Below are 121,896 nucleotides of genomic sequence, written 5' to 3'. Positions count from 1 at the left end.
CATCGGATGTGGCAGGGCTTGCAAACTATTACGGACTACAAAGGGAAACCCAGCCGCAAGTTGCCCAGTGACACAAGCCTGCCAGGTGGGCTAAATGCCTTTTATGCTCGCATCAAGGCAAGCAACACTGAAGCATGCATGAGAGCACCAGCTGTTCTGGACGACTGTGTGATCACGCTCTCCGTAGCCAATGGGAGTAAGACCTTAAAACAGGTCAACATTCACAAGGTCACGGAGCCAGACGGATTACATCTGTAATGTAGTCAGCCTGGGAAACGCGGCCAGTATGCCTTTGGAAAAGTAGAGGCACAGAACACGTTCTTCAGGCCACTGCAGTGATTGGTCCGAATTAATGATAAAGCAGTATGTTAGATCCCTGCCAATGGTGAGGTTGCACGGTTAGTCCATTCTGATTGGTCCATGACAGGTTTGACTCAACAGGATTCGTGTGTACAAAGTAGCTACGCACATGTACAATTAAAATTCATAATTGTGTGTTAACTTAATTTGTATAACCAGTTAATCATAAAACATCTTCATAAGGTTAGCAGCAAATATGGAAAATAAGACTCACAGTAAAATGTTTCAGAGTTCCATATAACAAAGACAAACAAAATGACAACGTCCCAGAGTTCTAGAATATCACAAATACGTATTAAATACACCATTTCACTGTATGTATGATGAGTGTTAGCACATTTATGTATGGTGTGTTTGTTTGTTTGTTTACTAATTGCACTTGAGGATGAAGATATGTGTATCACATTGCCGGTCAGATATCTGCAGGTTTTTGGCATATTCGGGATATGTCTGGAACTGTTCACTATACACATAGGACATGGACATGACTACAGAGAACGTTAAGTTAGAAATAACTTATTGTGATACAGCTTATTGGAATAACAGCTCTAAACATACTCTAAACCAGTAGGTATAAATTCAGAGCATTTAGCCCAGTGGAGAAAAAAAAGACCATTGAAATGGCCTCCCTAAAAGATAAGCAACATTTCAGACTTCACTTCATAGCACTTCCAACATAATAACTGTGTGCCTCTACATTCTGTGCAAAATAAGATCAAAGTCCACACACACATATCCACTCAACTCTCTCTATGTACAGTTATGGCGTTAGTACCATCAGTTCCCCTACAGGGACTAAGACATTCCTTAACCATCTGAGGCAAGACGCAGTACCTCTTCTTCCACCTGTTTCATGTAGTCCTGTAAAGGCCTTCTAAAGGTGACAGGATTGGGGTGTGGGGACAGGTGTCAGGGACAGAGAAACAAAATGGGAAGACACTATTGGACAAAAGCACCTCACAACGCTCTGTGGCGACCGTTACTTGGGAAACCGACTAATTTGATGACTCGACCAATCTAGTCAAAGGGGAGAAGAATTGTTGCCGTGGGAGGGGGAAAGTAGTATTTTTCTATTTTGAAGTCTCAGAAGAACTTGTCGTCGATGCGGAAGTGCGGCCGCGTCACATCGTCGGGGTTGATGAACACTGAGATGGACTTGCCGGGGTTCTCCATCACCAACTGCTGCAGCTTCTTAGCCAATCGGTCATCCGGCTGGTGCTCGCCGCCCGCGTCCGACTGTGGCGACGGCAGGTTTAAGCCGCGCCAATGCAGGTCCAGGGTCAGCCGGTTGGCCGCCTTGGCATGCTCGATAGTGGTGCGCAGGTGCTCGGCCGGGTCGGAGCGCACTGTGCTGAGATTGCGGGCGTGGAGCATGGCCGTCTCATCCGAGAGGTGTTCCAGCATGTTGCACTGCGGGATGAAGTAGTTGGGGCACATCTTGTTGACCAGGCAGTTCTGCAGGTCGTCGATGAGGCCTAGCAGGAAGTGGGCTGAGAAGTCTTCCTGGGACAGGTAGGTGGCGGGGAGCCGATCGCAGGCCCACAGCATCATGCTGCGCAGGTGGTAGGGGCTGATGGCCTTGGGCCTTGACAGCAGCTTGATAATGATGGCTTGCACGCCTGGTAGGCCTGCATCAGGCTGGCCGAGATGCACTTCTTGAGCTGCACTTCGCTGCGGGCGAACGACAGGCGCCACTCATTCTCCTTACGGCCCTTGTGGGAGCAGGTAGGCACCAGATAGAAGCCGCTGATCACCTCCTCCTCTGTGATCTTGCCGTCCCAGAAGTGGTTCTCCATCAGCCAGCTCTGGGCCACCGCCGGCCATCCCTTGAAGGAGACCACAGGCAAGATGTCATAGAGCATGCGGCTACTGCCCACGCCCAGGATGACGGAGATGATGGTGCCGTTCCGCTCCACCTTCTCCACGCGGGGCATGCCGCGCTGGGGCTTCTTCTGGATCTCCACCAGGACCACACTGATGGACTCGTAGAACCAGTCAGCCACCAGTGTGGGTGAGAAGAAGTAGTTGGTGGCACCGTTGATGTGGTCTACCATGGTGCAGCAGTCCTTCCACTTGTTGATGGTGCCCTCATCGAAGAGGCGCGGGCTCAGCCACGAGTGGCACAGGGCTGAGTGGCGCATGTCCAAAGTCACCGGCTGGTTGCGGTCGTGCAACTTGAGCGCAGGCACGAGGAGGGTAAAGTCCATGTCATAGTCGGTGACGCGGGCGTAGACGCTCAGCTCGTCTAGGTCCATGTCGACCACACCCTCTGGCACGCCACCTGACAGCAGTAGGTACTCGTTGGCCACAGGGAGCTTCTGGTCCAGTTTCTGCACCATACCTGATGGGAGAAGGATAAAGGGGGATTATTAGTGGCCTGTGTGGTCCAGCGGTTAGAGTTGGCATGGGTTCGAATCTGGCCTACTGCCCTTTGACTCAACCTCCTCCTACATTTCCTTACCTGACCTTTCTGTTCAATAAAAATACATTTAAAAAATAAATATGGGGATGAATAGACAGCATATCTTATGATTATGTTTCAGCAGTGCAAATGCTCTGTAATAAGGTAGCCTATGTCATTCCTGGCTCTGTGAGTATGTGTTATTGTGGCAATACACACTGAAGGCTACACTTGCAGTAGAGGAAATCTCTAACCACAGATCTAAGATCAGATTACCCGACCCCCAATACTAACCTTAACATTCATGTGGGTGGGAAAACGTCTGATCCTGTATCAGTGTTGTTTAAATGCAAGTTAACCGATTACCAGTAGACCAGAGGGGTATACTACAAAGCAGGATGAGTTAGCTAGCTAACCTTGATAAACAACTAGAAATAATTACATTTTATGGTTCATTAAGAAAGCTGAACTTGGAAATGTCGAGTAAATGTTCCATGCTTTGCTCTGCTCTGCTCTACATTGCTCTGCCTTGCATGCTACCTAAGGGAGTGACGCCCCTTACCCGCACAACACCCGGTTAGGGCCCCCACCCAGGGTTACGGGAAAGTTTTGAGTAGACTGGGCTTTCAAACCCTGACGTGCAGCCAGTCTAGGAGATGGACAACTCCAATTACAAAGCTGCTGACCAGGCAGATACAGGAGTCCCATCTCCCAAACAGCTGGAAAGGCAGATGAAGATGGCATTTGATACCTGGCGAAATTGGATAGGAGCGTCTCCAAAATGACTAAAATGTAAAATATATATATATCCCTCTGGATACTAGTGTTGTACCACATCTCTCTACTAGGGGGCAGTGCAAGCCAATTTCCACCTAATCCCCCCAGGCTGCAAGTTCGGACACAAGATGCCTATTTCACATCCCCACCAGGGTGCCTGTCACAGTCAAACCACCACGCTGCCCAGTGGGGGATAACATACAGATCCAGACACTAGGCTATATTGATCTTTACACTAGTATTTCTATGCGTATACATTTCAGGGGTTGGAAGCTAAATTATTTTCCAATCGTTCGGTTCTGAACCGAACCTTTTAAAAAAAAAATCCATTCCGGTGTTCCGACCACAAAATAAAGGCTATATACAGGGGGTACCAGTACTGAGTCAATGCAAATAGTCTGGGTAGCCATTCAATTAGCTGTTTAGCAATATTATGGCTTGAGGGTAGAAGCTATTAAGCCTTTGGGCCCTAGACTTGGTGCTCTGGTGCCGCTTTGCCGTGCTGTAGCAGAGAGAACAGTCTACGCTTAGGGTGGCTTGAGTCTTTGGCAATTTTTAGGGCCTTCCCCTGATGTAGAGGTCCTGGATGGCAGGAAGCTTGGCCCCAGTGATGTACTGGGCCGTACGCACTACCCTCTGTAGTGCCTTGCGGTCGGAGGCCAACAATTTGCCATACCAGACGGTGACGCAACCAAGGCCAACCAATGCTCTTGATGGTGCAGCTATAGAACTTTTTGAGGATCCGAGGACCCATGCCAAATATTTTCAGTTTCTTGAGGAGGAATAGGTGTTGTCATGCCCTCTTAATAACTGTCTTGGTGTGTTTGGACCATGATAGTTTGTTGGTGATGTGGACACCAGGGAACTTGAAGCTCTCAACCTGCTCCACTTCAGCCACGTCGATGAGAATTGGGGGGTCCTCGGCTCTCTTTTTCCTGTAGTCCATAATCATCTCCTACTGTATGTCTTAATGACGTTGAGGGAAAGGTACTAGACATTAGGAATATTTTTGGAACTAAAGATTAAACGGTTCTCAAGATTTGAAAATAACGGGTCTGTACCGGAACACTAGAGACCACTTTCGTTCCCGGTTTTGGTTCCGTTCCTCTAAAAATGAGAGTTTCTGTTCCCTGAACCGGTTCCAACCCGATACATTTACATGACATTATATTAACACAGGCCAAAGAAATCTCCCCTGTCAAAGGCATCCTGCCATTCCATAACATTTCAGATGTAAAGAAAAACTTGGCATTAGCTTGTGCAGTTTGCTCTTGGGTTCTGTGTGCACTGCACTCGACTGAGCTGGCCTAGCATGCTCCATAAGCATTGGCTGAGTTTATCTATGTGGACTGCAGTGCTCTGCCTCATTTGTTTTTCCTCTTCACTGATTCCAGGAAGTGTCTGTTCCCTCTCAGCAGCCATAACCCCAGACATAAGAGACGGGCCCGAGTGGCTCGGCGCTGTGGTCTACTGTCACTGTTTGTTTGAGACACTGAGCGCAAGAAGCTTAAGTGTGTAGGCCTACAGCGCAAGTGTGTGTGTAGTGTGGGCTTGTATTACTATCCTTGTGGGTACCGGAAATCTCCAAAAGTCCCCACAAGGATAGTAAAAGGAGGAAAATTCTCCCCTTGTGTAGACGTTTCCCAGGTCTCTGCGAGGACAAAGGCTATTTTAGGCTCAGGGGTTAGGATTACAGTTAAGGGTTAAGATTACAATTAGGGTTCGAGTTAAGGGTAAGGGAAAATAGGATTTTGAATGTAAATCAATTTTAGATCCCCACAAGGATAGTAAACATATGCTGTGTGTGTGTGTCAGACTGTGTGCGTCTGTCTTCTACTCCTTTTGTATCTTCTGCTCAAATCATCTGAGTGATTTTTCATGGTATGCATTTTTCTAACACCGCTGCTAAACCAGTACACCACCACAACAGTTAGCCTAATATGCCAGTCAAATCAAAGTTATTCAAGTTAGTAAAGTGGTATTCAAACTTTTTCAGCAGGGAAACTATTTTCAACAAATAACCTTCAATTCATTGCATTTTCATGAAACCAATAAATACATTTACTCAATAAACTCAAATATTTTTCAAATAATCTTTCTCAAAAATGTTTGTATATTGTCCCATACAATAATCTGTCAATTTTTTTATTTTATATATAATAAAACGTATAATCATTTTGGCGACCCCACTAGAGGTCATGACCAGACTTTGAATACCATCGAGTTAGTGGGCAAGTTTAAGTGGTAAGGCTAAAGCAACCGACTCTAGACAAAAGCCGAGGCGTGAAGTCATGGGAGGTGCAACTGTGACAGCCGAAAGTTGAACACTAACGTTGTTTTCCAACAACAGGGGTCAGATCAACATGGCAGTGTTGGCATTGATTATAAAGATGTTTCTTTATTTCTAAATGATAAAAATACCAGTCAAAAGTTTGTACACACCTACTCATTCAAGGGTTTTTCTTTATTTGTATTCTTTTCTACATTAATAGTGAAGACATCAAAACTATGAAATAACATATATGGAATCATTTAGTAACCAAAAAAAGTGTGTAATATGAGAGTGTTCAAAGTAGCCACCCTTTTCCTTGATGACAGCTTTGCACATTCTTGGAATTCTCTCAAACAGCTTCATGGGGTTGTCACCTGGAATTTATTTCAATTAACAGGTGTGCCTTGTTAAAAGTTAATTTGTGGAATTTCTTTCCTTCTTAATGCGTTTGAGCCAATCCGTTTTGTTGTGACGAGGTAGGGGTGGTATACAGAAGATAGCCCTATTTGGTAAAAGACCAAATCCATATTACGGCAAGAACAGCTCAAAGAAGCAAAGAGAAATGACAGTGCATAAGTCAATCCGGAAAATGTCAAGTTTCTTCAAGTGCAGTCGCAAAAACCATCAAGCGCTATGATGAAACTGGCTCTCATGAGGACCGCCACAGGAAAGGAAGACCCAGAGTTACCTCTGTTGCAGAGGATAAGTAAGAGTTAACTGCACCTCAGATTGCAGTCCAAATAAATGCTTCACAGAGTTCAAATAACAGACACACCTCAACATCAACTGTTCAGAGGAGACAGCGTGAATTGGGCCTTCATGGGTCAAATTGCTGCAAAGAAAAAAGGACGAGATCTCTCTTTTGGTCCAAATTTGAGATGTTTTGGTTCCAACCACCGTGTCTTTGTGAGGCACCAAGTAGGTGAATGGATTTTTATAAAAAAGTAATATTTAACTTTTATTTAACTAGGCAAATCAGTTAAGAACAAATTCCTTTATTTAACTATTTACAATGACAGCCTACCCAACCAAACACTAACGACACTGGGCCAATTGTGCGCCGCCCTATGGGACTCCCAATTACGGCCGGTTGTGATACTGCCTGGAATCTAATCAGGGTCTGTAGTGACGCCTCTAGCACTGAGTTGCGCCACTGGTGATGCGCCACTACATGCATGGTTCCCACTGTGAAGCAGGAGGTGGTTGAATATGGAGGTGGTTGAATCTGACAATTGATCTTGATGGTTGAACAGTCGTCTCAAATAAAACTGTGAAGGACCTCGGTGTTACTCTGGACCCTTATCTCTCTTTTGATGAACATATCAAGACTGTTTCAAGGACAGCTTTTTTCCATCTACGTAACATTGCAAAAATGTGACATTTTATGTCCAAAAATGATGCAGAAAAATGTATCCATGCTTTTGTCACTTCTAGATTAAGCTATTGCAATGCTCTACTTTCTGGCTACCCGGATAAAGCACGGCTGCTAGAATCCTGACTAGAACCAAAAAATTGAATCATATTACTCCAGTGCTAGCCTCTCTACACTGGCTTCCTGTTAAGGCAAGGACTGATTTCAAGGTTTTACTGCTAACCTACAAAGCATTACATGGGCTTGCTCCTACTTATCTTTCCGATTTGGTCCTGCTGTACATACCTACACGTACGCTACGGTCATAAGACGCAGGCCTCCTAATTGTCCCTAGAATTTCTAAGCAAACAGCTGGAAGCAGGGCTTTCTCCTATAGAGCTCCATTTTTATGGAATGGTCTGCCTACCCATGTGAGAGACGCAGACCCGGTCTCAACCTTTAAGTCTTTACTGAAGACTCATCTCTTCAGTAGGTCCTATGATTGAGTGTAGTCTGGCCCAGGAGTGTGAAGGTGAACGGAAAGGCACTGGAGCAACGAACCGCCCTTGCTGTCTCTGCCTGGCCGGTTCCCCTCTCTCCACTAGGATTCTCTGCCTCTAACCCTATTACAGGGGCTGAGTCACTGGTGCTCTTCCTCCTCTTCCTGTGTACCTGGGAGGGGTGCGTCACTTGAGTGGGTTGAGTCACTGACGTGGTCTTCCTGTCTGGTAATGACCACCTGACTACAGGATATTGCCTACTGTAAAAAGGATTAGATTTAGATTGGTTTCCATAGGCACCAATTAAAGTTTCAATCTGCAACATATTCTTACATTTAAAATAGATCAAGCAATCTACATCACAAATCTTTGCACATTTGCAAAGTAATTGTTTCCTAATTCACCTACAGACATTACATGCATAGAAAGACTGGGACAGAATATATTTAAGCAATAAGGTAAGAGGGGGTGTGGCATATGGCCAATATACCACGGATAAGGGCCGATCTGATGCAAGACGAAACGCCTGGATACAGCCCTTAACCGTGGTATATTGGCCATATACCACAAACCCCAGAGGTGCCTTATTGCTATTAGAAACTAACCAACGTAATTACAGTAGTAAAAATACATGTTTTGTATACGCTATACAACGGCTGTCAGCCAAATCAATATTCAGGGCTTGAACTACGCAGTTAATAAATAAAAACATTTAAACGCACATTGGGAGTTTTTTTATGTTTAATAAGATTGGTGTGATGAGGTAGATTGTCATCAAGGACCTTAGAGCAGTGAAGGCGATCAGGATCGTAGTGGTCCTCTTGAAGACTAATGAGACGTGTCAGATCTAGAGTGAAGAGAATCAGTGCATTTACAAATGTATCAATCTTTTTAAAAGAAAATCAAATCAAAGTTTATTTGTCATGTGCGCCGAATACAACAGGTGTAGTAGACCTTACAGTGAAATGCTTACTTACAGGCTCTAACCAATAGTGCAAAAAAGGTTAGGTGAACAATAGGTAAATAAAGAAATAAAACAGTAAAAAGACAGGCTATATACAGACACCGGTTAGTCAGGCTGATTGAGGTAGTATGTACATGTAGATATGGTTAAAGTGACTATGCATATATGATGAACAGAGTAGCAGTAGCGTAAAAGAGGGGTTGGCAGGTGGTGGGACACAATGCAGATAGCCCGGTTAGCCAATGTGCGGGAGCACTGGTTGGTCGGCCCAATTGAGGTAGTATGTACATGAATGTATAGTTAAAGTGACTATGATAAACAGAGAGTAGCAGCAGCATAAAAAGAGGGGTTGGGGGGGCACACAATGCAAATAGTCCTGGTAACCATTTGGTTACCTGTTCAGGAGTCTTATGGCTTGGGGGTGAAAACTGTTGAGAAGCCTTTTTGTCCTAGACTTGGCACTGCGGTAGTAGAGAGAACAGTCTATGACTGGGGTGGCTGGGGTCTTTGACAATTTTTAGGGCCTTCCTCTGACACCGCCTTTGTAGTGCCTTGCGGTCAGAGGCCGAGCAATTGCCGTACCAGGCAGTGATGCTCTCGATGTTGCAGCTGTAGAACCTTTTGAGGATCTCAGGAACCATGCCAAATCTTTTCAGTTTCCTGAGGGGGAATAGGCTTTGTCGTGCTCTCTTCACGACTGTCTTGGTGTGTTTGGACCATTCTAGTTTGTTGTTGATGTGGACACTGACGAACTTGAAGCTCTCAACATGCTCCACTACAGCCCCGTCGATGAAATGGGGGGGCGTGCTCGGTCCTCCTTTTCCTGTAGTTCACAATCATCTCCTTAGTCTTGGTTACGTTGAGGGATAGGTTATTATTCTGGCACCACACGGCCAGGTCTCCGACCTCCTCCCTATAGGCTGTCTTGTCGTTGATCAGACTGTTGTGTCGTCTTCAAACTTAATGATGGTGTTGGAGTCGTGCCTGGCCATGCGGTCGTGGGTGAACAAAGAGTACAGGAGGGGACTGAGCACGCACCCCTGTGGAGCTCCAGTGTTGTGGATCAGCGTTGCAGAGGGAGGTGTTTAGTCCAATGATCCTTGAGCTTAGTGATGAGCTTTGAGGTTACTATGGGGTTGAACGCTGCGCTGTAGTCAATGAATAGCATTCTCACATAAGTGTTCCTTTTGTCCAGGTGGGAAAGGGCAGTGCAATAGAGATTGCATCATCTGTGGATCTGTTTGGGCGGTATGCAAATTGGAGTGGGTCTAGGGTTTCTGGGATAATGGTGTTGATGTGAGCCATTACCAACCTTTCAAAGCACTTCATGGCTACAGACATGAGTGCTACAGGTCTGTAGTCATTTAGACAGGTTGCCTTTGTTCTTGGGCACAGTGACTATGGTGGTCTGCTTGAAACATGTTGGTATTACAGACTCAATCAGGGACATGTTGAAAATGTCAGTGAAGACACCCGCCAGTTGGTCAGCACATGCCGGAGCACATGTCCTGGTAATCCGTCTGGCCCCGCAGCCTTGTGCATGTTGACCTGTTTAAAGGTCTTACTCACGTCGGCTACGGAGAGTGTGATCACACAGTCGTCCGGAACAGCTGATGCTCTCATGCATGCCTCAGTGTTGCTTGCCTCGAAGCGAGCATAGAAGTGATTTAGCTCGTCTGGTAGGCTCATGTCACTGGGCAGCTCACAGCTGTGCTTCCCTTTGTAGTCCGTAATAGTTTGCAGCCCTGCCACATAAAATGAGCGTCGGTGCCAGTGTAGTATGATTCGTTCTTAGCCCTGTATTGACGCGTTGCCTGTTTGATGGTTCGTCGCAGGGCATAGCAGGATTTCTTGTAAGCGCCAGCTCTACCCTTTAGCTCAGTGCGAATGTTGCCTGTAATCCATGGCTTCTGGTTGGGGTATGTACGTACAGTCGCTGTGGGGATGATGTCCTCGATGCACTTATTGATGAAAGCCAGTGACTGATGTGGTGTACTCCTCAATGCCATCAGAAGAATCCCGGAACATGTTCTAGTCTGTGATAGCAAAACAGTCCTGTAGTTTAACATTGCTTCATCTGATCACTTTTTATAGACCGAGTCACTGGTGCTTGTAAGCAGGAATCAGGAGGATAGAGTTGTGGTCGGATTTACCAAATGGGTGGCGAGGGAGAGCTTTGTACTGTGTGTGGAGTACAGGTGATCTAGAATTTCTTTTCCCTCTGGTTGCACATTTAACATGTTGATGGAAATTTGGTAGAACTGATTTAAGTTTCCTGCATTAAAGTCTCCAGCCTCCAGGAGCGCCGCCTCTGGGTGAGTGGTTTCCTGTTTGCTTATTTCCTTATACAGCTGACTGAGTGCGGTCTTAGTGCCAGCATCTGTCTGTGGTGGTAAATAAACAGCCACGAAAAGTATAGCTGAAAACTCTCTAGGCAAGTAGTGTGGCCTGCAATTTATCACAATATACTCTACTTCAGGCGAGCAAAATCTAGAGACTTCCTTAGATTTCGTGCACCAGCTGTTGTTTACAAATATGCACAGACCGCCCCCCCTCGTCTTACCGGAGTGTGCTGTTCTATCCTGCTGGTGCAGCGTATATCCCGCTAGCTGAATATCAATGTCGTCATTCAGCCACGATTCCATGAAACATAGGATATTACAGTTTTTGATGTCCCGTTGGTAGGATATTCGGGACCATACCTCGTCTAATTTATTGTCCAATGATTGCACGTTGGCGAGTAGTATTGACGGTAACGGCAGCTTTCCAAGTCGTCTTCTCCGGGTCCTAACCAGGCATCCGGCTCTTTGTCCTCTGTACCTGCGCCGCTTCCTCTTGCAAATAACGGGGAGGTCGGTCCTGTGGGGTGTTTGGAGAATGTCTTGTGCATCGTCTTTGTTGTAGAAAAAATCTTTGTCTATTCCGAGGTGAGTGATCGCTGTCCTAATATACAGAAGCTATTTTTTGCCGTAAGATACGGTTACAGAAACATTATGTACAAAATAAGTTACAAATAACGTGAAAAAAAAAAAAACACATAATAGCACAATTTTTGGCGCCCGTAAAACTGCTGCCATTTCCTGAAGAAACTTTGTGGACTCAGCTGGCTAATAGTATTTCAATGGTACTATAATAAGCAATAAGGCACGAGGGGGTGTGGTTTATGGCCAATATACTACGGCTAAGGGATATTCTTACGCACGACGCATCGCAGAGTGCCTGGACACAGCCCTTAGCCGTGATATATTGGCCATATACCACAAACCCCCGAGGTGCCTTATTGCTATTATTAACTGGTCACACCTGTGGTATATGGTCTGATATACCACGGCTGTCAGCCAATCAGCATTCAGGGAAGCCGCTGCTGTCTCAGGTAACCCCTACTATTATTACATCTCAAAGCCCCCAGCAATCAGTCATAGATAGGCAACAAGTAGGGTGGATTGGAGTCAATTTTGACAATTTAATTTGTCATTGCTATGCAGCCTTTGGCTATGACAAATAGGTTGGCAGGTAATGATCCGGCTTTTGACACTCCAGGTGATTTCAAATCCTGAAAAGGCTTGAAATTCATGCACCTAAATGTTTGCAGCCTTTTGCCAAAAATGGACTATATCAAGATCTGGAATTCCGAGGCAGATCCAGATATTCTTATTTTATCAGAAACATGGTTATCTGAGAAAATCGTGGAATCTGAGGTTACCATTAATGGTTTTAAAGTTTTCAGGGCTGATAGAATTGGCAAAGGTGGTGGTGTTGCTATCTATACAAAAAGTACCTTTCTGTGTCTCTTTTAAAGGCTACATCCAGTCCTAAACCATTTTAATTTCTAGCTTAAAGTCTTCTACTAGGTTCTAATTCTAAAGTTAACTGTTCTAGGAATCTAGCGCCCTCCCTGAATGTTTGTTTTACAGAATTTGGCAGTACGTCCAACAGGGAAATAAAAAAACGCAGATCACGTGTAATCACGCTAGCCCACCTCCACATTCAACTTCTTCACCTGCGGGATCTTCTGAGTATTTATGTCTGTAATAAAGCCCTTGTGAGGAAAAACTCATTCTGATTGGCTGGGCCTGGCTCCCAAGTGGGTGGGCCTTTGCCCTCCCAGGCCCACCCATGGCTGAGCACCTGACCAGTCATGTGAAATCCAGAGATTTGGGCCTAATGAATTTATTTAAATTGACTGATTTCCTTATGTGAACTGTAACTCAGTAAAATGTTATATTTTTGTTCAGTATAGTTGAAGAGGTTTGTTGCAGTTATAGCTTAGAGACGTCTTCAAAAAAGAGCAATATGCTCATATACATACTTTGCGCCGTTCTCCACCATGGCAGTCCGGGACACATTTTAGGACTGTCCCTATGGCCCGTAACACATCAACTTCCTGAGTTTTCAGGCTTTTCATGATACTTGCTGTAAGCATAAAAAGAGAAGAAAATAAATCAAGATTGGCATAACGTGGACATGCAGGACACAACAGAAGAGGAACACAGTAAAATATATTTAACAGTCAGAATCTACTAAAAATGTATCCTTGTCAAATGTCTCAAATGCTCACAATTACTTACCAAGTACAATGGAGCACAAACAAGTGACAGCAAAGGCATGTTTGCTTCTCTGTCCCTTCATATTGAAGTGGGACATTAATTCATTGTTCATCAATCCGAAACACTAAGAAAGACGATACCAAAAGTAGACAGTAGTTGTTTTTTAAAACTCATCTCTAAATGGTGAAGTTATGCTTAATTGAATACATGTTGTAATATTCAAACAACTTTTTATAAAACACACTGCTTCATAATCCTGAGGACATTATCCCAGACAGAAGATCCCCCAATTGAGGACAGCTTGGCAGTCTTAAAAAAAAAAAGGTCAATGCAAAAATGTAAGTATGTGTAAAGACAGTAAAGACACAATAAAACATTATATTTTTAAAAAGTTGTGTCTGTCATATCATTCCTGCAACCAATATAGTTAGAAATGGGTGTAATTGGCAAATCTCTTCCTCTTCTCGGCAACTGCCCACGTGTATGAGTTTGAGTGAGCAACTGGGAAAACGAGCAAGAGAGAAAGGGGAGAAAATTTACATGACTCACCAAGGGAGGTCTGTGTGGAATCAGGACACAAGGGTTTCGCAACTGAAAAAAAAAAAGGAGAATTAAAATGGGATTTTAAATCATATTTATTTGCTTCACTTTAACGATTAGGAAGCAATGCTATTTCAAGTGGATCTACTTACACTAAGATCAGCCGAGACCTGATGCAAAGAGAAAACTTTAATGATCATCAGCATAGCTAGTACAAACCAAGCTCTTACCAATGTAGTTAGTAGGAATCAATACACATTAAAGATCAGAATATCAAAGAGGGGAAAAAAATAAAACATCTTGCACACAGAACTTACTGTCAATGGACTTAAGGGGTGGTTCTGCTCTCTTATTTTCCTGGGACGTGGCAGAATAGGTCATTGGTAACTAAGTGGGTGGCCAAGGACTGCTGTAGAGGTCATGCATTAGGTCATTGACATGTTTCAGGAACCATAAAGATTGTGACAAATCATGAGTAACCATTAAGTTCATTAACCTAGCTACTACAGAAGACCTAAGGTCTTCACTAAGTTAGACTTAGCCTAGCAAGTACATTGACCATGTTTCCCCTCAGCAATCTGGTAGTCAGGCCGACAGACGGGAGAGAGAGAGCCTGTTTTGCTGTCTATTTACATTTCTTAGTCAGCAAGCTGGATAACTGCTGTACTCCTTCCCTTTGTTCCCCTCCTCCATCCAAACTAGAAGATTACTGAAAAAAAAAAAAAAAAATCTAGTTGGAAAAGGCAGTTGAGAGGTGTAACATTAGAATGAGTGTTTGTGGGGGGGGGGGGGGGGGGGGGTCAGGATAGGCAAAATGCACCATATTGTCAAATACAAGGATCCCTGATGAATCAACAAAAACTTCACATCCATATTTCAAGTATTAGGTTAGCTAAAAAGTTCTCAAACACAATCAATGTTTCCTATATTTGTATTCATCAACCATCTCTCACACACCAAGGAAGCATGACGATGTTGACAATGTGTTCTAAAGTTATTGTGATCATCATCGCTCTCTGTCCATCTCTCACACAGACAGAACACACACACATTTACTGTCATTAAACAGATATCAAAATGTCAAGACGTTAGTTAGCTAGCTACAACAGGTTAAAAAAAAGTCAAACTTACCACGTCCATGGAGGATTAGCTAGAGAGCTAACGTTAGCCAGCTAAAAATATCCAGCTAACGCTAGCTTGCTAGAAACACTTTCCTTGACATTATTCTCCCCAACAAACCGCCGCTCTACTTACAAAAGTAAAACGTTTTTTGTGTACATTTCGAGAAACAGTCATTGTCTTCCAGCTGTGTTGACACTTGAGCAAGCAGGCTGCCAGCGAGGCGCACAGACATGCATTGCTGAGAGCAAGGCACAGATTCCAATCCAAATTTGAGTTGGACCAGATATGCCTACCTCTTCATTTAGCTACTGAAATTAAAATAACAATGTGTGCAGTAATTTGAATTGCTCAAAAGCTTTAAAGGAAAACATAGATTGTTATTTTCAGGGACAAATTCAGGTGCAATCATTTTTTTTACTAATTATTGATGGAAATAAATGGATTACAAATAGGGGTTTATAAATATTGGTGGATTGTATTAGGATATTGAAATAAAAATATATATAGGCCTACGTGTATTTAGTTAAATTCTGAAAACAAATTTAGTTTCGAAAATCGAAATTGCATTCACTGGAACAGAAGAAAATGCACAGCAAAATAAACAAATGATTACCATTAGAAGCCACACAGCAAGCCACCAGATATTCTTAATAAAAAAACATAATGTAATTGAACTGCAGTTTTACTGCATTTTAACAGTACATTTTTGTAAGGATATCCTGTATTATTGTGCATGTTTATCTTACATGCTGGTAGCCTAGAACAAATGCTTTGGAAGTGAATGTGCACTTTTCAATTCGGTGGACTGCAACTACAAAAAGCATTGCCATAGCCTGTAGTAAAATCAAAAGCATTTAAATCATCAGAGATCCTATAAATTAGGGACCATCTCTGATTGGGCCACAGAGACTGTCACTATTGTCAATATTGCTTGCTAATGACCTAGCCAATTCGATGGAGGTGAAATAAAAAATATATTTTTATTTATTTATTGGTGTTCCATCACCTGCAGGATAAAAATCTAAAATGACCCAACTCCTGAAGACATGAATCGTGCCAGATAAGCTGAAGTGGACTCGACCCGAGTACCATTAGCCTCAGCCTAGAGTAATATGATTATGCTGGACTCGGAAGAGCTCGGCCCGCATGAAGCCCCGAGTCTGAGTCCCGAGTCTCAAACGGAATAGTCCCAGCGTGTTGACGGAGTACATGAGACCCTAACCTGCTTTGGTGCGCTCTCCCAGCTGTTGTTTGCCAACTGTGCTAAACTGAATCATGGAAACCCTGCTGGAAAAATAACATTACCACCATTTGTAGAATTGGAATGGTTCTAGTGTCTTATATCCAATGGGTGCATGGCCCACAAACCCAACTGTCATACTTGAGTAAAAGTATAGATACCTTATTATAAAGTGACTCAAGAAAAAGTTAGTCACCCAGTAAAATACTACTTGAGTAAAAGCCTAAAATTATTTTGTGCTAAATATATTTATTAAGAATCAAATGTAAAAATATAAATAATTTTAAATTTCTTATATTAAGCAAATCAGATGGCACCATTTTCTTGTTTTTAAAATGTACAGTTTTCCAGGGGTACACTCCAACACTAAGACATAATTTACAAACGATGTATGTGTTTAGTGAGTCTGCCAGATAAGAGGCAGTAGAGATGACCACGTGTTCTCTCGATAAGTGTGTGAATTTGACCATTTTCCTGTGCTGCTAAGCATTCAACATGTAACGAGTACTTGTGGGTGTCATGGAAAATGTATGGAGTAAAAAGTACGTTATTTTCTTTTAGGAATGTAGTAAAGTCAAGATTCCGCAAAAAATGACTTAAGTAGTACTTTAAAGTATTTTTACTAAGTACTTTTATAACACTATGCACATGTTTATATAGATTGGTATTAATTGAATAGCATTTAGATAACTGGTCAGTAGTTCAATCAGAATTCAACCAAAATAATACGTATTTTTCATGATGTTATGAAAAATACATCATATGGTTATAAAACCTCCCAAACAGAAAAAGACGTCTTTATCACGCCGTATGCCCTCGAGCATACAGTTTGCAGGCAGTGCAGCCCTATGAATGATTTAAGACTAAATCCATTCTTAGTTATATTGATCAATGTATCTAGGACTGGACAATGATGGGTCAGATAAATAGATATTAAGGATTTAGTCAGCCTCTTGATTTGATCTACACTGATAAATTTGTAAAACAGCAGCACACTTGCTTTCATTATTGCATCCATTCAAATCAAAGTTTATTTGTCACGTGCGCCGAATACAACAGTGAAATGCTTACTTACAGGCTCTAACCAACAGTGCAATTTAAGTAAAAAAACAAAAAAACAATAGATAAGTAAAGAAATAAAAACAACAGTAAAAAAAAAGAGTGAAAAATAACAGTAGCGAGGCTATATACATTAGCAAGGCTATAACAGTAGCGAGGCTATATACAGGCACCGGTTAATCGGACTGATTGAGGTAGTATGTACATGTACGTATGGTTAAAGTGACTATGCATACATGATAAACAGAGAGTAGCAGTAGCGTAAAAGAGGGGTTGAGGGGAAGGGGCACACAATGCAAATAGTCCGGGTGGCCATTAAATTACCATTCACCGCTGAAATTAAGCTAACCAGGTGCGGCCCTCCCATTAGGCAAGATTATGCAGCTGCGGTGAACTTGGGGCGGAATTTTGACAATTCACTGCTGAAATATATCAGCATGCAGCAATTTCCATCAGCCGGTGTCCGATCAATGCACTTCCACCGATGATGACAGCCGTCTGGCTGGACAAGAACAGGTGGTCGCACCAGTCCTTGCCACACCTCCAAACAATGCCAGTGAAGACCCTACTATCTTGGACCCAGACTTAGATTCATCGCTCCCCGTCCCAGATGACAGTGGTGGTGCTGCTAAATCCGACTCCCAGACAAAAAACATAAAAGATCCCGGTGAATAGTTCTTTACGGGATTTGTTAGTGCAGGCTGCGCCACATCAGGATAAGGAGGGGAATTTCCCAAGAGATGAGGGTCAATGAAAGTTCAGTGTTCCACTACAATAGGAGGATGGCGAACGGGGAGAGAGCGGAGACCATGTCTCAAACTCATCCGAAACTCCTGCGCTCTGCTATAAATCAAGAGACTCAATGGACTCGCCACCATATCAATTGAGCATGAGTTGTCTTACAACATCTCTTTAGCTTACTTTTAATCTCCAACAAGCAGGTCTCTCGGTCTCAAAAAGGTCTCTCGGTCTCTCTCAGATAATTTGATTTTAGGACCACGGACAGCTACCGAGAGAAAACATCTCTGACTGTATCCAGCACCACAGCAGAGGAAAGAGGCCACTCTAGGCGGAGACTAAATAAATAAATGCTGAAACTGATGTTGGACAATCAAACTCGATATGTAAACAAACTAAATTCGTTGAGACTGGGTCATTGACATAAAGCTTATTTTACACTGCCCCAGCGAAACGAGGCCCGCCATGCACTTATGAAAGCACTTGTTTCTAAAGCTTAAATGATCTTACTCTTTTTTACAGTTCTACAGGAATATTAAAATATATGTTAAATATGTTATATAAAAGTGTTATTTATATTGTAATTGTAACAATTATGGGATCTTGCCATGTGTGACAACAGGTGGTATATTATTAATAAGAAACGTGGTTCCATACTATAGTGTAGGCAGTTGGCTGCATAGTGATAGCAATATTGTAACTCTCCTATGCAGGGGTTAAAGTAAAATTCACTTCTGCCTGGTAAGGCACCAACATTTTCTATGGGCACAATCATAGAATTACATATGGGGCCTATTTCTCCCTATTCCAAAAAATACCTGCTTAATAGACACAGTTATGCCATCCATAGATGTCAGTATAGCCAAATACTCCAACACTATCTCATGCACTGATTAAATGTATCCGTGTCTGGGAAGGGCTTGGTGTTTGGTTAAACCCAGGGCTTGAATTGAGTGTTAAAGAAAAGGGCAAAAATAATATATATTGTTTGCTTTATATTTTGAAATAAATACATGAAAACGTATCCAACTGATATCAAGCATTTTTATCAATGCTTAACTCGGTGTCTTATGGTAGAAACAAGCTCTAAAATGCCCACTATGCATATGGGGATATATTGATTCCTCTCTATGACATTCTGACGCTGAGCTGCAGCCTATAATATTCGAGGAGATAAAAAAAGAACTTCACTATTCTGTCCCTATTAATTGAGCTTTTCTCTTTCTGAAAAGAGAAGGTGTTTGTTTAAACCCAGGGAGCTTTAAGGGAAGCACTTATATTGTTGGGTTATACAACGGAAGGGTAGCCAGCAGTTGAAGCTTACATTTTTCTGCATCACCTGTCTGGGTGGAAAGGTAACTTTTGAAAGTGCCATGCCATGCTTAGATTCATAAGGATGTTCTAAGAACGCCTATTCCTCTGTCCATTATTCCCTGAAACTTATATGGGGGGGGCAGATCGTCTAGGGCCGGCTCTGAAGCTAGCGGACTGTAGTTGTTATTGAGCATTGTCATAAATAGTTTGCATAATAAAACAATGTTGAGCCTCGTTGTAGGTTCAAATTACAGCTAAACAGACGTGATCCCCCCCACCGACGATCTCTTACCGAGCATGGAGAAAATGAAATCTTTGGCGGTGTGGATCTCGAGCGCTCGCTGGTCGTCATATTCTCGCTGATCGTGTTTACTAAATTCCTGAATCAATCGGTTCAAATCCTCGATTCTGGCCCCGGACCTGAAATCGAGCTCGAGGTAGCTTGGGATGATCTTGTTGTTATTGGTCGTGGAGCTGGGAGTCGCAGTGGGGCTGTTTCCCAAGCTATTTACGGACCCAGCCAGGCTGGTTAGAGCAGGGGCCGCCATGTTTTTAAAAAAAAAACAGCACTGTGAACGCAAGCGTCCCAAGGCCCCACAATGGCTGCCTCGGCTTCAGTTCAGAACATCAGCCGCTGCTTGCACCAAACAAATCGGAGGTCCTTCAAAATTGTATGCGGGGTGTGCAAAGTGCTCTCATCAGCGTTACTGTTGGGGATGGTATGTCGAATAGTAGACAAAGTATTTGTCATAGCTAGTGTGAGAGTGATAAAATCAGAAGTCAAGTCGCTGCTGAAGCTCTTCTAGGGCGACGAAGTAATTGCTCGAGCGCATTTTATGTAGCAGATACGTTGTCCGGCCTAATCATAGAAGAAAGAGCTGTTTGGAAGATATGTTTTCACTATTTAAACACATCAAATAAAAAGTTATCACTGTAACAATTATTTTCAAAATATTAGATATTATTAGAAAAAATGTTTAAAATGGTCAGAATATTTTTGGGAAAAATGACAACATGAAATTATATTCTTGTGAAACACACTATGCTGCCATGTCCCTGTTTTCCACTAGTTGCCCCTGTCAGTTCTGTGGTGGTCATAGTTAGAAGGGATCCAGCCTTTCGTCAATGTAACTTTAAGTAGCAGGTTTGGATAATTCGCGTAGCACGTTAGGAGAATGAGGGGTAGGGGGTTAGCTAAAATGCAAAAATATTCTACTTTTGACGTAAATTTGACAAAAGCTGGATACCTTCTAACCATATGACCCAGTTATGTTTGGCTGTTTTAGACTGTTGACCCGGTAGCGAATGTAGGAGGGGTCATTCGGGTTACCCGCTCACCAACATGGCGTGGAGGGGTTGCGTTTTAAGATGGGCTAGGGCTGACATCATTAGTACAGCAACCAGAGGAAACAGGTATGGTGTACGGAATGTATTTTGCCCATGGCTGAGATCTTGGCAACTGATGTATGTATTGTCAGTCTAGAAATGATAGCTAAAACTCAGCTAGCGGCTGCCAGAGCTAGCTACTGTAGGTTATCGTGATGATGAACAGCTGATCACTTTGAGACACGTTGCTAGTGGTGCCTCAGTCCGCTAGTCTTTGCAACCACATTTGTAGTAATATCGGTGGCTGCTTGTTACCTCAGTATTCCCATTGAATTATTGTTTGATTAGTTGGACTTCTTCTGTGCCATGTAGCTAGCTATCTTTTGGGAGCTCCCAAAAGTCCTTTGTTGTTTACAAATTCTGCCGTGTAAATATGAAATAATGAATTTACAGTTAGCACAGTTTCTCTTAATCCTGGTCCTGTGCAATGCTTGTAAAAGTACCCAATTGTCAAACTTGAGTAAAAGTAAAGATACCTTTTTTAATAGAAAGTTTTTCAAGTAAAAGTCAATTACCCAGTAAAATACTACTTGAGTAAAAGTATTTGGTTATTTCGAAGATTATTCAGACGCCTTGACTTTTTTCCCCACGTTCTATTACAGCCTTATTTTAAAATTGATTATTTATTTGTTTTATTTAATACATCTACACACAGTACCCCATAATGACAAAGCAGGTTTTTAGAAATCTTTGAAAATGTATTAAAAATATAAAACAGAAATAGCTTTATTGACATTATTATTGCCAGCAGCATACCACCCTGCATACCACTGCTGGCTTGCTTCTGAAGCTAAGCAGCGCTGGTCCTGGTCAGTTCCTGGATGGGAGACCAGATACTGCTGGAAGTGGTTTTGGAGGGCCAGTAGGAGGCACTCTTTCCTCTGGTCTAAAAAAAATATCCCAATACCCCAGCGCAGTGATTGGGGACACTGCCCTGTGTAGGTTGCTGTCTTTCGGATGGGACGTTAAACGGGTGTCCTGACTCTCTGAGGTGTTCACCCCAGTGTCCTGGCTAAATTCCCAATCTGGCCCTCAAACCATCACGGTCACCTAATAATCCCCAGTTTACAATTGGCTCATTAATCCCTCTCCTCTCCCGTGTAACTATTATCCTGGTCATTGCTGCAAATGAGAACGTGCTCTCAGTCAACTTACCTGGTAAAATAATGGATAAATAAATACATAAGTATTCAGAACTTTTGCTATGAGACTCGAAATTGAGCCCCGGTGCATCCTGTTTCCATTGATCATCTTTGAGCTCTTTCTACAACTTGATTGGAGTCCACTTATGGTAAATTCAATTGACTGGACGTGATTTGGAGAGGTACAGACCTGTCTATATAAGGTCCCACAATTGACACTGCATGTCAGTGCAAAAACCAAGCCATGAGGTCGAAGGAATTGTCTGTAGAGCTCTGAGACAGGATTGTGTCTGCACAGATCTGGGAAAGGGTACCAAAACGTTTCTTCAGCATTGAAGGTCCCCAAGAACACAGTGGAACTCCACCATTCTTAAATGGGAGAAGTTTGGAACCACCAATCAATGAAATGTATTTATAAAGCCCTTTTTACATCAGCCGATGTCGCACAGTTCTGTACGGAAACCCAGGCTAAAACCCCAAACAGCAAGCAATGCAGATGTAGAAGCACGGTGGCTAGGAAAAACTCCCTAGAAAGGGCAGAACCTAGGTAGAAACCTAGAGAGGAACCAGACTATGACGGGTGGCCAGTCCTCTTCTAGCTGTGCTGGGTGGAGATTATAACAGAACATGGCCAAGATGTTCAAACGTTCATAGATGACCAGCAGGGTCAGATAATAATAATCACAGTGGTTGTAGAGGGTGCAACAGGTCAGCACCTCAGGAGTAAATGTCAGTTGACTTTTCATAGCCGATCATTCAGCGTTAGAGACAGCAGGAGCGGTAGAGAGAGATTCCAAAACAGCAGGTCCAGGACAAGGTAGCACGTCCAGTGAACAGGTCAGGGTTCCATAGCCCTGACTGGCTACCAAGACTCTTCCTAGAACTGGCCGTCCGGCCAAACTGGGCAATCGGGAGAGAAGGGCCTTTGTCAGGGAGGTGATCAAGAACACGGTGGTCACTCTGACAGAGCTCCAGAATTTCTCTATGGAGATGGGAGAACCTTCCAGAAGGACTACCATCTCTGCAGCACTCCACCAATCAGGCCTTTATGGTAGAGTGGCCAGACGGAAGCCACTCCTCAGTAAAAGCACATAACACCCCGCTTGGAGTTTGCCAAAAGACACCTAAAGGACTCAGATCATGAGAAACAAGATTCTCTGGTCTGATGATACCAAGATTGAACTCTTTGGCCAAGATTGAACTCTTTGGCTTGAACTCAGCGTCACTTTTGGAGGAAACCTGGCACCATCCCTACGGTGAAGAATTGTGGTGGCAGCATGAGATGTTTTTCAGCGGCAGGGACTGGGAAACTAGTCAGGATCAAGGGAAAGATAAACTGAGCAAAGTACAGAGAGATCCTTGATGAAAACCTGCTCCAAAGGTCTCAGGACCTCAGACTGTGGCGGAGGTTCGCCTTCCAACAGTACAATGACCCTAAGCACACAGCCAAGAGAATGTAGGAGTGGCTTCGGGACAAGTGTCAATGTCCTTGAGTGGCCCAGCCAGAGCCCAGACTTGAACCCAATCGAACATCTCTGGAGAGACCTGACAATAGCTGTGCAGCGACGCTCCCCATCCAACCTGACAGCTTGAGAAGATCTGCAGAGAAGAATGGGAGAAACTCCCCAAATACAGGTGTGCCAAGCTTGTAGCGTCATACCCAATAGGACTTGAGGCTGTAATGGCTGCCAAAGGTGCTTCAACAAAGTACTGAGTAAAGGGTCTGAATACTTATGCAAATGTTATATATATATTTTTTTACATTTTTATACATTTGGCAAAATGTTCTAAAAGCCAGTTTTTGCTCTGTCATTATGGGCTATTGTGTGTAGATTGAGGGAAATTTAAAAAAATAAGTTACAAGAAGGCTGAAACATAAGAACGTTTTGGAAAAGCCTGTGTCTAAATTCTTTCCAAATGCACTGTATACTTAAGTATCAAAAGTAAATGTAATTGCTAAAATATACTAAAGTGTTAATAATTTCAAATTCCTTGTATTAAGCAAAGCAGACGGCACCATTTTATTATTTTTAAAATTTACGGATAGCCAGGGGTACACTCAGACATCATTTGCAAACAATGCATTTGTGTTTAGTGAGTCCGCCAGATAAGAGGCAGTAGGGATGACCACATGTTCTCTTGATAATTGTGTGAAATTGACCGTTTTCCTGTCCTGCTAAGCATTCAACATGTAACAAGTACTTTTGGGTATAAGGGAAAATGTACGGAGTAAAAAGTACATTATTTTCTTTAGGAATGTAGTTAAGTAAAAAACAACTTAAGTAGTACTTTAAAGTATTTTTATTTAAGTACTCTACACCACTAGTCCTGGGGACCGAAAGGGTTGCACATTTTTGTTTTTGCCCTAGCACGACACACCAGGGGTGTGTTCATTAGCAACAACGGTAGCAAAAACGTTTTACACTGCAGAAGGTTTTGCAACGGAAAAGGTTTTGCAAAGAACTAGTTACTATTGAACAAAATTCAGGTAGGTCCGTCCCTCCCCGTTCCCTTTGCTTAAGTTTGTCTCCATTTGGCTACTTGTGAATACGGATTCCACTTATCACTCATTATCAAACCTTTTTATTCGTGGAATTAGGTAGAGCTAGGGCAATAACAATAACTCCACTCCCCAGGACCAGGATGAAAAAACACTGATTAAGTGCTCTTATCCAGAGTAAGTTCCTCCCTTTACTTTCAAAATCACTTCTCTTTTCTCTAGAAGGAGGATTCAAACCATTTCTCCTTTTTACTCAATGTTATTATAGCTAACTAATTGACCAATCATCTAGCTCTTACTCTTCCCTGTTTATGCTTTTCCCTAGATTCACCCTCAACACTCAACAGAGATGTAGCTTCAGGAAAGCAGCGAAGGAGACAAAGACCAAGAAGGGGGTCATAGAGGAGATGGGGCCCTCACACACAGAGCCCAGTGAAGGGCTCATTCACAAGAGGGGGGCATCTCCCCCCGTGCATCCCTCAGTGGCATACACACACCCCAGGAGCTTTGGCAGACTGGTCAAGCCCCTGGTGTTCACAATAGGGGTAGGTCTTTCTTTAACTTAACAAACACTATTCGATAAGCTATACTACAACACAGTACAATATAACTGCATTACCTGTTACACACTGAACAGCTATTACTGTTGCAGGTAAGTCTATTGGCAAATACTGCACAGCACTGACAGAATAAGGGGGACTAACACAATGTTAGTTTACAGCCTGTTCATTTGGCACAGCGGCCATCTGGCAGTATGAGTCACTAAAGTCCCGGGTCCAGAGCTACTTTGACGAGGTCCGTGCCGACTGGCTGGAGAAACTACGGCCGCAGAAACAGGGGGATCTTCGCAAATGGGTGAGATGAAGGATGGGTCAAAACATGCGTGATATTGGGTTGATCCTTTTTTTCATTTGTTTTATACCATGCCTCATTATTTTGTATTCATCTTTATTGATACATTATACTGGACATTTTTTATTTTGCTATCGCATTACCCGGCCTCTCCCCACAACATACACATACAGTACAACAGGCTGGGAGCAGCGCAGGGTCCCTGGAACAGTGGTTAAAGGTTATAGTCTCTCCGCCATTTGTAACTGAATGGGATTTGAAGGTTACGAGGAGCAATTCCTCCGGTGATTATTTTGACGAATTATGAATTTGCGGTGCTGGCCTCTTTCAAGTTTTATAAGGAAATGATTGATTTGGCCCAAGTTGTGGACTTTGCCACTCACACTAGGCCAAATATCTCAATGCACCCCCCAGGTTTGCAAGGCCAAATATCGCAATGCTCCCCCTCTCTTTTCTTGCTGAACTGTCGTCACACTGATGTCTTGGAGTTGATTCCCTATGCTGGGTCGTGTTCCTTACTACACACAACAGAAAATGTTTTAAAACATTTTGCAACCGAAAACTAAAATGTACTTATTGGACCAGGTTGTCCCTCCCTGTTTCAGTCAGTTTTATTTTGTTCAGTGCCTAATGAACACAACCCAGGTTTCACTACATGTGTGGCTGTTTTTTCAGACCGGTTCTGTTTCTGTTACAGATCAACCAGTGGTGGAACGGCTTGAGTGAGGGACAACGTACTGTTACAGGTTAGTCTGTACTGAAGCCCATATTTTTTCTTCTTCTTGTGTCCTCTCGATAGTAACTAGTTGATACAGATATTTGGAGATGATGATTGTCACTTTCACTACTACCCTCTCTATCGTTAAGTCTACCCCCTCCTTTTTCGAACATTCTGTTAAAAATCGCGCAACTTTTCAGCGTCCTGCTACTCATGCCAGGAATATAGTATATGCATATGATTAGTATGTGTAGATAGAAAACACTCTGAAGTTTCTAAAACTGGTTAAATCACGGCTGTGACTAGAACAGATCGTGTGTTTAATTGAATAGCGCAAGAAAAACTGCTCTCTGAAAGCTAAAAATTATTTCCATGCGTCACTTTCATGGGTTGTTAAAAGGGCACAAAATGTATTATCGACCTGCATGCAATTCCTACAGATTCCACACGATGTCGCCATTGTCGTCATTTTCAATTGAGTTTTTTCTTGGTAAATCCAACTAACTGGATTCCGTTTCTTCCGGTCTCCACCAGGATGTTTTGAATGTGCACATTGGCAGCCATTGATTTGCAGACGAGGAGCTATTGAATATACATCGCCCTGTAATCATTTTGATAGATTATAAACATTTACTAATACCTAAAGTTGGATTACAAAAGTATTTCGAAGTGTTTTGTGAAAGTTTATCGTCGACTTTTTTAATTTTAAAAAATGACGCAGCGTTTAAAAACAATGTTTTTTTCTGAATGACACAGCTTCCATAGAAAGCTATTTTGGGTATATATGGACCGATTTAAACGAAAAAAAGACCCAATAGTGATGTTTATGGGGCATATAGGAGTGCCAAGAAAGAAGCTCGTCAAAGGTAATGAATGTTTTATATTTTATTTCTGCGTTTTGTGTAGCGCCGGATAAGCAAAGTCTTTGTTTACGTCGCATTCAGGCATTTTGAGGTGTTGCATGCTATCAGATAATAGCTTTTCATGCTTTCGCCGAAAAGCATTTTAAAAATCTGACTTGTTGGCTAGGTTCACAACGAGTGTAGCTTTATTTCAATACCCTGCATGTGAATTTTGATTAAGGTTTGAGTTTTAACGAGTACATTTAGCATTTAGCGTAGCGCATTTGCATTTCCAGGTGTCTACTTGAGACATCTGCGTCTCAAGTAGGAGCAAGAAGTTTTTAAGATAATATTTACTTTTTGTCTGTATGAGACAGAAATGTACCCAACCACTTCAAATCACACATTATGATGGAAAGGCAGGAGCAGAGGGCAGCCGCAGTGCAGCACCCAATGTGCAGTTTAGGTTCCTTGCTCAAGGGAACATCCTGCCATCTTTTTCCACCCGTTAGCACCTCCCCCCCATCTTTCATTATCCACTAATCTCTCATCTCTCATTCATTCTGTATTTTTCTACTCCTCTCCTATCTCTCTCAGGGATCATAGCTGCTAATGCCGTGGTGTTTTGCTGTTGGAGGGTGCCGTCCCTCCAGCACTCTATGATCAAATACTTCACATCCAACCCTGCCTCCAGTGAGTAGGGGAAACTATCCTATCATATCATGACAAATACACACGAAACTTGATCTTTGCCTCGGGAAGTGTTAATAGTAATACGTGTCAGGATTAGGGCCCTGAGTTTTTCTTCACCTGACCAGGGAAATCTGGAGCCCTTGTTATAGGCTATAGTTTTTCCTGGTCAGGTCACATGGTCAGGCAAAACTAGAGGCCCTAATCATGGCACTTCATTACTATTAACACTGACAAAGATCCAGTTTATTTGCCATGTATATTAAAAAATTACAGTAAAAACGGCATAAAAAAATTAATATTAACAAATATACAGCCTCTATAGACCGATTTATACTCTGAAAAGACTTGTCCAATAAGAAATAGTGCACACAGTAGCAAACCCTAGAAAATTCAGGTAGATCCCTCCCCGTTCCTATTGAACACTTCCCTAATCATCTCCTCCTGTCTGTACCCTACCCACAGAAATCCTGTGTTTCCCCATGCTCCTGTCCACGTTCAGCCACTACTCCTTCTTCCACATGGCGGCCAACATGTACGTCCTCTGGAGCTTCTCCTCCAGCATCGTCTCCATGCTAGGCAGGGAGCAGTTCATGGCTGTCTACGTGTCTGCAGGTACCAGCACGTGTGTGTGAGAGACAAATGGCAGATTGTAATAGACAGATTACTAATCCTGAAAGTACAGATTTATTTTCAGATAAATAATCAATCATCTCCTCATTGCCAGGTGTTATATCTACGATGTTCAGCTATGTGTGTAAGACAGCCAGCGGGCGCTTGGGTCCCTCTCTTGGAGCGGTAAGCACTAACATTTTAGACTCCCTTCGGAATTCCCCTTTACTTCCTGTTTCTGACATCACTTCCTGTCCTCTCCAGTCAGGAGCCATCATGACAGTCTTGGCTGCCGTCTGTACCAAAATGCCAGAGGCTAAGCTGGCAATCATCTTCCTCCCGATGTATGCTTTCTCTGCAGGCAATGTGAGTGAACAACCCTTATAGCACACTTAACCACACAAGCTCCATTCTGATTTTCTACCCATCTCCAGAAGTGTGCACTCAGGGATTTAAAGGAACATTTTCAACTTCATATTCGTCATCTCCAGCACTACCCCCAACATCAACATATGTTAAAATGTCACGTTTTTATGTTTTGTAGTAAAAAAGATTAGTAGTGGTGTAAAGTACTTAAGTAAAACTACCTTAAAGTATTCATTAAGTAGTTTTGGGGGGGTACCTGTACTTTACTGTACTATTTATAGTTTTGACAACTTTTACTCCACTACTTTCCTAAAGAAAATAATGTACTTTTTACTCTATACATTTTCCCTGACACCCAAAGTGCCTGTTACATTTTGACAGGAAAATGGTCCAATTCATGCCCTTATCAAGAGAACATCCCTGGTCATCCCTACTGCCTCTGATCTGGTGGACTCACTAAACACAAATGCTTTGTTTGTAAATTAATGTCAGTGTTGTAGTGTGCCCCCTGGCTATCTGCAAATAAGAAATACAAATAAATAAATTGTGCTGTCTAGTTTGCATAATATAAGGATTTCGCAATTATTAATACTTTTACATTTTAGCAATTCCATTTACTTTTGTTACTTAAGTCATACTTGAGTTTTAAATATACTTAAGTACTTTGTCCACCACTGCTCAATGTCATTGGAAACACTTATCTTCCTCAGTCGTTTTTACTACAAAACATAGAAATGCACCGTTTTCACATACGTTGTTGATTGGGTGGTGCTGGAGATGATGACTATGAATACAATTGTGAAGTTTCCCTTTAAAAGTATTGGATTGGTGTAAGCATGGATGGGGGGAGTTTTCACCATAGTACACTCCCTCCCCCTCATGGGTATGAGGAATAAGGCAGGGAATTGCCAGGCACCTCACAATACAATAATATCATGATACTTCGGTGCCGATACGATATACGGTCCCAGTCAAAAGTTTGGACACACCTACTCATTTCAGAGTTTTTCATTATTTTTACTATTTTCTACATTGTAGAATAATAGTAATGACAAACTATGAAATAACACATATGGAATGTTTAACACAAAGTGTTAAACAAATCGAAATATCCACCCTTTGCCTTGATGACAGCTTTGCACACTCGGCATTCTCTTAACCAGCTTCATGAGGTAGTCACCTGAAATGCATTTCAATTAACAGATATGTCTTGTTAATTACTTTGTGGAATTTATTTCCTTAAAATGCATTTGATCCAGTCAGTTGTGTTTTGACACGGTAGGGGTGGTATACAGAAGATAGCCCTATTTGTTAAAAGACCAAGTCCATATTATGACAAGAACAGTTCAAATAAGCAAAGAGAAACGACAGTCCATCATTACTTTAAGACATGAAGGTCAGTCAATACGGAATATTTCAAGAAAGTTTCTTCAAGTGCAGTCGCAAAAACCATCAAGCTCTATGATGAAACTGGCTCCCATATGAGGACCGCCACAGGAAAGGAAGACCGAGTTATCTCTGCTGCAGAGGATAAGTTCATTAGTTACATGCCTCAGAAATTGCAGCCCAAATAAATGCTTTCGAGTTCAAGTAACAGACATCTCAACATCAACTGTTCAGAGGAGACTGTGTGAATCAGGCCTTCATGGTTGAATTTCTGCAAAGAAACCACTGCTAAAGGACACCAAAAAGAAGAAGAGACTTGGTTGGGCCAAGAAACACAAGCAATGGACATTAGACCAGTGAAAATCTGTCCTTTGGTCTGATGACTCCAAATTTGTGATTTTTGGTTCCAACAGCCATGGCTTTGTGAGACGCAGAGTAGGTGAACGGATGATCTCTGCATGTGTGGTTCCCACCATAAAGCGCGGAGGAGGTGGTGTGATGTTGCTTTACTGGTGACTGTCTGTGATTTATTTAGAATTCAAGGCACTCTTAACCAGCAAGGCTTCCACAGCATTCTGCAGCGATGCGCCATCCCATCTGGTTTGCGCTTAGTGGGACCATCATTTGTTTTTCAACAGGACAATGACCCAACACACCTGCAGGCTGTGTGGGGGCTATTTGACCAAGAAGGAGAGTGATGGAGTGCTGTATCAGATGATCTGGCCTCCACAATCACCTGACCTCAACCTAATTGAGATGGTTTGGGAAGAGTTGGACCGCAGAGTGAAGGAAAAGCACCCAACATGTGCTCAGCATATGTGGGAACTACTTCAAGACGGTTTGAAAATCATTCCTAAAGAAGCTGGTTGAGAGAATGCCAAGGGTGTGCAAAACTGTCATCAAGGCAAAGGGCGGCTACTTTGAAGAATCTCAAATTTAAAATATTTTATTTATGTTTAACACTTATTTGATTACAACTTGATTCCATATGTGTTATTTCATAGTTTTGATGTCTTCACTATTATTCTACAATGTAGAGAACGGTACAAATAAAGAAAATCCTGGAATGACTGGTACTGTATATTGCGGTTCTCTCTCTCTCTCTCTCTCTCATTATATATATATGTATATATAAACAAACTCAGCAAAAAAGAAACGTCCTCTCACTGTCAACTGCATTTATTTTCAGCAAACTTAGCGTGTGTAAATATTTATATGAACTTAAGGTTCAACAACTGAGACACAAACTGAACAAGTTCCACAGACATGTGACAAACAGAAATGGAATGTGTCCCTGAACAAAGGGGGGGTCAAAAGTAACAGTCAGAATCTGTTGTGGCCACCAGCTGCATTAAGTATTGCAGTCAACCTCCTCCTCATGGACTGCACCAGATTAGCCAAGCTCTTGCTGTGAGATGTTACCCAACTCTTCCACCAAGGCACCTCCATGTTCCTGGACCTTTCTGGGGGGAATGGCCCTAGCCCTCAACCTCCGATCCAACAGGTTCCAGACGTGCTCAATGGGATTGAGATCCGGGCTCATCTCTGGCCATGGCAGAACACTGACATTCCTGTCTTGCAGGAAATCATGCACAGAACAAGCAGTATGGCTGGTGGCATTGTCATGCTGGAGGGTCATGTCAGGATGAGCCTGCAGGAAGGGTACCACATGAGGGAGGCGGATGTCTTCCCTGAAAAGCACAGCGTTGAGATTGCCTGCAATTCCAACAAGCTCAGTCCGATGATTCTGTGACACACCGCCCCAGTTCATGACGGACCCTCCACCTCCAAATCGATCCCGCTCCAGAGTACAGGCCTCGGTGTAACGCTCATTCCTTCAACAATAAACGCGACTCCGTCCATCACCCCTGGTGAGACAAAACCGCGACTCGTCAGTGAAGAGCACTTTTTGCCTGACCTGTCTTATCCAGCGACGGTGGGTTTTTGCCCATAGGTGACGTTGTTGCCGGTGATGTCTGGTGAGGACCTGCCTTACAACAGGCCTACAAGCCCCCCCTACAAGTCCAGCCTCCCTAGGCCTATTGCGGACAGTCTGAGCACCAATGGAGGGATTGTGCGCTCCTGGTGTAACTTGGGCAGTTGTTGTTGCCATTCTGTACCTGTCCCACAAGTGTGATGTTCGGATGTACCGATCCAGTGCATGTGTTGTTACACGTGGTCTGCCACTGCGAGGACGATCAGCTGTTCACCCTGTCTCCCTGTAGCGCTGTCTTAGGCGTCTCACAGTACGGACATTGCAATTTATTGCCCTGGCCACAGCTGCAGTCCTCGCAGCATGCATAAGGCACGTTCATGCAGATGAGCAGGGACCCTGGGCATCTTTCCTTTGGTATTTTTCAGAGTCAGTAGAAAGGCCTCTTTAGTGTCCTACGTTTTCATAACTGACCTTAATTGCCTTCTTCAGGCTAGGGTCCTTTTTCTGAATTTCCGTCTGTTACTCAGGCCCAGAAGCGCATAATTGTTACCATTGGATAGAAAACACTTTGAAGTTTGTAAAAATGTTAATATAATGTATGAGACTAACACAATTGATATGGTAGGAGAAAATCCAAATAAAAACCCAACTGTAATTTTTTTTATTTATTTCGAGACCATGCTCTTACAATGGAAGGCATAGGGGCATATGCAATTCCAGCTCCCAGATTGCAATTCCTATGGCTTCCACTAGATGTCAACAGTCTTTATTCAAGGTTTCAGCCTTGAAACTTGAATAATACAGAAGAAATATGAGTTTTAGTACAACGACACCAGTTTGGAAATCCGTGTTTGAGCGCCCGTCGAAGAGCACCTGCTAATTTTGTTTTCCTATTGAACATACTTCTTTCCGTATGAAAGTGAATATTTATTCGCTATGTTTGATTTTTATGAAGCCTGTGCCGGTGGAAAATGTTTGATTTGGGGCGCCATCCTCATACAATGGCATGCTTTCGCTGTGAAGCCTATTGTAAATTGGACAGTGCAGTTATATTAACAAGAATTTGAGCTTTTAACTGATATAAGACACTTGTATGTTCCTAAATGTTTAATATCCATAATTTTTATGTTTTATTTGAATTGGGCACCCTCCAATTTCACCAGAAGTTGTCAACAGGTGGCCTAGCCCTGAGAAGATGTATTAATTGCCTACCTTCTGTAAGCTGTTAGTGTCTTAATGACCGTTCCACAGGTGCATGTTCGTTAATTGTTTATGGTTCGTTGAACAAGCACGGGAAACGGTGTTTAAACCCTTTACAATGAAGATCTATGAAGTTATTTGGATTTTTACGAATTTTCTTTGAAAGACAGGGTCCTGAAAAAGGGACGTTTACATATTTTCTCATGGCTCTCTTGCCCCTCTGCAGCAGCAATATGTTTGGAACATGGATTCGCAATAAAATCATAAGTAGTTAACCTGTGCTTGGTCGACTCACACTACGACTATTTCTCTATCTACAGTTGAAGTCGGAAGTTTACATACCTTAACCAAATGGATTTAAACTCAGTTTTTCACAATTCCTGACATTTAATCCTAGTCTTAGGTCAGTTAGAATCACCACTTTTTATGTTAAGAATGTGAAATGTCAGAATAATAGTAGAGAGAATAATTTATTTCAGCTTTTATTTCTTTCATCACATTTCCAGTGGGTCAGAAGTGTCACGCCCTGACCTTAGTATTCTTTGTGTTCTTTATTATTTTGGTTAGGTCAGGGTGTGACATGGGTGATATGTGTGTTTTTGTCTTATTCTTGGGTGTTTGAACTGTCTAGGGGTTTTGTAGATTTATGGGGTTGTTTCCATCTAGGTGTTTATGTAGGTCTATGGTTGCCTAGATTGGTTTTCAATTAGAGGCAGGTATTTATCGTTGTCTCAACCAGGTAAGGATGGGCAGGCTTGTGCTCCAGATCTCCAGTGCGCCTTCTCGGTCCGGTCTATCCGGTGCCATCTCCACGCACCAGCCCTCCGGTGGCAGCCCCCTGTGCGTCACCAGAGCCCAGTTCTCCCTGTTACTCCTCCCCGCACTCGCCCTGAGGTGCGTGTCCTCGGCCCAGTACCACCAGTGCCGGCACCAGGCCTACAGTGCGCCTCGTCTGTCCTGAGCCGCCGGAGTCTCCCCGTCTGTCCTGAGCCGCCGGAGTCTCCCCGTCTGTCCTGAGCCGCCGGAGTCTCCCCGTCTGTCCTGAGCCGCCGGAGTCTCCCCGTCTGTCCTGAGCCGCCGGAGTCTCCCCGTCTGTCCTGAGCCGCCGGAGTCTCCCCGTCTGTCCTGAGCCGCCGGAGTCTCCCCGTCTGTCCTGAGCCGCCGGAGTCTCCCCGTCTGTCCTGAGCCGCCGGAGTCTCCCCGTCTGTCCTGAGCCGCCGGAGTCTCCCCTGAGCCGCCGGAGTCTCCCCTGAGCCGCCGGAGTCTCCCCTGAGCCGCCGGAGTCTCCCCGTCTGCCCGGAGCCGCCCCTCAGTCCAGTGGGGTCCTTTTAGTAGGTTTGCTAGTCCTAGGTTGGCGGCGAGGGTCGCCGTTTCTAGGAGGCCACAAAAGCGGACTAAGACTATGGTGGAGTAGGGTCCACGTCCAGCACATGAGCCGCCGGCGTGAAAGAGGCCCACCCGGACCCTCCCCTTTAGATTAGTTTTTTTTGCAATTTTGGTCTACTCCATACGACGATCGTGACAAGAAGTTTACATAGACGTGGCCAAAAGTTTTTTGAGAATGACACAAATATTAATTTTCACAAAGTCTGCTGCTTCAGTGTCTTCAGATATTTTTGTCAGATGTTACTATGGAATACTGAAGTATAATAACAAGCATTTCATGTGTCAGGCATTTATTGACAATTGCATGAAGTTGATGCAAAGAGTCAATATTTGCAATGTTGACCCTTCTTTTTCAAGACCTCTGCAATCCACCCTGGAAAATGCTGTCAATTAACTTCTGGGCCACTGATTGCAGTCCATTTTTGCATAATCAATGCTTGGACTTTGTCTGAATTTGTGGGTTTTGTTTGTCCACCTGCCTCTTGAGGATTGACCACAAGTTCTCAATGGGATTAAGGTCTGGGGAGTTTCCTGGCCATGGACCCAAAATATTAATGTTTTGTTCCCCGAGCCACTTAGTTATCCCTTTTGCCTACCAGAAGCTTCTAAAGCCATGACACCATTTTCTGGAATTTTCCAAGCTGTTTAAAGGCACAGTCAACTTAGTGTATGTAAACTTCTGACCCACTGGAATTGTGATACAGTGAATTAATTATAAGTGAAATAATCTGTCTGTAAACAATTGTTGGAAAAATTACTTGTGTCATGCACAAAGTAGATGTCCTAACCGACTTGCCAAAACTATAGTTTGTTAACAAGAAATGTATGGAGTGGTTGAAAATCTATTTTTAATGACTCCAACCTAAGTATATAATCTTCCAACTTCAACTGTATGCCATATATTGCAACTCAATACTGTTTTTATTGCGATTCGATGTTCCAAACATATTGCTGCTGCAGAAGGACAAGAGAGCCATGAGAAAATACATTTTGATCAGTCATGGAAATAAAAGTGCTGAAATCACAAGTGCTGGTTCCCTATTTAAAAGATGGAGAAACAGCTATGAAGGAAAATTACTGGAATTTTGGTACTGGGCCTGGCTCCCAAGTGATGCCCACTGATGGCTACGCCCCTGCCCAGTGAATCCATTGATTAGGGCCTAATGAATTTATTTCAACTGACTGATTTCCTTATTGCATATTGCATTCATATTTGTGTTCAGTGTGTATATATCTATCTATTCTTTCCCCCTCATCACTAGAGTGTACATGTGTACAGTTCAGGAGAAGGGTACAGAATCGGAATGTAGTCAAACTGTCCTTCGTATGCATTTTGCACACATCTTTATGCTACTTGGGGATTTAGTATTGTTGGTATTTCAGATTTTTGTTACGATGTGTGTTGGCATGTCTGATTTGGTATGTGTTTTGACAATTAGGATTTGGTCTTATTGTGGATTTTGTGAAATGCCTTTAGTAGGGTGTCTTATGTGACCCATTGTGCACATTTACTGAGAGAATCAACTACCAGCAAACAGTCATTTTCAAATAAAGGAGGAGACGCCAGAGCTAGTGACCAGAATTCGAACATTTCCCAAGTTTATGCAAATTTCAGCAACGCTGCCGCCTGACAACCAATCGGGAGAGGGCAGCTCTTGCACGTAAAGCTTTGACATTGACTAACAGCAAAATCAAATCAAAGTTTATTTGTCACGTGCGCCGAATACGTAGACCTTACAGTGAAATGCTTACTTACAGGCTCTAACCAATGGTGAAAAAAAAGATGTGTGTAGGTAAGTAAATAAATAAAACAGTAAAAAGACATTTGAAAAAAGAGTAGCAAGGCTATATACAGACACCTATTAGTCAGGCTTATTGAGGTAGTATGTACGTATCGTTAAAGTGACTATGCACATGATGAACAGAGAGTAGCAGAAGCGTAAAAAGAGGGGGTGGTGGGTGGGTGGGTGGGACACAATATAGCCCGGTTAGCCAATGTGCGGGAGCACTGGTTGATTGGGCCAATTTAGGTAGTATGTACATGAATGTATAGTTAAAGTGACTATGCATATAAGATTAACAGAGAGTAGCAGCAGCTTAAAAGAGGGGTTGGGGGGGGTGGCACACAATGCAAATAGTCCGGGTAACCATTTGGTTACCTGTTCAGGAGGCTTGGGTGTAAAAACTCTTGAGAATCCTTTTTGTCCTAGACTTGGCTCTCCGGTACCGCTTGCCATGCGGTAGTAGAGAGAACAGTCTATGACTGGGGTGGCTGGGGTCTTTGACAAATTTCAGGGCACTTCCTCTGACAACGCCTGGTGTAGAGGTCCTGGATGACAGGCAGCTTAGCCCCAGTGATGTACTGGGCCGTACGCACTACCCTCTGAAGTGCCTTGTGGTCGGAGGCCGAGCAATTGCCGTACCAGGCAGTGATGCAACCGGTCAGGATCAAATCAAATCAAATTTATTTATATAGCCCTTCGTACATCAGCTGATATCTCAAAGTGCTGTACATAAACCCAGCCTAAAACCCCAAACAGCAAGCAATGCAGGTGTAGAAGCACGGTGGCTAGGAAAAACTCCCTAGAAAGGCCAAAACCTAGGAAGAAACCTAGAGAGGAACCAGGCTATGTGGGGTGGCCAGTCCTCTTCTGGCTGTGCCGGGTGGAGATTATAACAGAACATGGCCAAGATGTTCAAATGTTCAGAAATGACCAGCATGGTCGAATAATAATAAGGCAGAACAGTTGAAACTGGAGCAGCAGCACAGCCAGGTGGACTGGGGACAGCAAGGAGTCATCATGTCAGGTAGTCCTGGGGCATGGTCCTAGGGCTCAGGTCCTCCGAGAGAGAGAAAGAGAGAAGGAGAGAATTAGAGAACGCACACTTAGATTCACACAGGACACCGAATAAGACAGGAGAAGTACTCCAGATATAACAAACTGACCCTAGCCCCCCGACACATAAACTACTGCAGCATAAATACTGGAGGCTGAGACAGGAGGGGTCAGGAGACACTGTGGCCCCATCCGAGGACACCCCCGGACAGGGCCAAACAGGAAGGATATAACCCCACCCACTTTGCCAAAGCACAGCACCCACAACACTAGAGGGATATCTTCAACCACCAACTTACCATCCTGAGACAAGGCTGAGTATAGCCCACAAAGACCTCCGCCACGGCACAACCCAAGGGGGGGGGGGGGGGGGCGCCAACCCAGACAGGATGACCACATCAGTGACTCAGCCCACTCAGGTGACACACCCCCTCCAGGATGCTCTCGATGTTGCAGCTGTAGAACCTTTTGAGGATCTCAGGACCTATGCCAAATCTTTTTAGTTTCCTGAGGGGGAATAGGCTTTGTCGTGCCCTCTTCACGGCTGTCTTGGTGTGTTTGCCATCATCCAGGAGAGCTCTCAAGACTTGGATCACTGATTCTTGGCAAAAGAGTATCTTAAATAATCCCAAATAAATAAATCTCCCCCTTAGTAGCTCTGACTTTACTGATAGCTACTTCATTAGGTAAAATGTACTTACTATGACTGTGATGTGTGCTTTTCCCTCCTAGCTGTTTTAAGATGAATGCTCTGGATAAGCATGTCTGCTAAATGACTAAAATGTAAGTGTGAGTCCAGGAAGTTATTTGTTGTCCTGTTTATTCACACCATCTGTTTTCTCTTCTCCTGTCCAGGCTTTGAAAGCAATAGTAGCTATGGACACAGCTGGCCTAGTTTTAGGATGGCGGTACTTCGACCACGCGGCCCATCTCGGCGGAGCTCTTTTTGGCATGTAAGTCTCACTCTGTTCAGCTAGGCGGAAAACCTTTTGGCATGCAAGTCAGCTTCAAGTCCATCTGTCTGTCTGCTCTCATTCACTTATTCAATTATTCTCTCACACTCATCCCCATTAAAATTACTTGCACAGGGCAGCAACAAAACATCTCAACATCTAATCAAGATCATCTTCTCCACAATACCCCGGCTCTGCCGATTTTTGTTTGGGCGTCACTTAATCCTCTACCCCCACCCCCTCTAAAAACTGCTCCAGGGGCACCACTCTTCTTCTCTTACCCCGTGCCGCTCCCAACCTATCGTGTACATGTGTGGTATTAGATCGGGTACCAAGACAGACAAAATTGACAAATTTAGATATGTTATTGTATTCTCGTTTAAGCTCTGTCATTCTACCTCTCTTCCTTTCTCTATATGTTCCTCACCTATTCTCTCTCTGATTTTTTTTTTGTAGCTGGTACATCATGTATGGCCACGAGCTGATATGGAAGAATCGCGAGCCTCTAGTGAAGGTGTGGCACGACCTTAGGACGAAGGGTCCTGGTGGGGGAGAAAACGGTGGCAGCGGCCCCCTGTAGAGCGCACTGGACTGTGTGAATGCATATGGATTGCAGAAGATTGTCAATAATATCAACAGCCTTGCTGGCCACACAAACCAAAGCCAAACTCTCCTTTTACCCCACACAGACACAAGCTCTATGTTTGTCTCTCACACTCACGCATGTAAATGCCATCTGTATTCAGTACTCTCTCTCACTCACTTATACACACACACTACAAAATAATGCAGGGCTTTTGTGTTAATCATGCTATTATGTGTTTGTGAGAGAAAAGAGGACACAATGGGGACATATTGTGAATACAGGCCCTAGTGTAACTCAAAGTTTTGATCTATAATTAGTTTAACCTTTTTACATCATAATCAGTAAGATTATATGTGAAATGGACCCAGGAGCCTACAGGTCGTCATCATCTCCCCAAATGCTGAGGTGGAGGTTTAAACCCTAAGATACGAACCCCCTCCCACTGTCAGTACAGGGGATGATTAGGGAGCTACATGTGTTTTTATATGATGAAGTCTATATTCAAAAGCACTCATTATTCACTGGTTCCTGCAAAGAGCAGGTGTTAATGTTTTGTAGACTCAGTGTGTGTACAGGAATATTTGTTGTAGATTAAAGAGAACATTTAGTTTATTTGATTCAAATAAAATGTGTATTTGTCTTGTTCCAGGCTATAGCTCTACTTTGATTTATTTCCATATGTACAGTATTTACCATGTAGGATTGTCTTTACTATTTCACTAAAAGAGTCTCATGTCTATCAAACTGAGAAAGGTGATGGACTGCTCCCTCTTCAGTCCTTCACCAGTAAACCATTAACTAAGCTGTAAAACTATACATCTTTTCATACAGTAGGGCAGGCTTTGTACCCCTGAATCACTGTTGTCACCTGGATACAGAAAGGATGTCACTCACACCTTTATCAGAAGTCATGTGCACTTTTTGTTTTTAAACAGGATGTCAAAAAGGCACGTGAAAGACTGAGATCATAACGCAAAAGATGAGATAAAAAGTGCACTCTTAGGACTGAATAGGGTATTGTGTGTAGGGTGAGAAAAAATCGATTTAATCTATTTTTAATTGAGACTACAACACAACAAAATGTGGAATAAGTCAAAGGGTATAGGAACTGTATGTCGGTAGTTCAGATAAAGTATTTTCCTGGTTGTTAAAACCACATTAACAAAACGTCTTTGTACAACCATCATACAATCTGACCATGATGACATAAAATACATCATATTGACGACAGTGCAACCAGTTTTGCCAACTGGGATATAGCTAACACTCATTGTTTGTAGGTTAATAACTACTACATAACAAAAACATTTTGTTCTGCCTTCTCTCTTCCAAGTAAATCAGGCAGCATGACTGACCACTAAGCTTTTAGCCTTCCAGGTCCTGGGTCTGTCTTTAGGGGTGATGGGCTGGTGTCTGGAGAACAGCGGCACTAGTTCCCATTCCTGGAGGGTCCACAGCCACTCTCAGGCTGTCACAACCAACAACTGGCAGTTTGAGGGCCTGTGGATAACCTGTGGGCTCTGTGCAGTGCCAGAGATACAAGACTGTACTGGGGCTACCAGTTGAGAGACACATGCAGGGCTCAGTGCAATACTCACATGGAGTATTAAAGGGCCAATCTTTAGTTTAAACAAAAAAAGTAGTAGTTAGTTTTGATTTTGGTAAACAGCGGAGGAAAGTTGTTGGAGAAATGTAACCACTTTCAAATTCAAAGAGCGCCATGGATGCATGAACTGACCATCCAAACTATAGTTTTAACCATGTTCAAAAAAATCCTCAGCAATCTATACAGAATACCCCATAATGACAAAGCGAAAACAGTTTTCAGACCCTTTGCTATGAGACTCGAAATTGAGCTCTGCTGCATCCTGTTTCCTACTGATCATCCTTGAGATGTTTCTACAACTTGATTGGAGTCCAACTGTGGTAAATTCAATTGATTGGATATGATTTGGAAAGGCACACACCTGTCTATATAAGGTCCAACAGTTGACAGTGCATGTCAGAGTAAAAACCAAGACATGAGGTCGAAGAAGTTGTCTGTAGAGCTTCGAGACAGAGTTGTTGTTAAGGGAATTTTTATCAATGATGACTAATTACAGTGCCTTGCGAAAGTATTCGGCCCCCTTGAACTTTGCGAACTTTTACCACATTTCAGGCTTCAAACATAAAGATATAAAACTGTATTTTTTTGTGAAGAATCAACAACAAGTGGGACACAATCATGAAGTGGAACGACATTTATTGGATATTTCAAACTTTTTTAACAAATCAAAAACGGAAAAATTGGGCGTGCAAAATTATTCAGCCCCCTTAAGTTAATACTTTGTAGCGCCACCTTTTGCTGCGATTACAGCTGTAAGTCGCTTGGGGTATGTCTCTATCAGTTTTGCACATCGAGAGACTGACATTTTTTCCCATTCCTCCTTGCAAAACAGCTCGAGCTCAGTGAGGTTGGATGGAGAGCATTTGTGAACAGCAGTTTTCAGTTCTTTCCACAGATTCTCCATTGGATTCAGGTCTGGACTTTGACTTGGCCATTCTAACACCTGGATATGTTTATTTTTGAACCATTCCATTGTAGATTTTGCTTTATGTTTTGGATCATTGTCTTGTTGGAAGACAAATCTCTGTTCCAGTCTCAGGTCTTTTGCAGACTCCATCAGGTTTTCTTCCAGAATGGTCCTGTATTTGGCTCCATCCATCTTCCCATCAATTTGAACCATCTTCCCTGTCCCTGCTGAAGAAAAGCAGGCCCAAACCATGATGCTGCCACCACCATGTTTGACAGTGGGGATGGTGTGTTCAGGGTGATGAGCTGTGTTGCTTTTACGCCAAACATAACGTTTTGCATTGTTGCCAAAAAGTTCAATTTTGGTTTCATCTGACCAGAGCACCTTCTTCCACATGTTTGGTGTGTCTCCCAGGTGGCTTGTGGCAAACTTTAAACAACACTTTTTATGGATATCTTTAAGAAATGGCTTTCTTCTTGCCACTCTTCCATAAAGGCCAGATTTGTGCAATATACGACTGATTGTTGTCCTATGGACAGAGTCTCCCACCTCAGCTGTAGATCTCTGCAGTTCATCCAGAGTGATCATGGGCCTCTTGGCTGCATCTCTGATCAGTCTTTTCCTTGTTTGAGCTGAAAGTTTAGAGGGACGGCCAGGTCTTGGTAGATTTGCAGTGGTCTGATACTCCTTCCATTTCAATATTATCGCTTGCACATCTTTTTGTATCCAAATCCGGCTTTAAACTTCTTCACAACAGTATCTCGGACCTGCCTGGTGTGTTCCTTGTTCTTCATGATGCTCTCTGCGCTTTTAATGACCTCTGAGACTATCACAGTGCAGGTGCATTTATACGGAGACTTGATTACACACAGGTGTATTGTATTTATCATCATTAGTCATTTAGGTCAACATTGGATCATTCAGAGATCCTCACTGAACTTCTGGAGAGAGTTTGCTACACTGAAAGTAAAGGGGCTCAATAATTTTGCACGCCCAATTTTTCAGTTTTTGATTTGTTAAAAAAGTTTGAAATATCCAATAAATGTCGTTCCACTTCATGATTGTGTCCCACTTGTTGTTGATTCTTCACAAAAAATACAGTTTTATATCTTTATGTTTGAAGCCTGAAATGTGGCAAAAGGTCGCAAAGTTCAAGGGGGCCGAATACTTTCGCAAGGCACTGTATGTATACATTTCAATCAGGACTGACTAATCAGAATACTATTATGTTATTGTATATGTACTAATCAGAATACTATTATGTTGCTGTATATGTATGAGTTTTCTTTCTTGATCCCAGTACTGAATATAATGTGTGTGAATGTGGTCAAGAGTTAGAACAATGACTGTCTGTTCCTTGGTAGAAATGAACGAACGATATCTTCAGACTGGCTAGAATGCTTATCTACACAAGAAGACCTTGACTTATAAATTATATGATCTTAATAGGGAGAGACGATGTGAGAACCATACAGCCTTTGTAGTGGAACGGAGATGGCACGGGTTGGTGCTGAAACTAATGACGTCATTTTCAGTTTATAACCTGTGGTAAACTGTATCGTGTTCAGTACTCGTGAATAAAGGCTGCTATTTGACTTTAAGACCGGGCTCTGTTGATCTCTATACAATAAGGATCTTACAAATTCTTATGAATTGACAGTGTTTAATTTTAATTGGGAATTAAAACAGAGGAATTAAATTCCTGCAACAATTGTGTCGAGGCACAGATCTGGGGAAGGGTACCAAAACATTTCTGCAGCATTGAAGGTCCCCAAGAACACAGTGGCCTCCATCCTTCTTAAATGGAACAAGTTTAGAACCACCAAGACACTTCCTAGAGCTGGCCGCCTAGCCAAACTGAACAATCGGGGGAGAAGGACCTTGGTCAGGGAGGTGACCAAGAACCCGATAGTCACTCTAATAGAGCTCTATAGTTCCTCTATGGAGATGGGAGAACCTACCGGAAGCACAGCCATCTCTGCAGCACTCCACCAATCAGGGCTTTTTCAGGCCTTTAGTGACCAGACGGAAGCCACTCCTCAGTAAAAGTAACATGGCAGTTTGCCAAAAGATTCTCTGGTCTGATGAAACCAAGATTGAACTCTTTGGCTTGAATGCCAAGTGTCACATCTGGAGGAAACCTGGCACCATCCAGTGAAGCATGGTGGTGGCAGAATCATGCTGTGGGGATGTTTTTCAGTGGCAGAGACTGGGAGACTAGTCAGGATCGAGGCAAAGATGAACAGAACAAAGTACATAGAGATCCTTGATGCAAACCTGCTTCGGAGCGCTCCGGACCTCAGACTGGGGCGAAGGTTCACCTTCCAATAGGACAACGACCCTAAGCACACAGCCAAGGCAACGCAGGAGTGGCCTGGGACAAATTTCTGAATGTCCTTGAGTGGCCCGGACTTGAACCCGATCGAACACGACCTGAAAATAGCTGATCAGCAACACCCATTCATCCTGACAGAGCTTGAGAGGATCTGCAGAGAGGAATGGGAGAAACTCCCTAAATACAGTTGTGCCAAGCTTGTAGCGTCATAACCAAGGAGATTGTAGGCTGTAATCGCTGCCAAAGGTGCTTCAATTAAGTATTGAGTAAAGGGTCTGAATACTTATGTAAATATAATTTATATATATATATATATATATATATAAATTAGCAAACATTTCTAAAAAACTTTTTTTGCTTTGCCATTATGGGCTATTGTTTGTATAACGGAAGAGGTCGTTTAAAGAGTTATCATCTTGAATTAAACTTTAAATGTCTTTACCTATCACATCAATAAACAGTCATCTTAATAATCATTATCTCTTATCATATCATCATTCGGAACAGTTGTAATCTCATCCATCTGCAAAAACTGAATCCTTATTCTTGATTCAGTACTACACAAATTGGTTTAATTATGTATTTACTAGCTAACTATATAATAACAGGATAACATATACACTTAATACATGAGACAAAGGTCCCTAGTGGACTTTTACAATACGGTGGCTTTTTACACAACAACATGGAGAAAGAGAAAAAGACACTCATCGTTGATACTTTTCAGAACTATCCTCACATTTATCATATAGTTTGCACATGAACCGCTGCCCATTTGGAATAAGGAATCATGTGTGATTTGACAAGAGTAGTAGGATGGTTTGAAGAGTTTGAGATATTTGACTCAGGACAGCTAATCAGCTGTACCAGTGATTGTCTGAGAGGGGAATTTGTTTTACCCCTCGTGTTGGTATTCAGGATTCGGACCACGGTGGACATGAGCTGCAGCTCAACGTCTCTCTGGTCTAAAATAAGGTGAGTTTATTTCTTCACCTCATGTTGAGGTTTAAAGTTCCAACCATTTCAAAGATGTAGCTCTCACCTCATGTTTCCTGGTCTCTGAGATTCAGCGTTTAAACCACTTTAGACTTGGGCTGCAACTCCCCATCTTTCCTGGTCTACTGTTAATTTCTGCGGGCAATCCTTTTATGCACTCAAGTCAAAAGGGAACGGTTCCGTCAGTCTGACATGCTCTCTGACCTCATTCAGGGCGTGGCTACTTACTATGAACAGTATATAGGAGATTCTCTTATCCCTCCTAAAATCACATTCATATCTTAACAAAAAATAAGTCAATAATTTTCCATATTATATGCACAACATTGGATGGAAACTTGACAGATAAAGGGGATATACTTTCCAAGTTACAGTATTTATTTTATACCAGTTTTAATGATATAACAAAATAAATAACAACATGACATTAGTTTTCTATAGCTCCCCACTGACCATTCCCCACATTCTTATGTTAGAAATATTGATCCAGTATTCAGTTTTGGACGTGTTAGAGTTTTGGCGAGAAAAGCTGTCTGTTAACAAAGACATTCCTTTGCTTGATACTAAAGGGGGAGAAAGATCCCCCTTCTCATGTACTTTACAACAGGGTATAAACTGTCAAATATCTTCCTCGGATACCACAAAGACATACTTCCTTCCCTGGTAGATGCCTCAAGTTCCAAAATGAGGAGTGTGTATGCACGGACATTAGTTTGTGGGCAAAAGCACTATATAAACATTGCAAAGGCGCCTTTCGATTAACAAATGCCAGCCAACAGTGTGACCCTAGCAGTTACATTAAAATCCTTAGACTCTTGATGTAGTTTTACATTTGTAAGGTGAATATTCTGCTTTGATAAGTGTCCATACAGCACAAATGAATTAAGAAACTGAGCAAAGATCTAAAGAAGTATTTGCGTTACAAAAGTATTGTGTAGTTGAGACTGACATACTGTATCTGTTAAATAAATTGTAGCATGCCTGTAGTACAGCTTCTATATTAGTACAGCCTCAGCAGGGCTTTTTGAAGCTGTTCTCATAATGGACACTGTAGTACGGTAGTCTTTTTGAATTCCTTTCCAATGTGACGGACACTTTCACCTGGCTACCTCCGGATTGAAGAATGCATGAAAGTCCATGAAAGTACTCTGGATGTAAATCGCACAAGTATGTATCATTGTATCATCGCTCAGTCAATCATTGACAGTCACTGACCTTGGTTTCCTTTCACCTCTATGACACAGCAACAGGCTCCTAGATAACCACATGTTCATAAGAATGAAGAACTGTAGTCAGAACCGTAGTCACCTTACCACCAAAGGTCAGAGTACTTTCATTGTTACAGAGAGAGAATAAAATAGTTTTGTCTAACCTGAAAATAATAGTGAGCATATTCTAAGGAGATACCAATGGCAAACTCCAATGTCAGGTATCTATTGTGAAACTCCTGATTTAATAGTTGAGGAAGTCAAACTGTGTCATTGCTTTCGATTAACCAATCTGTCATATTGTTTATCTCCTTAGACTACCCTTAAGCTCAAAACCCTTGTCACTGTCACCTTATAGGTGAAGCCTCTATGGTTTTTACTTGCCTCTTATCACTTCTGCAAAGACTAAAGATCCCTGCTTTTGAAACAAGACAACAGACACCCAGCACATTGGACACCAAGCAGGAACATAGGACAACTTACATATCTCGTGAGGCCATTTTCAATCATCCTGTGTTTGAGGGTTTCAACCTCAAGCCATTAGAAGCCTTTTCCTACACTTGTGTGTGTGTGTGCTCTGGGTGATCATGTCGACGGCGGTGGAACTAACTGGGTTCCTGTTGTGCGTAGCAAGCTGCCTGCTCACAGGCTCCTCACTAGCCAATGACTACTGGAAGATGTCCTCAGTGTCTGTCAGTGTCATCGTATCCACACGTCAGTTCCAGAATCTATTTCACTCGTGTGCCGAGAACAGCGCCGGCATTAGGAACTGGAAAGACTTTGAGTCTATGCTCGCTCTGCCTGGTAGGTTCTGGACTGACTGCTACTTCCAAACTGGACCAATAGATAATCTCCAAAACCTGTCCCAAACATTATTGGCAAATGAGTTTGACACCCCTTGTCAAAGGGAACTCTAAAGGGAAAAGTTTCCTGCTCCTCTGTCACTCCCTCTTAAACAAATGGTTAATGTTGTGCGATGCGATTTTGCTGTGTGAAGGTCAGTCAATTACATACAGCAACCTTAACTAGTCCGCTTTGTTGGATTCCTGATGTTGCCAAATGTTTTAAGAATAAGAGCAACACAATCTGTCTTCATATTTTCAATGGAGTGTCACTTCAGCAAACATGAATGATCCATGTATTGCTAGTTCTGTATCTTAGACACACCCTATATCTGATTTAACGCCATTTGTTTGTGTGTTCTGTAGTTGACATACAGGAAGTTGATATAGGCATTTAGCGGTGTCTAACAATGAAAAAAGGCCACCAGTACTTGCTTGATAGCATCAATTGAAGTCTGTTTATTTTCTTTAGGCAACATGTCCCACTAGCACACCCTGCAAAATTTCTGCTATGCCTTCTTTAGTGTGTGTGTGTGTTGTGAGACACGCAAGGGGATAGAGTTGAGCACATTTCCCGCATTGACTCCAAGGCCCAGTCTGCTCAGGCCCTCTATCGATCCAATGTCTGTTGTTGACTGGAACTCTGTCTTCCTGTGGTCAGATTACATACAGGCATGTCGAGCCCTGATGATCATCGCTCTGCTCCTGGGTCTAGCGTTTATCATTGTGTCAGTGCGGGGGCTGAAATGCACAGAGATCGGCAGCACTTCTGAACAGGTCATGGGCGAAATCACTCTGTCCTGCGGCAGCTTGTTCATCTTGTCAGGTGTGTCCCCAACTGCCAGCATCATCACCTGAGTACCAATCTCTCTCTCTCGCTTCTTCTTCCCCCCCACTCCGCATCTCTCTTTCTTCTGCCGTTTATCAACCATCTCAATCTGCCTCTCCTGCACGTCTTTCCACCTTGACTGCTGTCTCATGGTACGCTGCGCGGGTGGTGCAGGAGTTCCATGATCCATTCCTTGCAGGAGTAAGGTGAATACACATCCCAAAAGCTGAAGGTACTGCCTGGGAATTGGCATTCTAGTTAGATCCTCAACCAATCAATTAAAACCTTGTTAATAAAAACCTTTTATTGAAGGAATCATTCTGATTTGGTTACACACACACACGTAAAGTTGATTCATTCTCTGTCCCTGTAGGTTTGAGCTGGGTACAGGTCTATACAGGTCGGCCATTCTAGGTCGGGTCATGCTCTGCTGTTCCTGTAAGAGAGGTCCATCAGCACCACCAACAGGGTGAGTAATTGCGCCCACAAAGTTGAGTCCCAAATTACACATTAATCCCTATATAGTGCAGTATAGGGCTCTGGTCAAAAGTGGTGTACTATATAGCCATTTGGGATGCAACCAAAGACACTTCCTACTCCCAAAGCTAACGCGCAAGCTAACCATTATCCTACCAAAACCATGGGCTAGCCAACACTAGTTAGCTAACGATTTCCCATCTGTTACATGAACTAGTCAAAGAAATCAGTGTTGCCCAATCTTTTGTACCCTGCTTGTCTTACAGGGGATATTCATACAACTACTCAAAAACAAGCCGTGGACAACAGATCTACAGGGCAGCACCTGTGTCCGTCGGGGAGTTTTAAAAAAAATCTTGTTGTTTGTTTGTCTGTTTCCATTTATTACTTCAGGAAAGTGTAATTTTACTGGTTTGCATTTGCTGTTATATTTTTGTTGTTTTGTTGTTGTTGTCTTCTTGAGTTGCGTGAGTCACTGTGAATATTAATGCAATGTTTATTACTTTGAAATGTTTCGAAAATAAAACAATTTCTCTATTGATGATTATTGTTCTATTGATATTTTATATCTAAATTAATAGAAAATATAAGCTATGCCACAACTCCAAATTAATGGACAAGATACCCACTGGCCACAGACTTCTAATCCACATCGGTTTAACGTAATTTCATTGAAATGATTGATTCAATCAGTGTGTGCCCAGTGGGTAAGTAGTGAATCCTTTGATTCTAATCTGACTATAGCCATATGTTCAAGTAATGTCTTGTGATTGCTCAGCTCCTTACTTGACATTTAATGAAAAAACATTGTGATATTCTGTTCTTTAACATTTCATCTGATATGTCTACAATGTGACTAATTTAGATACTTTGGTCAGAATCTGTTGTACAAATCTACAGTTGGACTGCTTCAAACAGGGAAAAATACAGTAATTGGTTCATATAACCAGCATCACTGTGCTAGATTATTTGTTTCACTTTCTCCCTCCACTTGCCACTGACTGGGCTTGAACCCCACTTAGAAAAAATGGTTAATTCGGTTTCTATATAGAACTTTTGGGGTCGTTGGTTAAAAGGTTATCTTTTATTAGAAAAATGTTCAAGCCTCTGAAGATAGAAAGTCAGCCTACAGGCTGAATGGTGTTTCCTCTGATACATTGGTGTGGCTGGCTTCTGGGTTAAGCGAGCAGTGTGTCAAGAAGAAGTGCGCCTTGGCAGGGTCTTGTTTCGGAGGACTCATGGCTCTCGACCTTCGCCTCTGTAGTGGAGTTGTAGTGTCTGTAGTGGAGTTGCAGCGATGGGACAAGACTGTAAAACTACCAATTGGGGAGAAAAAAAGTTTTTAAATTAGAAAATAAAGAATAGATGAAGTTCTTCCAGAGTTTGAGTACTAAGCTACCTGTTTTTAGGAATGAGCCACTTAATTAGACACTTTATAAGCTAGCTAATAAATGATAATTTTTATTATTGGCTAAATAGGCTGCATTTAGACAGGAAGCCCAATTCTGTCTTTTGACCAATCAGATCAGCTCTGACAATGATCTGATGGGAATTGGGTTGCCTGTCTAAATATGGCCTTAGAGCTACAGACCCAGCCTGACATTGGCAATTAGCAAATTGTTATTTCAGTGTGGAGTCAGATGGGGGGGACGATGTTACATTTTTTATTTTTTTCATTTTATTTCACCTTTATTTAACCAGGTAGGCTAGTTGAGAACAAGTTCTCATTTACAACTGCGACCTGGCCAAGATAAACGCATAGCAGTGTGAACAGACAACAACACAAAGTTACACATGGAGTAAACAATAAACAAGTCAATAACACAGTAGAAAAAATAAAAAAATGGTCTATTTACATTGTGTGCAAAAGGCATGAGGAGGTAGGCTAATAATTACAATTTAGCAGATTAACACTGGAGTGATAAATGATCAAATGGTCATGTGCAGGTAGAGATACTGGTGTGCAAAAGAGCAGAAAAGTAAATAAATAAAAACAGTATGGGGATGGGGTAGGTAAATTGGGTGGGCTATTTACCGATGGACTATGTACAGCTGCAGCGATCGGTTAGCTGCTCAGATAGCAGATGTTTAAAGTTGGTGAGGGAGATAAAAGTCTCCAACTTCAGCGATTTTTGCAATTCGTTCCAGTCACAGGCAGCAGAGAACTGGAAGGAAAGGCGGCCAAATTAGGTGTTGGCTTTAGGGATGGTCTCTTTAGGGATGGCCAACACTCTACTCAGCAAACTGGATGCAGTTTATCACAGTGCCATCCGTTTTGTCACTAAAGCACCTTATACCACCCACCACTGCGACTTGTATGCTCTAATCGGCTGGCCCTCGCTACATATTCGTCGCCAGACCCACTGGCTCCAGCTCATCTACAAGTCCATGCTAGGTAAAGCTCCGCCTTATCTCAGTTCACTGGTTACGATGGCAACACCCATCCGTAGCACGCGCTCCAGCAGGTGTATCTCACTGATCATCCCTAAAGCCAACACCTCATTTGGCCGCCTTTCGTTCCAGTTCTCTGCTGCCTGTGATTGGAACGAATTGCAAAAATCACTGAAGTTGGAGACTTTTATCTCCCTCACCAACTTCAAACATCTGCTATCTGAGCAGCTAACCGATCGCTGCAGCTGTACATAGTCTATTGGTAAATAGCCCACCCATTTTCACCTACCTCATCCCCATACTGTTTTTATTTATTTATTTTTCTGCTCTTTTGCACACCAATATCTCTACCTTTACATAACCATCTGATCATTTATCACTCCAGTGTTAATCTGCATAATTGTAATTATTTGCCTACCTTCTCATGCCTTTTGCACACAATGTATATATAGACTCCCCTTTTTTCTACTGTGTTATTGACTTGTTAATTGTTTACTCCATGTGTAACTCTGTGTTGTCTGTTCACACTGCTATGCTTTATCTTGGCCAGGTCGCAGTTGCAAATGAGAACTTGTTCTCAACTAGCCTACCTGGTTAAATAAAGGTGAAATAAAAAAATAAATAAATAAAATGGTCAGTGAGATACACCTGATGGAGTGCGTGCTACGGGTGTAACGGTGTAAGAAGAGTGAACTGAATGCTGATAACCTCTGTTGAATGTGCATGATGGGCTTACAGAGGTAATAACCTCTCCCTCAATGTTAACAAAAGGAAAAAGCTGATCGTGGACTTCAGGAGACAGTAGAGGGAGCACGCCATCCACATCGATGGGGCTGCAGTGGAGAAGGTATAAAGCTTCAAGTTCCTCGGCATACACATCACTGACAATCTGAAATGATCCACCCACACAGTGTAGCGAAGAAGGCGTGACAGCGCATCTTCAACGTCAGGAAACTGAAGAAATTCGGCTTGACCCCTAAGGTTTAAAGATCATCAAGGACCTCAGCCACCCGACTCCCGGTCTGTTCACCCCATTACCATCCAGAAGGCAAGGTCAGTACAGGTGCATCAAAGCTGGGACCGAGAGACTGAAAAACAGCTTCTATCTCAAGGCCATCAGACTGTTAAATTCGGCTTGACCCCTAAATTCGGCTTGACCCCTAAGGGGACTGAAAAACAGCTTCTATCGCACTGTTAAATAATCGGCCTCCGCCCACAGTGCTGCAATGAACATTAGTCACTGTCACGAGCCGGCTACCACCCGGTTACTCAACCCTGCACCTTAGATGCTGCTACCTATGTACAGAAACATGGAACACTGTCATTTGGAACACTGTCACTTCAAAAAATATTTACATACCGTTTTATCCACTTCATATGTACAGTTGAAGTCGGAAGTTTACATACACTTTGGTTGGAGTCATTAAAACTCGTTTTTCAATCACTCCACAAATTTCTTGTTAACAAACTATAGCTTTGCCAAGTCGGTTAGGACATCTACTTTGTGCATGACACAAGTAAGTTTTCCAACAATTGTTTACAGACAGATTATTTCACTTATCACAATTCCAGTGGGTCAGAAGTTTACATTCACTAAGTTGACTGTGCCTTTAAACAGCTTGGAAAATTCCAGAAAATTATGCTGACATAACCTGAAAGGCGTCTCAGCAAGGAAGAAGCCACTGCTCCAAAACTGCCATAAAAAAAGCCAGACTACAGTTTGCAACTGTACATGGGGACAAAGATTGTACTCTTTGTATAAATGTCCTCTGGTCTGATGAATCAAAAATAGAACTGTTTGGCCATAATGACCATCGTTATGTTTGGAGGAAAAAGAGGGAGGCTTGCAAGCCGAAGAACACCATCCCAACCGTGAAGCATGGGGGTGGCAGCATCATGTTGTGGGGGTGCTTTGCTGCAGGAGGGACTGGTGCACTTCACAAAATAGATGGCATCATGGGAAATTATGTAGATATATTGAAGCAACATCTCAATACATCAGTCAGGAAGTTAATGCTTGGTCGCAAATGGGTTTTCCAAATGGACAATGACCCCAAGCATACTTCCAAAGTTGTGGCAAAATGGCTTAAGGACAACAAAGTTTAGGTATTGGCCATCACAAAGCCCTGACCTCAATCCTATAGAACATTTGTGGGCAGATCTGAAAAAGCCCTGACTCAGTTACACCAGCTCTGTCAGGGGGAATTGGCCAAAAATCACCCAACCTGAATATCTGATCATCTGCACAAAAATAACTTCAACCCATAAGTTCTAATAACGATGAAGTCCTATGAAATATAGATCTTAATGTGGGAAGCTTGTGGAAGGCTACCCGAATTGTTTGACCCAAGTTAAACAATTGTTATTTTATTTTTTATTTTATTTTACCCCTTTTTCGTGGTATCCAATTGTTTTAGTAGCTACTATCTTGTCTCATCGCTACAACTCCCGTACGGGCTCGGGAGAGACGAAGGTTGAAAGTCATGTGTCCTCCGATACACAACCCAACCAAGCCGCACTGCTTCTTAACACAGCGCGTATCCAACCCGGAAGCCAGCCGCACCAATGTGTCGGAGGAAACACCGTGCATCTGGCAACCTTGGTTAGCGCGCACTGCACCCGGCCCGCCACAGGAGTCGCTGGTGCGCGAGACAAGGACATCCCTACCGGCCAAGCCCTCCCTAACCCGGACGACACTAGGCCAATTGTGCGTCGCCCCACGGATTTGATAAACAATGGAAAAAACAATATATATACAACTTGTATACCCACACGTAGATGTACGTAAGTGGTGCAAAAAGTATTCTGAGAAATGTTCAGAGTGGTCCCTTTATGGATCATTTGATAAAGATAAGATCAAAGCATTGTATGACTGTCTAAATGGTCTCGGGAAATAAAGTCTCAAACAAAGATTGGCATGTTTTCTATGCTTTTAAAACAGCATTTAACTGAAAAAATATAATTGCCATGTTAATCAGAGTCTTCATTAGAAATTAAATTAACCAGCCACTATAGGGACGCCCCTTAGGGGAAACAAAATCTTTGGTACTGCAATGACCACGGGTAAAAGTAGATTAATCTGGCCTAAACATTATGGTTGGTAGATACGAGAGCCACTATATCCACTTCTGGTTAAAGTACGGGACCTGATTTACCCCTAACCAATAAAACTATAAATGCTTAGGGGATTTCCTCTACCAACAAAACCCATGCCCTTTTAAATTGAACCAATTAATGTTGAACACGTAGAGACTTGTTAATTAACTAAACTTAAGGCCCAGTCTATCCTGTCTCTGGTGCCAGACTTATTATGGACAGATCACTCCATCTACAGTGGACTGATCAGTAGTGTTAGCCTAGTTATAATACTCTAGTCTCGAGAGCTACCTCAAAAAGGAAGCTCCCTCCAAAGTTTCTCTTCCCTTCTGATTTGGCCGATGTATTTTATCAATTTGGTGCATTACATATTCCTCTTAAAATAATAATGTGAAGCAGAAAGTGAATACAGAAATTGGTAATAAATACATAGAGTAACATTGTAAGGGTAGACTAAAATGAAAACAATGCCTTCCAATATGGAGAAAGTTATCATGTTTGTTTTGTTTGATTTTTAAACCTTGCAATAGGGGTAAAAGCAGGACATTGTTTGAGAGTGATGTGTCTTAGCAGTAGTGATTGAGAATGTTTTTTTTCTGCTGGAAAGTTTAGAAGGGTTTTAGTTGAAGGTAACAGATATGGAGACTTGTGAGAGAAACAAAGACATTGATAAAGAAGGTAAAGTGGAAAGATTAACAGTACGATCTATCAGTTGATGTCAGATGTAATGAGTGTTGCCAGTATGTGAATGGTAATATGTTATTAGTGGCTTTCAGATATTTTAGTAATTTGAAAATGCTGAGGTTTAATACAAGGTCACATGACGAACAGAGGGATTGAGCCTCTGGTGTTTAGGTTAGAGATAAGCTTCCTGTGGACAAATAGATAAGCCGCCAGTGAAAGTGAGTGGTACTCACTGAACTCAAACAGACTGTAAGTGACACAGTGGGACATTTGAGACAGAGGTATGAATAATTGAATGAGAGATGTTGTTGACCATTTTCAATTATGATTACTCAATTCTATAGTTTGGGTAACACCAGTGATTTAAGTAAGAATGTAATCTAAAGAATGTAATCTAAAACAATAATATTATTACATTACGTGGAACTGTGTCCAAAATTGAAGTAGATCCATTTAAATGTTTTTAGTAGTGAATATTGAGCTTATAAGCCAGCACCAACATTTTGAAGGACCTAGTAGAGTTGTTAAACAACATGTTTCATATTTTGACTAGTTGATGTCACAGGGACAGTCAGTACAGAACATAAGTCAATGCAACAGGTAAAAATGATAAGATTACAAGAAATGGGCACTGGGATTGTTTACTTTAGAAGGTGCCTATTCTGCTTAATGGGACACTGTATCATCTGATGTGTCTCAAGTATGATTCTGGGTACGCATGGTTTTATCAAGACATAATGCCCAAAGATGCAGTAAACTTGATTAAGAATTTTTAGGACTGATTAAAATGAAGAAAACTAAGTACATGTTTATTTTATTTCTTCCAGGACTGATGGAATGTCCACTACCAAATTTTCTGATGAGTTTACCAATGATTCTGTATCTCTCCCATTGAAAGGCGTCCTGAGGCAGGAACAGTATAAAGGTACCCAGATCCGGTTGTTAAGGGAGCTCCAAAATTAAGTAATGCCAGGCCATTTTGTTTGTTTTTACCCTACATTTTACCACCCACGACAGCACCTACACACAACCCACCTGTTATGAATATTTGTTAGTGATGTTAATACTGTGCTTCATTTATTGTGTGGGGTCTTTTTATTTGGTTTTAGTGTTTTTTTCCTGGGTTAGAAAGGATGCAGCTTAAAGGGCACAGAAATAACATTTTATGAAGTATCTATTGTGCGAGTTTTGCTTGCAAACATTTAAAGTCTAAAACCCAATGTAAACCTGATACACAAAATGTTTGAAATGTTTTTAAACAATGAGTCTGAGGAAGAGGGAAAGAAAGGGGAAAGAAACACTCACTTAATGGGGTTGCATGACCTCTGATCTCTGTTCTGACTTTCTGGTGAGGCCTGATCACCCTCACCAGAAAGGCTAGAGACATATGGTGAGATTTAATTGTAGCGCTGATACATTGGAAGAAGGTTATCATTTATTAATAGTCCTATGTGTGTTTCGGACCACGAGAAGGACCGAGAGCGTTGCCCCTGAATGAGGGACACCTGTCTCTAGTCTATTTCACTATTTCTTGAATTACCTTATGGGATACAATTATTTCCTTTATGGAGTTATCAAGAGTTGTAATTAAAATTGTATTTGTTATTCTGATTCGTACATTTTTTATTTAAGGCAAGTCGTCCAGGTCCTGAGGCAGCAAAGCATCCCCAAGCCATCACACTACCACCACCATGCTTGACCGTTGGTATGAGGTTCTTACTGTGGAATGCAGGGTTTGGTTTTCGCCAGGCATAATGGGACCCATGTTGTCCAAAATGTTGACTCAGGTTTGCCAAAAAGCAGCTAGAAGAATGTTCTATGGATAGATGATTCAAAAGCATAACTTTATTTAACATGTTTTATGCTTTAGTGTTAAGATGTCCCTTCACTGGAACTAAGGGCCCTAGCCTGAACCATGAAAAACAGCCCCAGACCATTATTCCTCCTCCACCAAACTTTACAGTTGGCACTATGCATTGGGGCAGGTAGCATTCTCCTGGCATCCGCCAAATCCAGATTCATCTGTTGGACTGCCAGAGGGTGAAACGTGATTCATCACTCCAGAGAACACGTTTCCACTGCTCCAGAGTCCAATGGCCTCAAGCTTTACACCACTCCAACTGACGCTTGGCATTGCGCATGGTGATCTTAGGCTTGTGTGCGGCTGCTCGGCCAAGGAAACCTATTTCATGAAGCTCGCAACAAACAGTTATTGTGCTGATGTTGCTTCCAGATGCAGTTTGGAACTCGGTAATGAGTGTTGCAACCGAAGACAGATGATTTTTACTCGCTACACGTTTCAGCACTTGGCGGTCCTGTTCTTTGAGCTTGTGTGACCTACCACTTTGTGGCTAAGCCATTGTTGCTCCGACACATTTCCACTTCACAATAACAGCACTTACATTTGACCGGGGCAGCTCTAGCAGTGCATAAACTTGACAAACTGACTTGTTGGAAAGGTGGCATCCTATGATGGTGCCATGTTGAAAGTCTCTGAGCTCTTCAGTAAGGCCATTCTACTGCCTTATGGTGATTGTATAGCTGTGTGCTCGATTTTAAACATCTGTCAGCGACGGGTGTGGTTGAACTAGCCGAATCCACTGATTTGAAGGGGTGTCCACATACTTTTGTATATATATTGTATTAGTTACGTCTAGAATTGACCAATGGGAACACTTTTATTGGCATAGACAACACTGTCCAATCAAGAGCGTCTAACCAGTGCGCTTTTTTTTTGAGAATTGGAGTATTGTCCAAAAGAATGGAAAATGGAGCACAGTGCTGAAAATGTCCCTTTGTATGGTTTATTAATGAGGAGCAGCTAATCGAAATACCAATCTTGAAGAATCCATTTGAGCTATCCAAACTGGTAGAGAGAATAATGGGTGAAGTGAAGGCTGTGAGGATCACGAGAGGCGGGCTGATTTGATTTTTGCACTTCTGCGGATCAGAAGGAACATGTGTTGCGTCTCACCCGATTTGATAAGTTTGACGTATCGTATGCGTCTCTTCGGAACAGGTCACCCCTCAAGGGGTTAATTAATATCTGGCGTCTCGTGGGAAGTCGATGTTGAAGAAATGAAAAATATTCTAGGAGTGATTGATGCATGTTGGATGATTCATGTGGTGAATGATGAATAAGTGAAGAGTTTATCTGTTCTTTTGTTTTTTGAAATGGAGTCTCTCCCTACTCAAGTGCAGTTGGAGTATATCAACTACAGAGTCAGAGCATTTATCCCAAGACCAATGCAGTGTGATCATAATAAAGCTTTTGGTCATGTTTCAAGTGTTTGCAGAAGGGAGAAACTGAGATGTCCAAGTTGTGGAATAGATCATATCATGTGTTATAAAAGTGATGTAACATGTTGCAATTGAGGTAGGAACCATGAAGCCACGTCTTTTGAATGCCCGACAAGGGTGAAAGAAAATGATGTGGCCAAAGTTAAGGTTGTCCAGAGCATTTAATATGCAGCAGCTGTTAAAAGGTTTGAGGGTTTGAATGGTGCTCCTGATGTGTCCATGGTGGTGGATAGGCCTTCATTGCAGGCTGCAGGCAGTGGTGGATTTAGGTAGAGGCGACACGGGCAGCCGCCCAGGGCGGCAACTTGCCGGGGGCGGGACAGGGCGCCCGCACAAAAAAATACGGAATGGTGACATTTGATTTTTTTCTGGTTTGTGCGGAATCGTTAGGAATAATATAAAACCAGTCTGCACACCACCAAGGTGAATTGGTTTAGTCTTGACTCTTCGTTGACAGTGTTGGGGGATGGGTAACGTATTGATGCTCGAGTGCCAAATCAACAGAAATTTGTTTCTATTTGTCTTTGTTACTTATTTTTGATATTTGAGTCTTATTTTTGTATATATATATAGTTTTAAATGTTATGAAATGTATTTGTGTTGTTCCAAATGTCTGAGGGGGGCTGAAGGGGTCGGGGGTCGCCCAAGGAGCCATACAAGCTAGAGGCAGGGGTTGCCTTTCATCAGCAGAACCCTGATATTTCAAAGGTGAAGAAGGTAGACTTTGTGGCCTTTATAACTATGGTGATTAATGGCACTGCCAAGGTGGAGAGAAGGTCCAGGAAAATAGTATTATTGTGGATGTGCCGGAGAGGTTTCTCGGTGGAGGAGTTATATGGAATATTGTCACAAGCCGTATCACCCTCTCAGATCCTACAGCCTGAGAAGGGAGATATGGAGATTTGAAAGAAGGAAGAAGTGGGAGTTTTGGTTAATTGACAATTTTTTGGGGGGTGGATTAAGTTAGTTTCTCTATCATGTATGGATTAGATTATTTTCCCCTTTTTTAAAAACCCGTCCAGTTGGTGGCGCCAATACATATTTTTTGGATGTAGTCCGCCATAAAACCCACAGAAGAAGAAGCAGTACCTACACCTGGTTGTTTGTGACCAAAATGTGCAATCCGAGATGATTTTCTGTTTTAAAAAAAAAATAGTTTTGGCTCTCGTCTCGGCTGATGAATATCGACTATCTTAATTCGCTACCGTTTGCTAGCTGGCTGTTAGGTATCACAAGCTAGCCATGTGGTTTAAATAGGAAAACTTTTTTCAAAACATCAACCAACGCCAATTTAGCACAAGTAAGCAGCTGAAAACTAAATGTCATGATCTGAGTGGATGTGGAACTACCTACGCTAGCTAACGTAAGTTAACATTTTCCATTCCTCTTGATGCTATTTATCACGCTAGCTAATGACTGCGTGTTTGAAAACATCGCTACATAGCTTGCAAGCTAGCTAGTGTTAGCAGATAGCCTGCTAGCTAGCTTGTCGTACTATAGACGTAACGTACGAATTTGTAAAATTAAAACTACATATGTATAGTTAGTTAGAAAACATTAGCTACACAAACTAACGTTAGGTATTTTTTAACTAGCTGGCTAATAGCTAGTTAATGTAGGAGGCATTTGTGGCGTAAATTTAGCTAGCTAACGTTAGCTTGCTAACAAGCTCCTAGCTAGACCAGAGCGGGCTACCATAATCTTCAAAGTTGACAGGTTAATTAGCTGTTTATGATTGTGTATAGTACTTGCTTGCGCAGTCAATCGGAAGGCTATGCCTTTCACCAACACCACATGACGTTGTTACTGCTCTTGTATATGATTTAACAAGCCGAGCTCCCTGCCATCCAGGACCTCTGCCCAGGCTGTGTTAGAGGAAGGCCCAACATTTTTCAGACTCAAGTCACCCAAGCCATAGACTGTTCTCTCTGCTACCTTATGGCAATTGGAACCAACAGTACCCTAAAAGCTTCTACCCCCAAGCCATGAGACTGCTAAATAGCGAATCAAATGGCTACCCGGACTGCTCGCATTTAACCTTTTTTCTCTCTCACTATTTTACCCACACACTTGCACATACTGACACCCCACCACACACACTACATGAGCCTGCACACATGCATACTGATGCCTCACACTTTCACACATGCTACTTACTGTCTTATCTATGCTGTTGTAGTCACTTTATCCCTACCTAAACTCAGCAAAAAAATAAACGTCCTCTCACTGTCAACTGTTTATTTTCAGCAAACTTAACATCTGTAAATATGTGTATGAACATATGATTCAACAACTGAGACAAACTGAACAACTTCCATAGACATGTGACCAACAGAAATTGAATAATGTGTCCCTGAACAAAGGGGGGGGGGTCAAAATCAAAAGTAAGTCAGTATCTGGTGTGGCCACCAGTTGCATTAAGTACTGCAGTGAATCTCCTCCTCATGGACTGCACCAGACTTGCCAGTTCTTGCTGTGAGATGTTACCCCACTCTTCCACCAAGGCACCTTGAAGTTCCTGGACATTTCTGGGGGGAATGGCCCTCCCCCTCCGATCCGACAGGTCCCAGATGTGCTCAATGGGATTGAGATCCGGGCTCTTCGCTGGCCATGGCAGAACACTGACATTCATGTCATGCACAGAACGAGCAGTATGGCTGGTGGCATCGTCATGCTGGAGGGTAATGTCAGGATGAGCCTGCAGGAAGGGAGGAGGTCTTCCCTGTAAACGCACAGAGTTGAAATTGCCTGCAATGACAACAAGCTCAGTCTGATGATGCTGTGACACACTGCCCCAGACCATGACGGACCCTCCACCTCGAGTACAGGCCTCTGTGTAACGCTCATTCCTTCAACGATAAACGCGAATCTGACCATCACCCCTGGTGAGACAAAACCGCGACACGTCAGTGAAGAGCACTTTTTGCCAGTCCTGTCTCGTCCAGCGACTTTTTACCGATCCTTTGCAGGTGTTGTAACTAGAGGTCGACCGATTATGATTTTTCAACGCCGATACCAATTTATTGGAAGACCAAAAAAAGCCCATACCGATTTAATCGGCCAAAATATATATGCTCCCATGACAATTACAACAATACTGAATGATCACTGAACACTTATTTTAACTTAATATAATACATACAAATATATTTAGTCTCAAATAAATAATGAAACATGTCAAATTTGGTTTAAATAATGCAAAAACACTGGAGAAGAAATAGTGCCATGTAAAAAAACGACCGTATAAGTTCCTTGCTCAGAATATGAGAACATATGAAAGCTGGTGGTTCCTTTTAACACAAATCTTCAATATTCTCTGGTAAGAAGTTTTAGGTTGTAGTTATTAGTGGACTGTTTCTCTCTCTACTATTTGTATTTCATATACCTTTGACTATTGGATGTTCTTATAGGCACTTTAGTATTGCCAGCCTAATCTCGGGAGTTGTTAGGCTTAGTCATAAACAGCGCTGTGCTTAGAGCATTGCTAAGAGCTGCTGGCAAATGCAGTAAAGTGCTGTTTGAATGAATGCTTACGAGCCTGCTGCTGCCTACCACTGCTCAGTCACTGTTCTATCAAATCATATACTTAATTATAATAAACACACAAATACGAGCCCTTGGTATAACATGGTAAAATCCGGAAATTATAATTTTGTAAACAAAATGTTTATCCTTTCAGTGAAATACGGAACCGTTCTGTATTTTATGTAACGGGTGACAACCCTATGTCTAAATATTGCTGTTACATTACACAACCTTTGCTGGTATTTTACATAATTATGACAAATTAATTCGTCTTTGTTAGGAAGAAATGGTCTTCACACAGTTCGCAATGAGCCAGGCGGCCCAAACTGCTGCATGTACTCTGCATGTACTCTGCTTGCACTGAACGCAAGAGAAGTGACTTTTTTGCCCCCCTTAGTTAATATTGCCTGCTGACATGAATTTCTTAACTACATATGAGCAGGGACCCTGGGCATCTTTCTTTTTTTCTTTTTTTTTTTCAGTCAGTAGAAAGGCCTCTTTAGTGCCCTAAGTTTTCATATCTGTGACCTTAATTGCCTACCTTCTGTAAGCTGTTAGTTTCTTAATGACCTTTCCACAGGTGCATGTTCATTAATTGTTTATGGTTCATTGAACAAGCATGGGGAAACGGTGTTTAAACCCTTTATAATGAAGAGCTGTGAAGTTAATTAGCCTGCAGAGTTCTGTATTACTAAGTCTGTACCCAAACAATTTGAGCTTGTACTTCTAAAAATGCACCTTTCCAGAAACAAGTCTCAATGTTGCTGCTTCCTATAGACCTCCCTCTGCCCCCAGTTGTGCCCTTGATACCATATGTGAACTGATTGCCCCCCATCTATCTTCTGAGCTCGTGCTACTAGGTGACCTGAACTGGGACATGCTTAAAACACATCCTACAAACAAAGCTTGATGCCCTCAATCTCACACAAATGATCAATGAACCTACCAGGTACAACCCCAAATCAGTAAACACAGGCACCCTCATAGATGTCGTCCTAACTAATTCGCCCTCCAAATACACCTCTGCTGTTTTCAATCAAGATCTCAGCAATCACTGCCTCATTGCCTGCATCCGTAATGGGTCTGCGACCAAACGACCACCCCTCATCACTGTCAAACGCTCCCTAAAACACTTCTGCGAGCAGGCCTTTCTAATCGACCTGGCCGGGGGTATCCTGGAATGACATTGACCTCATCCCGTCAGTAGATGATGCCTGGCTATTCTTTAAAAGTGCCTTCCTCACCATCCTAAATAAGCATGCCCCTTTCAAACAATTTAGAACTAGGAATATATATATAGTCCTTGGTTCACTCCAGACCTGTCTGCCCTTGACCAGCACAAAAACATCCTGTGGCGTTCTGCATTAGCATCGAATAGCCCCCGTGATATGCAACTTTTCAGGGAAGTTAGGAACAAATATACACAGGCAGTTAGAAAAGCTAAGGCAAGCTTTTTCAAACAGAAAGTACTACAGGATGCAAATAACTCAAAGGTTCTGGGACACTGTAAAGTCCATGGAGAATAAGAGCACCTCCTCCCAGCTGCCCACTGCTCTGAGGCTAGGAAACACTGTCACCACTGATCAATCCACTATAATTGAGAATTTCAATAAGCTTTTCTCTATGGCTGGCCATGCTTTCCACATGGCTACCCCGGTCAACTGCCCGGCACCCTGCACAGCAACCCGCCAAAGCCCCCACCATTTCTCCTTTACCCAAATCCAGATAGCTGATGTTCTGAAAGAGCTGCAAAATCTGGACCCCAACAAATCAGCCGGGCTAGACAATCTGGACCCTCTCTTTCTAAAATGATCTGCCAAAATTGTTGCAACCCCTATTACTAGCCTGTTCAACCTCTCTTTCGTATCGTCTGAGATTACCAAAGATTGGAAAGCTGCCGCGGTCATCACCCTCTTCAAAGGGGGTGACACTCTAAACCCAAACTACTACAGACCTATATTTATCTTACCCTGTCTTTCTAAGGTCTTCGAAAGCCAAGTCAACAAACAGATTACTGACCATTTTAGAATCCCAACATACCTTCTCCGCTATGCAATCTGGTTTCAGAGCTCATGGGTGCACCTCAGCCATCGATAAGAGACATTACTGTGCAGCCGTATTCATCGACCTGGCCAAGGCTTTCGACTCTGTCAATCACAACATTCTTATTGGCAGACTCGACAGCCTTGGTTTCTCAAATGATTGCCTCGCCTGGTTCACCAACTACTTCAGACAGAGTTCAGTGTGTCAAATCGGAGGGCCTGTTGTCCGGACCTCTGACAGTCTCTATGGGTGTGCCACAGGGTTCAATTCTCAGGCCGACTCTCTTTTCTGTATACATCAATGATGTTGCTCTTGCTGCTGGTGATTCTCTGATCCACCTCTACGCAGGCGACACCATTCTGTATACTTCTGGCCCCTCCTTGGACACTGTGTTAACAACCCTCCAGGCAAGCTTCAATGCCATACAACTCTCCTTCCGTGGCCTCCAACTGCTCTTAAACGCAAGTAAAACTAAATGCATGCTATTCAATCGATCACTGCCCGCACCTGCTCGCCCGTCCAGCATCACTACTCTGGATGGCTCTGACTTAGAATACGTGGGCGACTGTAAACTCTCCTTCCAGACTCACATTCAGCATCTCCAATCCAAAAATGCATCTAGAATCGGCTTCCTATAATCGCAACAAAGCATCCTTCACTCATGCTGCCAAACACCCTCGTAAAACTGACCATCCTACCAATCCTCGACTTCGGTGATGTCATCTATAAAATAGCTTCCAACACTCTACTCAACAAACTGGATGCAGTCTATCACAGTGCCATCCGTTTTGTCACCAAAGCCCCATACACTACCCACCATTGCGACCTGTACGCCCTCGTTCGTTGGCCCTCGTTTCATACTCGTCGCCAAACCCACTGGCTACAGGTTATCTACAAGTCTCTGCTAGGTAAAGCCCCGCCTTGTCTCAGCTCGCTGGTCACCATAGCAGCACCCACTCGTAGCACGCGCTCCAGCAGGTATATAGTGGGGCAAAAAAGTAGTTAGTCAGCCACCAATTGTGCAAGTTCTCCCACTTAAAAAGATGAGAGGCCTGTAATTTTCATCATAGGTACACTTCAACTGTGACAGACAATGAGAGAAAAAAATCGACAATCCCATTGTAGGACTTTTTAATTAATTTATTTGCAAATTATGGTGGAAAAATAAGTATTTGGTCAATAACAAAAGTTTCTCAATACTTTGTTATACCCTTTTTTTGTCAATGACAGAGGTCAAATGTTTTCTGTAAGTCTTCAAGGTTTTCCACACTGTTGCTGGTATTTTGGCCCATTCCTCCATGCAGATTTCCTCTAGGGCAGTGATGTTTTGGGGCTGTTGCTGGGCAACACGGACTTTCAACTCCCTCCAAAGATGTTCTATGGGGTTGAGATCTGGAGACTGGCTAGGCCACTCCAGGATCTTGAAATGCTTCTTACGAAGACACTCCTTCGTTGCCCGGGCGGTGTGTTTGGGATCATTGTCATGCTGAAAGACCCAGCCACGTTTCATCTTCAATGCCCTTGCTGGTGGAAGGAGGTTTTCACTCAATCTCACGATACATGGCCCCATTCATTCTTTCCTTTACACGGATCAGTCGTCCTGGTCAAAAGTTGCCTATAAACTTTGCCAAAATATTTCAAACTACTTTTGTAATACAACTTTAGGTATTTTTAAACGTTAATAATCGATCAAATTGTAGATGGGTCTATCTGTGATCAATAGAGGACGAGAGGAAACTAACGCTACTTTTCAAGTCTTGCTTAACTCTCACCAGTGTTACCCATTTCCTAGATGGTCGTACTTCATTGCACAAATGAATAACCTCGGCCAAATTCCAAAGACTGGTGACATCCAGTGGAAGTGGTAGGAACTGAAAACAAGTGCCTAAGAAATATTGTTTCCCAATGAGAACTCACTGAACAGACAGACCTAAAAAAAATAAAAAATAATCTGAACTGAATCTGAAGTCCTCTGGGTTTTGCCTGCTACATAAGTTCTGTTATACTCAGACACGATTCAAGCAGTTTAGGAAAACTTCAGTGTGTTCTATACAAATCTACTAATAATATGCATATCTTATATTCTTGGCATGAGTATCAGGAAGTTGAAATTGGGCATGCTATTTTTTCCAAAAGTGGAGATGCCTTAATACCTCTTAAGTCTACCCCCTCCTTTTTCGAACATTCTGTTAAAAATCGCGCAACTTTTCAGCGTCCTGCTACTCATGCCAGGAATATAGTATATGCATATGATTAGTATGTGTAGATAGAAAACACTATGAAGTTTCTAAAACTGGTTAAATCACGGCTGTGACTATAACAGATTGTGTGTTTCATTGAAAAGCGCAAGAAACTGCTCTCTGAAAGCTAAAAATTATTTCCATGCGTCACTTTCATGGGTTGTTAAAAGGACACAAAATGTATTATCGACCTGCATGCAATTCCTACAGATTCCACACGATGTCGCCATTGTCGTCATTTTCAATTGAGTTTTTTCTTGGTAAATCCAACTAACTGGATTCCGTTTCTTCCGGTCTCCACCAGGATGTTTTGAATGTGCACATTGGCAGCCATTGATTTGCAGACGAGGAGCTATTGAAAATACATTGCCCTGTAATAATTTTGATAGATTATAAACGTTTACTAATACCTAAAGTTGGATTACAAAAGTATTTCGAAGTGTTTTGTGAAAGTTTATCGTCGACTTTTTTAATTTTAAAAAATGACGCAGCGTTTAAAAACAATGTTTTTTTCTGAATGACACAGCTTCCATAGAAAGCTATTTTGGGTATATATGGACCGATTTAAACGAAAAAAAGACCCAATAGTGATGTTTATGGGGCATATAGGAGTGCCAAGAAAGAAGCTCGTCAAAGGTAATGAATGTTTTATATTTTATTTCTGCGTTTTGTGTAGCGCCGGATAAGCAAAGTTTTGAGGTGTTGCATGCTATCAGATAATAGCTTTTCATGCTTTCGCCGAAAAGCATTTTCAAAATCTGACTTGTTGGCTAGGTTCACAACGAGTGTAGCTTTATTTCAATACCATGCATGTGCATTTTGATGAACGTTTGAGTTTCAACGAGTACATTTAGCATTTAGCGTAGCGCATTTGCATTTCCAGGTGTCTACTTGAGACATCTGCGTCTCAAGTAGGAGCAAGAAGTTAAGAAGTCAAAGGCACAGTCAACTCAGTGTATGTAAACTTCTGACCCACTGGAATTGTGACACAGTGAAATAATCTGTCTGCAAACAATTGTTGGACACATTTCTTGTCATGCACAAAGTAGATGTCCTAACTGTTTTGCGAAAACTTTGGCTTGTTAACAAGGAATTTGTGGAGTAGTTGAAAAGAGTTTTAATGACTCCAACCTAAGTGTTTTAACTTTTGACTTCAACTGTACCTGTGTGAACAACAGGCGCAACTCTATAAGTACATTTATTCTTTTGACAAAATGCTATGTGCGTCCACATCAGTGCATTCTTAACAACCTAACCATTACTAAACTTCTATTAGATCAAATGAGCAATTCCATTTTTTGTTGACTTAATTTGACACTCATTGACCACCATACAGAAACTCAGTTCGTTGTCTTATTTTCGTGGACTGATTTTTGGGCTTAGTAAACCCTGTCGCTTCGCCTCTATCTCTGGCTCTCGTCCGTGTTTACTATTTTTTTTTAAATAATTATGGATATATTCCACCTAACATAACATGCTGACCAGACCGGATACGTCAATTGTGCGAGCGTTGAATTGCTTGTATGTGTACATTTATTTCGCAGTCATTGCACCCACGCTACTCGCGAGCGTCCGGGTGGCCCGGCGCTAAAATCGAAATCTGTTCTTTTTGTGACACGCAACGCGCTGCATGTCCGGCCTAATCTCATTGGTTTTTAGGAGCATATTCCATCATGGGTGATTTCCTGACCCTGTAATGCAAACACCGCTTCTTATAACACCAATGCCCACTTCTAAATTAACCTCTATCCCCTAGGCACTCTAGTAGATCTGAAAGGATTGGAGTGGATAGGTATATGCAAAAGATGACGGTCCACACTCCGGTAGCTTGTAGTAATGCTTTAGTTGGTTGCCAACCGCCATATTAAGTCCAAAATAAGAAGCCTGAAGGAGGAGCGATGACGAGAAACGAGATCGGTTTACTGTTTTTATCTGTGGATTAATTGTCGGAGTTGAGGACATTTGTGCATTTCAGGTAAAATAACAACCCAATGTTTATACCCCAGGACAAATTAGCTAGCAACAGCAAGCTAGCTAACTAAATTCCCTAAATCTTATGCTTTTTGAACTGTCCCCAAATTAATATAATTCAGAGTTTGTTTTGAAATTTTGACCTGAATCTCCTGATTGTGTCTGGTGTGGGGGTACGAAATCCATATGCACGTGAGCGGTTTGGTCAGCATGTATGGCATTTTGAAAGATTTCATAATCAAATGGAACATGAATTTATTCTAACAAGGATGAAGCAGCAGTACTCGCCTTGCCCATTTATTCTTATAGACTTGGCTTTACTTTATATATTATTACTTAATATTGGAAGCCAGTCTATGCTTTTGCCAGTCATTTCTCTTGAAATGTGTTCACGAGACAGGGTGTGACGGATATATTAACTTTTTGGTGGGTGTGTGTGCAGGTGGTGATGGCAGAACGTCGTGTGGAGTGTTCATGGAAGAGGCACGTCGGAGAGCAGCTGAAGCAGAGGGACCGTGTGCAGAGGCAGGCCTTCGAGGAGATCATCCACCAATGTTAGAGCCACATACCATATCTCAGTGCTCAAGATGCTATTGATGCTAAGATGCTTTTTAGTTCTGCTGCCTGTGCAGGTATCCCAGAAAGTGTGTTTTTAATAAAGTTCCTTTTTGTGTTTGTCTCAGATAACCGTCTCTTGGAGAAGTCCGATCTACAGGCTGTTCTTTCAGAGAGATACCAGTCGGACAAATATGACTTTCAGAACAGACATGACGGCAGGTAGGCCTCCCCAGGATTTGACCTTTGAACTTGTTTGTGTGTGATGCGAAATCTGGCTACTACCATATTGCTTATACCTATCCACTCCAGTCCTTTCAGATCTACTCGAGTGCCTAGGGGATAGAGGTTAATTTAGAAGTGGGCATTGGTGTTATAAGAACCGTTGTTTGCATTAGATTGGATGGTGTTCCAGAAATCCCTTGCTTGAATGTCTAAATGGGATCCTTGGGACATCCAAATCTTAGTTACCACATTGATGTTGAAACGGTTAGGGTAGGGATTTCCCAAGAATCTCGGATAGCACTAACCTTGCTTGTGACCTTGTATAACCATTTGTGTTTGATTCCTCAGCCCGGGGGCAGACTCGAGTCGCAGCGACAACCTACAGCAGGAGATGGCCCAGATGCGAATCAGGCACCAGGAGGAGCTGACAGAGCTTCATAAGAAAAGGGGCGAGGTTAGCTTGTTTATTGTGCCTGCCCGTCCAACGTCCAGCCCAAATCTTTCTCTGGAGAACTACACTGTAGGCTTAGGCGAGAACTACACTGTAGGTTAGGCGACCCTAACCTGGCACAGCTCACTCAGCTAATTGAGGTTCTGGGGAGCAGCTAATTAGTAGAATTGGGTGTGCTAGATTAGGTTTGGGATGAAATCTGGAGGGTAGATTTCCAGAATAAGGGTTGGTCACCCCTTGGCTGTGTCTGAAAATGTTACTAGATGCCAAATCCTTGCTTTCTCATTTCCTCTCAAACAAACTGGCCCCGGTTTGAGGCAAAAATAGAACGGGTTTAAATTAACCACTTCATACACAGAACAAAAATATAAACTCAGTCAACAATTTCAAAGATTTTACTGAGTAAAAGTTCATAAGGAATTCGGTCAATTTTATTAAATTAATTAGGCCCTAATCTATGGGTTTCACATGACTGGGAATACAGATAGCTTAACCTCTCTAGGCTAGATGGGACGCTACCGTCCCACCTGACCAACATTCAGTGAAAGTGCAGGGCGCCAAATTCAAACTACAGAATTGTAAATATTTAACATTCTTGAAAATACACATGCAATATGTCAAATTAAAGCTTGACTTCTTGTTAATCCAGCCACGGTGTCATATTTCAAAGGCTTTACGGCGAATGCAAACCATGCGATTATCTGAGGACAGCACCCCATCAAACAAAGACGATCATATTTCATCCCGCCAGGCGTCGCGCACAACTCAGAAATAACTATATAATTCATGCCTTACCTTTGATACTGAGTCGGTGAACATATCTGATAGTAATGGGGCAAGTTGATTGGCTTTAAATAAATGGAAGTGCAAGCCATTAGGGCCTGTGGCCTTACCACTTTGCGTTACCTTTAGACCCTTTTATTTCATCTAGATGCCGAGGGTTATCCAGAACTTTACTTATGTCCATAACTTGGATATCAATGGATGGAATATCTAAAAAGTTGTCCATAGCGGTATTATCTGATGGTGGTTTGGATTTGTGGAGGTTGGAATTACAAGTTGTATTAATATTAGAGGGATCACTTGTAATATTATGCGACGAGTCATATACCTGAGAAATAAGATGAATGTTGACTGGCTTTTTAAGTTGGTGTGCCAACAGGAGGCTGGCCTTGTCACCATATTCGAAGTACTCCCCCTTTGTTCGTTGCAATCAGTGGAAAGCAGGTTAAATTGAGTTTGAAGTGTTAGCCTCTGTGTATAATTCAGGGAATGGTGAAGTTGTATATTGGTGGTCTTGTGCCAGGATTGAGTCCAGTAGTTCTTGAAGTTTCAATTCTTTGTTTGACCATAAAGAGCATTGTAAGAAATTCTTTCCCCGTAATACACCTTTGGAAGTCTCCCAAAGAAGAGGGAGAGGTGTCGTCATGAATAATCTGTTGCTTGTGATAAAGTCACAGAATTCTTTGTTAGACAATATGGTCCTGTTAAATCTCCAATTCTAATTTCTTGTGTTCGGAGTTAGAGCTTAGGCATTATTTTGGGCGAAAGGTCTGAAATTACTATAGCAGAATATTCTGTAGTCTTAACTGAAGGGAGAAAGGTTCTATCTAAAAAGTAGTCTATGTGCGAGTAGGCTTGATCAACATGAGAAAAGTTGAAGTGCAATGTGACCGGGTGGTGGATGCACCATGGATCAACACAACCCATTTGGGTCATGAATGTAGAAAGAGCTTTTGCCTTCCCGGAGGTCCCCGCCAACGATGAGGCGGTGGGTGTCAAGATTAGGGAGAGAGGCTAAAATATGTCATAAATCTAGTTAAAGTGATCAACATCACCAACTAAGGCCAAAGTAAACCATGGGAGTTCTGAATCTCCATTTAAAAAAAATGTATAGATCAAGCAGACCCCAAATTTAAAAATGTGCATTCGGAAAGTATTCAGACTCTTTAAAAAAAAATGTGTTTTTGTTACAGCCTTATTCTAGAATGGATTCAATTGTTTTTCCCCCCTCAATCTACACACACTACCCCATAATGACAAGGCAAAAACAGGTTTTTAGAACTGAAATATCACATTTACCTAAATATTCAGACTGTTTACTCAGTACTTTGTTGAATCACCTTTGGCATTGATTACAGCCTTGAGTCTTGGGTATGATGCTACAGTCTTGGCACACCTGTATTTTGGGAGTTTCTCCCACTTATCTGCAGATCCTCAAGCTCTGTCAGGTTGGATGTGGAACGTCACTGCACAGCTATTTTCAGGTCTCTTCAGAGATGTTAAATCGGGTTCACGTCCGGTTGCTGGCTGGGCCACTCAAGGACATTCAGAAACTTGTCCCGAAGCCACTCCTGCGTTGTCATGGCTGTGTGCTTAGGGTCGTTGTTCCTGTGAGGCTGGGGCGAAGGTTCACCTTCCAAGGTCCTGAGCGCTCTGGAGCAGGATTTCATCAAGGATCTTTCTGTACTTTGCTCTGGTCTCCCAGTCCATGCGTCTGAAAAACATCCCCACAGCATGATGATGCCACCGCCATGCTTCACTGTGCCAGGTTTCCTCCAGACGTGACGCTTTGCATTCAGGCCAGAAAATCTGCTTCTCATGGTCTGAGTGTCAAGGTGCTTTTTGCCAAATTTTGAGCAGGCTGTCATGTGCCGTTTACTCAGTGGCTTCTGTCTGGCCACTCTACCATAAAGGCCTGATTTGGTGGAGTTGTGTATTTATCTTCAAAATATTCTTACAACGCACAGTACTAAAGGTCAAGAGGACTAACATTCAAGAGTATTAACAATCAATGGAATTAGTGGTTTGTCTGTAATAGGGGATTAATGATCAATGGGTCAGAGACATGGGAGCAATTTCAGTCCTGGACTCATAGCTACATGGCAAGTTCTCATTGGTCCAAATTGTTTATATGTTGAACCTGAAATAGGATACTTGTAATTTGTCCATTGGCCCAGTTTTATTGCAAGAAATTCTAATTGGTCAATCACAGGCTAGGGCTGGGTTAAACTACATCCTGTCCCTTTGTTCTGTGGAGAGAATCACAGGAGAGAAGCACAGGGGAGAATGAACATCTACCTCCCCGCATGATTTGTTCTCTTTGAATAAACTTATTTTCCTCCCCCTGATTTGCTTTGGGGTCTGTGTTATTGAAGAGTAACATCAACTGCTTAGTGCTTCAGAGATGGTTGTCCTTCTGGAAGGTTCTCCCATCTCCACAGAGGCATTCTGGAGCTCTGTCGGAGTGACCATCGGGTTCTTGGGAACCTCCCAAACCAAGGCCCTTTTCAACCGATTGCTCAATTTGGCCGGCGGCCAGCTCTAGGAAGAGTCTTGGTGGTTCCAACTTCTTCCATTTAAGAATGGAGGCCACTGTTTTGGTACCCTTCCGCAGATCTGCGCACCGACACAATCCTGTCTCGGCACTTTCCGGACAGTTCCTTTGACCTCGTGGCTTGGTTTTTGCTCTGACATGCACTATCAACCCTGGGACCTTATACAGACAGGTGTGTGCCTTACCAAATAATGTCCAATCAGTTGAATTTAACACGGACTCCAATGAAGTTGTCGAAACATCTCAAGGATGATCAATGTAAACAGGATGCACCGGAGCTAAATTGAGTCTCGTAGGAAAGGGTCTGAATACTAAAGTATTTAGTCAGCCACCAATTGTGCAAGTTCTCCCACTTAAAAAGATGAGACCTGTAATTTTCCTCATAAGTACACTTCAACTATGACAGACAAAATGAGAAATCCAGAAAATCACATTGTAGGATTTTTAATGAATTTATTTGCAAATTATGGTGGAAAATAATTATTTGGTCAATAACAAAAGTTTATCTCAATACTTTGTTATATACCCTTTGTTGGCAATGACAGAGGGGAAGACTTACAGAAAACATTTGACAAGGTTTTCACACTGTTTCTGGTATTTTGGCCCATTCCTCCATGCAGATCTCCTTTAGAGCAGTGATGTGTACCTATGATAAATGACAGGCCTCATCTTTTTAAGTGGGAGAACTTGCACAATTATGTTTTGGGGCTGTTGCTGGGCAACACGGACTTTCAACTCCCTCAAGATTTTCTATGGGGTTGATCTGGAGACTGGCTAGGCCACTCCAGGACCTTGAAATGCTTCTTACGAAGCCACTCCTTCGTTGCCCGGGCGGTGTGTTTGGGATCATTGTCATGCTGAAAGACCCAGCCACGTTTCATCTTCAATGCCCTTGCTGATGGAAGGAGGTTTTCACTCAATCTCACGATACATGGCCCCATTCTTTCCTTTACACGGATCAGTCGTCCAGGTCCCTTTGCAGAAAAACAGCCCCAAATCATGATGTTTCCACCCCCATGCTTCACAGTAGGTATGGTGTTCTTTGGATGCAACTCGGCATTCTTTGTCCTCCAAACACGACGAGTTGAGTTTTTATCAAAAAGTAATATTTTGGTTTCATCTGACCATATGACATTCTCCCAATCTTCTTCTGGATCATCCAAATGCTCTCTAGCAAACTTCAGACGGGCCTGGACATGTACTGGCTTAAGCAGGGGGACACGTCTGGCACTGCAGGATTTGAGTCCCTGGCGGCGTAGTGTGTTACTGATGGTAGGCTTTGTTACTTTGGTCCCAGCTCTCTGCAGGTCATTCACTAGGTCCCCCCGTGTGGTTCTGGGATTTTTGCTCACCGTTCTTGTGAGATCTTGCGTGGAGCCCCAGATCGAGGGAGATTATCAGTGGTCTTGTATGTCTTCCATTTCCTAATAATTGCTCCCACAGTTGATTTATTCGAACCAAGCTGCTTACCTATTGCAGATTCAGTCTTCCCAGCCTGGTGCAGGTCTACAATTTTGTTTCTGGTGTCCTTTGACAGCTCTTTGGTCTTGGCCATAGTGGAGTTTGGAGTGTGACTGTTTGAGGTTGTGGACAGGTGTATTTTATACTGATAACCAGTTCAAACAGGTGCCATTAATACAGGTAACGAGTGGAGGACAGAGGAGCCTCTTAAAGAGGCAGGTCTCACAGGTCTGTGAGAGCCAGAAATCTTGCTTGTTTGTAGGTGACCAAATACTTATTTTCCACCATAATTTGCAAATAAATTCATAAAAAAATGCTACAATGTGATTTTCTGGATATTTTTTTTCTCATTTTGTCTGTCATAGTTGAAGTGTACCTATGAGGAAAATTACAGGTCTCATCTTTTTAAGTAGGAGAACTTGCACAATTGGTGGCTGTCTAAATACTTTTTTGCCCCACTGTATGTAAGGTATTTCTGTTTACTATTACTAAATTAGCTGACATTTCTACATTTGTTTTTGCTTTGCAATTATGGGGTATTATGTGTAGATTGCTGAGGACTTAAAAAAAATATTTAATCCGTTTTAGAGTAATGCTGTAACGTAGCAATGTGGAAGAAGTCAAAGCATTGAATACTTTCCTAAAAGACCATTATCATGCATGTCTTGAAACGGGGGCAGCTGGGAAAATATATGTCATCTATGCGCTTACAGTGAATGGAGAATGCTTTTCCCGTGGTTCGTTTTCATGCCAGCTAGGTAGACTATACTCCTGTTGTAAAGATTAACAATGTGCTTAATATTAGGAACGTTGAGAAATAAATATAGTAGGCCTAGCCTATAGAAAGCTGATGGGATCCTCTGTTTTCTCGTGCTTTTGCATAGCCTATAGAATTGTGGTGCAAAATGAGCTCCTAGGTTCTCATGAAGTTTTTGATTTTCGAACACATATGTATTGACGTAAGTGTATAAATTGTCGGCGTAGAGGACTTAGTTTACCTGAAATGTTAACAACCCAATGTTTATATCCCAGGATAAATTTGCTAGCAACAGCAAGCTAGCTAGCTAAATTGCCATAAATGTTTAATGCTTTTTGACCTTTCCCCAAATTAATATAATTGGTTCACTTTTTGATATTTCAACCTGTTTGTGGGTGGGCCAGACTACGCGATGCATGCGGTCTGGTCAGCATGTAAGTCTTCTAACCAAAATATCAGCTTTACAGGGACTATGGTGGTCTGTAATACAGACCCGGTCAGGGAGAGGTTGAAAATGTCAGTGAAGACACTTGCCAATTGGTCTGCGCATGCTTTGAGTACACGTCCCAGTAATCCGTCTGGCCCCGAGTCTTTGAATGTTGACCTGTTTAAAGGTCTCCCTCACATTGGCTATGGAGAGTGATCACACAGTCATCCAGAACAGCTGATGCTCACGTGCATGCTTCAATGTTGCTTGCCTCGAAGCGAGCATAAAAGGCTTTTTGCTCGTCTGGTAGGCTCGTGTCACTGGGCAGCTCGCGGCGGGCTTTCCTTTTTGCAGTCAGTAATATTTTTCAAGCCCTCCCACATCACACGAGCGTCAGAGCCAGTGTAGTAGGATGCAGTCTTAGTCCTGTATTGACACTGCCTGTTTGATGGTTTGTCTGAGGGCATAGCAGGATTTCTTTTAAGCGTCCGGATAAGTATCCCGCTCCTTGAAAGCGGCAGCTGTAACCTTTAGCTCGATGCGGATGTTGCCTGTAAAACAGCTTCTGGTTGGGTTATGTACGTACAGTCACTGTGGGGATGACGTCGTCGATGCACTTATTGTTGAAGCCGATGACTGAGGTGGTATACTCCTCAATGCCATTGGATGAATCCCGGTACATATTCCAATCTGTGCTAGCAAAACATTAAAGTAGCATCCGCACCATCTGACCACTTCCGTATTGAGCGTGTCATTGGTACCTCCTGCTTTAGTTGGGGATTGTAATCAGGAGGATAGAATTAGGTTCAGATTTGTCAAATGGAGGGTGAAGGAGAGCTCTGTTTGGTGTAAAGGTGTTCTAGAGTTGATTTCTTTTATTTAAAAAAAATTAATACATTTTTAAAAAAATTCTCTCTCTCTGGTTGAACTTGACATGCTGGTAGAAATGAGGTAAAACGGATTTAAGTTTCCCTGCATTAAAGTCCCCAGGCCACTAGGAGCGCTGCTTCTGGATGAGCATTTTCTTGTTTGCTTATGGCCTTGTACAACTCGCTGAGTGATCTTAGCATCGGTTTGTGGTGTTTAATTGGTGGCTACGATTAATATGGATGAGAACTCTCTTGGTAAATTGTCATGAGGTATTCTACCTCAGGTGAGCAATACCTCGAGACTTCTTCAGTATTAAACATCGAGTACCAGCAGTTAACAAATAACCCGCCCCTCGATTTACCAGACGTAGCTGCTCAGTCCTGCTGATGCACGGAGAAGCCAGCCAGCTCTATAATATCCGTATCGTCGTTCAGCCACGTCTCGGTGAAATGTAAGATATTAGTTTTTAATATACCATTGTTAGGATAGTCTTAATTGTAGATCGTCCAGTTTATAGTTCACTTTTTAGTCTTTAAAGATAAAATCTTCTTCCAGTTCGAGGTGAGTGATCGCTGTTCTGATGTCCGTAAGCTCTTTTCAGTCATAAGCGGTAGCAGCAACATTATGTACAAAAATGAGTTACAAACAATGCAACAAAATAGCACAGGTGGTTAGGAGCCCATAAAACGGCAGCCATTTGTGTATAATTGTCTTCACTATTAGTCTACAATGTAGAAAATAGTAAAAATATAGAAAAACCCTGGAATAAGTAGGCGTCCAAACTTTTGACTGGTAATTGAGGCAGTCCAAACTGAGTCAGAAAGTTCCCAGTTATAAAGAGGGGCATGTGCTATGCCACTGCTTATAGTAAGTTAAGAGTAACTAAGAAATCTTACGATGTCAAATGATATCATGCTCAGTGCCCCAGCTATGCATTTGGTTTGTTAGCTAAGTGGCTAGATGTCAAGATCAAGTTTCTTGGTTACTTCAAACATTCAATCCCCTCCTGGCTCATGATCCCTGTTGCCTAAATTTGTTGTGTCAAAAAATAGAAATAGCGCCCCTTGTGTTTCGGTAATACTGTATTCTCCGGCATGAAGTGATTATATGCAATGGCAACTGAAAAAGTGGGTATGTGGCGTACGCTTGTGTACACCCTCCACTAAATCACTGTGTATGGGGCAGGAGTGGGACGGAGGACCAGAATCAAAGGCTCCATTGTTTTTGACTTTGTCATTGGCCTCATTGCCTTATAACTCACAAGACTTATGTAGCCCTGTCCCCAAAGATGCGGTGACTGATGGCTGGAAATAAAGGATTGATCATGAGTCATGATTGATCGAAGGGGTGAAATGTGTATAAGTCTTGTGTTAACCATGTGGCTAGCTGTGATTTCAAAGTAAGCTTGTTGCTCAAATGACTTTATTTACCAGACATTATCTGAAGAGCATACTACTGTTGGTTAGCTTTTTAATTTGATTCAAATAAGTCTTAAAATGTCTGCGACTATGTAATTTGGAGCAAGGTCTGGATTTAAGACCTTGACTTTCCATTTGTTTATAATTGGGTTTGTTTTGTAACTAACTTGCCATCAGTTGTGGATGTTTTTGACTGAATGTCTTTCTCTTCTCTCTTGCTCTGCTTTCATATAGCTGGCCCAGAGTGTGATTGAGCTGAACCACCAGATTCAGCAGAAGGACAAGGAGATTCAGCACAATGAGGCCAAGTGAGTTTACTCTACATGTTATTTAGTCTTGATTGGGACTTTTTGTACTTTCCAACACTCCAGCTATTTGCTATATTGTTACCTACTGATGTCGTTCCCATGAACCAGAGGTATGGTTTCTTCCTGATAAATCAGGGATTTCTGACCCATCCTATTTACACTGAACAATGTGGTGTTTCATGAGTTGAAATGAAAGATCACAGAAAATGTCCATACGCACAAAGTTTATTTCTGTCATTTGCACAAATTTGTTTACATCCCAGTTAGTGAGCATTTCTCCTTTGCCAAGATAATCCATCCACCTGACACGGGGCATATCAAGAAGCTGATTAAACAGCATGATCATTACACTGATGCACCTTGTGCTGGTGACAAAAGGCCACTGTAAGATGTGCAGTTTTGTAATGCCACAGATGTCAGAAGGTAAGGGAGAATGAAATTGGCATGCTGACTGCAGGGATGTCCACCAGAGCTGTCGCCAGATAATCAAGTGTTAATTTCTATGCCATAAATCGCCTCAATGTTTTAGAATTTGGCAGTAGGTCAAACCGGCCTCACAACAGACCACGTCTATGGCATCGTGTGGACGAGCAGTTTGCTGATGTGAACGGAGTGCCCCATGTTGGGGTTATGGTATAGGCATGAATAAGCTATAGCCAACAAACACAATTGCATTTTATCGATGGCAATTTCAATGCACAGAGACCGCGATGAGATCCTCAGGCCCTTTGTCATGCCATTCATCCTCCGCCACCACGTTTCAGCATGATCGTGCACGGCCCCATGTCGCAAGTATCTGTACACTATTCCTGGAAGCTGAAACTGTCCCAGTTCTTCCATGACGTGTTACCCATTGAGGCTGTTTGGGATGCTCTGAATCAGGGGTTCTTAAACTTTCAGCCTGGGGCCCAAACTAGAAATTCTGTTTTCCTGGGACCCAGGAAGACCTGCAACTATACGTAAATATGTGTACATTACATTGCCCTAACGCCCAAAACAAATGCAATATAGACGACAACAATAACTTAATACTCAAATAGCTATTCATGTTTGATCCCCACTTAAAAACTCTTGCATATCTGTCTAGGTTTGAACTGTTGCTGTTAAAATACAATAAATAATTTAAATTCTGAACAGGAATAAACTGATTTTATCACATCACACAAATGTCTAACAGAACACACAAGCTAAGTTTTTAATAGTGCAAGCCTAAGTAACAATACAGATGAAAAATGGTCAGGCCTATTGTACATCTTACTTTAGAAATGATTGTTGAAAAAAAGTATAGGTCAGAACTGTGACTGTTAAAATATCATTTTTATTATGAAATCTAATAATCTGATCACATCACACAGGTGTAGACCAGAAAACACAAACACGCAATCCTAATGAGTTGTTTGGCTGGTTGACGGTTTAAACAAGCAGGTCTATTCTGGCTGCCGTTTTTGACTGCAACCCTGACGTCATATGCAGCATTGATTCTGTACTTGTAAAGGGGTAAAAGCACATTATTACTATTCTTCCCCCCCCAATTTTGTGATATCCAATTGGTAGTTTAGTCTTGTTCTAACTCGGGAGAGACAAAAAGGTTGAGAGCCATGCGTCCTCTGAAACACATCCCTGCCATGCCGCATTGCTTCTTGACATACTGCTCGCTTTACCCGGAAGCCAGCCGCACCAATGTGTTAGAGGAAACGCCGTCCAGCTGTCGATCGAGGTCAGCTTGCAGGCACCTGTCCCACCACAAGGAGTCACTAGACAAGGAAATCACTCACCTAGCACTGACTTGTATAGGTATGTGGTGCCAAACTGGATTAGAACATCTACTGCTATCTCAGGCAGGCAGGAGACTGCTTCCTGCTGTACCAGTAGATTAGCAACCCAGAACTGTGAGTGTTTGTCTCCAAAGCATCTTGCTTCAGTTTATTCCAGTTCAGAATAAAAATGATTACTTTTATTTTAACAGCAACAATTCCAACCTAGACGTGTTTTCAACAGTACAGTAGGCCTGGATTTTTTTTTTTATCTGTACTGTTAGGGTTGCAGTATACGTTTTTGGCTAGCTTGCTTTGGTTAATGTTAGCTAGCTAGTTGTGTACAAGGTGATTGTTTGAAAGAGAAACTCACCGTATTGTAATCCCTTATTTCTGCTTACATTATCTTCACCTGTTATAAAATGACAACAATACCCTGAGAGCTGACTTACTATTCCATTGTTGAAGCACTGTTTCCTGAAGCCAGGGGCGCCATTTTGGTTTTAGAAGTGGGTGTGACGTAACCTGGCGGGGGGGGGGTCCTCTCCCAGATGTTTTTTGGGGCATCTAAAGCTCATTTCCTGCATTTATACACAATCCAATAAGTCGTCTATTTGAAATAAAAAAGTAAGCACAAATGCCCAGTCTAGCTAGGTAAGATATTATTAATTATGTTTAACTGATTAAGAAGACTGAACTCGATCATAGGTAATTCGGTAATAAATAATGTTGCACCTTTAACCATTAGACTAACAAACTACAGACTTTTGATGGACTTTAAGACATCCTCTCTATCAAATTTCAGCCAGACTGACTAACAAGCCTGAGCTGCCTGTACGCCCGACCCCCACCAGCCTACTCAATAAATCAACTCCATCCCAATACAATTTCCTTCCCAGTTCCCACCTTAAAATGTTTTAATTATCAATGAAAAGGTTACAATTTTATAAATAGCCCACATACTCCTCAAATATATACATTTAAAACACAAACGGCAATTTCAGCAATTAATCTCACAGGACAAACCGTAATGTACAACTATTTATACTTGCACACTATAGCTGGGTTGCCCCGTCCTGTCCCTAGGGGTTTACCACACTTCAGTGCCCCAACACACCCCACTCAGCTTTAGGATCTTAGTGAAACATACATTTACTAGTTTTGGGTGTGTTAGGCCAATGCCGGTGACAACCCACAGAACGGCAGACCACCAGGACTGAGCAGCCCAGCAGCTAGGGATTTCCTATATAGGTATCTCCCCTGACATGGGCATGTTTTCAATACAGACTCCTTTATTCTAACTGTATTCCATATAAGGCCTCCAGACCTTATGACAGTTGCCCAGTTTACCCGTAATCTTGTAGTAAATCAAAGCTAGTGATACTTAACTTGACATTTCCTGAGGATAACCAACCTTCCAATTAATGGAAATGCATTACTTAGCTGCTATAAGTGCTTGGTTTCATGGTTTTGTTTGCTTATCTGAAGAAACTAAGGAATGGGGAGAATTTGTAGGCATGTTGAGATAAAATAACATACTCTTTGAAAGAATTCAGCCAGCCTTCACAAGACCATAGCATATGCAAATGTGTCCCCTTTTGTGTTTTACACCTCAGCAGAGGAATGACATTTCTGAGTCCATGTAATTCAGATTCACTGGCATATAGTTATTTCTATGGCTGGTCTTAAACTATATAGTAATTTGTCTAAGATATGTTTGAATCCCCAGTCATGTTCATGTCTTTTAACCCTTAATCATCAATAGCTTCTTCCAGGTCTTCCTCACATTTTTGTTTTACTTGTTTTCTGTCATCAAAAAAACAAACCTTCATACAGTTTGGAAATCAACTTTGGAGGTTTGTCACACCTGCCTTAAAACCTCTTGATACTACCCACCCCGGGTCCGGGAGCGTAATCATCAACTGACACTAATTAGCATAACGCAACGGACATAAATATTACTAGAAAATATTCCTATTCATGAAATCACAAGTGAAATATATTGAAACACAGCTTAGCCTTTTGTTAATCACCCTGTCATCTCAGATTTTGAAAATAAGCTTTACAGCCAAAGCAAGACAAGCATTTGTGTACGTTTATCGATAGCCTAGCATTGCATTATGACTAGCTAGCAGCAGGCAACCTGGTCACAAATCAGAAAAGATATCAAATTAAATCGTTTACCTTTGAGCTTCGGATGTTTTCACTCACGAGACTCCCAGTTAGATAGCCAATGTTCATTTTTTTTCCCCAAAAATATTATTTTTGTAGGCGAAATAGCTCCGTTCTTCACAATTGGCTGAGAAATCGACCGAAAATGCGGTCAAGACAACGCCGAAAAATATTCCAAATTAGCTCCATAATATCGACAAACATGGCAAACGTTGTTTATAATCAATCCTCAAGGTGTTGTTCAAATATATTTTCGATAATATATCAACCGGGACAATTGGTTTCTCAGAAGCGATTGGAATAATGGCTACCTCTGTATTTTACGTGAGAATTTCTCTGGGAGCATCAGGTGACCACTTGCGCAATGAAGCCGCCTACGGGTATTCTTCAACATAAATGCGTAAAACTACGTCACAATGCTGTAGACACCTTGGGGAATACGTAGAAAGCGTAATCTGGTTGATAGGGCATTCACAGCTCAATAGGGACGCATCGGAACGCAGGGCTTTCAAAAGATGAGTCACTTCCGGAATGGGTTTCTCTCAGGCTTTCGCCTGCAACATCAGTTCTGTTACACTCAGACAGTATCTTTACAGTTTTGGAAACGTTAGTGTTTTCTATCCTAAGCTGTCAATTATATGCATATTCTAGCATCTTGTCCTGACAAAATATCCCGTTTTAATTTGGGAACGTTATTTTTCCAAAAATGAAAATACTGCCCCCTAGTACCAACAGGTTAAGCTTAAACTGCTTTCCTCTAGCTACCCATCAATTCAAGATGGAACTTTGTAACATTCACTGGTATTTTTAATATACAGAAAAGACCGTGGACTGGTCCTTCGTTGGTTGTCTGACCCTGCTGGTGAGCAGTGTTGTGGACTAGAGGGCTGCATTCCCGCGAGATGACTGCAGGTCCCGCGGGAAGCTGTGGCTTTGGGATGAAAATATTTTTGTTGTCCCTCCAGGTGGGGGAGGAGTGTGCATGAAAAGCTGTGGGAGCGGGATGAAGAAATGGGTCCCACGCAGGCCTTTACTGTTCACCATGACAGTGAAGCCTGTGACATTACAGCTGTTTATAATTGTCAGTGTGAAAAGTAGGTAATTAGCTAGGGAAACTGACAGCTCTAAAATTACATTGCCATATTGGCCTTGTAAAAAAACTGGCATTGCACTGAAATAACAGAATCAATCGTTTGGCTGATGGTTTCATCGTTTGATTCCGGTCTAGTGGGGTTGATGCAAAAACAATAGCTAACGTTGTAATGATCAGACTGGGGGGGACAAAAATGCTATTTTTTTTTGTCCCCCCCCCCCCCCCCCAAGTCCCTGGGTTTACTGTCATGCTGTGGATGTTTGGTCAGGACATTTCATTTTCATTTATTCGTTTTAAGAGACCCATTACTAAGCACTTCTCCACACAAAACACATTGTGGGCGCTCCTCGTTATTTGTCAATGTTTGTATGAAACCAAGAGTGAGAAACTCATCGCTGTATTTGTTTCAAAACGATTGATCTCAGTCAGAACTTCTGGCTAGCTTGAGTCAAATTCGATGACAGCGGTGAGTGATGGTGTGTGGGAATGACAAGTTAGTAGCAGACAGCCCATCTTCTGCTGAACGACAGCTCTGCGGCTAATGGGTGATCTTCAAGAAAACTGCCGAAAAAAGATCCGGTGAAGCACATCTCCCTCCCACTCGCTTAGCTGCCAAGCTGAGCAGAGGCACCGCTGCTAAGCAGAGCGCACTGAACAGGGAGCACAGTTGCACTTGGCCAAATTAATGAAATAATTATACATTTACTCGAACACGTTGCGACCGAAACTTTTAAGAAAGGCTGTTCTGAATCAATGTGTACAACAGCATGTTCCAGTTCCCGCCAATATCCAGCAAAGTTGCATAGCCATTGAAGAGGAGTGGGACATTCCACAGGCGTCAATCAAAAGCCTGATCAACTCTATGCTGAGGAGATGTCGCGCTGCGTGAGGCAAATGGTGGTCACACCAGATACGGACTGGTTTTCTGTTTCAAGCACCTACCTACCTTTTTATTAAGGTATCTGTGACCAACGGTGCATTTCTGTATTCCAAGTCATGTGAAATCCATAGATTAGGGCCTAATAATTTTTAAATTGAAGGATTTGCTTATGAACTGTAACTTTTTATTGTTTCATGTGTTTTATATTTTTGTTGTCGAATAATCTAATCTATACCCATTGCAACTGACCATCCCAAATGGTCTTTCCTCCCCCCCCCCCCCCGATATGATTACATTTTTCTGCCAATCTTATCTGCCAGGATGCAGGAGTACCAGCGGCAGATTGCCGAGCTGGAGGGAGAGTGCCGGGAGCTGCGTGGACAGCTGCAGGACCTGGAGCAGGCTAACCAGACGCTGAAGGATGAGTACGACGCCCTGCAGATCACCTTCGGTGCCCTGGAGGAGAAGCTGCGGCGCACCACCGATGACAACCAGGAGTTGGTGTCGCGCTGGATGGCTGAGAAATCCCAAGAGGCCAACAAGCTCAATGCGGAAAATGAGAAAGACTGCAAGTGAGTGGGGTTGTCCTGATACCGGGTATCACGATACCAGGAAGTATCATGGCAACGAAACAAAATATGAAGCATATTCTATTTCTTGAGGAAAACAACTTTGTCTTGTCACTGAGTCACATTTTATTTATTCCAAGCTTTAGCACTCCATATTTTACAGAAACCGAACCTACAAGTGAGTGAACCAGGGCGTCACAGCTTGACTCGGCTCTAATTGTATCATATCCTAGTGTGATGAGGGTGCATAGAGCAACTGGGTGGCTGGCCTGGCGGTGAGAAGGCTTGGAGACCCAGCTGTGGCTCAGAGATCGATCTTCTAGGTTCCCCCAAGTGGCCTGCATGCAATTTTAGTGCTTTTTGTATTTTAATCATGTAGCAAACACTCTTATCCGGAGCAACTAGCAATCAATGGATTCAACTAAAGCAGGCAGGATGACCTCATGTCACATTAATTTGAAGTAAAACCTTCCAAATAAGTGTTTGGGTTGTTGTGTAATCCAGTAATGAGTGCATTTTATCTAGTTATTCTCATGCTTTTCGTTCCAGACGCAGACAAGCCAAGCTTCAGAAGGAGCTTGCAGACGCTGCAAAGGAGCCCCTGCCCATGGACCCGTGAGTATTATTTACCATAGAACCACAGACTGCTCTGAGCAGAGGGATAGAGTAGTTTGTGAGCTAAACTGGTCAATTCTTAACTCAACTTGGGGTGACTTACCTTTTTTAGTTAGGTTCATTTCTATGGCAACGAATGCATCAGCTTTAACCTTTTCCGTGGCAGGCTAACTCCACTTTATCCTGAATGAAGTGTTTGAGCTGCGAGTTGAGGACCAATCAGATTTTCTTTACTGTCGCAAAGCGTCTTCATCATACCCTTCATTCTCGGTTCAATATTTGAGGAAGATGACATTTAAATATTTTATTACCGTAATTTCCGGACTTTAAGCCGCTACTTTATTCCCACACTTTGAACCTCGCGGTTTATACAATGACGCGGCTAATTTATGGATTTTTTTCCCGCTTTCACAAGATTCATGCCGTCAACTGAACACCGTCACATAATGTGACGTAAATCGAGCGCGCTCAAACTTCCCATCATTCTGATTACGGTAGTAATTTTGTCACCCTCATCATGGCAAAGACACAGAGAAATGCATATGATGCAGCTTTCAAGTTGAAGGCGATAAATCTGGCTGTTGGAAAAGGAAATAGAGCTGCTGCACGGGAGCTTGGCCTTAATGAGTCGATGATAAGACGTTGGAAACAGCAGCGTGAGGAACTGCAAAAAGACAACAAAAGCTTTCAGAGGGAAGAAAAGCAGATGGCCCAAAGTATTTGCAGTCACTCGACATCAGTGTAAATCTTGCATTTAAGGTGGCGCTCCTTGTTCAGTGGGAGACTTGGATGACAAGTGGGGAGAAATCCTTCACTAAAACGGGCCGCAGGCGAAGAGCATCTTATGGTCAAGTTTGCCAGTGGGTCCTGACAGCGTGGAGCATTGTCAAAAAATCCACTATCATCAACGGGTTTCGAAAGGCTGGACTGCTGCGTGTTGAAGGGGCAGCGTGAGCTCAGTGGGGTATTTGCCTCCGGATGAAAGTGACGAGAGCGACAATGAAAACGATCCAACATCGGATGAAGCAATTCTGAGGCTATTCAACTCCGACACCGAAGGAGATGACTTCAGTGGTTTCAGTGCACAGGAGGAGGAGGAGGAAGATAGTGACCAATGACTTTCTTGGTAGGCTACTGTTTTAATTTTTGTTACAAGCCGTGTTTCGTTTAAAGGCTGTGTAAAGTTCATTTGTTTCAATGTACCGGTAGGCACCTGCGGCTTATAGACATGTGCGGCTTATTTATGTACAAAATACATATTTTTTTATAATTCAGTGGGTGCGGTTTATATTCAGGTGCGCTTAATAGTCCAGCAATTACGGTAATCAAATCTACAATTTAAATGCATATCACACTATACAGTTAATTATGGCAAGAGCGGATGCGAGGGATCAAGGAATTACAATTGAGACTCACCCCTAGGATTGGTGGTTGACTTTTCTGGTCTCCTGTTCTCAGGGACGACGACATCGAGGTTCTAGCTGAGGATTCTGGGAAAGGCACTAGAGAGGCCTCTCCCAACCGGCCGCTCAGCCGCACCCCCAGGTGGGAGTGTGACTCAAACATGTTCTTAGTGAAACCCTGTCCAGAAACGGCCCCTTTCGCCAGTCCTACACACTTGATGTAGATCTAAGAATTTGATAGATCTAAACAATATGGAAGTAGCTCCACCTTACCCTATGAAAGGCTTGGGTGAAATCTTCAATTTACATATTGTTTATACCATACCTGGGTTCAAATGATTTGTTCTTTAAATACTTATTTTCAAATTAACTTACTATAAAAAGCCCACTTATTCAGATTTTCTTCCAAATACCATACTGACCTGGGTTGAAATGCATGGGAGTATTTATTTGTTGTATTAGAAAATACACTATTTCCAAATGCATTCCAATATTTAGCTACTAAATATATAATCCAAATACTTGCAGTACTAGTCAAGTTTGGAGACACTTACTCATTCAAGGGTTTTTCTTCATTTTTACTGTTTTCTACATGTTACTACATGTTACTACATGATTCCTTATGTTATTTCATAGTTTTGATGTCTTGACTATTATTGTACAAAGTGTCAAACAAATCAAAATTATATTTGAGATTATTCAAAGTAGCCACCCTTTGCCTTAATTACAGCTTTGAACACGCTTGGCATTCTCTCAACCAGCTTCACCTGGAATGCTTTTTCATGTCTTGGAGGAGTTTGAGGAAGCTCACATATGCTGAGCACTTTGCTGCTTTTCCTTCAATCTGCGGTCCAACTTATCCCAAACCATCTCAATTGGGTTAAGGTTGGGTGATTGAGGAGGCCAGGTCATCTGATGCAGCACTCAATCACTCTCCTTGGTTAAATAGCCCTTACACAGCCTGGAGGTGTGTTGGGTCGTTGTCCTGTTAAAAACAAATGATAGTCCCACTAAGCGCAAACCAGATGGGATGGCCTATCGCTGCAGAATGCTTTTGGTAGCCATGCTGGTTGTGTTCGTTGAATTCTATATAAATCACTGACGGTGTCACCAGCAAAGCACCCCACCACCATCACACCACTTGCTTCATAGTGGGAACTACACATGCAGAGATCATCCTTTCACCTACTCTGCATCTCACAAAGACACGGCGGTTAGAACAAAATCAATTTGGACTCATCAGACAAGTTCAGATTGCCACCTGTCTAATTTCTATAACTCGTGTTTCTTGGCCCAAGCAAGTCTCTTGTTGGTGTCCTTTAGTTGTGTTTCTTTGCAGCAATTCGACCAAGAAGGCCTAACTCACGCAGTCTCCTCTGAACAGTTGATGTGTGTTACTCTGTAAAGCATTTATTTGGGCTGCAATTTCTGAGGGTGGTAACTCTAATGAACTTAACCTCTGCTGCAAAGGTAACTCTGGGTTTTCCTTTCCTGTGGTGGTCCTCATGAGAGCCAGTTTCATCATAGCGTTGATGGTTTTTGCGACTGCAATTGAAGGAACATTCAAACTCCTTGACCTGTTCCTGATTGACTGACCTTCATGTCTTAAAGTAATGATGGACTGCCATTTCTCTTTGCTTATTTGAGCAGTTCTTTCACCAAATAGGTGAAAGTCTTCTGTATACCACCCGTGTCACAACACAACTGATTGGCTAAAACGCATTAAGAAGGAAAGAAAATCCACAAATGAACACCTGTTAATTAAAATGCATTCCAAGTGACTACCTCATGAAGCTGGTTGAGAGAATGGCAAGTGTGCAAAGCCGTCATCAAGGAAAAGGGTGGCTGCTTTGAAGGATCTCAAATATAAAATATATTTTGATTTATCACTTTTTTGGGTTACTATATGATTCCATGTGTTATTTAATGGTTTTGATGTTGTCACTAATTCTACAATAGTAAAAATAACGAAAAACCCTTGAATGAGTAGGTGTCTGGACTTTTGACTGGTGCTGTACTTCCAAATGTGTCTTGAAAGTAATTGAAATACCCTAAATACTTTTTCAAAGTCTGGTTCATACTCAATATTTCAAATCTTTTCAAATCTACACAAGTGCCTAGAAAGCTGGGGCTAGGCATTTTTCTGGACCGGGATGTATATTTTTGGCGAGGGTTTTGCGTCGCGTATGAAATAACCCTCTCTGATCCTCTCTTGTAGTAAACGTATTTCCGGACAGCCTCCTCAAAGCGGCCTGTTGGACTCCATCTCCAACATATTTGGGTGCGTTTGCTTGGTTCTCTGTGGCGAGTCTGAAGTCTTCCGCTCTATGGGTGTCTGTCTGTTCGTCTGTCCTGGGTTGTGTTCATAAGGCACCAAATGGAAGAGTTGCAAAAAGTATTGCAACAGTGTGCGTTAATGAATACACCCCTGGAAAGGGGCTTTTTTCGTTTTCTGTTTCATTACATTTTCAAACATTTTCCCTTATGTTACTGTGGATCCTTTGGACGGGTGTGTCCATCCTGTTGATGGCTTCTCTCTGTCTGTCCGTCTGCAGCGTATCTGAGTCTGTGCATCCCGGACTCCTTCCTCCAGACTCCAGGTGAAACGTCACTGTGGTGTCTGTAGGGCTCAAAGCTGTGTGCACGCCTGTGTGGGGGTGTGTGTGTGTGTGTTAGAGTAGGCATCTTGATGTAGCTACTAAAAATAATCCAGGATGATGGCACTTACATTTGGCTTCTCAGTGAAAACAAATTAAAACACTTGGTCAGATTATTAGTTTCCCACGTGGGATTTATCTAGGGCCAAATCTGGGAATGACAGTGGCACTTATTGACTGACCATCAAATCTTAAACTGATCGATTGATTTAAAACATGGTCTCGGACATAACTTTTGCTTGGTTAGTGATTCAATGGCGCTTTAAAAATCATATTTATGCAAATTCATAAATTCTGGAACTCTTGCTGAATGTTACCTTTTATTTTTTTATTGCTTGTTTTGAGTATAAGACTAATTCCATCTGTGAATGGGGTAATTTGTTTGATAATTCCAAAGTGCTTCATCTCGTAAGTATACCCTCATTAGGGTGCAAATATCACATACTGACATGCTTTTCAAAGCACCTGCGTCTTTGTATGTGATTTCCCCACCCTTATACCGGTATGTAAATAAGCGTGGAGACTGGGGTGTTCCATAAAGCAGGATAATTAAATTAGCCAGCCATCTTTGATAAGCTGTTTTTATATATATATATATATATATAATTTTTTTTTAAAATTACCTTTTTTTAAATTCATAAAATAAATTGTTATTTTATGAATTTAAAAAAAGGTAATTTTAATATGGGTTGTTAGATGTGAAATTACCATGGTATTAGACTTCATGTCTTTCTCTTGAGGCAGCATTACGTTTGTTGGCTTACTGTAAATAAGTCAATTGTTTTGCTCCATGTTGGTTAGCTTCCCAGCTAAAGTGGTTTACAGTTGGCAACCGCTCCTACACTATTTAGCTACTGTGACACTTGGCTATAGCGTATTGGATATAGTATGTAGCCTTGTTTGTTTGAAGGATTTCCAGTGTGGATTTTCCTTTCCGTTAGCATAGAAACAGACTAAAATTAAGTGTGAGGCAGTTGTGAGTTGCTTCTGCATGTCTCGTTGGTTACCGTTTCAGCTATGCTACGCTTGCGGTCTAGTTTGGCCGTTAGCGGCAACTGATTTGGGATCCTAGAAATCCCTGGCTTCCATTTGCTTCCTGACAAGAGTTCCCTGACTACTTCCCACTTCCATCGCTCTGCTTTCTGACCATGCACTGGCTTCCCTGGGACCATTGCATGTTGTGCTATGAGTTCTGTGAACATATGTTTGTATTTCGACTTCCCTGAATGCATTTTGTTTTTGATTGTCTGCGTGTTTGAGGTGATTAGTAGTTTTACGGATCTCTTCTCTGTTGACAGGCGTCGTCCTGGGAACTCGTACGGAACATCACCTGAAAACACGGAGACGACCTCCGGAGTGTGTGCCGATGTCCGCGTTCCCTCCACTGCCCTCCATGTATTTGTAAGTGTCTTGGTTTCATTTTCCTACACAGTATTTTGAGATCAGGCCAGCTCTCACACATGTGGACATGCACACATTTTTTTTGAAATTTATGAAATTTTTTAGGTCAGGTGCTGAAGGTCAATGATGAGATGTAAAAGGTCTGATTGCCCAAGTCCCTTCCCATTGTCCCCTCTGCTCCCAGCAGCCCCTGCTCTACTCCCAACATGCTCTAGTTGTGCATCGTTGGCCACAGGGGCTGCTGACAGAGAGGATGACCTCACATCCTGTCTCTTTAAAATACCAAGGTGTCACAGTGATGGACATCCAACATGACCAATCACCAAGGAGTGTGGGGTTGTGGGATTGGGATAGGTAGATGATCTCAAGTTTTCAAGCTGAGACCTAGACTTTAGAAAACGATGCAGAAGAGAAAGAAAAATAAATGTGATCGGCCGCCTTGATTGTCTTATGTAGAAAAATTTGAAATTGTGTTTTTTATATTGAATGAACGCAGAGACACAGAACTACAAAATGGTATATCATCCACTGCATTTGAGGAACAATGGGAAAGTAATTCTGATAACTTGTAACCCCACTTGAGAAAATGGCCCTTGACTATTTTGGGACACCTACTGGAGAGCTCTTTGTGTACACCCATTCAGGATTGTTCACACCTTTTTAAGCCAGCCCCACCCATCTCTTTAAGGATTCACATGTGAGGTTATGTGCTAACAGTGAGTAGTGTAGTAAAGATTAAGACTAAGTGGTAAAAGTAGTAGCCTACAATGATGAGAAATTCCAGGTGAACAAAGTGTCCAGATAAAAATATTGTATAAATAGATGACACTTTAACAACTTTATTCGTATTTACAGATGGCGTACAAGTTTAAGGCACATGAAAGTTAACATGTTCCAGAAGGCATTTCTGCAAAAAAAACCTAGGCGACATACGGCTAAACTAGTCACAAATGGCTTTTATGGACTTTCAAAGGAACTGTGGACCAATTGGCAAAGTGTGTATGACGTTTGTGGTTTAAAAACAACCTCTGTATCTACAGTCACTGCCTGTATTTACTGTGAAAACCCAATTTTAGTTTTTATTAGGCACCAAATGGACGAATTCTGCAAATAAGATGTTTTCTGCCGCAAACCCCTTTTTGAAAAATGTTCAGTTGCGTGTGTGCCTATATCAACATGAATGACGCTGATGACCTCTGGTCACCACTGTGTGTGGCATTTGTCTGTTCAGGAAGCCCATGATGGGGAAGTGAATGCGGTGCGGTTCAGCCCAGGCTCCCGACTCCTGGCCACCGGAGGGATGGACCGCAGGGTCAAACTGTGGGAAGTGGTCTCAGGTATGTGACGTCTTTGTATGAGGAAAGTGTGTGACTTGTTGATCTGGAGGTCAGTGATGAAATGTAAAAGGTCTGATTGCCCAAGTCCCTTCCCATTGTCCCCTCTGCTCCCAGCAGCCCTTGCTGTACTCCCAGCATACTCTAGTTGTGCATCGTTGGTCACAGGGGCTGCTGACAGAGAGGATGACCTCGCATCCTGTGTCTCTGAGACCAAGGCATCACAGTGATGTTGGACATCCAACATGACCAATCACCAAGGAGTATCAGGGTGTGGGTTTGGGATAGGTAGATGATCTCAAGTTTTGCAGCTGAGACCTTCATGACAGGAGAATGATTAGTGCACCAAATGGGAGTGTCAATAGGTATGTGACAGTTTTAGTGTTTCCATTAAAACGCAAAGAAAAAAATCTTTAAATAGGCAAATCGGTTAAGTACAAATTGTTATTTCCAATAACGGCCAAACCTGGACGACGCTGGGCCAATGCATTATGGTACTCCCAATCACGGCCGGATGTGATACTGCCTAGATTCAAACCAGGGACTGTGACATCTCTTGCACTGAGATGCAGTGCCTTAGACCACTGCGCCACTCGGGATCCCCCTTTCCAGCCAATGACTCAACATTCTAACAGTCCAATGAATACATTTCAATTATGTGACCCGAAGAATAATCGTTTGGTTGTTTATGAAGATCACATTAGAAATTTTATTTTTTTAAACATTTTTTAAACATGGCATTTGTTTTTTTCTTAAAGGCCCTCCACTCTGGACCTTGAAGCCAGTTACACTGCATTTTTTTTCCATTTTCCCATATAATCAGGGACTGATTTATACCCGGGACACTGTGTGTGTGCAATTTATTATCGGGTGGAACAGAAAACCAGCAGGCTCCAAATCTCATAGGCTAGAAGTAAAAATTTTTTTTTTAAAAAGCTAGTTCAAGAGTTAAATCCATTATATTGTTTTGTCAGGTTTAAAGAAACATTGTGGAAATAAGAATGTATTAAAATATGCTATTCTGTTTATTTTTTTATTATTATTTTTTTTTATTTTTTTTTATTTTTTTAAGTTACTCGTCTTTGCTTAATAGCCAGAGCTATGCTGCTGCTCGAGTGGTGCTGAACGCATGGACAGCGTGGATATTCTTGGGAAAAGTTATTTGGAAATAGAGCTGAATTTGTTATTTGACAACTAAGTGTCACAAACTGCAGAATATGCTATTTCTGATACTATATAGAAATCAAAACGTTTTACCTGCATGGAGTCTTTCTGAAGCAGGATTTAATTGTGATGCTCCTTTCCCTGCATCTGTCAATTCTAAGCTGCGCCCATCTCTTCGTGTACACTGATAATATTGTCACTCATCAGACTGTCAATTTAATCTTGTCTTTAGGCTAACTCTTATGTGCGAAATTAGTTTATGTATACTTTAAATGTGGTTTCGATGGGCTGGCTGCACAGGCTGGCTATCATTTGCTTCCCCTCACGCATCAACTCGGATAGAGTCAAGCATATGTTTTGCAATATTCTAAAAGCCTACTGCAATACGTAGCATGTTTTTGTTTCTTATAGTAAATAAAGTGGTGCCCTAACTGCTGCTTTTCACAAATTAAAACATAAGAGTATCTTATCTACCCATAAGGCGTGCGGTCAAATAATTTGCTTTAAATGTGAGTGCCAATGCTGATAAATAAGCATTCGTTATCATTCAGTTAGGCTTAAATTAAATTGTGTGGTAATGTGCACGATCATTGCCCATTAATCCATTTGACTCACCACCTGGATTTGGTTTTATGTAGCAGAATTTCATTAAAGTAGAGAATCAGAGCTACACAATGTCATGCACTGCATTTGAGGAACAATGGGAAAGTAATTATGTTTTAAAAGTTAAACTTGTAAACTCACTTTTGAATGTTTTATCTTGTGAAGAGCTCTGTCTTCACCCATTCAGCATTGTTCACACCCTCAAGCTTTAGACCCACCCATCTCGTTTCACTCTCCGAGCATTCAGAGAGCACACTTGATGCTCTGGCCAATGATTTGTTTACAATTGGATAACATGAACAGCCTAACCTGCTCTGCTGACAATTTCATTACGCTTTTTTGCCGACATTCAACGGGTGTGATGTCATACACGTAAAGTTAGCTAGGGAGCCAGCAAGTTAACCTTTCGACAACATTCCGGTGAAAAGGCAGCGCGCGAAATTCAATTATTTTTTTGAAATATGTACAGTATATCAAAAGTGAGTACACCCCTCACATTTTTGTAAATATTTTTCATCTTTTCATCTTTTTCATGTGACAACACTGAAGAAATTACACTTTGCTACAATGTAAAGTGAGTGTACAGCTTGTATAACAGTGTAAATTTGCTGTCCCCTCAAAACAACTCAACACACAGCCATTAATGTCTAAACCGCTGGCAACAAAAGTGAGTACACCCCTAAATGAAAATGTCCAAATTGGGCCCAATTAGCCATTTTCCCTCCCCGGTGTCATGTGACTTGCTAGTGTTACAAGGTCTCAGGTGTGAATGGGGAGCAGGTGTGTTAAATTTGGTGTCATCGCTCTTACACTCCCTCATACTGACTGGTCACTGAAAGTTCAACATGGCACCTCATGGCAAAGAACTCTCTGAGGATCTGAAAAAAAGTATTGTTGCTCTACATAAAGATGGACTGGGCTATAAGAAGATTGCCAAGACCCTGAAACTGAGCTGCAGCACGGAGGCCAAGACCATACAGCGGTTTAACTGGATAGGTTCCACTCAGAACAGGCCTCGCCATGGTCGACCAAAGAAGTTGAGTGCATGTGCTCAGTGTCATATCCAGAGGTTGTCTTTTGGTAAATAGACGTATGAGTGTTGCCAGCATTGCAGAGGTTGAAGGGTGGGGGGCCAGCCTGTCAGTGCTCAGACCATACGCCGTACACTGCATCAAATTGGTCTGCATAGCTGTCGTCCCAGAAGGAAGCTTCTTCTAAAGATGATGCACAAGAAAGCCCGCAAACAGTTTGCTGAAGACAACCAAACTAAGGACATGGATTACTGGAAACTTATTTGGTTCAGATGGTGTCAAGCGTGTGTGGCGGCAACCAGGTGAGGAGTACAAAGACAAGTGTCTTGCCTACAGTCAAGCATGGTGGTGGGATTTTTATGATCTGGGGCTGCATGAGTGCTGCCGGCACTGGGGAGCTTCAGTTCATTGAGGGAACCATGAATGCCAACATGTACTGTGACATACTGAAGCAGAGCATGATCCCTCCCTTCGGAGACTGGGCCGCAGGGCAGTATTCCAACATAACTACCTCAAACACACCTCCAAGACAACCACTGCCTTGCTAAAGAAGCTGAGGGTAAAGGTGATGGACTGGCCAAGCATGTCTCCAGACCTAAACCCTATTGAGCATCTGCGGGGTATCCTCAAACGGAAGGTGAAGGAGTGCAAGGTTTCTAACATCCACCAGCTCCGTGATGTCGTCTTGGAGGAGTGAAGGAGGACTCCAGTGGCAACCTGTGAAGCTCTGGTGATCTCCATGCCCAAGAGGGTTACGGCAGTGCTGAAAAAATGATGGGGGCCACACACAATATTGACACTTTGGACCCAATTTGGACATTTTCGCTTTTGTTGCCAGCGGTTTAGACATTTAATGGCTGTGTTGTTATTTTGAGGGGACAGCAAATTTACACTGTTATACAAGCTGTACACTCACTACTTTACATTGTAGCAAAGTATAATTTCAGTGTTGTCACATGCAAAGACATACTCAAATATTTACGAAAATGTGAGGGGTGTACTCACTTTTGTGATATACTGTAAAATAAGTAATGCAAAATACAATCAATTTGGAAAAGCCAGGGAAGGACGTTTTTTTTTGGTAGGAATCGTCCACTAGGAATCGACTCTAAAGATTAAATGTTTTTGGACTGGAGGAGACTGATATTAGTTGCCGTACTTCTGTGAGAGACGTGTCATGGAAATTTCCTGTATTACCAAATCATGAGAGCAAACCACACACAAGTCAGAGTTATCATAAAGTCCATATTTAATTATGAGCTTCACCATAGCCCTGTGACTCTCAGATCAATTCAGTGTCTATGAATGAATTCTCTGAGTGTCAACATAATGGCAACTGAGATCCTTTATAGCAAAGACACACTTATCTAAACTCACATGACAAATAACAGATCTTAGGAACATTACACAAATAACCTTTTACTTGAAAAAAGGAGTATCCTATAGCCAGACAGCATTGGCTATAAATTATCCTTCAGTTTGGTCTCCTAAACTGAAGTTCTTATCTCGTTCTTGGTACCACTTAGAACCAAAACATTACCTCATCCAATGACATATATCAATTGTCAATTGCTAGATACTCCCATAAAAATACAACCCCTCCTGGACAAGCTTACAGAGAGAAGAGTGACTGGCACACAGACATTGTGGAGCCACGTAACTGGTTCCCCATTAATCACACCATCCCTTCACATGGTTTAGGAATAGTTAGACACATTCATAGATAAGACTAACCCGACCTCTCCCTTCTCTGGGCCCAAGTAACTTTTCCACATAAGCATACTTTGATAAATAAGATGTTTTATTCATTTTCATATGTTACCTAAAGAATTCTGATTCTGCACCACAGACGCATCTTTCATTGCGAGGGATGGGGGGAGGGGCAAAGTATATGCAGGTTGGCCAACAGGCTGTCCGAGTCAGAACCACACACTAGGCTCATCTGTCGGCAATCAAAAGCTGTATTTCGCAATTTCTTTGCTTGCAATGTCTCTCAAATTCAGTAAAGCAGGGCCTATCAATGAATAGGCCAGGATATTCTACACAAAACAGACCGAAGACTGAACACACGCTCAAATCATTAGCGAAGAGAAGCGCGGGCTAGCCAGCTGCACTGTGATACATTTTTGGGGTGAGGGGAACAGCTTTCAGTCAGGGATTTTTCTTAAAATTAAGGATCCCGATTTTCGTTTAAACGTTCACGCCCCTTATGTCAATGCAGATTATTTACCATAGCTGCATAGAATTGCACAAAGGTTGTAATTTTGAAATGGTTGACTGTTCAGTTGGTGTGTATTTTAATGGGTACTCTTTTGTTCTGTGTTGTAGCAGTCTGTCATGGGTCTTGTTCATTCGTCACCAAAAGAAAACGTCTTGAAGGGGGGGGGGGGGGACTAGCTGAACTCGTCCAATACGAAACGCTAATTTTAGTTTTCCGTCACGTGCTACAATTTAACACGGCCCAGACATCACCCCCTTTCAAATTGACTGCCATTTATTTGTCTCTAAGATTTGAGTAGACCGGTCAGGGACTTCCGTAGGCACCGATTAGATATGGTTCTGGGGTATATTCCCTAGCAACCCAAAGGAAGCAAATGGATGGAAACGGTGATAAACTAACCTGAATTTGTCCAATAAGAAAAGCTCATTTTGATTGCTAAACGTTTTCTTATGCAACATTTTTTGCTACGGTGTGCACTAATGAATACCCCTCTTTTCTTCCTGTATGCAGGTCGCTGTGAGCCTAAGGGTGCTCTGACTGGCAGCAACGCCGGGATCACCAGTATAGAGTTTGACAGTGCTGTGAGTGTCATCCTGATTAATCTCCTAGCCTGTCTAAAATGGCACCCTATATCATGGATCATCAACTAGTCCGAACCATGAAAACAGCCCCAGACCATTATTGCTCCTCCACCAAACTTTAGTTAACACTATGCATTCGGGTAGGTAGCATTCTCCTGGCATCCGCCAAACCCAGACTCGTCTGTCGGACTGCCAGATGGTGAAGCGTGATCAATTACTCCAGAGAATGCATTTACACTGCTCCAGATTTACACCGCTCCAGCCGATGCTTGGCATTGTTCATGGTGATCTTAGGCTTGAATGTGGCTGCTCGGCCATTGAACCCAATTTTATGAAGATCCAGACTAACAGTTATTGTGCTGACGTTGCTTCCAGCTTTAGCACTCGGCAGTCACTTTCTGTGAGCTTGTGTGGCTTAACACTTTGTGGTTGAGCCTTTGTTGCTCCCAGGCGTTTCCACTTCACAATAACAGCACTTACAGTTGACCGGGGCAGCTCTAGCGGGGCAGAAATTTGACGAACTGACTTGTTGGAAAGATGACATCCTATGCCGGTGCCATGTTGGAAGTCACTGAGCGCTTCAGTGTGGCCATTCTACTGCCAATGTTTGTATATGGAGATTGATTGCATGGCTGTGTGCTCGATTGTATACACCTGTCAGCAACGGGTGTGGCTGAAAGCCACAATAATTTGAAGGGGTGTCCACTTTTGTATATAAAGTGCTTTCAGACCCCTTGACATTTTACACATTTTGTTACGGTACAGCCTTATTCTAAAATTGATTTCAATATTTTCCTCATCAATCTACTCACAATACCCCGTAATGACCAAGTGAAAACAGGTTTTTAGGAATTTTTGCAAATGTATTAAATAAGAAACATTATTTACATAAATATTCTCAGACCCTTTACTCTGAGACTCGAAATTGAGCTCAGGTGCATTCTGTTTCCATTGATCATCCTTGATGTTTCCACAACTTGATTGGAGTCCACTTGTGGTAAATTCAATTGATTGGACATGATTTGGAAAGGCACACACCTGTGTATGTATAAGGTCCCACAGTTGACAGTGCATGTTAGAGCAATAACCAAGCCATGAGGTCTTAGGTATTGTCTGTAGAGCTCAGCTCTGGGGAAGGATATCAAACAATTTCTCCAGCATTAAAGGTTCACAAGAACACTGTGGCTTCCGTTCTTAAATGGAAGAAGTTTGTAACCACCAAGACTCTTCCTAGAGCTGGCTGCCCGGTCAAACTGAGCAGTCTGGGGAGAACGTGATCAAGAACTCGATGGTTACTCTGACAGAGCTCTGAAGTTACTCTGTGGAGATGGGAGAACCTTCCAGAAGGACAACCATATCTGCAGTGGTCCACCAATCGGGCCTTTATGGTAGGATGGCCAGATGGAAGCCACTCCTCAGTAAAAGGCACATGACAGCTCACTTGGAGTTTGCCAAATGCCACCTAAATACTCCCAGACCATGAGAAACAAGATTCTCTGCTCTGATGAAACCAAGGTTGAACTCATTGGCCTGAATGTCGAACGCCACGTCTGGAGGAAACTTGGCACAATCACTATGGTGGTGGTAGAATGCTGTGGGAATGTTTTTGGCAGAGCCTGGGTGACTAGTCAGGGTCAAGGGAAAGCTGAATGGGGCAAAGTACAGCGAGATCCATTTTTTTTCTGTTCAGGTCCTCAGACTGGGGCAAAGGTTCACCTTCCAACAGGACAGCGACCCTAAGTATACAGCCAAGACAACGCAGGAGTGGCTTTGGGACAGGTCTCTGAGTGGCCCAGTCAGAGCCCGGACTTGAAACTAATCAAACATCTCTGGAGAGACCTGAAAATAGCTGTGCATCGATGCTTCACATCCAACCTGACAGCTTGAAAGGATCTGCAGAGAAGAATGGAAGAAATTCCCCAAATACAGGTGTGCCCAGCTTGTAGCTTCAACTTCATCCGAAGTTGCTTTAACAAATGACTGAGTAAAGGGTCCTGAATACTTGTCTAAATGTGCTATTTTCCGTAATTTGCCTTGTCATTATAGGGTATTTGTGTGTGTGGACTTGGGGGGAGGGACAATTGAATACATTTTCGAGTACGGCTGTAACATAACAAAATGTGGAAAAAGTCAAGGTCTGAGTTCACTGCATTTGGAAAGTATATTTCACTATGAAATCACTTGGAGCTGATTTGCTTGTGTTTTTAGTCATGTCCAACAATAAATAAAATAAAAAGGACCCTGCCCTATAAAGTGAAGCGCACTTTATAGGAAATAGGCTGCCATTTCAGGCAAGACCTAATTTCCCCTATTCAGGTCACAGGCAACCTCTGCCTTCTGTTTTGCTACCTCTGCAGCAGGGTTGGGATCAATTACATTTCAGAAATTGAAGGTCTAAATGGAATTGACCCCAACCCTGCAGCATGACCAGTAATAGAAATCGGAGGGGAGACTATGGATCTGTCTCTGTTCATATTTGCGTTAGTTATACACGATAAATGACACCACTAGCCCAATTTTGACTAACTTGTGAATGACACGTTTTTCCATAGGGATCCGGCATTTATAAACTTTGAACAAGCATATCTCCTGTCCTGTTTGAACTTGAATTGTTGGCAATAATTGGCCCAAGGGCTGCATTATGCGTGGGGGATGACATGTTAACTGTTGACTTTTTTTTTTGCTTGTTGATACTTGCACAGCAAGTTTAATGAGTCACGACTGTCCATCTTTTGTGCGGTGTTGCAACCTGAACAATTTTTTTGTTGTCTTTGAACTAGATTTCTTGTGTCTTTTCAGTGGGCCTCAGAGTTCAGGTTTAGAAAATATAATTGAATGACCTATGTCTGACTGCAATGATGCTCTTCCACTCCCCTGTTTAACTGGGTGATGTATGTCGCAGGGCTCCTACTTGCTGGCTGCATCCAATGACTTTGCCAGTAGGATCTGGACTGTGGATGACTACAGACTGAGGGTAAGTGTGCCTCAGAAGGGCCCTTCTATACATCCAGGACAAAACAAACCCAATTAGCTTGTCCTTATTGTTGTAGCATGCAAATGAAGGTTGTAGGGCTGACCCTATTTTGTTGACTGGTCGAGCAGTCGCAAATAGATGAATTTTTATTTATTTTTTACACGAAGAACCTGTCTGATTTTGCTCCTGTATCAGTGGACTAATCCATTGACTAGTTGAAACAATGTTTTCAAGTTTGTTGCAGACAGGCCATGCGATTTATAGAATGTTTATTTTTATCAGTGTATTTTTTACCTGCAGGCTGCGATGTTTCTGTGTTTGCTTTATGTAGGTTATTTTTAGATTTGTATCATTTAGCTTAACCAAAATGTAAGTGATTTTGAGATACAAAGGCGACGAACTAAATTAAACGTTCCACAAATGTGCAAATGAAAATCATAACTGGCTCGCAGATCGGTAGAAATTATAAGATAAATTGGCTCTCCAAATGGAAAAGGTTGCCGACCTCTGGTGTAGCCTATTACCGGTTACTTCAGAGGTGTTAATGGCAGAATCTGCGAAGGCCGGCAGCAGGAGGGGGTATCAGGAACATTAAAAAAATATATATATATTCTCTTGGTTAGGCCATCTTCATCTCTGGCTTCCTCTTGTCATTTGTGTGTCATAATTATTTAATCAGTGTGCTTAAAGCATCAGACAAGCTCAATACATACAGTGCATTAGGAAAGTATTCAGACCCCTTCACTTTTTCCACATTTAGTTACGTTACAGCCTTATTCTAAAATTGATTAAATTAAATATTTTCCTCACCAATCTACACACTACCCTATACTGAAAAGTTTGCACATTTATAAGAGAAACCTTACGTAAGTATTCAGACCCTTTGCTATGAGACTCGAAATTGAGCTCAGGTGAATCCTGTTTCCATTGATCAATGTTAATGTTGCTACAACATGATTGGAGTCCACTTTTGGTAAATTCAATTGATTTGAACACGATTTAGAAAGGCACACACCTGTGTTGATACACAGTTGACCGTGTATGTCAGAGCAAAGACCAAGGCATGAGGTCAAAGGAATTGTCTGTAGAGCGCCGAGACAGAATTGTGTCGAGGCACAGTTATGTGGAAGGGTACCAAACAATTTCTGAAGTATTGAAGGTTCCCAAGAACACAGTGGCCTCCATCATTCTTAAATGGACGACGCTTTGAACCACGAAGACTTCCTAGAGCTGGCCGCCCGGCCAAACTGCGCAATCGGGAGAAGGGCCTTGGTCAGAGGTGATCAAGAACCCGGTGGTCAGTCTGACAGAGCTCCAGAGTTCCTCTGTGGAGATGAGAGAACCTTCCAGAAGGACAACCATATCTGCAGTGGTCCACCAATCGGGCCTTATGGTAGGATGGCCAGATGGAAGCCACTCCTCAGTAAAAGTCACATGACAGCCCGCTTGGAGTTTTTGGCAAAAGGTACCCAAAGGACACTCAGACCATGAGAAACAAGATGTTCTAGTCTGATGAAACCAAGATTGAACTCTTTGGCCTGGATTCCAAGCATCACGTCTGGAGGAAACCTGGTGCCGCTCATCACCTGGCCAGTACCATCCCTGCAGTGAAGCTTGGTGGCAGCATCATGCTGTGTGGATGTTTTTTCATGAACGGGCTGGGGGACTGGTCAGGATCGAGCGAAAGATGAACGGAGCAAAGTACAGCGATCTTTGATGAAAACCTGCTCCAGGGCGAAGGTTCACCTTCCAACAGGACAACGACCTTAAGCACACAGCCAAGACGATGCAGGAGTGGCTTTGGGACAGGTCTCTGAATGTCCTTGAGTGGCCCGACCAGAGCCTGTTCTTGAACCCGATCGAACATCTCTGGAGAGACTTGAAAATTGCTGTGCAGCAACGCTCTCCATCCAACCTGACAGAACTTGAGATAATCTGCAGAGGAGAAGGGGGAGAAATTCCCCAAATACAGGGGTGCCAAGCTTATAGCATCATACCCAAGAGAACTTGAGGCTGTAATCTCTGCCAAAAGTGCTTCAAGAAAGGTCTGAATACTTATTTAAATTTTGTATACATTTGCAAAATGTCTAACCTGTTTTTGCAGGTTATGGGGTATTGTGTGTGTGTGTGTAGATCAATTTTAGAATAAGGCTGTAATGTAACAAAATATGGAAAGTCAAGGGGTCTGAATACTTTCCGAATGCAATGTACATACGAACATAAGCCCCTTTCGGAGCCTAAAATAACTTTGTTTTAGGCTGTTTGTGAGAGATGGCAAAAATACTGTGCTGATGGTCAATGATGTGATGTAAAAGGTCTGATGCGCAGCTCCACTGCCTGCTATCCATCGGCTCCTAACAGCTCCTGCTCTACTCCCAGCCTGCTCTAGTTGTGCATCGTTGGACACGGGCTGCTGACATGGAGGATGATGTCACATCCTGTGTCTTTAAGAAACCATGGAGTCACTGTGACAGAAGTCCAACAGAACCAATCCCTAAGGAATACTGATACAGGCTGTGATATGGGGCTGGGCCGCTGATCTCAACTTTCAAACTGAGACTGCACCTGTGTTCTCAAGCACAAAGGGCCATGAGTTTTCCTTCACCTTAACGTGACTGAGTGAAATCTCCAGGCCTAGTTAGTTATAGGCTCCAACTATGGCCCAGATATTGTGCTGAGCATGGTTGTGTTCACTTGGCACGAAATGGAAGAAAATGCTCAGTAAAACACTATCTGAGCTTGGCCAATAAATGCTTGTTTTCATTCGTTCCCCTCAGCACACGCTGACAGGCCACAGCGGGAAGGTGCTGGCGGCTCGCTTTCTCCTGGACAACGCTCGTATCGTCTCCGGGAGCTACGACAGGACTCTGAAACTGTGGGACCTGCGCAGCAAAGTCTGTAAGAGTTGACTTTTTTTCTTATCCCCTTTTAGTTTTAGCATTTTGTTTGTTCCTCCTTGTCTCTGGTTCCCCTTTTTTAAAGGATTTGTATTTTTTCAGCCACACAATGGCTTTTAAGATTTTAACGCAGATGGTGTATGGTCTACTCATTGCGGATTAGTTTTTCTTGTTAGGAACCCCCAGTCTGTTTCTTCCTCCAGGCATGAAGACTGTGTTTGCTGGGTCCAGCTGTAATGACATAGTTTGCACAGAGCAGTGTGTCATGAGCGGCCATTTTGATAAGAAAGTGCGATTCTGGGACATCAGGTGAGTGTGGAGGGATAGTCCCCATTTTTAGATGGGGTGTATACATCCAACTAACCTTAAAGGGGCAACCCGCAGGGGAAACAATCAAGCGATTTCCCCGCCCCTAAGTACTGTGGGATAGGGCTGGAGAAATAGGACACCATCCATGATATCAAAATTAGTTTTTACCATATTTTGAGGTTTAGTGTTTTTGTACATTTACTTTGTAAACAGACATTGTAGTAAAATAACCTTATATTTGGGGTTCTGATGGGGTTTGTTTGAACTAAGCTCATGAGGTGTTTAAGTTATATTCTTCAAGAATCAAAAGGTACATATTATTAATTTCAAAGTCCGAAAATGGATGGCGTAACTGCAGATTGCCCCTTTAACCTGACAAACTGTAAACATAACCATATCCCTAGTAATGCTTAATGTATGCTTCCCATTTGTTTTTCAAAGTCTTCCATGAAATTAGCAGCAGCAGTACAGAAACTTCTCTCTGCAAATGCATTCTTCTCTCCTAGAAATTATTAAATTAAATTAAATTATTGTAATTTTGAGCAGTAAAATGCAAAATAATCAAAAACAAGGAAAAATAAAACTGGGAAGATATGTAAGTTTTTGGGTAAAATGTACATTTTACTGTACCCCCTTAAGACTATGATACAATAGCAATATCGCTGAGAAATGTTGCTGGAAATGGAGGTGTATGAGTGCACTAATGAGCAACATGGACATGAAATAGATTTCATATGAAGCACAATTTCAAAATTTCGCAATTTAAAATGTCCTAATCTCCTATAGCTTGTTATTGCGAGGTGACTGTCACAGCTGTACTGCGATTAATCAGCAAACAAGCAACAAGGGGTTGCCCTCCATCCACTGAACCTGCTGCTAGTCAGCTCCGTGGCAATGCAGACAAAGATAACTACTATATATTTAGCTAAGTTCTAACTTAAGCTAGTTAAACATACAAAAAAACTATCTAAAATGGAAAAATAAATGTAAATGGCTATAGCTAGCTAATCTACGTGGCTAGCTAGCTAATTTAGCCTGTCGGTCCCCCTGACTTTGCTTAAATTCCAGTTAGCATGCTAACTGATTAGCATGCACCCTACCAAACTTAAAAGTAGTACTCAAGCTAGAAAAGGGGTAACATGTTGCTCTCATGCTGCTATAGGGGAGTATCCAAATACTGGAAGTGGAGAACCCAGCTGGGGAAAATCATACATACCCAGTGTAATTGTGTCGTGGGCAATGGTTGTATAGGCCCTTTGCCTTGAGGGTAATTTTCTTGTCGTGACACTGGCTTTTTGTCCTGGGATGTATTCATTAGGAACCAAGCGGAAGCATACATGCATAAACTGGGAGGGACCTACATGAATGTGTCCAATAAACTTATTTTGCTATGGTGTGCTCTAATGAATGCCCCCCTCTCCTAACACTTATAATTTTTTAGCTTGTGGCGTCTAATGAATCATTTGATTGTTCGTTTTTTTGTTTAGAGCGGAGAGTATAGTCTGCGAGCTGGAGCTCCTGGGCCGAGTCACGTCTCTTGACCTGAACCACGACCGCACCGAGCTGCTCACCTGCTCCCGGGACGACCTGGTTAAGATCATCGACCTGCGCAGTAACGCTGTCCGCCAGACCTTCAGGTACGGGGACATGTCACTGCTCTAGTACTGTAGACTACATATCACTCACTTGACCGCCACACACCAATTGCTGTGTCAAGCCAGCGCTCAGGGTTTTCATTTAATATATTTAGTTATGGAGAGCCTCACCCATATTGTCAATTGAGCAATCGGATGCGTTGGCAGTCAGATTCTCTTTATTCTTATTGGTGAATATATGCTATATGTAGGCAATGGAATTGTCCTAATAGTGTAAACCCTGCATGTCTGGCACTCCAGGCACAATCAAACACTCAATGTATTTCAAAGGAAACCAAATACTATTTGAACCCAGGTTTGATGCGGATTAGTGGTGTTGGAGGTTTATGTTGCGTGTTCTCATCTCTCCTCCCAGTGCTCAGGGCTTCAAGTGTGGCGCTGACTGGACCCGAGTCACCTTCAGGTGAGTGACACCCTTTACACCAATATTGTGTCCCAAATGGCAACCTATTCCCTACATAGTGCTCTACTTTTGACCAGAGCCCATTGGGCCTGGTCAAAAGGAGTTCACTAGGTAGGGAATAGATTGGATTGTGTCCCAAATGGCTATCATTGGTTTAGTTTTACTAACATCGGTTGTGGTCAAATTCCCCACCTTTCTCCATGCAAGTGTGCACATGCTCACCTCTCCAACCACAGTCCCATGACTCCATTTGAGCCCCTTATTTTGACCCTACTATTGCCTTGTGTACTCCTCAGTCCTGATGGCAGTTACGTGGCGGGGGGCTCTGCAGACGGCGCCTTGTATGTGTGGAATGTCCTGACGGGCAAGTTGGAGCGCACCCTGGACAAGAACCACTGGTCAGTTTGAACTTCCGGAGTAGGATCAAGTCTTCCTTCCACACTGTTCTCCAGTCAGTTTTGCACTTTTTTTAATGGTTTCAGGTTCAGGATTTGAAGGTAAGCCATAGACCTGGATATACAGCTTTAGTACCACAAAGCCTGTTTTAACTTGAGCAGTGCCATTGAGGACTTTTACCATTTTGAGGTAGTGAACTGGGTGGGACTTTCTATGCAGTGTTTCCCATATAATTTTAGCTGTAGTGGCAAGGGTTCGGGTAAGGATTATCTAAGGGTCCCAGGGGCATGAACCACCTGGAGACTTTTTTGTATAAGGACTGAGAAAGGCAGTTCTGGGGTGTGACATTCTACTCAAAAATGTATGAAAATATAATTAAATAGGCTGAGACACAGGGTTAACTATATATATATATATATATATATATATATATATATATATATATATATATATATATATATATATATATATATATATATATATATATATATATATATATATTCATTTGGGCTAATCATTAGCTAGATCCCAAATTCTAAACATGATCAATGTGTTTAGTGTTCCACCAAAAACTTAACATAAACACAGTGAATGTGTTACATTTATCCCCCGGTCTCACCTATGCACACAGTGAATTATGGAGGCTAAATGCGCCTAAACCATGCTCATATACAGCACTGAGCGCTCCTTTTTAGGAGTTGAGAAAGAGTAGTAGCCATGGAAAGCTGGGATTCCCCTCTTTTTAACAGTCGATCAACAGCTTTCAGAAGATTACTGCAATTGCATTAAGAAATGTGCATTGACTGCTTATCAGAATACATGTTTCTCTCCTTGTGGCACTCGCAACTTGAATGCACCTCAAGGAATATTTATTCAGACAAGCTGACTAGGTAAATACCTCGGTAAACTATTCTACTATGGGGTTGTTGCTGTTCATTACTCTTGTTGGCAGAGGAAAAGTACATGTTGACAGTTCAAGACTCTTCAAAGTTTATATTGGCTGATACCACTGCTATGGGTTACGGAAATATCACCTGCTGCCGTCCTGGATGGAATTCTGTATCAACCAATATGAACTGGGTGGGTTGGGCCCTGAATGCTGATTTGGCTGAAAGCCATGCTATACCACTGGTGTGACACAACATCTATTTTTACTGTTCTAATTATGTTATTTTTTATTTTATTTTATTTTTTACCAGTTTCTAATAGTAATAAGGCACCTCGGGGTTTGTAATATTTGGCCAATATACCACGGCTCAGGGCTGTGTCCCAGCACTCTCCTCGTGCATAAGACCAGCCCTTATTTTAGTTATTTTTTATTTTCCCTTTATTTAACCAGGCAAGTCAGTTAAGAACAAGTTCTTATTTTCAATGACGGCCTAGTGGGTTAACTGCCTGTTCAGGGGCAGAACGACAGATTTGTACCGTGTCAGCTCGGGGGTTTGAACTCGCAATCTTCCGGTTACTAGTCCAACTCTAACCACTAGGCTACCCTGCCGCTGTATACCACATCCCCTCTGGCCTTATTGCTTAAATATACAGTGCATTTGGAAAGTACTCAGACCCCTTGACTTTTTCGACATTTTGTTAGGTTACAGCCATATTCTGAATATTGTTTTTTTCCCCCTCAAAAATCTACACACAATACCCTACAATCACTAAGCAAAAACAGGTTTTTAGATGTTTTTGCAAATTTATTTAAAAAAATAAACTGACATTTTGCATAAGTATTCAGACCCTTTACTCAGTACTTTGTTGAAGCACATTTGGCAGTGATTTAAACCCTTGATTATTCTTTGGTATTGTGCTAAAAGCTTGGCACACCTGTATTTGGGAAGTTTCTCCCGATCTTCTCAAGCTCTGTCAGGTTGGATATGGAGCGTCGGCTGGGACTTGTCCCGAAGCCAGTCCTGCATTGTCTTGGCTGTGTGCTTCTGGCCATTGTCCTGTTGGAAGGTGAACCTTCGCCCCAGTCTGAGGTCTTGAGTGCCCCAGAGCAGGTTTTTATCAAGGATCTCTCTCTACTTTGCTCTGTTCATCTTTCCCTCCATCCTGACTAGTCTCCCAGTCCCTGCTGCTGAAAAACATTCCCACAGCATGATGCTGCCACCCATGCTTCACCGTAGGGATGGTGCCAGGTTTCCTCCAGACTTGGCATTCAGACCAAAGAGTTCAAGCTTGGTTTCATCAGACTTGAGAACCTTGTTTCTCATACCATGAGTCCTTTAGGTGCCTTTCGGCAAACGCCATGCAAGCTGTTATGTCCCTTTTACTGAGGAGTGGCTTCTGTCTGGGCATTCTACCATAAAGGCCTGATTTGCTGGAGTGCTGCAGAGATGGTTGTCCTTCTGGAAGGTTCCCCCATCTCCACAGATGAGCTCTATCAAAGTGACCACCATGTTCTTGGTCACCTCCCTGACCAATACCTTGTCCCCTGATTGCTCAGTTTGGCCGGGCGGCCAGCTCTAGGAAGAGTCTTGGTTGTTCCAAACTTCTTCAATTTAAGAATGATGGAGGCTACTGTGTTGGACATTAAATGCTGCAGAAATGTTTTGGTACCCTTCCCCAGATCTGTGCCTCGACACAATCCTGTTTCAGAGCTCTACGGACAATTCCTTCGACCTCATGGCTTGGTTTTTGCTCTGGCATGTACTGTCAACTGTGGGACCTTATATAGACAGGTGTGTGTGTGCCTTTCCAAATGATATCCAATCAATTAAGAAGGTATAAATTAACTTTTAACAAGGCACTCCTGTTAATTGAAATGCATTCCAGGTGACTACCTCATGAAGCTGGTTGAGAGAATGCCAAGAGTGCAAAGCTGTCACCAAAGCAAAAGGTGGCTACTTTGAAACATCTGAAATATAAAATATATGTTTCCAGATGTTATTTCATTGTTGTGATGTCTTCACTATTATTCTACAATGCAGAAAATAGTAAAAATTAAGAAAACCCCTTAAATTACTAGGTGTCCAAACTTGTGTGTGTACATTTGGGGCAGCAGGTAGCCTAGTGGTTAGAGCGTTGGTCTTGTAACTGAAATGTTGCAAGATCAAATCCCCGAGCTGACAAGGTCTGTCGTTCTTCCCCTGAACAAGGTAGTTAACACACTGTTCCTAGGCCGTCATTGAAAATAAGAACAGTTAAATAAAGGTAAATAAAAAATTAACTTTGGCATTATGTGGTACTGTGTAGAGATTGACGAGGACAAAAGTATTTAATCCATTTTAGATTAATGCTGTAAAGTAAAAAGTCAAGTGGTCTGAGTACTTTCCAAATGCTCTGTACTCGTCAGCAAACATTCAATTACTGCAATGGCATTAAATCACCAACCGTGTTTTGCCTGTTCAGACAACACACTCCAGGTGGCAGTATGACCCCTTTGTTTGTTGACCGACTCATGGTAGAAGAGATTGTACTTTAAAATGAAGTTAGCCCTCAATGGCGCAGCCCATGCTGGCGCAGATGCAAGGAAAGGCACTTTTTCTATCTCTTTGGGGTAAGGTGCAACTTCTACCTGACACTCCCGTTATGCCGTCCTGCTCAGGTTTGACGTTCTGTTGTCTCTTCTCTCAGCTCGGCCATCAACTCGGTGTCCTGGTCGCCATCGGGAGCCTACGTGGTCAGTGTGGAGAAGGGCAGCAAGGCCGTCCTCTGGTCTGATATGTGATTGGCTTTGCTCTGCTCTGGCCCTCTGCCATTGGGTGACTGGCTCTGTCTGGACTGTTCAATGGAGGCACAGACTGGACGGGGGTTCCCTAGCCCCACCCTCTAACGGCCAACCCCTGCATCAACTTTGCCTCACTGGCATTGGACCATTCTGTGCTCCAATACGTTGGGGGAGTTGTTTTCTTACCTAAAGGAGGTCATCCGGTGGCCCATGGGTGGCAGCAGAACTTTGGTGTCCAGTTGAACGTGTCAGTGATGAGCCATGAAGGCAGAGTTTTCTCTTAAAGTTAAACAAAATTATATATCCATTTGAAATTATATCCAACCAAGGCAAGGCGAGTTAGACAGTTTAACTAAAAGATGACATTATAAAACAGTTGTTGCCAAATTGCCACTATAAACAGAGCTGGATTGTCTGGTTTTTAAGGCTGCAATTGGACACGTCGTTAGTTTTACAAGACCTTGGGGTGGGCAGAGGCTTTTAAAGTTTAAGTCTGTCTCCTGGGCCCACTTTTTCCATACTTATCTGATCGTATTTCGGTAATTGGATAGAATTAATCCGTAGAAATATAATTAATAGAAAACGTGCATCATTGACTTGAATGTAATGTTAGATTCATTCTATTTCTATGCATTTAATCTAAACAAATTGCCAAAATCCGATCAGGTAACTTTGAAAAACTGGGCCCAGGTTTCAGTTTTTAAATACAATTTCTTTTTTTGTCCTTAAAAAAAATGAATGCATGGCAACAATAACGGAAAGCATTTTGTGCAGTTCCCGGTCTTTCTAATGTAGCAGTGTTTCCATTCACTTTGCACCACCTTTGCTGTGTCTGAAATGGCACAAGGTGGGTGATTGGTTGGTTGTCTCCAACTGTATGGGAGCATTGAGTTGTTAAGTTAATACTGAAATGCTGTGCTCTTCAAACCTTGTCCTGGATACCCACAGGGCCTGTTATATAGCTCTGCACCAACACACCACAACAAGTTTATAAGTAGTTGTACCGGTGCTGGAACAAAAGCCTACACACCTCGTGGGTCCTTGGGACCAGGATTGAAGAACACTGCTGTAAGGAGTGAAACGTGTTGTGAACAAGAGGAAACACAATTCTCTAAAACAAACTCATGTGCCAATCACAATGACCATGCCCCCCATGTAACATTTAAACAGGGAATGCTCTGTTTGAGATGCTCTCAGAATGCTCTGTCTGGAATGAACCCACACACTTGGCACATCTGCTTAATACTATTTATTCAGGTGTTTGTTCAGTGTTATGTCCTATCAGTCACTGTCAACATTAAAAGAATGCAATGATCCGGTCTTGGAGGGCCACAGCATGTGCTGGTCTTTTTGAAATTCTGTTATTGATCGGTCAACTGTTAGACCCGTTTATTGGTCAGCTCACCTCGATTCCAGGGGTGAAATGCTGGGCCGCGTTCTGGAGGGATGCGTAGTTCAGGACGTTGCAAGATATGTTTCCTGTAGAGCTGACATGATTCCCCACTATAAAAGCATGTACAGTATGTTCTAATCTACATAATGTATTTGTATCGGAACTTTTATGTAGGCCTAAAGCTGACCCCATCGTCCAAAGACGTTAAGCAGATACTGTGGTCCTCCATAGCCTGGGGATTAGCGCCACTCCTTAACACTTGCATGCTGTTTTTGTTTGTTTTTCTTTTTAATTTCAATGGACTTGTTGACACATGACATATGTGTCATGTTTACATGATGCTGTTCTAAATATCAATGACTAGTATCTATCGTTCACCACATGGGCAGGGAACCCCAGTCCCGCAAGGATCACTCGGTCCAATGGGATCTGCTGACAAATGGCCAGGTTCAGTAGTGAAATATTGTCGAACATTGCAGGTAGAAATACTATAAATAGAATCAATGATTCCTTTGTTCAATATGTCAGAGTCATGTTCTACTTATTTCTATCTGAAAGTTCCACAACGTTGAGTCCTGAGGGGTATAGTACAAAGCAAGATCAATGCTTTAGCCAGCAAACTTGCCTAAATATTCTGAAAGAACATTTTTTTTTGAAGGACACGTTTGAAAATGCATGGTCTGATTAAACTAACAACCAGAAGCACATATCTTAGTTTAGATTTCCTAATGAGCCAGAAAATCTGATTATTTCTGTTTATCAAAGTTAGCTGGCGAACTCATTGATCCTGCTTGTAATATACACTTCTGCTGAAAGCACCCAAATTTGCACTTGTAATTTTTCCAGAGGGGAAAAGTTTAAGATAAAGTTTGAAGATCAATGGTGTCATGTTTTTGGCTTTGTTGGTCATCCACTCTGACAATAACTGGTGCAAACACTTAAATCTGGCCCAGAAAAGTGTCTTTCACTCATTAATAATGAAATGTTCACTATCTGATCTGAGTTGTATGAATACATGCCCTGGAGGATGCAAGGCACTGATAAGATCGAACAGGGGATTCTCTCTTAAGAGTGTTCTGTTGAAACAGGCCAGCATATCCTGCCCTCTTCGGGGTCATGTTCAGTAGGCACCAAATAGGAGAAAATGAACTGAAACCGGGGAGGACTATCTGGACTTGTCCAATAAGACAGCTAATTTTCGTTTCCCGTTTTATTTATTTTTTGTTCCATGTTCTTATGAACATGACCCAGGACTCCTTTTCCCACAGTTAACTCCAAGCTTCAGTCATTGTGTACAGGCCAGGGGAAGGGGAGGTTGGTTTTGAAATGTGCATGGTAAACTGCTGATCAGCAGTCCTTTACCCCACCCCTCTGCGATCAGCAAAAAGATTGTAAAGCTTAAGTTATATTATGTATGTATATGAAACATGTATGTGTTAATATCGTATGTATGTGTGTTATATCGTTTTTTGGAGTGAGGCAGATGGTAGCTGACTACAGATGGCGTGTGTCAATAAAATTACTATCTTACTGTTGGTGATGTGCACTACAACAAACTACAGAATTATTAGTCATATGAGAGATTCTATTTAGGCACATGGTCTTCTCAATACAGCGAACAGCTTTTCCACAATTTGTGTAATGGTTGCATGATCTTGGTTAGCCCGTAAAATATTCTGTGATTTGTTCTCTATTAGGTTCTGGGGATAAGCGTGTTAGAAATTGAGATTTCCTGTATGCAAAGTCCTCACCCTCACAAAAGGGAACTCTCAGCCTGTTTGTCATCCTTCGAACCAAAGCAGTTTGAGCACCGCCATCACCCAATCCTGGTAGGTCCACATAACCAATGACGAAACCCAAGAGCCGGCACTAATGCTGCTTGTTATCACACATCCCATAGGATGGTGACAGAATCTACGGTACCAGTTATGTTTAACTAAATCTGTCCACTAGAGATTAATGGGTGCATAATGTCAGAAGTAGTTTCATGGAAATGGCCTTTGCCAATCTGTTGCCTCAAAGTTGGAAGCACAGTATCGTCTAGAATGTCGATGTATGCTGTAGCGTTAAGATATCCATTCATTGGAACTAAAGGGCCTAGCCCGAACCATGAAAAACATCCCCAAACCATTATTCCTCTTCCACCAAACTTTACAGTTCACACTATGCATTGGGGCAGGTAGCATTCTCCTGTCATCCACAACTCGGATTCGTCTGCCAGATGGCGAAGGGGGATTCATCATTCCAGAGAACACGTTTCCAGAGTCCAATGGCGGTGAGCTTTACACCACTCCAGCCAACGCTTGGCATTGCGCATGGTGATCTTAGGCTTGTGTGCCATGGAAACCCATTTCGTGAAGTACCCGATGAACAGTTATTGTGCTTCCAGAGGCAGTTTGGAACTCGGTGAGTGTTACAACCGAGGACAGATGATTTTTATGCGCTTTAGCACTCTGCGGTCCCGTTCTGTGAGCTTGTGTGGCCTACCACTTCGCAGTTGAGCAATTGTTGCTCCTTGATGTTTCCACTTCACAATAACAGCACTTAGTTGACCAGGGCAGAAATTTGACTAACTGACTTGTTGGAAAGGTAGCATCCTATGATGGTGCCACGTTGAATGTCACTGAGCTCTGCAGTAAGGCCAATGTGTGGCTGTGTGCTCGATTTTTATAAACCTGTCTGCAACTGGTGTGGCTGAAATGACCAAATCCACACATTTGAAGGGGTGTCCATGTACTTTTGTGTGTATATATTTATAGCGTATCATGTTGATCTCATGGACTATTTTAGGCCCTGCATCCATAGAATTGTTGTCCATTTCCTTTCAGATGACACATTTGTGCCTGCATTAGGTCGTTGGAAAGTTTGATAATGTGTTTCAGAAAGGGGTCTGTTTTAGACACACTTATAGACACACTTATAGAATGTATGGTGCCCTATGGTAATATACTGGCAGAACACAATGGCCATGTTGTAGCAAACATCAAAAGCTTGCTGTGTGAATTATGTATTAAATAAGTTGTAACATGCAGATGGGCTTCAGTATTCTGGATGAGTTAGAGGTCTATGAGTAAAAGTGCTGATCTAGGAGAAGATTCCCCCCCCCCCCCCCCATGTTCATGTAATCTTATTCATTGAGACTTTAAATCAGAACTCCTACAGTGAGACACTGGACACATATGGCCACTGATGGCATAAGTTAACAGGGAGTTGCAGTTGAAATGCAGTGGTGACCCGCACCTGTGGGTTCATGCTCTACACACAACAGAATCAGCTAAGACTTTTCCTCAAGGGAAGTGTCTGTCGCAGAGAACGACAGTCTCGTCAAAGGTCTTTGCGTTGGCAGGTTTTCCAGGGAGGAAGAGCATCTCCGTCCAGTTATGGTTTAACTTGAGGTGGTGGGCTGATAATTAACCTGAGATGTGTGGTAGGGATAGATATGTCTCCTGTTTTGGACTGTTTTCCGACTGTTCTTCCTGTTCTATTAGGAGACTTCCAATAAGGCCAACTTACGCATGAAAAGGAACGAGGCAAAAGCCCTAGCTGCTCTTGGGCCACCACTCTGCTACCCTCCTGGGGGTGGCTGGTAGCCTAGCGGTTAGAGAGGCGAGCCAGTGGCCAGGGGTTGCCACTTCAAATCTCGGGTATGACGGGAAAAATCTGGCGTGCAGTGAGTTGGCAACTGTAGATTCCTAGATTCCATTGCCTGTCGTTGTGCCCTTGGCCGCAGCAGCACCTCTCCAAAAAAAAACCTGTGTCTTTAGGAGGGTTCGGGTTAAGAGCAGGAGTCAAGTTTTGGTTGAACCTTGTGTGGAATTGACCAATAAAGTAATCTTAAGTGTAACGCTTGGTGGCTGTCACGTGTATAAGGGCTGCTTCCCAGGGTAAAGTATTCACTTCAAGGAGAATAATCCAATTTAAGGAAGATGCCTCAATTCTACAATGCATCGGTGAGTAAAGCGTGTGTACCTTAGCATCTGATTGATGGGTGAATATGTTTTAGTGAGATTGTGGAACAGGATTGGTGATTTCAAATTGTGATTTTGCTTGCGCATGTGTAACCCCTCAATTCTTGACTGGCGCTACATTGCAGGACTGATACCCTGACTACTCTCCAGCGTTGCAAAATAAATTTAGAAATCTAGATTATTAAATTATTTAATCGACACTGCTCGCCCTTACCAACGAGCATCTTTTTTTGCCATGGGCTAAAATAGAAGTCAGCTTTATTTGTGATGCTGATCGCGCTGCAAGTCCTGCCTCTCCTATCTCCTCATTGGTTTATAGAAGCAGGTACCCACGTGCCATCTCATCATTGGTTATACCCATGTGGGTGACTGAAAGATGAACGGGGTCAGTGGCGGTAATGCACCTAATTTATGAAAATTGCCAAACTCGATATAAAGTCAAGAGAAGGAAAAGTCTGGAAGGAGAAGAGATGACTAGAAACGATTCGGTTGACCTGTTTGTGTGGATTAATTGTTGGAGTAGAGGTCCTTGTGCATTTCAGGTAAAATAACAACTCAATGTTTATATCCCTAGCTAAATAGGACAACTTGCTAGCTAAATTGACCATGTTTAATGCTTTTCGACCTGTCCCCAAATGTAATATAATTGGTTGTTTGTTTTTGATATTTTAATCTGCGTTTGGTGTAGGGGAAAAAATACATTTATTCGCAATACGGTTTGGGTTCCGTGAGACGCGCGCGCGCACACACAGAATCTTCGGGTTCAGGCGAGTGCCCCGTTTTATTGTAGTCTGGCAATGAAGCACGCAACAGGGGTTAAAGTTAGACTCAGACCATTATGAATGTAGATTCCTTCTGCTCTTGTACATGAAAATGTAACAGTTTCAACTGTCTTGACTGCTCGTGCTAACGTTAGTCAATGAGGCGTGAAATGGCTAACAAAGTAAACATTCAGAACGTTAGCTCAGATAGCATCAAGATACTGAGATATTCAAATATCTGAGTATGATCTTCAGTTTGATATAAATATACACTGCTTAAAAAAATAAAGGGAACACTTAAACAACACAATGTAACTCCAAGTCAATCACACTTCTGTGAAATCAAACTGTCCACTTAGGAAGCAACACTGATTGACAATACATTTCACATGCTGTTGTGCAAATGTAATAGACAACAGGTGGAAATTATAGGCAATTAGCAAGACACCCCCAATAAAGGAGTGGTTCTGCAGGTGGTGACCACAGACCACTTCTCAGTTCCTATGCTTCTTGGCTGATGTTTTGGTCACTTTTGAATGCTGGCGGTGCTTTCACTCTAGTGGTAGCATGAGACGGAGTCTACAACCCACACTACCCGCTCAGGTAGTGCAGCTCATCCAGGATGGCACATCAATGCGAGCTGTGGCAAGAAGGTTTGCTGTGTCTGTCAGCGTAGTGTCCAGAGCATGGAGGCGCTACCAGGAGACAGGCCAGTACATCAGGAGACGTGGAGGAGGCCGTAGGAGGGCAAAAACCCAGCAGCAGGACCGCTACCTCCGCCTTTGTGCAAGGAGGAGCAGGAGGAGCACTGCCAGAGCCCTGCAAAATGACCTCCAGCAGGCCACAAATGTGCATGTGTCTGCTCAAACGGTCAGAAACAGACTCCGTGGGGGTGGTATGAGGGCCTGACGTCCACAGGTGGGGGTTGTGCTTACAGCCCAAAACCATGCAGGACGTTTGGCATTTACCAGAGAACACCAAGATTGGCAAATTCGCCACTGGCGCCCTGTGCTGTGCTGTGCAACAGCTGTGCTGTTGGCCCTGGGTTCCTCCTAATGCAAGACAATGCTAGACCTCATGTGGCTGGAGTGTGTCAGCAGTTCCTGCAAGAGGAAGACATTGATGCAATGGACTGGCCCACCCGGTCCCCAGACCTGAATCCAATTGAGCACATCTGGGACATCATGTCTCGCTCCATCCACCACAGACTGTCCAGGAGTTGGCGGATGCTTTAGTCCAGGTCTGGGACGAGATCCCTCAGGAGACCATCCGCCACCTCATCAGGAGCATGCCCAGGCGTTGGAGGTCATACAGGCACGTGGAGGCCACACACACTACTGAGCCTCATTTTGACTTTTTTTTTAAGGACATTATTATCAAAATTGGATCAGCCTGTAATGTGGTTTTCCACTTTAATTTTGAGTGTGACTCCAAATCCAGACCTCTGTGGGTTGATACATTTGATTTCCATTGATAATTTGTGTGATTTTTGTGGTCAGCACATTCAACTATGTAAAGAAAAGTATTTAATAAGAATATTTCATTCAGATCTAGGATGTGTTATTTCAGTGCTCCCTTTATTTTTTTGAGCAGTGTATATTCATAAGGCACTTATACAGTTAGACTAGACATATGACATGTTATAGCACAAAAAGGAGCGGAGCTCAACTTTCTCCGTACCGTCTCTGCCCTAATCATAAATGAAAGGGAACTCAAATGATGGCCTCAACGTTGAACTTGACACAAGACCAATACCAGTTTATACCAGGTGGGGGCGTAAGAACAATGCATGATAGCCTTGACTAGAGGAAAAACATCTTGGAACCATTCTCACACTTCATACAATTACTTGCAGGTGAAAACTGCTCCTGCTATATTCTCCCCCTCCTTGAATACGGCAAAATATCAGAACATATTCAATAGTTTTAGTGCAACAGTTCATTTTTCCCTCAGAGGGAGAGTGCTTATGAGGGAGAGTGCTTATCATTAACCCTTCAGTGATTACATTAAATGTACCAGTCTACAAAACCCATATTCAATTCATACTCAAGTCACTTTTAAAATCTGACCTTTTAGGACTCATAATAAAGAGAACTAATAATAATAATAATCTCTGTTCCTTAGGACCTGAATCAATTAGCAGTGCTAATGCTGTGCATGGCATTGTGAGGGTGAGCGATTTGCTGATGTCAACATTGTGAACAGAATGCCCCATAATGGCAGTGGGGTTATGGTATGGGATAGAGGTCGACCGATTAGTCGGAATGGCCAATTAATTCGGGTCGATTTCAAGTTTTCATAACAATCGTAAATCTGTATTTTTGGACAACGATTTGGCCGTTTTTTAAATTAATTTTTTATACACCTTTAGGCAAGTCTGTGAATTTATGTTAGATCACCACCAAATTCAAAAACACACTCAGCCATTTTTCAAAGCCAAGGATAGAGTCACAAAAGCAGAAATATAGATAAAATGAATCACTAACCTTTGATTATCTCCATCAGATGACACTCATAGGACATCATGTTATACATGTATTGTGTGTTTTGCTCGATAATATGCATATATATATATATATATATAAAATCTCAGTTTACATTGGCGCGTTAAGTGCAGTAATGTTTTGATTCAAAAACATCTGGTGATTTTGCAGAAATACTCACAATAAACATTGATAAAAGATGCAAGTGTTATTCACAGATTTAAAGATAAACGTATCCTCTGTGCAACCACTGTCAGATTTAAAAAAAACTTTATTCTATTTCCGTAATCTGAGAACGGCGCTCAGAACCCAAATTAGCCAAAGAAATAGCGACCATTTTGGCATCATCAGAAGCTACAAAAAAACACTATATTCACTTACCTTTGAATATCTTCATCAGAAGGCAGTTCCAGGAATCCCAGTTCGACAATAAATGACTGATTTGTTCCATAAAGCCCATCATTTAGCCACTTGTTGTGTAGTTAACAGCCCAGCATTCAACCCTCCAAAAGCACGAGCAATTCCTCCAGACAAAAACTAAAAAAGTTCCGTTACAGGTCGTAGAAATAAGTCAAATGATGTATGCAATCCATATTTAGGATGTTTTAAACATTAATCAGCAATAAGGTTCCAACCGGAGAATTTCATTGTCTGAAGAAAAGCATTGGAATCGGAGGACACTCTCTCGTGACCGAGGCTTTCTGCCAGACCACTCAGTAGAAGAGCTCTTATGAGCCCATCCTTTATAGTAGAATCATACAACCAGAATCTAAAGACGGTGACATCTTGTGGAAGCCCTGGGAAGTGCATGCACATCCATACCTAAGCTGAACTTCAAATGGCACTGTTTGGAAAATCGAGTTCTCATTTCCTGTTTGGATTTCTTCTCAGGTTTTTGTCTGATTTATGCGTTCTGTTATACTCACAGACATAATTCAAACAGTTTTAGAAACTTCAGAGTGTTTTCTATCCACCAGTAATAATAATATGCATATATTCCCATCTGGGACAGAGTAGGAGGAAGTTTACTCTGGTCACGCTTTTGATCCAAAAGTGAAAATGCTGCCCCCTAGCCCAAACAGGTTTAATCAATACACAGAAGTATATATTTTTAAACCTGCATATTTAGCTAAAGGAAATCCAGGTTAGCAGGCAATATTAACCAGGTGAAATTGTGTCACTTCTCTTGCGTTCATTGCACGCAGAGTCAGGGTATATGCAACAGTTTGGGCCGCCTGGCTCGTTGTGAACTAATTTGCCAGAATTGTATTTTATATTTTTGTTCAGTGTAGTTTATAGGGCACAACATGTGCTTCAAAAGTAGCTCAAATTCAAATAGGCTGTATCTCAATAATTTATTTCAATATCTCAATAACTATATCAATAATTATTATTTCCTGGCGCTCCTACAAAGATAATGCATCCAAGAGGAAATTTCCTGTATTACCAAATCATGAGAGAGCAAACCACACACAAGTCAGAGTTATCATAAAGTCCATCTTTAATTATATGAGCTTCACCATAGCCCTGTGACTCTCAGATCAATTCAGTGTCCATAAATGAATTCTCTGAGTGCTTAACATATTGGCAACTGAGATCCTTTATAGCAAAGACACACATAGCCAGACAGCAGTGGCTATAAATTATCGTTCAGTTTGGTCTCCTAAACTAAGTTCTTATCTCGTTCTTGGTACCACTTAGAACCAAAAACATTACCTCATCCAATGGCATATATCAAATGCACCCCCTCCTGGACAAGATCACAGAGAGATGTGACTGGCACACAGACATTGTGGAGCCACCTAACTGGTTCCCCATTAACCTTTTGTGACTAGGGGGCAGTATTTTCATTTTTGGAGAAAAAAAAAACGTTCCCGTGGTAAACGGGATATTTTGACAGGATACGATGCTAGAATATGCATATAGTTGACAGCTTAGGATAGAAAACACTCTAAAGTTTCCAAAACTGTAAAAATATTGTCTGTGAGTATAACAGAACTGATGTTGCAGGCGAAAGCCTGAGAAAAATCCAATCCGGAAGTGCCTCTTGTTTTGAAAGCGCTGTGTTCCAATGCATCCCTATTGACCAGTGAATGGGCTATCAACCAGATTACTCTTTCTCCGTATTCCCGAAGGTGTCTACAGCATTGTGACGTAGTTTTACACATTTATGTTGAATTATACCCGTAAGTGGTCACCTGATGGCTCCCAGGGTGACTCTCACGTAAAATACAGAGGTAGCCATTACTCCAATCGGTCCTACTGAAAAACGAATTGTCCCGATGGATATATTATCGAATAGATATTTGAAAAACACCTTGAGGATTGATTATAAACAACGTTTGCCATGTTTCTGTCGATATTATGGAGCTAATTTGGAATATTTTTCGCCGTTTTCGTGACTGCAATTTCCGGGCGATTTATCAGCCTACAAAAATAATATTTTTGGAAAAAAGGAACATTTGCTATCTAACTGGGAGTCTCGTGAGTGAAAACATTCGAAGCTCATCAAAGGTAAACGATTTAATTTGATTACTTTTCTGATTTCCGTGACCAAGTTACCTGCTGCTAGCTGGACAAAATGCTATGCTAGGCTATCGATAAACTTACACAAATGCTTGTCTAGCTTTGGCTGTAAAGCATATTTTGTGTCTCAATATATTTCATTTGTGATTTTCATGAATAGGAATATTTTCTAGGAATATTTATGTCCGTTGCATTATGCTATTTAGTGTCAGATGATGACAACGGTCCCGTTCACGGGATGGGGTGTCACTAGAGGTTAATCACACCATCCCCTCACATGGTTTAGGAATAGTTTACAGACACATTCACAGATAAGACTAACCCGACCTCTCCCCTCTGGGCCCAAGTAACTTTTTCCACATAAGCATGCTTATGAAAATGAATAAAACATATTATTTATAAATGTTACCTAAAGATGTCTGATTCTGCCATGACATTCCCCTCTCAGGGACATGCAATTAATGTTCTGATTCTTTAGAAGGGACATACTCAATATTAAAAAATAAAATTAAAAAATAAAATCCCTTCAATGACAAATACCTTAGCTTATATGTCAGCTTTCTACCTTCTGAAGCTAAGTTTACAACCTTTATTCTACAAGACAAACTTGCACATGTTTAATAACACAGAATAATCCATTTGAGGAAAATAAAAACAGAAATGCTCCCTAAGTTACATGAGAACCAGTATCTAAACATAGGCCTCCTCACAACATATAGCACAGGCATCTCTCTAAGTCTGTAATGGCAGATTCCCTCCTCTTCACTCCGGCGGCTCTGGAAGCTCCTGGCTGACTGACGGTTCTGGCAGCTCCCTGACGGCTCAGGACAGACTGGCTGCTCTAGCAGCTCAGGACAGACTGGCTGCTCTAGCAGCTCAGGACAGACTGGCTGCTCTAGCAGCTCAGGACAGACTGGCTGCTCTAGCAGCTCAGGACAGACTGGCGGCTCTAGCAGCTCAGGACAGACTGGCGGCTCTAGCAGCTCAGGACAGACTGGCGGCTCTAGCAGCTCAGGACAGACTGGCGGCTCTAGCAGCTCAGGACAGACTGGCGGCTCTAGCAGCTCAGGACAGACTGGCGGCTCTAGCAGCTCAGGACAGACTGGCGGCTCTAGCAGCTCAGGACAGACTGGCGGCTCTAGCAGCTCTGGACAGACGGGAGGCTCTAGCAGCTCTGGACAGACGGGAGACTCTAGCAGCTCTGGACAGACGGGAGACTCTAGCAGCTCTGGACAGACGGGAGACTCTAGCAGCTCTGGACAGACGGGAGACTCTAGCAGCTCTGGACAGACGGGAGACTCTAGCAGCTCTGGACAGACGGGAGACTCTAGCAGATCTGGACAGACGGGAGACTCTGGCAGCGCTGGAGAGGAGGAAGGCTCTGGCAGCGCTGGACAGGCGGGAGTGTAGGAAGAAGACGGAGAGACAGCCTGGTGCAGGGGGCTGCCACCGGAGGGCTGGTGCGTGGAGGTGGCACTGGATAGACAGTGCAGGCGCACTGGAGCTCTTAAGCACCGGGCCTGCCCAACCTTACCTGGTTGAATGCTCCCTGTAGCCCGACCAGTGCGGCGAGGTTTGGAATAGGCCGCACTGGGCTGTGCTGGCGAACCGTGGACACCATGCGTAAGGCTGGTGCCATTTACGCCGGCCCAAGGAGACGCACTGGAGACCAGATGCGTAGAGCCGGCTTCATGGCACCTGGCTCGATGCCCACTTTAGCCCGGCCGATACGAGGAGCTGGAATGTACCGCACCGGGCTATGCACCCGCACTGTGGACACCATGCACTCCACAGAATAACACGGTGCCTGCCCGGTCCCTCTCGCTCTCCGGTAAGCACGGGAAGTTGGTGCAGGTCTCCTACCTGGGTTCGCCACACTCCCTGTGTACACTCCCCGTGTGCCACCCCCCAATACATTTTTGGGGCTGCTTCTCGGGCTTCCATTCGCCGGGTCCCCTCTCACACTGCTCCAGAGAATCCCAGGTGGGCACTCTCCCTGGGTCGATCGCCCACCTATCTATCTCCTCCCAAGTAGTGACGCAGTCCAGATCTCGCTCCCATGTCCAGAAATCCTGACATCGCTGCTAATGCTGCCCATTATCACACCTCTTGGTCCTTTTGTGGTGGGTGTATCTGTAACGGCAGAT

At 42.5% G+C, this 121,896-nt stretch overlaps 3 protein-coding genes, 3 non-coding genes and 1 pseudogene across 12 annotated transcripts; 6 read left to right on the top strand and 1 right to left on the bottom strand.

Annotated features, from left to right (window-relative positions):
• Positions 1-255: 255 nt before the first annotated feature.
• On the bottom strand, positions 256-19,850 carry LOC139383155 (nucleotidyltransferase MB21D2-like). The gene is given in 3 exon segments (XM_071127516.1): positions 256-1,970; positions 1,973-2,701; positions 19,478-19,850. Coding segments are annotated over 3 exon segments (1,512 nt in total). The 5' UTR covers positions 19,734-19,850; the 3' UTR covers positions 256-1,443.
• Positions 19,083-39,227, top strand: LOC139383156 (presenilin-associated rhomboid-like protein, mitochondrial). Of its 5 annotated transcripts, none has more exons than XM_071127519.1 (10): positions 19,083-19,226; positions 24,539-24,758; positions 24,928-25,068; positions 25,763-25,811; positions 27,223-27,318; positions 27,781-27,930; positions 28,043-28,113; positions 28,192-28,293; positions 37,894-37,991; positions 38,448-39,227. In XM_071127519.1, the coding sequence occupies exons 2-10, from the start codon at positions 24,621-24,623 to the stop codon at positions 38,569-38,571; spliced, it is 969 nt and encodes a 322-aa protein (XP_070983620.1). In that variant the 5' UTR covers positions 19,083-19,226; positions 24,539-24,620; the 3' UTR covers positions 38,572-39,227. The 5 variants fall into 5 exon arrangements, with proteins under 5 accessions (XP_070983620.1, XP_070983622.1, XP_070983619.1 ...); XM_071127521.1 differs by lacking the exon at positions 19,083-19,226 and adding an exon at positions 19,808-19,904; XM_071127517.1 differs by lacking the exon at positions 19,083-19,226 and adding an exon at positions 20,108-20,598.
• An 82-nt stretch (positions 39,228-39,309) lies between these two features.
• LOC139382210 (claudin-15-like) lies at positions 39,310-48,125 on the top strand (annotated as a pseudogene).
• Positions 48,126-58,303: 10,178 nt separating this feature from the next.
• LOC139382186 (ATG16 autophagy related 16-like 1 (S. cerevisiae)) lies at positions 58,304-111,546 on the top strand. 3 transcript variants are annotated; one of them, XM_071126046.1, is made up of 20 exons: positions 58,307-58,611; positions 67,470-67,581; positions 67,711-67,804; positions 68,156-68,261; positions 76,763-76,836; positions 83,056-83,307; positions 83,854-83,919; positions 85,378-85,464; positions 87,541-87,603; positions 87,878-87,922; positions 89,278-89,380; positions 90,612-90,717; positions 96,244-96,314; positions 99,217-99,288; positions 102,066-102,186; positions 102,389-102,494; positions 103,982-104,131; positions 104,505-104,552; positions 104,849-104,950; positions 108,525-111,546. In XM_071126046.1, exons 2-20 carry the CDS (start codon positions 67,476-67,478, stop codon positions 108,616-108,618), a joined length of 1,866 nt encoding a protein of 621 aa, XP_070982147.1. In that variant the 5' UTR covers positions 58,307-58,611; positions 67,470-67,475; the 3' UTR covers positions 108,619-111,546. The 3 variants fall into 3 exon arrangements, with proteins under 3 accessions (XP_070982148.1, XP_070982147.1, XP_070982149.1); XM_071126047.1 differs by lacking the exon at positions 87,878-87,922 and having other exon boundaries at positions 58,304-58,611; XM_071126048.1 differs by lacking the exons at positions 85,378-85,464; positions 87,541-87,603; positions 87,878-87,922 and having other exon boundaries at positions 58,319-58,611.
• On the top strand, positions 89,499-89,765 carry LOC139383209 (small Cajal body-specific RNA 6). The gene has a single exon (XR_011628708.1). It is a non-coding gene; the product is annotated as a small Cajal body-specific RNA 6 (non-coding RNA).
• On the top strand, positions 90,766-91,033 carry LOC139383210 (small Cajal body-specific RNA 6). The gene has a single exon (XR_011628709.1). It is a non-coding gene; the product is annotated as a small Cajal body-specific RNA 6 (non-coding RNA).
• LOC139383211 (small Cajal body-specific RNA 6) lies at positions 101,582-101,849 on the top strand. Its single transcript, XR_011628710.1, has one exon. It is a non-coding gene; the product is annotated as a small Cajal body-specific RNA 6 (non-coding RNA).
• Positions 111,547-121,896: the final 10,350 nt, after the last annotated feature.

This window comes from Oncorhynchus clarkii, chromosome 24, assembly GCF_045791955.1.
Source record: "Oncorhynchus clarkii lewisi isolate Uvic-CL-2024 chromosome 24, UVic_Ocla_1.0, whole genome shotgun sequence".
In the NCBI taxonomy this organism is placed as follows: Eukaryota; Metazoa; Chordata; class Actinopteri; order Salmoniformes; family Salmonidae; genus Oncorhynchus; species Oncorhynchus clarkii.
Note: the sequence above shows the minus strand (reverse complement) of the source record. Positions and strands in the feature narration are given on the sequence as shown.

Excerpts from the sequence above, each read along its gene's own strand:
- LOC139382186 (XM_071126046.1), top strand. The coding sequence starts at position 67,476 with ATGGCAGAACGTCGTGTGGAGTGTTCATGGAAGAGGCACGTCGGAGAG. Across the intron at positions 83,308-83,853 it reads GAAAATGAGAAAGACTGCAA|ACGCAGACAAGCCAAGCTTC; the intron begins GTGAGTGGGGTT and ends TTTTCGTTCCAG. Across the intron at positions 83,920-85,377 it reads GAGCCCCTGCCCATGGACCC|GGACGACGACATCGAGGTTC; the intron begins GTGAGTATTATT and ends TCCTGTTCTCAG.
- LOC139383156 (XM_071127517.1), top strand. The coding sequence starts at position 20,528 with ATGGCGTGGAGGGGTTGCGTTTTAAGATGGGCTAGGGCTGACATCATT. Across the intron at positions 25,812-27,222 it reads GGGACAACGTACTGTTACAG|GGATCATAGCTGCTAATGCC; the intron begins GTTAGTCTGTAC and ends TATCTCTCTCAG. Across the intron at positions 27,931-28,042 it reads GGCTGTCTACGTGTCTGCAG|GTGTTATATCTACGATGTTC; the intron begins GTACCAGCACGT and ends CCTCATTGCCAG.